Raw genomic sequence first — 144,179 nt, 5'->3', positions numbered from 1 at the left:
CAATTAAATTGGTTATCACCATGTTGTATCTTTAACCTTTCCTTTGCTGGTGGATTCATCCAACAGGAAGATTAACTCTTTTAAATAATAAAACACTGGGAGGCTGCAGTTGGATAATAGAAAGAGATCTTAGTACAACAGTATAGAATACAAATGTAATTGGAATAAATGGAAAACTCATAATATTAAGCACATTTTTATTCACTGCATCTCTTTCTCGGTCCTTTTGGGACACTGCAAAAAATAGACTAGTAACTCTCCCACTGCACCCAGTGTGTCTATGACTTTGTTGATGAAAGCCTTTTGACTGATGTGGGGAGAATTTCCTGCATTGCTGGGTTCAGGAAAAAGTGGGAATGTTCATCCTTTACCACTATGTGACCACTGTTCATTTAGTGCAGTTAACAACTGGTTGCTGAACAAACCAAACACTGAGACTAGCAGGAATTCTATCCTCATTTCCAGCAGGTTGTTTGCAGTAGATTTACATTCAGGTGGGTCTGCAACCAGCTGTTACTTTTAATTACTTTCATTAAGCGACTGATGATATTCTTTAATTATTTTCTTTCTCATTCATATTTAGTTTATGATCACTAAAGACCAAAAATATTTATTTTTTTATTCTGTGAATGAAAGAAATAAAAACTATCCTCAAAGTTTCTTTTGAGCTGTACCAGGGTTTTAAAACAAGAATCTGTTCATGACTTCCAACATCACTCATGTAACACGTCAGTTAAAAACTGAAAAACAATGTGACAGAATTGCTCAAATATAGAGAACAACCTGAAAAAAGGCTTTAGTCGTAGCGTGACACATTACTTCAGTTCAGACTTGGGCAACACAAATATTCACGCAAAATATCTCAGTTTGATGGAGACGAGATTCCTTTCTTCATTGACTGTTGATTTTCACAAATGCCTCCCTAGGATGAGACCTCATACAATATCTATCCAATTTCATTGTTAATTTAGGCATCTGCAGCATATTTCTGGCAGCATTCAGTCTTTGACAATATTGACTTTGAAGTGCAGAGCTGCCAAAGTCATGTGACTGCCAGAGCTCAAATAGGTAAACAACCCGAATCATATCAATAATTTGTGATACATTTATTTATAGTGGATTAAAAGTTTTATTTATTGATTGTTTTTTTCCAGATGCTGGTTTCATGGATGAAACAGAATGAATCATCGTGATAATAAATATTTTGGAAACTGATTCTATACCCAGAAAACCTTCTTTTTTTATATACAATGCTCTGTAGGGTACAAAGATCCAGCTAAGGCCTGTCTTTGGCTGTATTTTCTGTATTTTATATAGTATACCCTCCACACTCCCACACACATCACATTACATTAAATCATCACATGCATCCCCCTCTCTGATGCCGCTTCTCTTTCGTATAGTGCAGTATAGAATGTGCGTATTATTGCTATGATAAATCAAGAGAAATGTCAGTGAACACATGAAACATAAGCTATGAAAAATGATTGATAGGTGCAATATCAGGATGAGATAAGATTGCAAAGACTACAATATCCTTTCCTTTTTCTTTTTCAATTATGTTAACCAAGAAGAGTCATTTCCTCACTTGCCTCTTGATTATGAATTGCACTGTCCTCAGTCTTATTGGGCCTTTTCTCCCAGAGGCCAAAAACCCCCACAGAGGAACAATGTTGATGTCAGAGTCACTGACAGAGAGCTGACTTTAATAAAGCAATGGGAAATTCATTTTCAAAGGAAGGAAGCAGCGTGTGGAGACAAGAGGACTCTGAGGCTGAAGGCACGGCAGCGCAGTTAACCGCACTCCAGTTCACACACGAGCACCCACATATGTGTTCATATTCTGATGTCATACATCGAACGGGCTCTAAAAGTACACAGAGTCCTGATGCAGTATCACAGAGGAACTGTGTAACATGTGGCCACATGAGCAGCTGATTGGGCATCTAGTCGGCCGTCTGTGACAGCATTCCTTCCAGCAGGAGGGTAACAGATGAGGTCGAGGGCTTAAACCACCACTTTACCGCTGCTCTCCTTGCAGTTTGGTGTGAGGTGACAAACGCCTCCATGTGGATTACAGCATTTCTGGCATTTTACAACCAGGTTAGCACTACAGCGGCAACACAAACCTCACCCACAGTCGAAGTCGTTATCTAAACTCTCGACTTGTGTTGCACTTTTTAATAGGCAAAGAGTTTGCAACGGCGACAAATGGAAGGCAAAAATCTGAAGTAGTTAGGGTGACAAATGTAGTGACTGGAGAAGAATGTTTTTAGTTAAAAGTTGGTTGCAAACTGCTGCTGGATTTGTTGGCCCCTGTGTTTATGTGTGTTTGTTCTCTGTGTAATGCTGACTCTGTAAGATTCCTGTGTGGATTGGAGTAAATGAGGGCTGTGGAATTTGAGTGGAGGGTAATCATAGCAGACCTACAGGAGTAACCAGATACCGACTGCCAGACTTCAGAGGAATGGGAATCCCTCCACGCCAACACACCACCTCCTGCAGGAGACACTTTGGCTGGGACATAACCACTTCCCCCCTCCTTTAACCCAAACCAGGCCTTTAGAGTGTCCAGCCTCCCGCCCTCACTCAATATCTAATTTTTGTCTGTTTGTCCTTGATTATAGACCCTAAAATGCACATTTGGCAGCGCTGGTACCACTCTGAAGCTCAAACAGCTGTTCAATTCATTGAGGAAAGATTTCTGAAACTAGGGGGAAATCAGTTTTGCATTTTTTTAATATCAAAAATACTAAACAGTCCATTGTTCCAGATTCTCAGTCATGAGAATACACTGCTTATATTCATCTAGTGTCATAGTAAACTGAATATTTCTGGGCTAAGACAAGATATTTCTGTGAAAAAGGCATTCAGTGGTACAGTGTTTATTAGTTGTATTGAATTTCTAATGGTTATTATTGGTTATCATTTGTTAATATCCACTTAATTTCTTAAAGACACTAGTCTACAGTTTTTGAAATATCCATATTTCTTTCTGGCAACAAGGTTTATCTGTGAGGATGGATACTGCTTTCACATCTGTCCATTGGACCATAAAAGCTACAACCAAGACTGGCACTCAAACAACACAGAATTGTAATTTTCACACCCTGATTTTCATATGGATTAAACTACTGAGGTACAACTTGTTACCAACTGAGCATTACAGATGCAGGTTTGTGGGTTTGTTACAATTTAAAAAGAAACAGACTAGTTGGTTTCCCCATTTTCATTTTTTTGGTACTAGGCCAGGGATTTCTCCTGTAGTGCGGACTGTGCATGACAATGAGTGTAATTTTTTTACCCCCCCCCAGAAATCTCTGTTTTGCTCTGTTTTGCTTGCATAAATGAAACCCCAATTAACAAAAACTATTGACAAAACTAATGACAAAACTATTCACATTTCAATATAGTGCTAATTTCACCAAACATTAGAGGCTAGACGTGAATACAAGCACACATAAACATGTGCTGCATGTATGTCATGGATTTAAATGACATTTGCCAACTTTAAAGCTCTACTAAATGTTCACCCAGTCCCCTATTGTGCAGAGAGTAGTCAGTAAATGTATAAAATGTGTTGTGGCAGTAAAACAAAGAACACAGACAACAATGTTCGACAACCATCATCAATTTTGCCTCATTTTTCTACAGTTAACGGTTGACATTCACTTTATCACCTTTTGCAACTGTGGCTTAGAGAATCCTGCTTTCATGCCAATTAAGCATCTACAAGACTTGAGCTGAAACCACACATACACCCACACACACACCCACACCCACCCACACACACACACACACACACACACACACACACACACACACACACACACACACACACACACACACACACACACACACACACACACACACACACACACACACACAGAGAGCAGCAGTATCACTAATAGTCTGTGATATTGTCTACTAATAAAAGTGGAGTGAGCATTTCAGGAAGACAAAACTCGTGAAAAATTAATCCCTGAGGGAAAATTTGGCGAGTGTCTGACACAAGCAAGAAGCTATTCAACACACTCTTTAAGTATGTATACACGTACTCAAATGTGCATGTGTGCGTGCACAGGCATAGACAATGAAGCGTGGACTCTTTCTGCTGTCTTGTGCAGTAGACCCTGGGGCCTTGTTATATGAAGAGCCAGATCAAAGCAGGAGTGCTGATCCAAGCAGGAGAAAGAGATAAAGAGAAGAAGATACAAAGAGAGAGAAAGAATGAACATCCTGGGATGATTTCTATAACTTCTGCTTTTGCTCTAATTATCTCCTCACTCAATGCCAGAAGAATACAAGCAACAGAGAAACTCTGCTTTCTATTCATCATTAACACACTTGAGTGGGAGCTTGTTGAAGATCCAGTTTCTCCTGTGCTACTGACTCATTTGCCTTCTACTCCACATCGGCCTTGGAGTAACAATACTTACTGACTTACTTCTACGGTTTCTTGGCATGTAGACAGATTTTGTGCTTTCTGCCTCTACCATGCTACAGTAAATTCGAATGGATTTTCTTTTGTCACATTCACAGCATTTATGGTTGACATTTCTGAAATTCAAAAGCAGCTTCTCTTTCCAGACATCGTGTCCTTGATACTTGAGAGTCAAGATAACCTGCAGAAATCGCCTAGAACAGAAGTGCTAGTTTTTCTGAGAAAACTGTTTCACAAAAAAAATGTGTGCGATATCTGAAGATCATTTAGATTAATTCAAACACAATTTTTGGTTGGGTTAGACATTTAAAAATGCTTTTATTTTATTTACATGAACAAGGACATTGGTTTGGTTTTAGAAATGTGGTTGAAGTCATGGAGTTATGCTTTTATTTGTGAAAACTGCTGAATTATTGCATTGTGTTTCATATTTCTTTGATGGAAACCTAATACTTTAGGATCACCAGTACACTATTTCCGTATCTAAAGAGCTCTGTCCTTAACTTGTTTCTAATTCTAATTACCGTGTTTTTTATATATACCCCTAAAGCAGTCAAAGGATTGCAGTCTGGGACTCCAGAAAATTATTGTTTTCATTGGTTATAAATTTGCAGTCAAAGATATTCAGTTCACAATATAAAAGAAGAGAAAAATGCAGGAAATATGTGTTGAAAAAAATCAATTCTAAGTTCCTATGTTTTCATTTTTGACTAATTTCTTATGTATTTACTTACTTTCAGAGAAACGGTGATACCAGTGTTTTCAGTGGTGGTACATGTGTCTGTTTCATAACTGGGGTCAGAAACTGGGACTTCCTCACATTGAAGAAGTGTACACAAGGGGATGTTTGGCTTTTTGCTAGAAAATTTACTGAAACAGGCAGTAAAAATGGCTACCGATTTGTTTTCTGTCAAATGGCTAAAAAGTTCCGCCTTTACTGAAATTTTCCCCAAAGGCAACATGTTGCCCCAAACCCGGTGATGAGAAAGGGCTGCCTTTATGTTGCCTGCAAGGCCAAATCACACGCAAAACGCATCCCAAACTCTCTCACTGCTTGTTTAGTCCACTTTGCTCTCATCTGGGTGTTGGTGAGTGGACAGTCAGAGGACACTAGAGAGATGCTACTAAAAGACTGAAATGCAGAAAAAATGGTGCTTGTTGTCCTCTCTGGGTTTAACCAGTCAGCGCTTTTGTTCTGAGTTTACCCAATTAGTGTCAAGACCTGCTCAGCAGCTTTTCAGGGCCACTCACAAATACCTGCCCTGGAGTTGGGAACCTCCTGTAAGAGGTTGTTGCTATTGGATCACACACAAAGTTTAGAGCTGCTTTACAACAGCCTACGAGTTCCTGCAGTGAAATATAGCTTTATTATACTCCTGGGCCTAGAGGCAGAAATCTCAGGGGCAGACAATTTAAAACCTGAGTAAATAATATCAAAAGGATGTGCACAGCTATATACAAGTGATATAATCAGTGTTCCTGTAGCGTGGGACGCCCATATCCATTTTTTACAGAGTTCAGAGCAATTAATCTGATGAGTGGGAGTCGAAGCAGTAAATAGACAAAACAAAAATCTTTATTATGCAATAGATCTTGTCTTGCACTGTGTATCACCTCAGAGTCTCTCCTCCCACCATGTATATTTTCTGTCTCTCTAACATGACTTCACCCCTCTCTCCCCCACTCCCCCTCCTGTCTCCTCTCTCTCTGAGTGGTCTTTTCCTGTTGCCCTTTTCTAAGAACAAGCCAACAACGTTGACGTACTTCCATGTTGTACTGGGCGAGCTGTACTCTCCAAACAAACACTCTGAGGCTGAGAGAGACACACTGGCAGAAAGAAGATCAAGCTAAAGAGAAAAAAAATACCACCAGGGAGGGACTGTTTGTTAAAATGAGATACTAGAGAAAGAAAGAAGTCCTGAGACAGTTTGATTTATTGTGCTGTATGCACTGTGCTCCACAGACAGTACATCGAGATATCGTGGTAAACATCAGGGTTTGTTATCAGTAGAATAAATGGATATTTCCCCCAAGATTTCCTATATTAAATCAGGGTAGAATAACCTCATTTTCATTCCTTATAGTTTTATTGAATATTGTTGTGCTTTGTAGTTGGTGCTCTGGCTTTAAGTTGCATGTCAACCAGTGCTTTATTGTAACTTTTGTCTCAATTGTGACAAATCCTCTGCTGCTAAATTTGATTAAACTGTGAAAATCATACTTTTTTTAAATCCGAAAGTTAAAAAAAATATTGAGGCTGATTCTGAAAACCAGTTGCTGTCAAAAGTTAAAAATACAGAGTTCGTCTCACACATTCATGTCTTTTTTATCTGCTTTTGAGCAGCATATTGACAAACACCTCGCTCTAAATTGCCTCGGTCACACTTGATGGAGCTAATCATATGTGGGTAACCAGGCGCTCTTTCATCTTATAAAAGTTTTTTCTCTTGCTATTACACGCCGCTCTTTGGTTTGTGCAGCGATGCCTGATATTGAATGGTACTGAATGAAACGTTGGAGAGAGACTTCTAGCTGAAGTGAAGCAGATGCTGGCTTTCATCCAGTACCTGCCATCATTCATCTGGGTAACAGGGGTTATTGAGAACAATCAGATGGAGAGAGAAGTGTGCTGACAAGCATTATGCGCATGGTGATGTGTAGGTCTAGCTCTTCAAAAGAGCCTGAGAAAATGTTTTTCATTCCAGATCTCGGCCATTGTTACTCACCGCAATTACACGAATGCCGACGTTTTTGGAATGTTAACAAGCATCAGTATTTAAGTCTGCTATATAAAACAGAACTTTAACACAATCAAATGTATTTTACAGCAAATCACATACTTCCAGAGGGATGTCAGAGAAGCAACGAGCTGGACTGGATATATCAATATGTGTATAAAAAGTCCATCAAGGTATTTTTTAGTTTTATTTTAATCAGCAATGAGTCACATAACTTCCTTGGTTTAGTTTGAATCCCATGCATTGATAAAAAAAAAAAGGTGGCACAAAGAACCGCTTCCACAGTTTAGTGAGGCTAAACATGTCTCTGGCCTTTTTCTGAAGTGAACACACAGAGATGAAATTGATATTGATCTTCTCGTCTAACTCCTGGTAAAAAGACAAACAAGAGGAGTGCTGTCAGACGATTATTTCAAGAAGAGTAGCTTTACTGTTCATCGATCTCACTTCACAAATAGGTGAAAATAATGAGGGTTGTTAAAAGTATCATATAATGCAGCTTGTGATGGAGGAACTTCACATCACAGTATTTGGGTTCATTTCTGAAAATCTTGTGTGTCCCTGTTGACCTGTAATGACAATTTTTTATTTATTTTTTTGGATAATGGCGACCATGTAGTAGCAGAGATTCTGGCAGCACACGCAAGACAGTGTTCCAATTATCAGGCTAAACGTATTTATTAGCCTCTAATCATTAAAGGACCATATTAACATGAATTACTATCATATTTTTAGTAGCGTTATTTCATCAAATGGCAGTTTAAAGAGCCAAAGCAGCTTCTCTGTACAAAAGTGTTTGTTGGATTTCTGACAGAAAACAGAGAAACTGCAAACATATCAAATGTATATGAATGTTTTCCCACCCTCCTTGAGACCAATTCATGGTTTCCTAATCCCTATGTGCTGACTGATGTGGACTTTGAACACAGACAGCGGATGTGCACATGGTTCCATTTATATTACATTGTAAGTGCATGTTGGCCTGCTGTGCAGACGGTGACATTGTCCTTCACACAGTAGAACACACAGGACTCCCGTGGATGTTTTTTGAAAGGCTGGCTGTGCACATTTTACAGGATATAACAGTTAGCTAGTTTGTGCTGTACCAACATGCCAGTGTGATCATTCCTGAGGTGTGCCGAACAGATATAACACAGAGTTTCTGGAGAATTTAGAATTTGCCACTTTGTTTGGGTTCCGTTGATGGAAATCATGGAGCTCAAAATCAAAGCATCTCTCAAGTCTGGCAGCAACTCACTCCCTCACAGCTTTTACAAGGATGAAATAGAAAGGTGTGTTCACATTTGTTTTGAACTCCATTTGTTTCCCTGGCCATGTGCAGCTGATGCATTGGGTGCAGTCTGTGTGGTCATAATGTTTAGGCTGTACATGGACATATTCAGAGAGGTCCACACAGACTCATCCAGACCTGGGTGAATGATGAAATTCATGTCATTTGGACCCTTGTGGACCCTTTAGGACATGAAAAACATGAATTGGTGTTAATCCAGCCTTACCCCCTTGTTTTTTGTGTCATGATTCTGAAGATTATGGATGCCTTAAGTGTTAAGAATGTGTTTTACTTACTCAGCTCTGGTTGGGTTCTTGTTCATTTTCCATCCACCGCCGCCAGTATGTCATGGTTTTGACGTATTCTGAGAAATATCTCAGCAACTGCTGGACTCTCCTGTAGTTGCATCCACTTGCTACTGAAAACATCCATTCTCTTATTTCTTTTTTTTACATAACTTTAGTCCCTAATATGATTTCCACAAATTTTATAGAAAAAAAATCAGCCCCTATACAGTTGTCACAAACAGGAAATTAAGATTTTTTGTACCAGGCTATAAAAAAGTTTATTTCTGCTGTAAAGTTGGACATTTTACCATGGAGGTCTATGGGAATTGACTTGCTTTTGGAGCTAAACTTAAGCGAACATTCAGATTTTGGCATCTATGCATCGGCTTAATTTTTCAGCCCCAGAAGTCAGCCCCATTTGGATGGAATGACTCAGGATCTATTGGATGGATTTCTATAGAATGTGGTGCAGGTGTTCGTGCCATCCACAGGTCTGTATTACCAGACCAGTGCTAAAATGCTTAACTGAGATGATTAACAAAGTAACCATTAGACGAACATGTTAACATTGTCTTCTGAGACTGACATTTAGCTCCAAGCAGCAGTGTACTTAAGAGAGATGAAAGGTGGCTGTAGTCTTAGCCTTGTCCTCTAAGTCATGGCGCCTCATTAATAGTGATTCGCAGAGGATCATTAAGCCATTGATATATATTTTATGTGGGTGGTTGGATTATAAAACTAGTATGTGCTTGTCCAGGTTACATGAAGTTGGTGACCTTTTAGGTCTTGTGAAGAAGTGAGCTTCACCAGTATTGTAAAAGCTCACTTCACAATAAAAGACATTCTTTCATGTGTCCAGCATTTGAATGCATCTGTGTGGTCAGGGAGTTATGAGTTTGGTTTCTACTAACATACAGTCCTTTCATGATTAAAACTATGTCTAATCACATACTTAAATGCACTCACATACACCTAGTTCAGTGCTACCTTTGGGCCATGGCCTGAATAAAACAGAGAAGGAGAAGAGGTAGGCAGAGAACAGAAAAGCCAGTGCAGATGAAATCTATTTTTAATGGAGACAGAAACACTGAGATAGTAAGAGCACAGTGTGTGGAGTGCAGCTGGTTGTAAACATCTGAAGCCAATGATGTCTCCAACACAGGGCATGAAAACTTAAACAGCAGAGGCAGACATGGTGAGGTTAGTGAGCAGCACTGATGAGAATGCATTGAATTTACTGGACCACTCTTGGTTTGATTCAGTCCCTCACTCTCTAAGCAGTACAAACACGGGCACACACCCACAGCCAATCCTGTTCATGTAATGAAATCCCTTTTGTTAGCAAAGGAATTTGTCCATGGGTCCAAGGTCTACCTGGGCAATGTGAAGCTTTATCAAATATTTGGCAATACACCAGACAGAGATTCTTTGATTCCTGTGACCACGATGGAGAGTGAAAAGGGAAGAAAAGGAACCTGTAGGATGGATAGGCAGACATGTCTGAACCTACATGCAGCAAAAAAAAAAAAAAAAGCAGGAGACACACAGTCCCTTCAGTCCCAGCCCCCACCTACACCAGTCTCTCATGCACAAACATAACACCCTTGGGGACTGTGATGTTCCGAAGTTATTATAGTAATTACAGCAGTAGACACAAAAAGAACACAAACACACTCACATACACACAGTTTCTTTAAGCTTTACAGTCCCATCAGACATGAAATCAAAACATGCACTGATTTCCGTCAGAGCGGAAACCAATTTCATCATCTGTCCGTGCACTTGTGTGTTTTAGAAGCAAAGCAATGCACAGTAAAGTGAAGGAAAAACCACACAACACAGACTAATTATGAGACGGATAATAATTTTAAAAGATGCCAAAATGTGGTTCTGAAGCTAAACATTTCTCTCTGTTCCCACTGTTGTAGTTCTGTCTCTGTTTACATGTTAGCACACGGAGTAGTCAAGTGTTGAGTGTATTTGACTAACTAAAACATTTATTTCCATCTACAGTTCAAACAGTTTAGTGTAAATGTTCTCCCCTCACACAATAAATAACTGCGTGAAAGTCAAAACTGAAAATTGTTTGATTTGAAGTCGTTTATTTGCAAAATATTTTCTAATGCTTCCAACGTGTATTTACATAAAGGAAAATATTTCAGATCTTTCACTTAATACTGAGTCAAAGCTGAATAATGCAGAAACTAAACCAAAATGGATATCAGAGAGGGGAACCCGGCTCTGCTGTTGCTAAGCAACTGCATGCCTCAAAGTCTGTGGAATTTAAACAGTGGAAGAGATCCAATTTTCCTGGGGACTGATTTAAACGTTGCGCCTATCTTAGACGTTCCCTGGACGCAAGAGCGGAAGTCTGGCTGATCAGTGATGTGTAGATGTTTGTGTGAATGTTTCTGTGTGTGGTTGTGTGTGTATATGTTGTATATGGGATGGAGAAAAACACGGCTGCCCTGAGGGAGAGGAGGCCAAATGCAGTGATGCCATACATTTAAGTCTGTGTGAGATGTGCGTCTACGCATGTGCAGATAGACAGACATGAATGACTGAGCTTCACTGAATCTCTGGGCGGCTCAGCTTGTTGCTTGATTACGGCAAGATTTATAGTCACAATTATCTTGGTCAATATCAGGCTCTTGGTTATTCTACAAAGTCAGTCACTGTAACATTAAACACATTTGTTCGACTTAAAAAAAACTCCTCGGTGAATTTCCTTAAACTTAAATAGAATCAACTGGAGAACAGATAAAAACCATCCGAAGTTCTGCGGTGCTTCAGTAACGTGTTGAGGTTAGATTCTGACTTACAGGCGTTCAGTCATAATCCCACAGATGGCAGCTTCGCATCATTGGTTCCTCAGCCAAACGCTACACCAAATGTCTGAACCTGCAGTTCCTCTGGTACTGAGCAGGATTACTATTGCAACAACACATCATCAGAACGTGAGACTGACTCACAGGATGTAGATTTTGGACATGAGAACATTTTCAAGCAACTTTGTTCTCTGCTATCTCCATGTTACCATTTTAACAATCAACAACAGCCTTAGACCTGCAGCCTAAATGACTGAAAATGGAAAGCTTTATTAGTGATTTGGATCACGCAATAAAGCAGCCCTGCTTGGTTCTCTTGGGGAATTACCCATTTTAATGGCAGTGCTCATCTCTCTGATTGCAAATGCTTCACCAAAACAATTCTCCTACTATTTTGCAATGATGCTCTTGCTAGCACTGCCCCATTGTGCCCTGCTGTGATTGATTTAAAGAAATAAATTTTATAACAAGGCAAAACGAGAGCATCATTATGAAATGGAATGTGGCAGAATAATTCTTTCATCTTAAGTGTGTTGTTTTTCTAATCATTTAAAGCCAAAATTGTGGTAATTAAAATTTAAATTTGATTAATTCCCCTGCCTTAGTTTAGCTTTTTGCTGTTAAGTTAATCTGATTAGTAATAGTCAGCAGAGCTTTAGTCTTGCATGTAGGATTTGTGTTGCATCCTCCTTAGGGAAGTTATATTAAATACACGAATGAATTAATTTTCCCATTTAGTCTTCAAGCTGCACTGAGTGTATAGAATCTGAATCCGTACATTTTTTAAATTGGAGCTTCCATGTAGCTCGGTAGGGACATAAAATATGCTGGTCCCTCATTAAAAGCTTTCTGAAAGAAGAAAATCACACACACAATCACAGCCGCTTTGCAGATAACTGGTTGCTCAGCTCTTAACCTTATAAACAGTGCTCACACTAATGGGCCTATTTTTGTAGTAAACCTAATGAAACATTTAAAACCAGCAACTAGTGCATTCATTTAAAGGAGGAGTTTAACATTTTCAGATGTTTTTATTCAATGTCTTACACTGATTCGGCTCTCGTTGTGAAGTTCCAACCAGAAGATGGTTTGCATAAAAGCTGGAAGCAAAGACAAATAGTTAAGCTGGTTCTGTCCAAAGGTTAGAAAACCTGCCCAGCGGCACCTTGTATGGTCATCATTAAGAACACCAGCAGAGAGTCCAGCCACGGACGAAAAACATTCATTTTACAGACATTTCAGAGACATCTGCTGTTATTTGAAAAATGATGTGCATATAAATAATTGTAAAATGGTTAGACTTTCCCTGTTTTATCAAATTCCAGATCATATCTAGTAAAGTCACAGGAAAAATATTAATTATACATTCTGACATTTGACATTTTGAAGCCAAAGTTGCAGTGTCCACATCTGTAAAACTACACTGTTTTAGTGATTTTAATCAGTTAAATATGCCATTATTTTCCAGATACTTGCCGTTATTTAACCAATTTTAGAAGTTCTATAGGAGTTTTTTACCCACCATAAACGCACAACTTGTCATCACTACACTGGGTATTATATTTGTTTGCCATTTCCAGCTTTCCTCGTCCATTTGCCCTCTTTTTGCACAGTTTTGTAAAGCACTCCATCACCTTTAGGTGACGTGTCAGTGAAGCAACCTCAGTAGTGGATTTATGGTAACAGTGGCGATTCTGTGTCCTACCAGCTGAGCCACACCATTTACTGTGGTATGCTGAACTCTTACTGAACCAGGGTACAGTTAGTGGAGCTGAAAAGCACATCCAGTTCACAACATTGATTTCACTCACTCAGTCAATTAGCCGGCCATCCAGTTGTCCAGGTGGCCGGTCTGCCTTTTCTAGGAACATTTCAGATGGATGTTTGGGTGTGAGTGAGCATTAGGCATGAGATTTGAGGAAGATTACCAAGGTTCAGAAAGCTGCCTTGGGGCTTCATGTGCTCTTCAACAGAACTGCCACTTTCTCTGCTGCATTAGTGCAGGAAAGATGTGGTGTGTGTCGCTCTTTCTCTCTCTGTCACTCCCTCATTCGCTAAGTGGTTCAGACATTGAAAAACATGACTGCAGGGGCTTCCAGTGATATCTAGGTCCTCTCCTCTCCTCTCCTCTCCTCTCCTCTTCAAAGAGATTTAACCAGTCGTGGTTCTTGTGGCCATGACAACATCTCATCTTCAGCCATCTCCGCTTTGCCTTTGACCGTCTCTTGCAATGCCTTCCCTTATGTCTTTGCAATGAATTCTGGGAAAGTAGCTGTGTATTGCCGACCCAGAATGGGACATCTGGCCTAATTATTCACGCTGCTAATACTTTCATCTGGCCAGGAGGAGTACAGTAGATTACAGTGGCAAATCCGTGTGCATTGGGGCGACTGGTCTACTGCAGTTCAAAGGCCTGTGTCTCCCTGGTTAGTTATGTTGTGGTGAGTTAATAAAGGTGTGGCATTTTAAAGTATGTCATTAGTGGAACTGTTGTTGTGATTATATGTTTGAGTTTATGGGTGTGTGTAGCATCTAGTACGGGAAATGGAGCGGCTAGTCTGGACCGCTCTTTTGTTGTTTTTTGGGTGTTGATATTAATTTGCTCTCGATCCTCTTCAGCGTTTCTATGTGTGTTTGTTGTGGGTACGACACACCTTAGTGACCATAATCACGATAAATATACGTTAGTAGGGCGGCATAATTATTAAACATTAACTTTTGTGAAGATTTTGGCCTCACACAATTAAATGATAATGATCGGCAACGATTTTCATGTTTAAAATGTGCGCTCCACCCAACAAAATGTCTGTTAGTAGAAAACCAGCCCATTTAATTTGGGGAAATCTGATGTTAAGACACCCTGTTTCAGTCTTTTCAAACTAATTTGTAGCCTGCGCACAGCTGCCGAGCTTTGACTGTAGCCTGCATGTGAGGTATTGGTAAATTGTATGATGTTCAGCAAATCAAGTGTTTTGGACACAATTTTGCTTGCATTTTTGTTGCTCTGCTTAGTTTTCTTTAGATACAAATATTCGTACATTAGCAGAAATGTAGCACAACATGAAAGTAAAAGCAGTGCTCTCTTTAACTAAATGTAAAAGTGCAATGAAATATTTTGTCTTTTAAATTGATAAACAGTTGTCTTAAGTGATGGTGTTCTTACTATTGATCAAAATAATTGGGATTTTGGTCATAATTGCGCAGCCTTACATGATAGTTACATTTTATGCTGTTGGTTTTAAGTTGTCATGGTGGCAAAGTAATATCAAAACTAGACTCAATTCGAATACACTATCAACACATTGTCTTGTATGAAGTAAAACCTAAAATAATTGATTTTTTTTTGTGACTTAAGGGAAACAGGAACACATAGTAAAAAGAACATTGATATATTGCTGCTTGTTAAAGTTTTATGGCAAAATTGTGGGCAAACAGTTGCTGATATAAGTGATATAGGTCCAGTATTTTCTCTTGTTGTTTTGTTTTTGCTCTCTACCAGCTTCCGAGGGAAATATTTTGCCCTTGCTGTTGAGTGTGCCTCTCCTAGCTAAGTTTTTCTCTTTGCTGTTTGTGGGATGTAAACATCAAATTTATGTTTCTGATTGCTGTCAGCCCTGTGAGTACTAATTTCAGTAGCTCCAGCTGTGTCAGTAAATTAAAAATAGCAAATCTCAATAAGGGATTGAGTGATAATTGACCAGGCTGATATTTAATATTAGACTGATTCCAACTTAAAAATCATTTTAAAACACGCTGACTCTGACACAGTTGTCTCTCTGTATGGTGTCACTTTAGGGTCTTGAGCAATGTCACACCCACAGCACTGTCTGACTGGTTATATATTGTGATTAATAGTTTATCACCACTGAATGATAAAATGTTCAAAAGCTCCCTTAATTAAACATGACACATGAAAGAAAGGCATTTCGAAGATGCTTTGTGTCGATCATAAATCTTGACTTTCCATTTTCATTTTCTCTACAGATGTACCGTATACTGGCTTCAGATATCGGTTCAGTCTGATTAATAATAAATAGAAAACAGTCTGATCACGCTGAACATTGTGATGATGTTTTTCGCTGAAAGGAAAAGAAAGTCTGGTACAGGAGAGCTTTCTTGTTGCTGATCGGACGTCAAATGAAACTAAGCAAAACAAGCACTCAATCAACAAACTAAACCTGGTTTGTCTTTTGCTGCCTTCAGTACAGAAATGATAGAAAGTGGTTGAGTTGGTGAGAAATCGAAGGCACCCCTGGATCTGCACGGAACAATGCAGAATTTGATACTAACAAACTGCAGGCAAAATCCACTGGTGAGGTTTGGTCCATAAATTACTACATATTGTCGTGTGTATGGTTTATTATAACCATGTTCCATATAGACTCCTTATGCCAAATATGAGAGAAACCAGGATAGTAATGTGCCCACAAATACAGTCTCAGTAATTATATTGCAGTATTTGTCAGTGTCCACTTGTGTAATGAATTTCCAATAACAACCAGCAGTGACCAAGTTCCTGTTAAGACTCAAAGAATGTTTTTTTTTCTTCACAGCACATTGGAACATACTTGTTTGATGTGCAAATACATAGCTCAGTTGAACCCAGATGCTTTGTTGGTTTCGTTTAATTTATTTAAATTAATGAGCAAACAAGTTGGCAGGACCATACAGCTTTGCAGTTAGTCGAACATTCAAATGACACGATGCAACACAAGCACACACCAAGGAGAAGAGGGAAAACAGAGTAAATAAAACAATAAAGGATAGCTGTCTACAAGCTTTTCTGATGTAAACAAGGCATAATGTCTTGTTGTTGTGAGTAGTTTCTATAGATAGACAGATAGATAGATAGATGTGCTGCCATAGTAATTTGAGGGATACTCTAGCTCTGAATATCACTTCAACTGTATCAGAAGTGTAGGTCGAGTGCTCTGCGTGGGACATTTTTTCCTGCTACCCGGTGAAGCGAACATGGATTCAAGTGTCTGCATTGGGACATCTGGCTTCCATGTGAATACGTACATCTCTGAAAAGATCATATTTTGTCTCTGTGTCCCCCTTTGTACATATTTTTTCCAAACCATAAGCTTTGCTCCAGCACCCAAGACAGCCAATTTAGTGCCGACACAAAAAGAGGAGTTAAGTGCAGTTCTGTTAACCAGGCACCCACACAGGAAGTGGTGTGTGTAATTGGGGCGGCTCTTTGAAAATGTGCGACACATCCCTCAGATTAACGGCTGGCAGTGGAGCGCACTTACCTGTCCTGCTGCCTTCAGATAAGATGACTGTGGGGATTTAATCAACTGAAAGTGATGCTTCTCACCCGGCATACAAACAGCTGTGGATCACAGATACCCCTGAACCACGGAGCAGACTCAGCCTCCCTGGCAGTAGGGCCTTCATCACACATTGAGAGCTGCATGTGGAAGCCAACCGGAGCTGTACGTCTCACTGTCCGTGCCGAGATTGAGTCGGAATAGTTGGAGGAGTAAAGGTTGCGCTCATGCCATTATGACTTTGATTGATACCTTCACTCCTCTCTAGTATCCTCCTTGCTCCTTTTGGCAGTAAAGAGGTGAAGAAATCACCAGGAAGGTGCAGATGGGGAATCATTCCAGCTTCACTGGCGCAGGGGGATTTACATTTGACCGGCTTGTGTTTGTGAAAGAGACAAGAATTTTAATTTACTGCAGTCTTATCTGTGCGTGATGAGCACCGAGAACAATACGACCTTAATGAAATATGCTGATGAAAACAAACATAGAAATGAGTCGGATAGTCGGCATGAAATCCGATAGGCAGGGACAGAGCCAGCTAGCCCACAACTGAACCCTGAGTGTGACGGAGGGTGTGAGAGACGGAGAGGAAGAGGAGGAGGTGTGGGAGCGACAGAATAAGCCTGGTGAGAAATGAAGTGTGTGTGTGTGTGTGGGTGTGTCCATGTCACCTCCTCTCTCTCTGCACCAAAACCTGTGAGAGAACAGGAAGCAGAGGAGAGAGTCCGTGTGTGCGACAGGGTAGCAGACTCACAGCTAGATGAACAGACTAGCACTTGTTCTATTATTAGGATCAATGTTTTTTTTTATTTTCTTAGGCAGAAGCCACCTTTCAGGAAGTATAACCTACATTAATGCATTTTAATGTAACCAAATAGAAATTATGCAGAAAAATTTTAACCCTCTGAACGTTGTGTTTTTTGATCCTGCCACGTTTTTACTCGCTGTGGGCTCATTTTTCACTGCAATACAAAATCCCGCACCTCTATGGAAAAAGCACAACCATAGTGAAAGGCAGAGATAATGAAAAAATGCATTCTGTGCAAAAGAACACAGTCATATTGCCATAAACAATACAAAAAAAATATTTTTTGCTCTGTGTAAACCTAGCCTGCAGCTCATTTGAAACATGCCTGAATTGTTGTCACATTGGTTCAGTATTGGCTATAGAAATGCGGTGACGATTGCAGAATTTTTGGTTTTCACAGAATCCAGTTAGCGCGAATCGTTTTTTTTTTTTTTGGCTTCATTCGATAGGTAAGTAGAGAAAGCAGGCAGAAGAATGAGGGTAGCACCTGTAGTGAAGGGCCGTAAACTGGAATAGAACCCAGGCCACTGTGTCGGGGATGATAGCCCCTGTTTGTGGGTCACCTGCTTTTCCTGTTGAGCTATTTTGGGCCAGTTTTTGTCAAAATTTTTTTAATGACACCTGAAGAGTAAAGTGATTCTGATGACATATTACAATTTTAAGCTTTGATTTGGTTGTATTTACCAATGGGATGGCATGTCACTAATAAGTAGTGGTAGGACTATTTAACAGGCAACAATCCAACAATTCTTCCGTTTTTTAAAAAAAAAATTTAAGATACTTTTTATTTCTGTTTTTTGGGTTGTTTTATTAATCTAACACGCCTTTCAAAAAGTTAAACAGCAACTTACTAGTTAGTGATCCCAGTCTATATGTGTCAATTAGGCAGAAACTAGATCACTAACATTTCTGTTTAAGCTCTATAATCACACTGAGAGCAGTTTTTGTGCCTGCCTTAACTTGGTTATGACAAGACAAAAGGAAGAGCAACCAAGCTTGTTTCAATTTAACAAAAAGGAATGCGAGTCCTAACTGTAGTTTTGACACTAAAATGTTGAAAACTTATCTTCATACCCATATGTAGCCTAATAATTATGAGCCTGCCTGATGACAAAGAAACGAACAACAGATGAAGATCAGAAAAAATAATGATCATCAATGAGAAATTCATTAATTATGTGAGGATAACCAGTGGAGAACAGGGAAGGTGTCTTTGTTATTGACTAACATTTATTAATGTTAGATAACATTGTGCTACACCCCAGTAGAATAATGTTTCCAGTCACTTATCAGGACATGACACAACTAGTACTTGCCGGTTAATACTAGACTATTGATACTTACCAACAACAGAAACCGATGATCACCGGGTATCAGTCATTTCTCAAGATTTTAAAGTGCCCCTTGTAAGGAGAGGGAAAGAAAGAGTTTACTAATATAGAAATCTGCAAACATGAAGAAGATTTACATCATTTTCTTAAAGCTGAATCTTTATCAAATCTGTAGCTATTGTTCCCAACGGTGCCAGTACCAGAAGATGGTGGAGCTGAAGGAGCTGAAGCAGCTTTCTTTCACACATCCAGGCTCAGAACTCCATCATATCTCCCTAATGTGACATAATAAAACCTGTTTACCAGTTTCTGCCTTTATATCTCCCAAAACATATGAAATCATGTATTAACTTTCTAAGTGTTCATTTAAAAGAAATAATATGTGTAAATCTAGGAGAAAATTCAACTTGCAAATTGCTCTCAAAGTGATTTTCATCATCAAGACTAATTTGTTCAGTTAAAGTACCTGGTGTTGAATCTAAATCCTTTCTTCTTTCCTTGTAAGCATGGCTCATGTGACTGACCAGATTGTTTAGCTGTCAGGTACACGCTGTACTTGAAAATCCAATATTAATTTCCCGAAGCACCCGATTGTTCCCTATGGGATCAAACAGCTTTTCATAGAGGAACCAAATTAATCCACCCAGTTAAATATAAAAAAGCACTATCTTTTGAAGAAAGTGAGCCGGTGAACAATTGTTGTCTCTACGCTATTGTTCCTTGAAATTGGAAAAAACCTCAAAAAACTGTTTATTTCAAGCAAAATCCTGATGGTAATGATGAATTTAATTCAGCCTCAAAGGATGCTCGCAGCACTAAGAAAACACAAAATCACTTTTGTTATAGACAAAAAACAAATGAAACTTTCATTCAAAAAGCATACTTAATCAAAAGGAAATCCTTATCAAAAGGGAACTTAAATATTTGATTTCTTTTATGTATAGCACCCACTGACTATACACAGCATATGTGAACCCATCACAGGTTCAAAGGGATTTTTTTGATGGAAGGTGGCACAATAGCAGCATTGATGCGGGGACATTAAGCTGCTTCAGTGTATATGTGATAAAGATGATGGCTGGCTCAGTCTCTAGACCTCCTTCAGGGGAGATAAAAAAACATCTAATATCAGCTGATAGTCTTTTACTTTCAACATAAACATCAAGTTAGATTTAAGACTTTCTACAAAATCTTGTATCTCACAAAGACTACATTTTAATGTTTGTGTCACTCTTATACCATTCAAAGCATAAAGCGCATGATGGAAAGCCAAAAACACTGTATAGCAAGTAAGCATTTTTTATTTTGCTGCATTTTTTCATTACCACCCAGCAGTATATAACAATAATTCCTAGTGATATGCAGTCGGAAAGTCAAGCAGCATTACGTAAATGAATGGGTTATTCAATTAAAAATGATGAATTCCTTTAAATTCCTTTAATTTTTTCTTCAAATTGACCATATTCGTAAATTATTGAACACACATGAGCACAGTCTACTGTTGCAACGGTCCCAATTCTAGTTAAAATGCATATGTTGTATCCCATCAGCCCACAACTAGACACTACAATATATTATAAGCAACATTATTGCCCATTTTATATCATTACATGCCTCATTTTTAAATAATAAATGGTTAAGAATTTATATGTGAATCTGTAGTGTGTTCTTCTGAAACTGTAGTGCAATAGTTTTTCAGTAGCAGAATAGAGAATTAAAGGTAAAATCCACAATAAAACAGTGTGTGGTGCACAGAGAGCTGTGATTCTGTATTCATGACTTGTCTCCAACCAGCAGACAGGATACCAAGCGCAGCTGGCAGCCAAGTGTTGATGTTAGTGTGTGAGTCTGTGTGTGTCTGTGGGTGCGCACATGGTGGCTGCATCTAAAGTAGCCCCTGTTGTACACTCATGGCACCATGATTCAATTATATAGAGCCAGTGCTTTGCCTGAATATTAATCTGGGGGCCCAAACTTAATTTGTCTGGCGATGGGGGACACAAGCCCATCTGGCTGTATGGTAAGTGTGACTCTGTGTGTGTGTGTTCGAGGGGGTTTTCTTTCTATTGTGTGACTCAGAGGGACCTGTCACCCTGCTCTGAGGAAGACAGATCAGTTTGTAGGAGGCAGACAATCACGGTTCACACATGCACACGCACCGTTGATGGCAAACATAAAGTATGGAGGGTTTTTCATGCAAGATGTGAAACAAATATGAAGACATAGTACCAATATCTGCTCCGTGTGGGGCAAAAAAACAGGCTGCTGCCGTTTTTATTTGGGTGTAGGTGCTATGAATTTTGATAAACAGTGACAACTCGTCTTCTAAATGAATCTGAACCTTTACTCAAACCAAATCCAGCGACTTTTTCTCGCCATTTTTGCGTTAAGCTGAACAAAAATGTTGTTGAATGATAGGTAGGCCCATATTCACCATGGTGACTGTCTTAAAGTCTTGCAGGCTCCACCATTGGATGTACACAGCTGCATATGTGCGTAGATGAACATCCAAAAACCCCCCAGAGGTCAAGTGCCCCCCTTCCCCCACCTCGTCCTTGTCACATTGCCTCCAGTCCTTTGGGACGGAGGCAGCGCCCCCAGGGCACGAATGCAACCTCTCCTTGACCCCCCCGTGTGCGAGTGACCTTCCTCTGACGTGTAAGGTTAGCTTTTATACTGGGGCTGAGGTCAAAGGCAGTGGCAGAGAGGAAAGAGGCTGAATAGAGGCAGGCAGTGAAGTGGGGGGAGGAGGTGGAGGAGAAGGGTTGGAACAGAGAGAAAGATGGCAGCGGGAGGACAAAGAGCAGCGCAGGAGTGCATTGGTGTGTTTGTGTGTGAGACGTGGGTTGAGGAAGTTAACAGTTCATCTAGCGTCTCTCACATTGTGCTTCACAGTTAGCTTTTTTTTTCTTTTTTTGCCATTCTTGCTTTGCTTGTCAACAGGAAGGCTGCGGGGCTGAAGATGGGTGATAATGCAAGGAGACAAACAGAAACTCACCACGTACACATAAGCCTGAATGCTAATATTGCAAAGAAGCGTGTGTGTTTAAGAAGGTGATAGACGGAATATGTTTTTGAAGAAAAGGTGTAAAGACGTGTCTCAAGCGAATGAGGATACCGAGGTGTATATCATCTTACTGTCTGAGGATATCCATAGTGTCTGCCTTTCTTATTAGGGGGAAAAAAAGGTCTCTCATCTAAATCTAACGTTGCACAATTTACTCCTAAATTCAATCTTCTCTCCCCTCTTAACCTCATAACTATCTGAAACCTAACCTCCGAAAAGCAGCATCTCGAAACTCATCACTAGCATCCTAAACAGACTCTACCTTTCAGTCTGACTCTGTTTTTCCCCCAATTCTCATCTGTGGGAATTCTTCTGCTCCATCTTTAGTCTCTGATTAAATTTAGGTGTATTTGATACAAGTTTCTACCAAAAGTCTGCAAGTCTAATTAGTCTGAAAGGAAAGTAAATTAAAATCATTGTCAGTGCTCATCCTACTGAGAAAGTTAATTAGATTTCAGCCTGTCAACCACAAATCATGCATAGTTAATAGAGTATTTATGCCACACATTTTTCAAAGCATATTATCTGTTTCATATGTTAGATTTTTCATTGTAACTAATAATAAAATAGCTCTTACTAATCTAGTGATCATTTCATACTTACCCTAAACAGTTGGTTGCCCTACATTTGATTGTTAAATACCAAATTCTACAGAGAACGACATCCACAAAACAAATACTGTAACTTTTACAAAAACTAATGGATTGACATCTCCAGCACAAAAAAAAAAATATCGGACATGAATCTGCAATTTTTCAAACAGCAGTTTCAAGTAAACTAATTTATAGTTAATGGGTTAGAACCACCAGTATGCTCTTTTCCAAAGAAAAAAATAGCGGCATTTTATTTACCTGCGTTTCTGTTTGGTATTCAAGTGCAAGGTTTTTAAGTTAAGGTCAAACATGTTGATGTAAGCTTACTTTAAAAGGTTTCTAAATGCTTACTCAAATAAACCCTCTCCTGTGTTAGTTAAACTCGCAGTGTAAGATATGTGTGCAAACATGGACATATCGGCCAAGTCTGTGGCTCTGTAATAACAAAAGGCCAAACAGGTTTTTACACCTGTATGTTAATTCTGACACTTTGGCGTTTCCCTTGGCTCTGAGGCCAGTGTTAAGACAAACTAGAGCTTAATGGCTTGCCAGGCAGTCACTATTCACACAAGTTAGGCTGCACTGCAAGTACACACAGGAGGAAGAAGTGGATTAAAACACCACAAGGAAGCCAGGAAGCTCACCAAAGCTGGTGGAGGTCAGGTGTGAAATCACCTATAAATAAGAGCAGGCTAATATTGGCTATTCTCTGTTTTCAGTTACTTCACTCAACAGTTTTCAGCATCCTCTCAGTCTCTGTGTTTTTGCCTACTTTTAATTGAAGGTGTGTGCCTCATCAATAATTTAAAGCAGCAGCCTTCAGTCATTATAAAGGACAGAACACATGCCAGAAGAGATGTTGGCCATAATGGTCATGTTCTGCAGTAACCAATCAATAACGTAATCAGTCTGTCTGGAAGAGACATGAATGATGATGCTCAATTAAGTCCAGTATTGTCTCGCCATAAGCAGCCCTGCATGACTATCAATAATACACAAATCAGTTAAAAAAATCAATCAAGGTTATCTGATTGTCTAAAGGGTTTGTCAATGAAGCTGATTTTGGTTGAGATATTCCTCATATTCACGATTAAGTTGAGGATTTACAGTTAAAATTGATTGCGAGATGGCTGCGGTCAATGGCAATTTAGTTTGTGCTCTTTGCTACACTTTTTACGTGGATGAGCAAACATCCTGATCAAAAACAGTGTTTTACCTGCCTCAGTGGCACTTCAGCTATTTTATAACCAGGGCTTTCTGTTTTGTAAGAGAAAACAAACTTGATAGTTGCATCGGAAACTGAAGCTACAAATGGCTGCAGAGTCTTCACCAGCCAGCCCTATAATCACAATGAGTGATTGTGAGGAGTGCAAGTGCGCATGAGCCAAGCTGATCACCTTGAGTGAGATGGGATAAATAGAGTTGCCATGACAACATGCCTTTTAACACCTACTGCCCCTGAGAAACGAGCATCGTGAGCCACAACTGCCAAACACTTTGTCTGACTTAGTTTCTGCGGGTGTCTGTCGCACACACACCACTGATTCACAAACACATCCTACACTCGTGCATGCCCTTTTGTGTGTGTGTGTGTGTGTGTGTGTGTTTGTGTGTGCGCGTTCGCAATCGTGAGCCGGAGCCTCGAGTCATTCTTCCAAGAAGCGTGGTGTAGTTGTGCTGACACCAAATAATGCGGCTATTGTGGTGCCCGGTGCCGCCAATCTCGGTGTCAGCCCCAGTGTCTCCAAGAGAGGCCTCGCAATCGCCTGAATGGGAAGATGAATGGCCCTTTGTCTGCGGGCCTCGTGTCTGAAGTGCAGCCATGGAGGCTCTGATACACACACACACACACACACACACACACTGCTGTAGCATCCACTCATCTACTGGATACGTTCAGGGAAGGGTAGAGGCCAGACTGAAACATTATGTCTGCATTTCATACAAGATTACATTAAGTGAAGCATTTGCCAGCACACACACACACACACACACACACACACACACACACATCTGTCCACGCACACATATATGCAGATGCATAGATATGAAACCTGGGGAGATAGATAATGAATGACATTAAATAGGTGAGATTCTCCAGCCCACACAATCTAATTATCATATATATTGTATTGGCATTTCACTCATGGCTCAATGTCAAAAAAGGTACACATTTAATGAAAGCATGACTCTTGGGTGAAGTGTACCGGGCCATATAGACTGTGCATCATCTCTGATCTCATTAAGCATGCTATTATTGCCATAAAGAAGCAGTAATATACATTGTAACCTCTGGGAGTCATAAAAAGGCTGTAATGGAAATTCAACGCTTCACTACAAATCTCATTTTAGCAGCAGTTTAGAGTAAAACCCTTTGCCAGGGTTGACAATCAAGCAATATATTTGGTGTTATTTGTTGAGCTTAACACTATGAAAATGGAATTTTGGTGAAAATTCTTTTTTTCCTCACTGCTTTTGTCTAGAAGTGCCCTTGTGCTGAAAACATCATCATAAAAAGCCAGACACAGTACGATGAACTGTCTGCTCTGCTTTAGTGCAGCCAGAGACGGAGGAAAACTGCATTTTATTTCTGTTTGTCAGACTGAACAATGGAGCATTCATCGTCAGACGGCAGCACAGATAGCTGCCGACATGCCGTCTACCCCTCAGGACTGAAAGTGTTTGGGGAATCACATGACTAATACCGCTCTGTGGACTGGTGTTTGTATCCGTGACCCTCGTCTGCAGAGAGCGTGTGACAGGTGAACGGGCTCCAGGGACAGAGTGTAGGTCGTGTGTGGGAGGATGTGAAGCAGAGACACTCAGTCGGTCAGATATTGGACAGCCAGTGTTGTCAGGGTTTTCCAAAATGTATTGGGGCTGTTTTTGTCATAAGCTTTCACAGGGGACATGATCAAAATGTCACCAGGAATCTACAGAGAAATGATGGCGTACAAGTGAAACTAAAAAAACCACACCTCTATGGTTCTATATTTGCTTTGATATATCTTATAATGTCAAAACAATCTGTTATAGGTCTCATATTGTGCCCTTTCACACATATCTCCAGATTGTGTCATTCAATTATTCATCTCCAAATACTGCAAAGATGATTCACTTCATGATGACTGTACAACTTCTGGTTTTAGTCTTGTTCTAAATGAGTTGTTTCAGTGTCTGTAGCTTTGAGTATGGCTGAAATGCTGCTGTCCACTTCCGCTTCAGAAAGGAAACTCTCTCTGCGGTAGCTACAACAGAAATGAATGAGTATGGGAGACCAGAACTTTCTGTTTCTTCTGTGTTTTTGTTTCAGTTATTATTTCAAATGGAAACATTGCAGAATTTACAGCATCGTTGTTATTTTAAACTTGTGTATAGTGAGTTTGTCAGATAGCGTTTAGGTTATAAAATCAGAGTTCCTCAAGTTCATTTCGTCTATGAATGTCCCTTAGTATTATAATTTCACATAGCTAGACTTTACGCTAGCCATATTAGATACACATTTTTCTAACACTAAGGATTTTCCAAACATTCCAGTCAATAACAAAAGTAATCCGCTGGGTGATTAGATCCCCAGATGTTGGGAATGAATGAAGATTGTTGTGTTCACTTTTAGAGCCAACAGCAGATCATTTGATGTGTTTTGCTTGTGGCTGAGACATTTTGAAGTCGGCAGAAAGAGCTCTAGGAAGTGAATAAACCTTCCAAACTGTAGGACATTTGCTTATTCTGAGTGATTCACCTTTGCAAGCAGTGAGGGAGCAAGACTATAGAAAGTTTGAGCTGACGACTATTGATTCCTCAGCTGAAATGCAGCAGCTCAGAAGACTTTTACTGACTTGTAGTGCTGGGTGGCTATCTAGTTGTGAGGGTGCTTAACAGCTTTTACTTCACACCTTTAAATTTCTAACAAAGAGAAAGCATCATTACATGGGACGTTTAATGCAGCCATTTACTGAATCACCATGCACATGAATGTAAAACAAAAAATTGATTTAATATGACAAATGTGTCACAAAAGTTGTCTGATTACAGACACAGAAAGATATGTCATCACAAAATCTTTATTAGTACTGAAATCCAATATGAGCTTGGATGTAGAGAGAATGAATCGACAGAAAGTTGGCTTCTAAATATTGGTGGCAATTGGTAAAACATACGACCAACGAATCGTATTAGTAATAATGTTGATCTACTAGAAAAGATAAATACGTCTTGGTATATATTCTTCTAATCGCTGAAACTCTGCGGAGGGAAACCTCATTACTAGAGTAGACATTGTCTGATAAAGATCCAAAGTTGTCACCACTTCCTCTGTAGCTGCTTTTCCACTGTGTTGCACTAGCTTATGTAACTCAGTGCAATCTTTCTGTGACCATTCTTTCATCTGTCTTTCTGAAATGTGTTCCTGGAGATAGGATAAATGAGCATCTGCGACAGCATTTGCTCTTAGAAGTTGAAGCCTTTGTTAAGTTAATAGAGTTTGCTTTGTTAACACTGGAGCAGTGCCCGTTCAAAATGTGCCCATTCACATCGCGTTTGTACTCGGCCTCCGGCATTGCTGCTTTCTCAACATCAGCAACTAACCGCTCATCCAAACTATTATACTATGGCGTTCTCTTGGACAAAATTCATGATGATTTTTTTCAAAGAAAACTGCTCTATAGTGTTTTTCATGGCCTACTTTACCTTATTTTATCATATGGCATGTTTTTTTCGACATGTTGAAAAAAATCACATTTTTTTCGACATACTATACTATGGCGTTTTTTTGGACAAAATTCATGATGATTTTTTTTTTCAAAGAAAACTGCTCTATAGTGTTTTTCACGGCCTACTTTACATGATTTCATCATATGGCATGTTTTTACGACATGTTGAAAAAATGGCATTTTTTTTCGACATACTATGGTGTTTTTTCAGACAAAATTCATGATGATTTTTTTTCAAAGAAAACTGCTCTATAGTGTTTTTCATGGCCTACTTTACATTATTTCATCATATGGCATGTTTTTACGACATGTTGAAAAACTGGCTTTTTTTCGACATACTATACTATGGCGTTTTTTTCTGACAAAATTCATGAATTGTTTTTTCAAAGAATCCTGCTCTACAGTGTTTTTCATGGCCTACTTTACATGATTTCATCATATGGCATGTTTTTACATCATTTAAAATAGAAACTTGATATTCAGTCTAAGGAAACTGCAGAGCGACAGAAGAACCAACAATATCTCCTGTTTTCTCTAATGAGTCAACTCTTCTGGTGCTTTCAGATCAAAGAACTACAGACTCTTCACAACCTGCTCAAACTCTTGGTACAGGACCTCATCACACGGGTCAAGAAGGTTTCCTTCTCATTTCTACTCTGAAGCTCACCTTCTCCTGCTCAAACTGCTGACAAATGTTTCTGCTGCTCTAAAGTCTGGTTTCCAGAACTTCCTAAAAACTCTCAAAGTGTCTTCTGCTGCAGGTTGCTTTGTAGAACTGTTCCAGATAACCTCACTAAACCACATGGAGGGACCTCAAGATAGTCGTCCAAATGAAACCGTACAAAAACCAAACTAGAACAACCCAAACGGTAAAGTCTCCTGCAGCCTACCAGAGAACCTCTTTAAACAGAGAATCAGGACAGGAACAATGGTTTCGGCGCGGGCGCGAGCGCTCGCGCAATTTCGGAATGAGATTTGCTTTTTAGTGTCCTGAGATTTGGATACAGACCACAACAAAGAGCGATCGCCAGGTAATGTGGAGGTTTTCATTCACTTCTCATCTCTAGTATGTTGTGGGACACTCATTGAGACTATCTGAGCCGGTCAGTGTGGGGCAAAAAGCACGTTAGGGCGGACTTTGACGTGGGGGGGCCAGCTGCCCCATACTTTTCGCTAGCCGAGCTGCTAGCTGAGCTGCTAAGCTGCCTGCCTGGCTAAATACTGGAGCTATGTCGAAAATTCATTTCTCCATCACTCACATGTATGAAATGACAAATGAAAACAGACCCAAGGTTGAAAAAAAACGAAGTTCCCCTTTAAAGATGATTTTACTGCTGGAAGCTGCAAGCCAACACCTAAAGAACAAACTAAAGCAACGGTGCAAAACCCGGTTCAGTGAAGAGAAGCAGAGGAAATATTTGACTGCAGACATAAAGCAGGAAGACACTGAGCTGCTCAGGTGTTCCTGATGACACCAAGCAGCCACCTGGACAGCCAATAGGAACACAGCTTACTGGAAGTCCAGAGGGCTGGCTTAGTGAAGGAAATTTAGTTTAAAGTTGAAGCAGAAAGTTCACAAAGAAAGTTGAAAACCACCTTCTGATACCTGAAATCTCTGACTTTTCACACAAAGAACGCCTGAACATGTCAAACTGGTTTCATAGTAGAACCTTCATTGTAAAAACATCATAGTATGGTGTGTTGCTCAAAAAATATTACAACTGGCTGACTAGGGTCACCGAAGAGCAACACAAAAACAGGACAAACGCTGGTTTCCAGGGGGTTAGGAGGCTATTTATTTGAAAGAGTAAGTTTACAACAACACAACATGTGAGCAGAAAAATCACAAAGTCTGTCTTTAGTTCAGCTGAAAATATTAGTTTTTGTCTTTTTTATTGAGGAAGTAGATGAAGAATAATTAAAGCTCTCGTGTAGAAGTCCAAGTTATTTTGGATCCTTTGATCCAAAATATCCATTGATCGACGTGTTAAAGCAGCGTTACTTTATTTCCATCCCATATGAAGAATACAAAAAGGGGAGGTGCTTTCCTATTGGGTTAAAGCGCCAAAAAAACATGAAAAATACTTTGTAATAGCGAAGGTCGGTTGCAGCTTTCATATTTTCTTACAACTTTTCGGTGCCCCCCTGAAATATCTGTTGTACCCCCCTGTGCCCCCCCACTAAAATTAATCTGGATCCTCCCCTCAATGAGGAAATGGAGAGGAAAGGTCAGCAGTGCTTCTGGTGTGAAGCCTGGAAGCATCTCTGAGCTTCCTCGTCTGTCCAAACAAACACAGATCAGGTGCCTCTACTCACTGGAGACTGGATTATTGATGGAGGTGAGCGCAGCAGTGAGTGCTTCTATGTTTATCTGCTTTAGTACTGTGATGGCCTGACTACCTGTCCAGGTTATTGCCCTGAATGCTGTGATGGACTACAGCTTTCTGCAAGCTGGAGCTGTGCACAGGAGATAAAGGATTACAAAATATTTTATGAGTTGTTCTTAGTACGCTGCTCAGTAGGAAAAACTTGTCTTTACGCAGTGAAGCAAGCCTGTAAAAGAAGAAACAGCACATTCCTTTTTAAGACAGCAAATTATTGCATTTCAGTGGAATCAGCACAGTTTGTGGATCTGCCTTTGGTACATTTGCATGAATCTTTTATGTCAACTTGAACTTTATGACTTTTGATGTAAAAATTCACTCTTGACCAGTAGAAAACCACCTTTACTACAAAGAAAAGAAAATCTATTATCGATTTAAATCAATTTATCTTTCATCTAGAGTATACAATGTAAGGTATCTTAGCTTATTTTATTAGCTGATGGCAAACTTCACTTTTATTTCAGCCCATATTCCACAGCAAAAACTCAGCAAAAGAAATCAAACCCAAAGTCCTGAATGGCAAATTGTTAATGGATGAGTGACCACACATTGTGCTGTGTTCAAATTAACTAACAAAGTTCTGCTTTAGTTTGGAGAGATTACACTGAGGATTATGAAATGCAGAGATCTGCCTGTGGTTACAAGTTGCATGAAGTGATGCACAGAAAAACCAAAAGATTTTTCTGTAGTTAAGGTAGAGCGGGCGATTCTAATCCAATGACTCTTTTTTGTGTGTAGCAAATTCAGCTAATGTTCCCTCGCAATCCAATAGTTTTCCATTCTGTGTGCACACTGACAAATAAAATCAAGGGTGAGACACAGACGATATGCACACTTTTTCAGTGCATGCTGTGCATGTTCAAGCTACAAGGCAGTTGGACAAGGTTGCCAATGAGCTAAATATCAGTCATCTTCGTCCAGAATCACTGAGATCATTTATATTTAAGTTGGAGGAGCATTTGTACAAAAAACATGATACAAGCTACTTACTCAGCGGGCGGCCACCCCTTGGAGGTCTTGTTAAGAAGAGGAAATTTAATATTCAGGATAGTTTGGCAGAACTTAAAGATAAACCTGCCTCAACTTAGTACCTTCAAGTCTCAAATGAGTTGAGTAATTGATACAGATATTTTGCAAAATGAGCTTTCCTCTGCATATGTGCCTCTCATTCACATGCAGATTGAGTTTTAGGTCACTGAAACTGAGATTTTTTTTTTCAAATGTATTCCAAAATGCAGATTTTTCAAAATTCTGCTATATGGACATGTAAAATGAAAAGTTTGTGAAGCGATTTGGTCACATGTCAATTTGCACATTCCTGTTATTGCTTTGGATAACGAACATGCACCTAAAACAAAAAGTCGACTGGCTTAAGTTAAAATTTTAGTTCAGTCGACAGGAAATGAGTAACAATGAGCATCCCTACATACAACTGATACAACTCAGTGGTCGTAGATTGTGCTTCGTGTTCTACTAACATTCACTCATCTGTGTCGGGGGCCATGTTGTGCCTTAGTCGATACGTAGGCCGTGTCTGTGTGTGGGTTGTGTTCATGTACCGTAACTCTGCACAAAATAAAGATATCACAGATAACAAAGAAGGGGGATTTATTTGATCGACCACGATGATTCAACTTCCACTCAGTTGATCACTCACTCGAAAAAAGCACCCTGAAACACAGCATCATTTAGAAATAGTCCACAGTGATTGCTGGATCTGGTGGGTGTATGACACTCAGCAGCCAAATTCCCTCTGACTCACACATCACAAATATTCACACTCTGCCAATACTGAAAGAGTTTGGACACTAACAGTTATATTTAGGGGTGCAGCGTTGATACCGCCTAACCTTCTGAATCATCATTGCCCGTTATTAGGCACATTAGGTTCACTGACTTGTTCAGCTCCTGAAAAACCTTCACACTTACCTCAAGTGCATATTGTATAAGTGCTAACATGCCTCTAGATTTGTCCCTTTATACAGAACATGATCATTACAGCTTCAAGCTTTCAGCACAATTTTAATCGTTCATGAAAATGTTTTCATTTTAATCAAGTGATGTGTTATTTATTTTAAAATGCACTCTTTAATTAGTGGATGTACAAGCAGGCACATTTTTCACCATGACAACTGGCTGAGCAACGAGGTCCAGTGTTAGTGTAATTTCTAAAAATAATGCCTTGGGGATGTTTCTGTCCAATGTACTCTGGGTCAATTTTATGTCAAAAAAGCTTCTTCTACTTTAGAAGAATCTCAACAAGGTGTGCTAAATATTAACTTGACTGTTGTGATATTCCAAACTGCTCGAACGTCAGATGAAACGTGAGTTTAGCCATGGAAGTACCAGATAAAGAGCCAAATATAAATGAAAGCAAGATCGTTATAGCGTTACCTGCAGAGATGAAAGTCTAGAGTAAGTACTTTTGAGTGTTCCTGAGAATCTGGAGTAATATTTAACAACTCTGTAAAAGATGTAAGGAGGATCCATCACTGGAGTGGATTGTGACCAACCTGTTTGGTGTGGCTGACAGAGGTGGACTGACTACAGGTTTATTCCAGCTACTCAGGAGCTTCTTTCGGAAGTACAAAGATGCACGGGAGGTGACCGGAGCAAAGCTGCTGCACCTGCTGAGGTTAAGATTGTGAATGGCTCCCCGCCATCAGCCTCCACAGCACCTCGACTGAGTCATCTCCTGGAGCAGGCAGCCGGAAGTTTGTTGTTTGGTTGGAGGTGGTGGTGAAGTCAGGCCTGTGTGGTCGGGAACCAGACGAGAGGGTGTTGCAGACTTTTAGTCATGCAGAGGCAACCAGTGACTCCCACCAGCTACAGCGCCCACCAGGGGAGGTCGGTTGGCATGAACGAGGCCGACAAGAGTCCCAGATGGCAACAGAGCGGCTCGCCTCGAGAAACCTGAACAACAGTCACAGGGGATATGATGGGCTATGACGAGCCACTAGGGCCTTCTGTGTTTGATCATGAAACCAAACTTTGCCTTTTCCTGTTTGCCTACATGGCAGTTTCCATCTTTTTTAAAATACTTTTCCTTTATTGCATTTTTTTTCAACATGGATCTCTCAAAAGGAGACAATTAAACACAAACATTACAAAAACAAACAAAAAACAAAAAAAACATGTTGGATTGCCATGTCTCTACAGTTTTGTCTCTGTATTATTAGTGTAGTAGTCCCTATCCTGTTGTTGGTGAGTAGATGGTCCATTTCTCCCATTTCCCTCAGCATTGGTCTTCTTGAGTCCTTATCTTATGCATCAACTGTTCCATAATGTATATTTCATTCACAATTTTTAACCAGTCAACTTGTGTTGGTGGATCTGGCGTATACCATTTTATTGTGATTGCTTTTTTACGTGCTGCGAGCAAGATTTTCAATAAATATTTGCCCTCTTTTACCACAGTTTCCATCTTATGCAAAATAGAACAGTTGAACACTCTATCAAACTATTTTCTTATTACTCTGCCAAGGAGGAGTTATGTGGCGATCTGCGTATGTCCGTCTGTCTGTTAGCATCCATCCATCCATTCTCTATACACCGCTTTATCCTCACTAGGGTCGCGGGGGTGCTGGAGTCTATCCCAGCTGACTCAGGTGAAGGCAGGGGACACCCTGGACAGGTCGTCAGTCTGTCACAGGGCTACATATACAGACGAACACTCACTCTCACATTCACACCTACGGGCAATTCAGAATAATCAATTAACCTCAGCATATTTTTGGACTGTGGGAGGAAGCCGGAGTACCCGGAGAAAACCCACGCATGCACAGGGAGAACATGCAAACTCCATGCAGAAAGATCCCAGGCCCACCCCAGGATTTGAACCGGGATCTTCTTGCTGCAAGGCAAAAGTGCTAACCACTATACCACTGTGAAACGGGCTAATGGATTTGGATGAGATATTCAGGAAAGGTCAGAAATGACACAAGGACCAAGTGATTACTGTAGATTTTGGCAGTGATGCAGCTTACAGTCTGGATCCACGGATTTGTTAAGGATTCCTGTATCATTGCAAGACAGCAGCATGGCTGTAACTATGACAACAAGTGAACATTACTACATTCTACTACGAATCGACTGCTGCTTACTTATCAGGACTTATTCGTCAGACATCATACAACAACTGAGCAGCTTTGGCAGATTACTGCACTCTCTGAATACTTTTCATGGTAATAATGTGTCACATATTGCTATTATTTTATCCATCAGGCCTATTTTAGAAACAGCACAAAAATATTTGAATTAGTTTGAATAACTTGCTTTGGCCCCTAGGATACTGCGATTGGTGTTTTTAGTGTTTTCAGATATTTTACTGACTAAACCATTTGAGGAAATAATCATCAGATCAACCTATAAGGAAACAATCATTTCTTGCAGCCTTCATCATGTTAATAATTCTCCAATTAAAACCTACACAGTCGGTGTTTACAGCATCTCAAGTGAGATATTTACACATTTAGTCCCATTTATTGGTGTTTTTTGATTTTTTTTTTTTGGCTGCTTGGTGAGATGAAAGGAAATAAAAATGAAGACATCATTTTGTGCTTCAGTACCACTTCCTGTACATTACCTCTCAGTTTTGAACACATTGCTATTTTGAGCTGTGAACTACAGGTATAAGGCGATGTTTACATTTATTTGTGAACATACTGTACAGTTGCTGTGAATAACAAAACATGCAGTGTGTGACACTGTAGGCAGCTGTGTAACAGAGAGGCACACACAGTCAACACAACGTATATATGTAGGGTTTGGCAATGTGCGGATGAGATGCAATCAGTTTATGTGTTTGTGAGTTAGAATGTGTGAGTGGTTTGTTCTTTTTTTTTCTGGGGGAGTTTCTCCTTATACGAATCAAGGGTCTAACAACAGAGGGTGTTGTACAGATTGTAAAGTCCCTTAAGGCAAATTTGTGATTTGTGATCCTGGGCTGTATAAATAAAATGGACTTGGCTTGACTTACCGTGTGTCTGTGTGTGCGATGAGTGCCAGAGGAGGCTGAGGGAGAGTGTGCATGTCCACAGACAGAGCGGTACCTTGTACAAGACTTCATGTGATCCTCTGGCGGTGCGCTGAGCTCTTTTATGTGTGTGTTTACACTCACAGTATACCAGGAACACGCCCTGCACAGCATGCCACCTCACAAATCAAAGGACTGCTGGCACGCAGGGGAGTGGGTTTGTAAAAGTAGGAGAAGGCAGACAGCTGCAGCAGTTTTGATGAAGACACACTCGGGTTGAAATGTCAGTTCTTGCTGTCGCTGTGCTTCTGTGCTTTCTTTGATAAGCTGTCCACAGACCTCCTTGTACTTCTTAGTGATTTCATTCCATTTTTTTTTTTGCTATTCATAAAGGTCTGAATCCAGCACTCTGTACTACTTCTTTTTTTATCTTTCAGTTTCACTCTCCTCAGAACTTTCCCACTATCTGTCCCCGAAGTTCGGGTTGCCTAGCAACAGGGTCGTGCTTGTCGCAGCAGGTTGCCACATTGACAGTCGCTGGGCGGGAGCCTGGCAACAAAGACATCAGGTGTTACTTCCCACTGCTTGTCTGCGGACACTTCCATCGACCTCCGATGGCTGCAGTGTGTGTCTACAGTATGTGTGTGTTCACTTCTGCTCCGGTGAGCAGCAGAGGCTGCCCGGGTCCCTTTACCGTCTCTAATTATGGTGTGCACGTGTGTGTGTGGTGTATGTGTGTTTATGTGTGTGTGTTTGTGTGTTGATTTCTGCTTGACTGATCGTTCACTGAGTGCAGCTCACAGCGGAAGCTTTGCTCACGCTGACTTGTCAGCCACAAAGAAAGACACACTTCTGGGTGGCTGGTCTGGTCAGGGTAGGATATGAGACACACACACACACACACACATGCCACTGCTCATAAATTGCAGCATTGAGCTGACTTGAACCTTGTAAGAGAGATAAAGATGGAGAAAGAAGGAATGATCTAATGATTCCCCTCCATTTATTTTCTTTGCTCTGCTGATTATTTCCTGTGCATTTCTTCCTTCCTTGTTGCAAGTTTCATCCATTTAAAAAAGTTCCCCTCTTTTCCCTATATAAAGATCCGTCTGTTGACTTTGGCAGTGTGTGTGCTGCTGCTGGCAGCGACAAAGTGAGAGTAGCCTACTGCAGCACACTTTACAGCCAGGCCGCTGAAAGGGCACACATGCTCCTAAACAACAGAGACGTCATGCTTCCTCACCTAAAAGTGAGCGGTTTTAAGACCTGTGAATGATATGCGTTACAGTGTGCTAGTCACGTTTCTGCAACAAAAACGATGTTAACAGACGCATGTTTTTGTGCTTTCATGGAGCTGGAATGGCTCCTGCTGTGTTCAGGTTCACTCTTGTTGATAGAATGTGTGTCTGAAATTGTGCAGTGATGGTGATGGCTCTAGATATTTGTCCTTGATACAAAAAGGCTTGTTTTTTATCAGCCATTTTTGCAGTATGGCTGTATGGAGGTCAGTCTGTTGGATGAGCAGTTCACCTCTTCAGTCCAAGCTGTAGTATCTCAACTGTTATTGGATGGACGCCATGACATTTTACAGAAAGTCTGAAGAAACAATGAAGAATTCTTTGGTTGTTTTCTGACTTTTCCTTCACCTTGAGGTGGACAGTTTGTCTTGACTATGGATGGGTTGGATGAATAGTAAAAACAATATTGAGGTTTAGGGGTTGATCAATGTTGTTCAGGGGCTGATATTGATAAAGATTCTTGACAAACAAATAGGTACCTACCCCTGACAGTAGCGAAGAGTGACAACCACAGAGTCAGCACAAATCACTTACACTTCTGATAATGTGAAAAATACTGAATATCTAAATCGATTCTTGGCCTGACTGACGTTGTGGTTCCTATAACTTTGCATTTAGAGCCACATCAGGTCCAAATTTTACTTGATCCCACTTTGTTTAACCCTCCTGTTGTCCTCATTTATAGCTCAAAAAAATAATGGTTCCATGTCTGAAAAAAATCCAAAAATTCAGCAAAACATTTCCCAAATTTATAAATTTTTTCTAAATCTTCAAGGAGTAAATTCCTTAAAAGTTTCCCATAAAAGTTATATTTAAAAAAAAAAAAACTAACTTTGGCAAGAAATAAATATTTTAAAAATAAAAAATGTAAATATTTTCAAAAAAAAAAGAATAAAAATCTTCTAAAAAAATCATAAAAATATCTAAAGTGATTCCATATATATCAGTAAAAGTTCTAATATTTTCTAGGAACGAAATTCACTGGATTTTGGTTGATTTTTTTTTTCTTGAATGTTCTTAAAGAAACATTTTTTTAACATTTCTTTTTTTCCCCACCAAAAAGCTTTCAAAAAATTTCCCAAAAATGTTGAAAATGTGGAAGTTTTCACTGTGAAAATATCTATATATTTTTCCCCATTTTCAAACTTTAAAACGGGTCATTTTGACCCGCAGGACGACATGAGGGCTAACAGTCAAACACCTGAAGAACTAAAGGTTGGACTTTCTGTTTACTACTTACCAAATGTTGTGTGCTAACATGCTAAGTAACCCAGCAAATGTAAACATTACACCTGCAAAATATCAGTGTGTTACCATCTTGTTTTATCACAAATTAAAACAAACTCAAGAATCCACCAGAAACAAATGTGAGTAGCTAGAAAAAATAGGATTCTGTTAATTAAATGATTTGATTCTTCTTCTGTTCATTTTATTCCTCCATTAGTTTTAGAATAGCGGTGTTAGGAAGTCTGACCATCACCTCTCCACTGCAGATCCAAACAAATCACCTCCTCTGACTGACTGGAGTCTCCTTTCTCATTTGGCTTCAAACCAAAATGTGCCCGAATAGGTGCTGTGGTGTTTGGCTTCGCAACTCAATCCAAGATGTTTATGTCAACAGATGCTCATTGAAATGCAGCCGGTCGACTGCTGCAAGTTCAGCGCCATTAGAGATAAACAGTCAGCGCCGTTAGAGCACATGAGAAGAAGAAGAAGGGGGGGGGCGCAAACGACGGAAAACGGTGTGGAAACAGTGATTGAAACATGACATTCTCATGCAGCTGTTTTTATCCAGGTGAATGGAGACGATTATGCAAAAATGATCGCAATGAGCGGAAATAATTGCATAATTGTGGCACTCCTGGAATTGTGAAGTCAAATTGATTTGTACTGAAAAACGTTAATTAAACATTCTTTCACTGTAGGAGCAGGCTTTTCAGGCATTTAATTGTGCACTAATAGTGACAAGGTTGTTCTTTTTGCCAACATTGTCCCCTCACCTTTAAATCGTATTAGCAGCTGCTTTTGATAAATGTGGATCCTTGATGCTTTTATCATTTGGCCCATTAGTACAGTGTTTATATTTTTATATCTTGAATGGATGCATTCACAGCCACAGAAACCAACAATTTGGCTCATTTACTAACTCGGCAGTCGCTTCACCAAAAGTGCCAGTGAATCAGTCCATTCAGGAAGTGAGCGGGTCATGACATCATCTACTGCACCGCCTGTCCAGGAAACGGGAACGCAGCTTTTCAGCTTCCGCTCGGGCTGAGATCACCTTTTACTTTTTCCTCGAAAAACTCAGTTTTGCTATAAAAATAGAGTGAGGGAGAGTGAGAGAGAGAGTGGGCTGCTGCATCCAACTTACGTATTTTTAGGTTCGTGCCGGTTCATGAAGCTTGTCTCAGCTGGCAGAATATGCACAATATGTGAAGCAGAAAGGTAATTATTTGCAGCTTTTAAAATCAAATTTTCATTTTTATTACAGGATGGGGGCTGTAACATCAAATTTTGAACACTATTACGGAGGAACGGCCTAAGAAATAGTTACATTTTCATTTTGCTTTTTATATATAAATGTGCCATTTTCTGTGTTTAATGTTTCTTACTTGTACCCCACATTAGGACAGCAGCTAGATTTAACTGTCAATTTTAAAAAAAAACATAGAAAAATGAGTGGTATTGCATATAGAGGACCGAGCAAAATGTGAAGGTTTATACTGTGGGAGGATCTAATTTAGAAGCAGCTGTAAAGTAATAATAAATATGATAGCCGACTAAAATGTCTGAATCCAAATATAGCTGAGATGGAATCAGTTTTTTGGGGAGTAGAATAAAATACAGCGCAGTAGCTGCTGCTGAGATGGAAAGGTCAAGAGAGCGAGCTAAAACCACTCCGTAGCCCACAGTTATTGATTTCTCCCACAGCAAAGCACACTGTAGAAAACATCTGGGGATGCTTCTGTGCGTTTTAACTCCAGTTTTGTTTTACACAGTATCTGGCCTCTGTGCCTCTCTGGACTAAACAGAACACATTCTGCAGTGCTCTCCTCTGGTTTGCTTGTGTGCTGATCAAACGCAGAAAGATGCACACTACGCAGATGGGAGGGCAAAAGAAATCAAACCACAAAAACAAAACAAAAAAAAAAACGGTCTAAAAACTAAAATGTGTGAGCCATCAGACAGCTTAAGAATACGAGACACATCCACAAGGAGATACTCGGGATCTGCTTGTGTTGTTGAGTTTGTAGGAGAGTGTGTGTGAGTGTGTGAGCTGTTATCTTAACGCGAGTGTCCTCCCTCCTCGTCTTTAGTTCGTCATCAAGGCCAGCAGAGAGGCGGCCTGCTTTTGTCTGGCTCAAACAATGGGCGATACTGGCGTGAGTCACTCAGGACACACAAACATGCACGAATCCATTCATCAGTGCCAGCGGAGAACCCAAAGAAAAGCTCCAGTCATGATATGTCACCCTGAGGTCTGCTTGATTATGTTTACTCCTGCGTAGTCGAGCATATTAGTGCTGCGACTAATGACTGTTTAAACAATCGATTCATTAGCCAATTATTTTATCAATGACGCGTTTAGCATTTGAAATGTCAAGACGCTGTCCGCTGCAAAACTGATACAGTTGTGGTGAAAAACATCTTTGATAAGAAAGTAAAGGTACAGAACAAGCCTGCGTACATAAACCGTTCAGGGAAGACTACTGACTCCTAAGATGTATTCCAGTCTGACATGAATAATGGAATAGAGAATGGTGAAGAACAGAAACAAACTTTCAGAAGCTGGAATTACTGAATTATTATTCTGCTGCATCTTTCTGATGGCTTTTCTTTTGATTGACATCTCCACTAATTGGCTCTAGTCTAGGTTTGAATCCACGCAGCCTACAGTCCTTTCTTTCACTCGTCAGCTCATGAGTCTCTTAATCTGTCCCTCATTGTGTCGCTTTTCCGGACAAATGACCGTCTTGTTGTAATGTGATCCAATTCTGAATTAGAGACCCAGCATCTTAGCAGTAAAGGCTCCAACAGCACGGCGGAAAACGTCATCCCTTAAGGCTACCGCGCCTGTTGGGCTGTCTGTTTTCAATGGCCTGAGCTAAATTAACTGTGATGCTAATTGTCAGCCGGGGCTGCCTCTGTCTTTCTTCCACCGCTTGCAATTATCCCTCAATAGACTCCCATACCATCCAAAGACTCAGCCATCTCTGTGTATATATAGTATATCCATATGTTTCCTCACTTTCATCTCCTCCTACATTTTTCCTCACTTTGTCTGTCACCATTTCTTCCCACCTACTTATTTCTCTCCCTCTAATCTAAACCTTTGCAGGAATTACATTTGCTGGGCCTGTAACGGTGTATCCTCCTTGCTGTCGATGGTTGTGTTGTGTGAAAGAGGAGCTCGCACGTGTCGCGATTCTAAATGAAGGAAAACCGTTGTGATAAATCCATCTGTCAGAGACCCAACAGAGGAGCAACTTCAAAGCTTCTCATGGTATTGATGGCAAATTTAGTGCTCCGCTCTGTCTGCTGCGTTTGAATATTCAAACGTGTGGGATTATGCTGATCGATGTGGACGAATGCTGAAGGACGTCCTATAGGTTGGAGGGACGGGGTCCTCAGTGGGGAGGCAACAGCAGCACCAAGAGCTCCCGTTGAGACCCCGCAATCAGGGAGCCCCAGGCATGTGTCGGGGCGAACCAAAGGCGAATCATTGGTCAAGGACGCTGCGCAGCACTCAGACACGCCAACATACAGCGTGTGGTTTAAAATTCTGAAGCGTGGTCTGTTTAATGTGTGACGATGTAAAGGCGAAGGCATGTAAATGAGGAGTTCCAGTGTGCACATGTATGGATTGTTAGCATAACGACCTACTGCAGCGCCACGATTAGCTACGCAGTCTATCTGGTAAAGGCAGAGGCGACCGTGTGTGCGCCTTTGTGTTTCTTTTGTGCTGTGTGAATGCCTTTATGATACCACGCTGACCTCCGTGTGACTGTGCTGATAAGCGAGCAGACAGAAAAGACACCACAGTTTGTTCCATCACGTCTTTTGTTTTTTTTTCAACTTTCCTGGTAGTTTATTTTTCTGTTGCTTAGAAAAACAAAACAAACAAGAACTCACAGATGACCCACTATTGCCAATCTAAAGCTCGTCTGCGCACCGACCGGCGCCTCGTATTTTTTTCAATATTCATGAGACTATGCAAATGAAGGTGCATCTCATTCAATCGTCGAGTGAGTCATGTGACCCAAGCAGAGGGGTCTAAGGGCACGCGGGGTGGGGAGGCTCCAAAGCCACAGACGAAGGGGGCAATCCCCACCTGCCCCGATCTGCTGTGACAGTGAGCCGCTCTTTGCATAATGGACATTGACTGATGGGCTTTTTTTTTTTCTTCTTTTCACAAAGTAAATACCACACTTACACACTTGCCAGCAAGCTAGGTATCACTGTTTCAGATGTCTTGAAAAGCCACCAGAAGAAAAAAAAAAATCATTTACATAGAATTGAGCGAAATATAATTTAAATAGAAACCTAGAAATGAAGTAAGGACAACAAAAGACATAAAAACAATAACCACTTCTCAAGCAGACACACGTACAGATGATTAGGTTGCACCTCCAAAAACACTGAGCTTTAAATCACCATCTCATCTAGCTAATCTTCTGGGGTGTGTTACTACCACACAGGATCTTAATTCTTGATGCAAGACACAGAAAATAATATAAAAACACTTACAACTGCCCACAGAGATTCAGTGGGAAACTAAGTATATGTATGCGTGTGCATATGTGCATGTATGTGTGTGACTACTCCCAAGCAAAGAGCTACTTCCTTATAGAAATACATGGGAAGTCCAACTTCTAGCCACGCAACCACAGTCTTCCTATGTGTAACATCTCTGTTGCACTCCTCCCCTCTATTTCAGTGTTTTTAAATACTTGTAAATATACTGTATGCAGATTATATATAGAGCCCATTTACAAATGGTACATGGTTGGCTTGGTATGTCAATATCATAGTACACACGTTAGCTGGAATAAGGGTCACATATGACTAGCTAATATGAGGTCAAACAGTAAGATTTTTCTCTTTTCATCATTGTCATCTTCAAATACACAGGTTAATAGTTGTCATTTTCCTCAAAAACAAAGCAAGATCAAATACAGTCGATATTAAACACTTGCAAAATGTCCACTGCAAAGAATGGCTTAAATAGGAGAAAATTGTAAAGAAGCATTTCGCTTCTGTTTCTCGGTGTGCCATGCTTTTTTATGTTGTCACATCACTTTTTTTTGCTGTTTAAATTTGTTTTTTTTCCTTCAGCAACAGAACAATGTGATTCAGTCCAACCGTTTAGTCCTCAGCATGCTCTCTGCTGCCACCGAAACAAGAGAGCTCCTATAAAAAAATGAAGAATTGACAAGGCCACTAGTCCTTTAAAACATCCTAAACTCCCTCACTATGCTCAACCCATTCCTCTCACTACTGAGATTTAATATTAATCCACAAGCACTGAGTCAAATTCAAATCTTTGCTTTTAAATTTTTTTTAAAGCAAATTGCCTCAAAACAGTGCAAAACAAATCAAACCTGTGCAATAAGGCCTACCGCTATAATATCTCATCCGTACATGTTACCATAAAAACAAGACTTCAAAATGAAACATCAATAATAAAAACAATAAATGATTTAAAAAATATATAATAATAATATCAATGACATGGTTAAAGCGTGGACATGCACGGCTTAACGGAGGAGAAGAGACATTCCCCTGCAAGACAAAAACAACAGAATTACCAGACAGCAGTGTCTGCTTTAATTTTCTAATGCTGCCCCCCCTCACCACTGCAACATTTCTACTGCTTGTATTGGAAACGCCGTTCTGGGCTCGGGGAGCTTGGAGCCGGGGCGCCAACGGGGTGTGTTCGGAGTGTGTCGTCTCACAGGGGCTCAAGCAGCCATCTGCCACCCTACTCTAGCCAGCCTGATCCTTATCCTCAGCCCAGCCCGGCCCAGCAGGCCCGCTGTCTCATCCCCTCAAAAAGGCTTCCTACTGTGGGGGGTGTAGCTGGGGAGACAAAGGCGGGGAGGAGCTGTGGGAGCTGGGGAGCTCCACAGCGAGGCCTTTTGACCTGGTCCCTGGCCCGGCGGGGCAGACGGCCCAGACAGACAGCAGCACCGTGTCTACTCCCTGCCTCCTCTTTTATCAGCCACACAGACCCCAGGGGCTGACGGAGAGACAGAAGGGGGGGGAGGGTGGTTTGGCAAATGAACACAATGAAGAGACTGACACAGACCACCCTGACCCCCACCCACCCAGCCACCCCTGCCCTCCTCTATTCATCTTTGGGTACAGACCTCTCTATTCCCCACGGACAGGCTGCTGCCCTCTCCTCCTCTCCCCTGCATGACCCCTCTCTTGTCTGATGCCTCCTTTATCCCCCACTAGCCACGGCCAGGCGAGACTCTGTGTGGCCAAGCACGCCCCTACTGGCCACGTACGTATTACCGTTTTCTCAAACGTGTGTCAAAATGCGCCACATGTAGTGTTGAAGCCTCGATGCCTGTTTGGTGGCTCGTGTTCGGTTTATCTGCGGCAGTGGTCGCCTGTCTCGGAGTAATTGTGGAATTTACAGTTAAGCTCATTACCCATTCTTTAATTTTAGGCAAGAGGGTGATGGAGTCGTAATTAAAAAGTAGAAAATATCTTCTTGGGGCATCCCGAGGGGAGGAAGGGGGGCTTGTCTTCTCTACTCCTGGAAGCTAGGCAGTGGTGGTGAGCTTTTGGATGGTACGGTTGTAGTATTGGGTGGTGAGGGCCTCCAGGGGGCTCCAGCGGTGTGCATGCAGCTCGATGACCTCCATGAGCAGAGAGCGAGTCAGCTGAGACTCGGCCGGACAAAGCATCTTGTCCCTGACAGCCGCTAAGAGCTCTGTCATCATCTCGGGGAGCTGCTCCTCCAGGAGACGCCCAGCGCTCTGCAACTGGTGGAGAGAAGAGACACAAGCAGGGAGGAGGTCAGGGGAAGTGTGTGTCTCTTACTGTGAGCAAGACAGAGTGTCTGGCACCTTGTTATTGTGGATGCAGTCAGACAGCAGAGCTTCACACACCCTCGGGCAGTAAAGCTTTGTTTGTGTGTGTGTGTGTGTGTGTGTGTGTGTGTGTGTGTGTGTGTGTGTGTGTGTGTGTGTGTGTGTGTGTGTGTGTGTGTGTGTGTGTGCCTGCCAGTAAGTGATCCAGATTGTAAAGCTTGTGCTTGTTAGCATCTGGGAAGTGTTAACCAATCACAGCTCACCTGCCTATACTCTTTCTGCTCTTTTATGTGTCGTCTTGTTTTCTGCTACTAAAAGGGCAGTTCTGGTTTATTTCAACTTAGTATAATTCCCTTTAATGAGGCCATTTTATTTCAGTGGGTGAGGCTAGCTTTGGATGCTCTAGTGTAAAGATTTGGGGGTCAGCTAGCCGGCATCCTTTGATAGAGATCTCTCAGAGTTGGCAAAATGGTTGTTCTTCGTGGCAGATTTCTGGTTTTAGTTTTATGCAGATTTGAAAACAAATGTTTAATTTTTTTTTTTCATTGAAAACACCTTTTGTAGGGAACTTGCACTGGTCGCTCTGATACAATCTACTGCTGTTTTTTCACGTCCCCAGGGTGTTTATTGTGAATTATCATTAAAACAATGCTTTTGTTTTGTGTAATTTTTGTTTGTAATTCTTCATAAATTCATCTTTACTACTTGTTAATTAATAACTCAATGACAGATATGAACAGAATGCTAAAGATGTGCGTTTGTGATTTTAATTAACATATGCTACTCAATTACAACCGCATATTAAAAAACTGGTTTTATAGGTTGTTTATAGACTGTATATAAACATAGCCACAGTAATGTCGCTCGTTTATTTGTAAATGCCACCTTGGTCTTTTGAAACTAGAAGTGATGAGTGAGGGGTAAATGTGGGTCAGAGTGTTATACTCACACCTGTATTGCAGCACCCTGTCAATCACAGGGTAGCCCCGCCCAACATACCTTGCTTCATCATCTATTTTACTCTAAATGGGAGCATAATCTACAAAATAAACATTATGCCGTATTAAGGGAGGCTTGAAATTAGAGATTGAGACCATAAACTCATTTGGGGAATGTTTACAAAGGTAGCAAATCAGGTTTAATATGAGGGTAATGTCTCACAGACTTCTATAGAATCTAACTTTTCATTTATTTATTTATTACAACCAAAACAGTCTCCCCCTGTTGGCCGTTAGAGAGAATGCAGGCTTAAGTCACTTCTGCCGCAATTTCAGTTTTCAGACACAAAGACTGACCATGTTATACATACAGCCTTTGGCTTTGATAAATGTTTTACCTTTTTTTTCTTTTAGCATTTTCCTAATTGTAGCATTTGCTTTTAATATACATTATAATATTTTATTGCATTTAATTAGTGACATAGCTTGTGCACACGTTTCAAATCAGCTGTTGGTTTCATTAAAGGACACGAGCATAATGTTTGTATATGTTTGTACAAGGTGCAATCAAAAAGCTGAGTCTTCACCGATGAAAAGCTGAAAACACACCAGACTAAAATTTAGCCGCCACCTCTTTCAAAGTAGCCTCCTTGTGCAGCGATACACCGCTCCCAGTGCTACTGCAACGCTTCAAACACCTCTGGAAGTCCTGCTCTGTTTGTGCATCAAACACCACCAGAGAGCTAAATCTGACCCACAGGGATTGTGGGAAACATGAGTGGGCGAGTTGTGATGATGGAACACCCAACTAACATCGTGCCACAATTCAGGTGGTTTTCACCAAATGTTCTCAATCAGAGGCCTCAAAACTTTACAGCAGAGTCTGACCCTGGGGGATGAATTCATGGTGTACAACCCTGTGACTGTTGAAGAAAACGATGAGCACTTCCCTCCAGTCCTAAAAGCTGCAGGTTGGGTCATTCTAATTTTACACAAGAGCCTCGCAGACGTCGATTTAGTGCTGCTTCAGCAGGTGCATTATGAAATTGCAAAGGCGCTTTGGCAAGTGTTCACAAACACGTCACAGATCCCAATGTTGATCACGCACCGTCATGCAGAATCCAGACTCATGAGTCACTGCTTGTACCTGCTGCACATCATTTGTACACAACAGGAGGAGAATCACAACTTTTTGATTGCGGTCTGTACTGTCTATGTTTGTGAGGTTTAATTTGACTTTTGAGGACAATCTTGCTGAGTGTAGAAATTTTAGACAATCCTTAAAGGGCTTTTTGAAGGTTAAGAGTTGGTTTTAAGGTTTGTGATTGTGTGTGTGTCATACCTCCATGGAGCAACAGAGGACTGCATCTTCCTTTACGTCTGATGACTCGAGCAGCTACAAAGGACAAAAACAGACACTACATGACTATATGCTGAGACACCAAAGTGCAGCTCAAAACAACATAAAACAAGAGAAATCCAAATGCAGCAACATCAAGAAGTCAAGCCTAGTGAGTGAGTGAGCAAAACCAAGCAGGCCAGAAGATATACAAATATAAGTATATGTGGATTTAAACAACATGGGCAGATTAGGCAAATGCAAGTGTTTGTGCGTCTTAATCAGTTCACAAGAAAAGGGAATAGAAAGACCGAATCCTGATTGTAAATATTTTCAGGATTAACATATTAAATCTTGGAAGACAACAGAGCGGGCTTTCAGTCTGGCAAGCAAGTAAACATCACACATCAAGGCTTGCTTTATGCACAATGTACATACACACTGTAAACACACAGTGTAGCCAAAGACAAACAGTGGAGCTGGTAAACATGCTAGCTGGCTTTTCCCCACGCTGGCCCCATGCACAGATGGGCATACAACTGGCACTGTCAAACAATGCAGGGAGGGATAGTGACAGAGAGGCAGAACAGCACAGAGCCTCAACTCTGAGCATCTAGTGTCAGATTTCAGCCAAAAGGAATTTGGTTAGATACTGTTTTTGAAGCTCCAAGACCACTTTGCTCCTCACAAACTGTTCACAAAATGCTGCTTTGATGAACTTGAAGGAGGGAAGGAAGTAACTGAGAGGAAGTTGGATGTGTTTTCAAAATGAGGAAAATAAAGTATAAGTGTAGGGGTACAAAAATATGATAGGTTTTAATGAATACACTGGAAATCTCCGTGTTTAGGAAAAGGATCAGTAATCGGAATGTCTTAAATCTGCATTTTTTTATAATAGTGTATAAAAATAGGGAACCCACAGGCAGTTGTCATGTGAATCTGCAGCTCCCTTCTGCATTACTTAGAGCGTCGGTTCATAACTTAATGGTGTTGGGTCACTTGGACTGCTGTAATAATGCTGTTTTCAGTTGATGCAGTCTTTGTCAGAAAGCTATAAAACCCATTGTCCACTACCAGTTAAGCTCCAAACAGCAGACAGACACAATGACCAACTAACTGGTGAACACAGTGGTGCATTTAGCTGATAAATTCAGATAGTTTTCTCAGGAGGAGGTACGTAGAGACCAAAAACAGAGTTAAAAGAGAGTGGATATTTGACTTGTATTCACCAAACTGACTCCAAATATATGCTAATGTTTCTGTTTAACCCTCCTGTTGTCTTCATTTACGGCCACTAAAAAATATCGTTTGTCTGAAGAAGAAAAAAAAATTCAGCAAAAAAATTCTGAAAATTTGCAAAACCTTCAGGAAGAAAATTCCAGTAATTCCTTAAAAGTTTCCTTTAAAAGGTTAATTAAAAAAAATAATCTCCTAAATTTAGCAGGGAAATTCTTGTAAATATTTTCAAAAATTAGTAAAAATCTTCCAAAAAAAATCCTAAAGATATCTAAAATGATTACATATATATCAGTAAAATGCCTAATATTTTCTTTAAGAACATTCACCAAAAAAAAAAATCAACTAAAATCCAGCGATTTTGGTTGTTTTTTTTGTGAATGTTCTTAAGAAACATTTCTTTTTTTCCCCACCAAAAAATGTTCAAAAATTTCGCAAAAATGTTGAAAATGTGGACATCAGAAGTTTCACTGTGAATTTTTATTTTTTCCCCCACATTTTCAAAATTTAAAACGGGTCAATTTTGACCCGCAGGACGACACAAGAGTTAAGTAATAATGTGAAAATAGGCAACTGTTTGCAAACATTTTCACTTTATTAACTTAAAGTGTTCATTTGTCAATAGTTGTGCCATTACAACATTTTTTTATTATTCCTTTTCTAAAGTTAACTTCAATTTTGCTGGACAGCTATATACAAATACGCCTAGGGTTGCGTTTACAACTTGTTTTGCTACTCCAGAGTTGGCAAAAACAATCAAAGCGATTAAACTAAAGACTCACAAAACCATTTTTGTTTTAAGTTCATAAGCAGCTCTACATCATGCTTAGTCTCCAGCGAGTTGATGGAGCCTACCTACCGCGTACACAGAAGCAAAATAACCATACTTTTTTTTTTACTTTAGCACAAAGAGGACATACTAAAGTATGTTTGAAGCATGTTTTAATAAAAATGCTGTCACATAAATGTCTTCACGAGTGACAGTGAACCAAGAATCACCTCCATCTGATGCTGTGATCAATGTTCAGCGTGCTGGCCTCTTATTTCCACACTGTAAGCTTAATGGTATTCCACCTATCATTCAGGGCCAGCAGTTGCACAGACGTCAGCTCCTCAGTATGCTTAGACGGGCGTGGTGACAATGTGGCTGTTTGATGTGGGAACTCAAGTCCCATCGTTTCCAGAGTAGAAGAACTATGTGACAAGCAGGATTAGCTCATAATGAGTTCTCTGGGGAGCCAAGGGTGAAGTTCTACTCAATACATTTAAAATGGTCTAATCTATACTCATCTATCATCAGCTCTCCTCTCCACTGCAACAGCTTTTTCGTCTCCGTCTCTCCGATGCATTAGCTCTCCTCTGTAGCTGCTGCACCACGACTTACATTCCATCTCTCCACATTACCTTTGTTTTTAAGTAGAAAAGGAACAGCTGCAGAAGAAATTGTTTCTGTGAGAGTGCTCAACGCGCCATCTCTCCTGCTAAAGCTGAACACAGTCAGATGTCTGTTGTGTTACATCATCAATAAAAGAAATCTCGCAGCACTGGGTAACCTCGGGATTCTGTATGATTTCCATTTACAGTATTTTCATTCAAAAGACATTTGATCGGGAACATAAAAAGCAACGAAAACTAGGACAGCTGTGATCGTGTCGTAGAGCCAAATGAAAGGAACGACAACACCTCCAGTGACTCAGGGAACTCGACATGACAAACGTCCTCATTTATGTAAATTTTCTTTTAAGGCTTTATCTGTTTGACCTCATTTCTCAAACACGTCTGTTAGCCTATGTCGAAACCAGTCGTCTTATCTTTGACAGCAAAAAAAAAGAAAAAATCTGAACCTGCCCATCAGGCCGCTAATGACACAGTGTGCTCAAAGTCAAAATTCAACTTTAACTGTGTTTCCAGTAGTTGTGTAGCAACAGCACGTACAGGACCAGCTCTTCCTGTACTACATTACATAACATTACTCCACTTGTGTTGCATCAGATCTGTACTTTACTAATAAACAGAAAGGCCTGTAAACAAAACAAGATCTTAAAAATGCTCGACTGATGGCCCATGCTGACTTTTGAGAGGGATACCAAGGCACCGTATAAATAACTCCTGATGTCACCACTAGGCACAGCGTACAGTATGTGCATGCTTTCTGTAGTGTGCAACTGCAAACCAATATCCTGATGACGGCTTCTGTGGGCCACATGCAAGTCATTTGCTTCAATAAAAGATCCGTGTTACATGTTGCTTCAAGTTACCGCCACCTGTCCTCAGACTGACCAGAACTTTTAGACTGGGGGGGACTCATTAGTTCCTTTATGTTTTATTTTTTTGGTAAGGTATGATAAAAATAATATCCTTTTTTAAAATTATTTACTCTGTGCAACTTGGTACACCATACTATGATTTTCAGTGGGGTCTGGGTAAATACTGACCCTATGTAACCATGGTAACCTGCTGAAACAGGAGCGAGCAAAATCAGGGAGATCTTCATCTTTACAAATTTCTGACAAAAGTAAATGTCTTTTAAAAGTGCCCTTCAAGTACCTGTACTGCCTGGCAGCTACTTCATTGTTTCAGTTTATTCTCTTAGCATTGTTTTTCAGCTGCAGCAGGCAGCTAAAGAACTGTGATAAACCCACTGTAAACTACCTGCTCAACATCAAACAGCACACAAAAGCTGTTTTTCTACTGTAGGAGCTTTCCCTGGGGACTAGGAACCTTTGGAGGAACTCACAGGGTTTCCACCGCAGGGACCAGGACCTAAATAATGTTTACAGGAAACTATCTTACCCCCCATAAAGTCCCTACTTAGGGGAAAGTAGTTTTCAAAAGTACAGAAACTTTAGGGGTGGGACCTTGCAACACTGACCATATCTGATTGGTCAAGTACTCACTGCATTTTAATTCCATCACCATTTTTTTTTTTAGAAATCTGGAGCTGTGTATAGGAAATGCAAAAATTATGAGGAAAAACAGCTGTCATTTTTCATATACCAGACATTTTTTTAAAATTCATTGGTTGGAATTGAAGAAAACCAACACTCCGAATGAACCTTTTAGTTGTTTGAAGGATGTTTGAGGCACTTTAAGAGGAGAAGCAGCTGAAGTTGGTAACTATTCTGTGAACTTAATGGAGCATTTTGCAACTAAGAGTCGCACATTTCTTTCATTTGGTGGAGACCCAAAACAGAGCTAAACACAGAAATGTTTGAAGACAAAAAATAAATAAATAAAAATATTAACCAGTGACCACATTGTGTAACAGAATACGTCATAATTCACTGTAAGGTGTACCTCACTACAAACCTAGCCAAATATTATGTATGTTAATTATAACAATAAAAAAATATAGTGGGTTGTGTGGGAAAGCTCTTCCATTAGAAGATTGTGACTAAGAGCCTGTCAGGCATGAATGGATGAGATCACTGCTAATTAACTTGTCCTGTCTAAACATACAGCTGTCATTTATACCGAAACACACTTATTGACACCTCAGTTGTTACCTAATCCTGTTCTGCAGGCTACATCTATAGAAGACAGCCGCTGCGTGCACACAAGTGCAGGCACATATACTTGCATATGCAAACACACACCAACACACCGACACGCAGCAGTGTGTACATTGTGGCACATAGCTTGTAGCTGGAATCTGACAACGTAACAAGAGGATAGTCAAAACAGCAGACAGATCAAAGTCAGGAACAATGGCTCTGGGAAATACAGACTGTCAAGTGTGCACATGGGCTCGTGACTGCACACATGTAAAATCCTATAAATATTTTGACGTTGTTCGCATGCACAGTCAGCCGGCTGCATATGGGACTGCTGATGCTGGAATACGGAGGTGCGTTTGTGTGTATTTCTGACTTGTTACTCCACACCTTGTACACGCTGCCGAGCCTTTTAACAAGCTGAGATAACGCCCTGGGCATACCCTCAGACAGGGTGTGGATGACATTAGCTGTGTGTGTGATTGTTGCGTTTGTTAACGAGACGCTGGGTGTGTGATAAGTGCCAGACTGACAGAGGTGTGGACACGGCTGGTTAAACTTCCTGGCACGTGCTTCAACACCTGCCATCATTACTTCCTCTCGCTCAAGCTACGTATTAACAGCAATTTTCACTCCCGGATTTCTTTTATCCCATGTCTTATTTCTTTTCTACCTGTCATGCCATGAGTAAACTTCCTCTGTGCTAACTGTCAACCTGACCACAGTCTCCTGCGCTTCCTCTCACCTCCCTCCCCCGACTCGCTTCCCCTTTCAATATTCCATCTGTTGTTAACCACTTCTGTATCGTGGTGCGTCTGCTGTGGCTGCCCTGTATGGTTTCCATGGCGACTGAGGGACTGTGTGTAAGAGATCATGACCAGCTGATGAGAACTGAACCTGGGGTCACCCGTTTTCCTGGAACTGATGGTGTCCAGACTCTGTGCACCACTAACCAAACCCCGCTGTGGTGTCTTGAGTCTAGACTAGGTCTGGCCGAAAACAGGAAACTCCGGTTTATTGCACATATCGAAGTGAACACACCAGACATGCAGAAGCAGCTTTCCTCTTACTGGAATATGTGGACGGTGCAGATCGATTGGCTATTGACATGCTTATTGATGAATAATAACTGGATACAGACCTCTCGTAAGCATGTGTAGATGGGACACACCAGCACCCTGAACGGCTCTCCGGAGCTGCTCCTCATGGTGCTAAACACCTCACACAGGAAGGTGATGAAACCTAACCACCGCTCCACATCTGACTGCTGGAGCTCCTCACGGCGGGAAAAGTCCCTCTGTGGAGGTGGAGATAAGAGGGGAAAACAAAACACAAACACATGCTTAATTATTAGTCTGGAAACTACGCTGAAACACTACAGCCAACTTTAGTAAATGTGTAATACAAGTTGTAAGTAGGCAGTGTGTAGGTGGATATTTAAGTGTTTCATAAATTCATAAGCAGTGGTGGTAAACTATCTTTCCTGGCAGAACCAGTAATCACAATTAACACTTTGCTTACTCTCTGATGGGAGTTTTTGTAGGTGGCACACATATTAACCTCGTGCCCGAAGGTACTTGAAGCCAAAACGCAGTTGAAAAACACATTAAACAAATTCACAAATTTCTTTTATCAGCCAGAAGTAGAGGAGAGTATGTTAATTTAGTGTGAAAGTGAAGGGCACTGAACTGTGCCAGTGCTGTAAAAGTGTCGGGGTTAATATAGGTTAATGCTTAATGTGCACTTGTAAAGATGTGATTCAGCAGGTTAAACTGAAACTTTATTAACATTCAGAGTGCCTCGCTACGCTTCTCACATTGTTCCCCGAGTGTACTGCCGGTTAGGACTGAAGTGAAGTGGAAACATGAGTGGTTTATATTCTCACAGATTTGCACTTCGACACTGAATGCTTGCTCGTACGCAGACAGGTTGTGCAGCCTTGAATATGTCCGACTGAAAACTCACTTCGCTGTCATAAACAAACATGCTCAAAACCAGCACACATCTCCAAAGATGTAGACACTTGAATGGCAAGCAGCTAATTATCGAAGAAAAATACAAGGATGAAGAAGGTGTCGACAACATTCATTCTTCTCGTTGTGTTCAAGAATAGAGCATCTCTCGCAGGTGAAAGACTGGTTACGTTTAAGCGTAGCAACAACAAACCCTGATGCCTCGCCTTTAATAAGCAGAGCAGTCACACGCTAATTGCCCCCATATTGAGATCCAGGAGTCTGGAAGCAACATCGTTAATGAAGACCTTCATGAGCCCACTTATAACATTTAGAATGTTTCAAAGCAAGAAAGCCAAAATGTCAAAGACGAGGAGGGGGCCTGAGCCGGCTGGAAAGTGGATAATAAAGTGAGAAATAAAAGAAGAGAAGGGACCACACAGCTGTGATAAAGAGGGAGTGAATATGAAGTGGAGAAGGGGCTAAAAGGATCAAGGCGGGATTCACGGCTGCTGGGTCTAGGATAAAGATCTCAACATCTAAAGAAAGAGGTGTTTAAGTGGGAAAACACAAAAACACAAGGGAGGGGATAAAAGATAAGTCTAGGAGTCTGGTAGAAAAGAGCAACTGCAGGAGAAGGAAACAGGTAAAAGAGAGGGGAAGGAAAGGAAGGAAGGAGGCACAGCAAGGCAGAGGTGGGTTAACATTTAGACCTTGAATGTCATCTGACAACAACGTGTCGTACGTCTTGTTTGCCTGCTTCTGGACTCCCTGCTGCTCTGGTGAGGCTGTCAGACTCTTGGGATGGAGCGAAGGGTGAAAGGGAGGAGGGTGGTTACAGCGAGAGAGGGATATGGAAACTGTACGGGGAGAAGCAGCGAGGCACTGGCCCGTGTCGTTCTGGGTGAGGGGAGGCGATAAGACGGGGGAGGCGTGAGGATAGAGAGCTCATGAGGGAGGTGAAGGGGGAGAGGACGGGAGTGGGAGGCAGTGAAATAAGTAACGGCTGAGAGGACGTTTTCATCACGGGTGCAAGACTGGAACTGTGCAGTTAAGTGAAGGGATGGAGGGTGAAGGGGGAACGGCTCTCTCTCCCCTGGGTGTTTAGATTAGCTGCTTTGCCCGCTGACATTTACGGCGTCTCACACACAGTGGGCTTCCACCTGAAAGTTCTTATAAACCAAGCTTGAATGCAGCTGCTGAAATTACAGAGAGAATAATGTAAAACCATAGAATGTAAAAAATAGTTTGCTAAATGACATCGACTGCTTTAGCAAGTGTGGATAATAGGGCTGGTACATAGGGTGTGGGCTTGTTTGTCATGTTAGTTTATTTTCTAAATGGGCAAAATTACACAAGTGTGACTTTAGGTTTAGCTGGGAAAATGAACCTGATCAAGGCTTAAGGTTGTGATTTAAAAAAAAAATCCAAATCCCTTATTTCTTAATGTCTCATTTTCAATTTTGCAATAACCAGATTATGTAAAAAACAAAAGATTCTGCTCCTCTGGGCGAAACCACAAAGCCTTTAGTGACTCAGCTGTGGCCAAAAGTCACATTTTAGGAGGTAAATTGTAGGTTTAGATAAACAGGACAGCAGACAGGAGACAAGGATGGAAACAACAATGGAAGTAGTAAAACAGATACTGTATGCAGAGCTACCATTTTTTAATAATTGTAACATCTGTGGGAAGTTCTAAAACTAATTCCAGCTTTTAAAATTTTTCGTTAAATAAATAATCCAACCCAAAAAATGAAAGTTAAGTATCAATTTTTGTTTTTTCTTTGAATGACTTATAGCATGATAACTTTATTGTGGTGTACAAAAGACATTTTTGAGTTTCTTCATATGTGCAGGAACAAAAAAAATCCCCCAAAATGCAAAGGATTAAGAGGATTTAATAAAGAAATAAGACTGTCTGTTTGTTAATTAACTATTTAGTAAATAAAATTGTATAAAGAGTGGAAATCTCAACATCCCAGAACACACTGATGTGTGTAACAGCCCTTTTTCAAAGGTAATGTGTCAAACAAACAGCAGCAATAACAATGTTCTGGCTTTTTGCTTTATAAATGACCTAAACAGATTAATGTTGAAACTGTTCCTGTGTATTTTTTGCCATGTGCCGACGTGTTTCAGAACTAATTGTGACTTCAACTGTGAAAGACCTTTACTGGTCTATCGAGAGAGTCAATATCAAGCTTTAGTGGCACCGACAAAATGAACTCCAAAAAATATTTGGAACCGAGACACAGTTTTAAACCACAGATTAAATGCTCTGTCAGCTTAATATCAAGGCAGCAGCTTATTGCACAATTCTGCAGCCAGTCTCAACAGCAACAAAACTGTAGCATAGGATTACTCAGATTTTTTACTTAAGTTCAAGTAGAACGTCTGTTACAAGTCAGTCAGCGAGGACTTTGGTGAGGAGTACAAACATGCAAGGCAAATGCCCGAAATTAATGAGATGGAAGGAAATGCTGAAGAAAAGCTCAGTGAAGTTTGAAGATGCTGCTGCTAGAATTAACTGATTCTTTAGCGTGCTCACCTGCAGCATGTTGAGCAGCAGCGATCTGAACTTGGTCCCCTCCACCATGAACAGGGCCATCTTGTCGCAGAGCTTGGCGGCCGTCGCTGCGAAGCTCCTGTCGGACACGGCTTTGGAGTAGATGGTGCTGACCACCTGAGCCAGGGTTTCCTCGTTCCGAGCCGAGCACTGCGCCTCCTCCATGAAGGAGGCCAGCTGCTGCTCCACCCCGCTGCTGTTGCTCCTCATGCTGTTGAGGAGGTCCACCAGCCGGTCCATCCTCTGCTGTCCGGAGCCCGAGTTCTCCACACGCGCCTCCTCCTGAGGGGAGACATGGGATGAGGCACATGAGAGGCAGGTGACTGGTGACCAGAGCCTTGGATTTTTGGGGCTGATACCAATTTTAGACTTCTAATAAGCATCACATATATTCATAAAGGAAAGGTATAGGGTTTTTGTCAGTGGACTTTACAGCAAAGTGTCTCCCCAACTTGTTAGCAACTTACTCTGAAGACAGAGCTTGACTCAGCTGTGACATACACTGCTATATGTGCTGCAGACAGTGCTGAGTACTGTAAACAAAGGAGGCTCTGCTAACAAACTATGTGATGACACCATTTCTAAATTATGCCAAGTATCTTTTTCTGCATTAAGCTCTGTGAGAAAAAGTTTCATATCAGCTTATATCAAACAATATAAAAGCTGATACTGATATATCGGAGCAGACTGATACTGGCTGATGATCTTGGCCAACTGATTTATTTGGTTGGACTCTGCTGATGACGATACAAGATGTTTAGTTTAAGCATGCAGTACCACAAACTGGGTGTTTATAAGAAGAATAAATTATGTCAGATAGTTTGTCAGACTGTAAATGTCATGGATTTAGTGCTACTTTTTATTCCTTGGGAAAAGCTGCTCTAGCTTAAATAAAACGCATATTAAAGTGCATACATTTGTAGTGAATTAAATGTCATTTTACTTCATTAATTTATTATAATATTACATAGTAAAATACTGAAGCAAATTGCCACTGTTTACTCAGTGTTGGTCAAATTTGCATTCATGCTATGAAAAAGTGGACTTTTCACTATTTACACTATTTTTTATTTCACTTGCTAATGAGTTTACATGTACTCTGAACTGTTTTTGCCAAATTACGTTAGCGACTTTCTTATCTTCAATACACTTCCTGGTGCACAGGGACTAATGATTTGCAATGACTGTGCTTAAATGTGCAAAACAAATGACACTTTGCTTCCTATTTACATAGTGCCCAGACAAAACATGTAGACAGCACATGACATGATGCTGAGCCAGTATTGTGGGATGTAACCAATATGCTGCAGTTAGAAATAACAAAAAAAGACTGAACAGACATGAAACAACCAAATTTACATGGATTCAGTAGCTGCATATAACCGTCACTAACTCTGCAAGGTATGAAAAAATTATGACATAAAGACGGAAAACGTTAGTCGTTCCGCTCAAATCAAGCAACGACTGGCTCCGAGACTGGATTCATTGATTAACTGGCATCCCTAAGGATATGTTTATTAATTCCTGCCTCGGTGTCTGTTTGGAAGTCCTGTGCTGTCAAATCAATCCCCTCCTGGTGGTAATGAATTAGCTGTAGAAAGAGGAAGTGGAGAGCAGTAACGGAGTTGGTCGACTCATCAGTTTAGTGCGCAGTGGTAAGCATCAAAAACTGTTAGGCTAATGCCGCTTTAGTTTCTTCACCTCCTTAGTGAGAACACGTACTCGCCTCCCTGCCAGTCTGGGTGTGTGTCAGCCTGAATGCTAAATAAGTAAGTAGGCAAATGATTCAAGCATGGTAGTGTGGGAAAAAGTGTGTGTGTCTGTCTGTGTGTATATTAATGACGGTTAATGTCTGTTTGTGAATGCAGTGGAAGTAATTATAAGACCAAATGGTGGTGTGTACACATACGCATCAATCCTGGTCGCCTTAATACTGACTGACAGGTACTAAGCAGCTTTTCGGTACCTTGTCCTTTAGTCTCCTCCTCAGCCTTTCCTTTGACGACTGCAGCAGGCTGATTTTGGGCTGCTCCGACTGGCCCTCGCTTGCCTTTCCACTTTGCGGCGGGTTAGGAGACTCCTTGTTAATTGTCAGGTCTGGGAAAGCGTTTGTGCTGGGCGTTGAGTCAGATTTGGGTGATTCATTGGGATTCTTACTGCTCCAGTCTTGAGGTGGTCTGATCTGCTCATCACCCACTTTTACATTCTCAGTCTCTTTGTCTTTGGTTGTTCTTGGGGGTACTCCTTTATCACCTGAAGCGTTTGTCTGTCCATGTCCCTGACCTTTCTGATTGTGGTGCCAACGCCGGTTCTGGCTGTATCCGTGGTGTGGGGGTCCTCCTTGGCGCTGCCCATGTCCTCCTTGGTGCTGGCTTTGAGCCCTCTGCTGCTGCGGGGACTGTTGTAGTACCTGCTGAGGCTGGTTTTTACCTCCTCCGCCACCTCCTCCTCCTCCTCCTCCTCCTCCTCCTCCCTGAGGCCGCTGCTGTCTCCTGGAACGAGAGAGCAGGTTTCAGTTACCAGTTTCATTATAATTCAGGAGTACCTTCAACTTATCTGTGCTCCTTACTCCTCATCTCAGAGGTAGTCCTGTAAATGTTCCTGTGACAAGTGAAAAACCATAAAAACAGACTTATCTATGAACTACGAACTATAAAACCTGAAGTCCAGTCCCTGCTTACATGTGGATGCACAGTGTGTCTGTGTTTTCCTGTCCTGCATCGCTGTGTCGTTTTGCTGCACTGGCTCTGGACTTGACAAGCCGGTGACATATGGTCCAGGAGATTAGTGACTCTGGAACCGAGGAGGCAACCTATTATCTGCCTCAGCCTGTGAACTTGCACAAACTCCAACTAGCAGCAGCTAACTCACCTTTGTTTAGATACACTCAACTCTACACACACCAGTGTTCTGACAGGATGTGGAAAAAATAAATACAAGTCGATTTCAACAATATTGAAGATGCAAGCAAATAGAGATCAGTTAGTCGAACAGTTTGAATACATCTGGAAACAGAAAAGCATAGCTGGACTCGACTGTTAATCAGCACGTTTTAGCAGCCAGACATGCTTCAGTGTAGGAAAAGTTGCTTCACTTGAGTCTGCCAAAATTTGCCAGACAGCATCTCTTCCATTTGCTTAACATCAACATGTATGCAATAAAACTAAACGGAAATATCCTAAAAGGCTGTGCTGCACTATAAATAATAAGGCATAAACACCGCTATGAAGTGGTAAGGCATGTTGAAACACAAATCACTTGTTATGCCACAAAATACCCAAAACAAATAAGATGAACCTTCAAAAGCTGCTGAGCCACTGTGATGTTAATTATAACACACACGCAGTTTTTAACCGGTTTGCTTAAGATACTGGATCATTTAGCCTCAAAGCTGGACTGGATATGCAGTACTTTAAAATGTTAGATTCATCAGTCTGTGCACAAACATACATTTGAACACACACAAAGCCACACATACTGCATCACTGTTATATCACACTTAGTGAAATTATAGTGAATTGTTGCAATGCTGGCAAATTTTTAACATATTTGAAAGTATTAAGGAGAATCTGTTAGGCTCATTTGCAGCTCTAGATTTTTATTCTGGCACTCAACTAGAGTAGCTTTGCATAATTCACAGTTTAATAAAGTTCTGAATGAAGCTACTGTGTCAAACAGGACATTTTAGGTAGAAGATCTTTGAAGCACATCTTCATAAAAGCCCACTTTCTTCTGATTGGCGGAGTTTGAGGAAGCCTTTGCTTGTGAGCACCATCTCAACCTCTTGCCATTCAGAAAGCAAAGTTCAAGTCAGGTTTAACAGGTAACATAATTTCTCATTCTGTGTTTCTAAAATTTGCATTCTAAAATGCCCTAAAATAAATTTTTGAGCCTGAAATCAATCTTGAAAGTGCAAATATCTGTTATTGTGTATCATCATGATGGATCCTGTCTTTCAATCACAAATGATATTTACATTTTTTATATATATATGCCTCTGTTAATGGATGTATGTGTGTGGAATGCACTAAAATGCAAGACTGGAGTGTAAAAAGTCTGCAGAAAAGAAACACCAAGGAAACTGTAGTAAAATGCTGTGCTGTTGCCAAACAAGTGTAGAACATGTCCATGCACCGGCGCTTTATTGTACGATGGAGCACATGAAATGCCTTTAATACAATGGTAAACTGTTTTGCAAGAACATGGACATACATTTACCAGGAATACCGTAGTTTGACTTGATGTGCTGCACTTGGTTTGAAAAAAAAAGGAGGAAAAGGTATTAATGACTATTACTTTCACAAATTTCAAATTTGGACCACTTTTAATATGAACATCTGACATTGTAACATTACATATATATATATGACAAAAGAATGTCATTTCTTTTCAGCAAAAAAAAATCCATGAAATTCTGACATTTACACAACATATAGCATACACAATCATATTTTGTGTATGCTATATTGACGATATATGGACAAGAGTGCTTTTGAATATAATAAAAGTTGCATGCATTCACAGTGACAATGCAGTGGGTCTCCTTGTGAGTTCAAGTAGTTAAACTGCACTGGAGCTCCTTGAAGTCTAATTCAAGCTTTCAAGGCTTCCATTTTTTAGAATAACATGGGCAAGGTTTCTTGAATAAACAGAAATTGCAAAAAAGAGGTCGACAAAAGCCAAGTATGTGACCCCGTCAAGCTGTGGAAGCCTTGTGGGAGGCTGGATTGATGAGAACAGAAAGGTAACTTTCCTCAAGGGTTCCTCAATGCCAAGATTTCAATGTGGGCTTTTCATTCCTCACAAAATCTTTCCCTTTAAGTTTTTTTTTTTTAAATTTAGCATACCTTCAATAGGTTCATTTTCAGACAATTTTTTTAAAAGGATTGAATTTACCTGACATTGAAGCTACATTTAAAAAAAGAAAACACACAAAATGCAAAAACGTTCACTGCAGCCCAAGTAGATTGATATAAAAACAACCTTGGAAATGTTCTTTGCGCTTAGAAGAAATCTACATATACCGATCAGCCACAGTGTTAAAATTATCTGCTTAATATTGCTGCGAAAACGTCTCTGACCTGTTGGGGCAAGGACTCCACAAGACCTCGGAAGGTTTCCTGTAGTATCAAACACTAAGACGTTAGCAACAGATTCCGATTGAACAGTTTTCTTCTGCAGTTCTGTCTGCTCTTCTTCTCTGCTTTGATCATCTTTCACTGTTTTATCACTTTCATTGCCCACTACGCCCTAAATCTTAAATCATTATCTGTTATTGTTTTGTAGATACAGTTTCAGCATTATCTATGGCTGATGAAGTTAACCTTATGCTCGATAGGATTTAGATGTGGGGACCTCAAAGTTTCTGGCGTGTTCCTCAAACCATTCCTGAACAATTTCTGCAGTGACAGCATGTATTATCCTCCTAAAACAGGCCACTGTTTTCAGGGGTGTAGTTGTTTGGCAATAATGTTTAGGTAAGTGGTATGTGTCAATGCAACACCCACATGAAGTCAAAGACCCGAGATTTCACAGCAGAACTTTGCTCTGAGCATCACACTGCTTTTGCACAGGCTGTCCACATGATGTAAAATAAAACAACACTTCATCCATCGCTACACAATCCAGCTTTGACTCTCATGTACACACTGCAGGAACCCTGAGCAGTGAACAACGTGGACACTGACTCCATACACAGCAAGCTGTGATGCACCGTGTCTTCCAACACCTTTCTATCATTTTCAGTGGTTTGTGCTACAAAAACACCAGCTGTCCTTCCTCGGACTGCTTTTGGTAGGTACCAACCACTGCGTACCAGGAACACCCCAAAAAACCTGCTGTTTCTGAAATGATCTGCCCCAGCTGTGTGACCATGTCAGTATGGCTCAGATTCTTACACTTGCCCCTTTTTTCTGCTTCCAACACATAAACTTCAAGCCATGACTGTTCCCTTGCTGCCCAATATATCCAACCCCTTGACCGATGCCAATGGAATGACAAAATCAATGTTATTCACTTCACTTAGCAGTGGTTTTAACGTGGTGGCTGATTAATGTGCTTTACACAGTGGGTGAACACAGTACAGAAACACAGATATATTACATTTACTGTGGTTTTCCTGTAAAGAACACTACTCTGCAAAGATTTCCCTCTTATAAAGTTTTCAGTATATGTCCAATGTGGATCGCAAATTAAAGTAAAAACTGAAAAGGAAGTAGTATTCCATTTTGGCACGGTCTGGATCATTGTGGTCACAGCGGATGATTACAAAAGGTAGGAGTGACATTGTACAGCGTGTCTTATCCTGAGCATGTGATGGGACTTTTGATGTTTTTTGGAAATTCACTGGATTTTGGTTGATTTTTTTTGTGAATGTTCCTAAGAAAATATTAGAAGTTTTACTGATATATGTAATCACTTCAGATATTTTTAGTATTTTTTTTTTTTGGAAGATTTTTCCTCATTTTTTGAAAATATTTACAAGAATTTTCTTGCCATATTTGGGAGATTTTTTTCAATAAAACTTTTAAGGGAAACTTTTAAGGAATTATTGGAATTCTCTTCCTGAAGGTTTTGCAAATTTTCAGAAATTTGAGGAATTTTTTGCTGAATTTTTGGATTTTTTTTTCAGACAAGGAAACAATATTTTTTAGTGCCAGTACATGAAGACAACAGGAGGGTTAAATTCTCAGAAATGAAGAGGGTGAAGCTAGGGAAGTGTTTGTGCATCTCAAAGAAGTAGAGAAATGTCCAAATGTATTTATAGTCTTTTTCTGCGTTCATGTGGTTTATGTTTTGCCTGGCCGCTCTGTTCCACTCTCTTAGGGAGGTTGGGAGACAGTTCATCTTCTGACTCTTCACTACCCAACAGCCTGCCTCCATCAATTTATAATATTCTGTCTGAGCCAGATCTGTGCCAGCCTGACAACTTTTTAATCACATCCCTTCCCTTTTCTTCAGAATGGTAAGAGGACGCCGTCTTGTCACGCACATCTATGAGGATCCTTGTTTCAGATGTTTCTGCTTGTACATCAGACAGTAACTACAGTATACAGCTTTTCGTGAAGGTTTTAATATTTTACTGGTGCCCTACTTAATCATAAATTACTGCACTTACTGTCACTTTTTCAGCAGGAGTTATTCATGGTGGCATCTGAAATGATATATTTCAAAAGAAACAATGCAGCATGTAATCCAGCCTAATTGTTAGTTTATCTCACTGATAAAAGAATGGCTGTTTACTGTTTACTTTCCTAGCAGCCATATAAGCTGTATTAAGTTACTGCTGAAGTTATTTGATGATTTCTGCCTCCTGCTTTACATTAAAAAGCCTTTCGCTGGTAAAACAAAGGGCAGTCACAAAGAGAGCAGTGTGTTCTTCTAAAACTATTCATCCAAAAGTGTGTGTATGAAACAAGACAGGGGTATTTTCTGCATTTTTAGCAAAGTGACCAGCCTGACTAAACTCCACGCTGAAGCTGTGTGGAAAATTACTTCTGCTGTGTGCGGCACGAGAACAAATTGAAGCAAGAAGTTTGTTCGGTTGCACTGTAAACAGACACACTTGTTGCTCCTCTGCTGGATTTTTGATGAAGTAGACGCTTTAAGAGTGTTTGCAGAAGTCTTAAACTGCTCTTGCTGTTACCACGGTAACCACAGGTGTTGCCACATCAACCGGGGACGGAAATCTTTAGGATTATCACTTCAACGTTGACTGACAGAAATGGTGAGAACTCATTTACTGTGACTTACGGAGAGTGAGATTTCCTAATCTTGAGCTAAGCCGTAGATTGCTCAGAGACAGAGTGTTAAAGAATACGACATTTCTCTCTCTCCAACACACACACACACACATTCACCGATGTGGCGATGCGCTGAATCTCCTCAGTCGCTGTTAGCTGAGGCTCTAATAAGCCGTTCCTCCTGATCCACTGGTGATGTAGAGGGGTGAGAGTGAGACAGTAATAAAATGTTAATCATATTTAATGACTAGGAGCTCGGCTGTAGCTTGAGTGTTGCTCAGATTGACCATCCATCAGTCACATTACTGCCAAGGAGATGTTTGCATTAAGGATGAATGATGGGGCCAGTGATGAAATTTCATCTCACAATATCTTGTTACTTAGAAACAGACCTGACTCTGGCATGATCGAGCATCTAATCACATGAGAAATTACTTATTTTTCTGGTTGGGATGATGTGTGTGGTAATTTGAAGGTATTAATCTGCTTTAAATTGGTATTTGATGTTGCCTGGCGGGTCGTAACTTCCATCCCACCTTATTTTGAGCTCGTTGAGCATTTGATGGGAAAAAGGCACCAATTATTACCTGACCTTTGGGTGTTTTGTTGAGTACGACAAATAAAATGCAATTCCCACTCATTTCTGAAAAAGGTCAATATGCGTTGCGGCTCCATTTCGCTCCCACCATCTTGCTTATGTTGTCACTGACCTGGCTGAGACTTGCCGCCTTCCCCCTGGGCCAGTAGGTAGAAGTATGGTTAACTGGTCTCTACAAGCAGGAGAGAAGGGTAGGCCACAATGCAGGTGATTGGAAGGATGAAGAGATGAAGGATAGATGGAGAGCGGTCGGACAATTTGAAGGGATTTTAAAAGATGGCATAAAGGAGAAGACAGAAGAATGGGGGGAGCAAAAAGCAAAGAGGAGAAAAAAAAACGAAACAAAAAACTACAGGTTGATAACTATGTCATATAAAACAGCATGCACAGAACTATAGAAGGATGCTACGGTAGCAAAAAGAAGGTGAAATGAATTGGTAGATATGATCATGGAAGGAGGCAGGATACTGATGATCAATCATGGCTGTTGCTATGTGGATGGAGAACTCATGGAAGCATTGGCTGACCCAGACTGAAGAATCGATTGGCCCAGGGGAAGAGAAGCCTGCAGGCCAGACAGTCGATAACATGGCCAAAGCTTCATATAGGACACAGCACATTGGCTTAATGGACTGTGGGGAGAAAGGCTTCGACTGCCCGGCTGAACATTTGCATTGCTAAGTCTTAAGATTCAAACTCGGGAACGTACTGAATCTGTGAGCATACATGCATGCATAAATATTATTGATTACACTCAATAATGTTAAGCTACCGCGGTTCTAAGCAGAAAAGCAGGCAGTTCATAGTAAATGCAAATGAAGCAGACATAGGTCACAGCTGTATATATAAGGCATACATAAATACATAAGGTGGAATTTATAAAATCAGATTCAGGCACTTTGATCAACTTAAATTAAAATGACTGTTTAGGCTGATGAAATGTTTTATTGTCGTCATTTCATTTTATCCTCCACTGTGCAGTAAATTTCCATGTTCTTCCTAGCTTAAAATGGAACTTGGGGAGTTGTGACTGCATGACAGTAAAAGCAATAAGTCTGTTGCCTTATTGAACAGAAATCTATGCAATTTCCAGATATTTCTCACCATTTGATAATGAAAAATGTATATTATACTTCAGTAAATAAAATTAACATAATTGCTAAAAAATACTTATGAAACCCCAATCATTATTTTGGTGCTAGTGATGCTCTTTTGTCACTGATTAATACCTTTTTATTGGGGGTTGAAAAAATTTCTCTTTGTAGGAAAACCCCCGCTGTAAAGTCAGTTTCGATATGAGCGCCATAGATCCTTTTCTGATGTTAAATAATGATGACAAAGATATCAGTGACATTATGTTTAAAAGGTACATATCATTAATGTATGAGTCAGTTACTATAAATAACCTCTCCCATGTGTAATGGGTTCGTGTGGTGACAGCTGCTCTGGTGCTGCTCAAGAACATGGCAAATGTTACATGGAATACGGTAATGGCCCTTTTCAGACACAAAGCGGTTTGTACCGTGTTCACCGCCAGGCTGAGCAAAAACTTCTTCTGGGACTACATGACTAAGTAAAACATTCTGTATGAAAATTACACCTCCTCACTCAATTATAACTATAATAGGTCTGTAAAGCTGTTGACGGAGAACACATAAACCTGAGCCATGATTAATCCTCATGTCCTCATTTACGGGCACCAAAAAATCCTTGTCTGAGAAAAATCAAAAAATCTGCCCAAAAAAATCCCCAAATTTCTGAAAATTGCAAAATCTTTGGAAAGAAAATTTCAACAATTCCTTACAAGCATTATTTATAAAAAAAAAAAAATCCCCCAATTTTGACAAGAAATTCTTGTCAATATTTTCAAAAAAAAATCTGTAAAAATCGTCTAAAAAAATTCCTAAAACTATCTAAAGTGATTGCATATATTCTATTCTAATATTTCTTTAACATTCACAAAAAAAATCATTTTCTTGTGAATGTTCTTAAGAAACATTTTTAACATTTCTTTTTCCACATTTTCAAATGAGTCAATTTTGACCCGCAGGACGACCTAAAGGATAAACATATCGCCGCCCTACAACAGGCTACCTGACTATTAAACCTTTAACTGTATTTATAGAGGTTAAAACACACCTGACACCTCCAGTTGGATGGAAATCTGTTTGTAATATTGGGCGTGTTTCCCTACTTGTGTCATACAGTTGAGGGAACATCAGCTTTTCTAATGTCTAGACGCCCCTGCTCAAACAACACGCTTCTACTAGACACATCACAAAAGGCACTCGTGCTGTAGCGCTGCTAAGACAGGAGTCGATGCGTTCAAACAGCCAAGGCATAGTTTAAAAACCGAAGAAATTATTTACACAGTCTGCAACCCAGACAGAACTAAACAGTGCGATTGCCAGGTATGTTGTCACTAATATGCAACCATTACCAACAGTAGAGTCACTTAAAAAAATACCAGTGACAGTAGAAACTGTGAAAGACTCTCAGCTGCTAATAACTAACAATTTACATTTATAAATAATAACTGGAGAAGTAATTCAGTAAATCAAACTGTAACTACTTCTTAATTTGCAGTAACTTGTATAACACTGAATGCAACACTTCAGGTCAGGTCGAGCGAGTGGTGGAGTGGGCACAGGAATCGATATGAAAACAAGGGATTCAGGATTTATCCGCATCCATCTATGACTAGCTTGTGGGAGTGGAAATGAGGCTTGTGCACGTGCAGCCAGCTCCACTGTGATTGAGATTTATAAAACAGCACCAGGCCTACACGCAGCTTCATAAATCTGAGGGGAGGAATGTGCACGCATATTTGTGTTTTTGTGTGTGTACACAGTCACAGTCATGTGTCTGCGCTCACTTTTATGCATCTGATGTTTTCTCTTATTGGAGTGCTTAAAAGCAGCCACACAGACAACATCGTTTTGTTCATAAAACAGAGTGTGGAATTGCTACTTGTTATAATGACATCTTATTCTGCACAAACTGTTTTAAGAATGAAAATAAACATTTAAACTCTCAGTTCAACGGCTCAAATGACGAGTCTATTCAGTTTAAAACAACGTTGTGTAGAAGCGTTAGTAGTGTTAAGTGTTCAAATGGTCTTTTCTTCAGTACAATGGAAATGGTGTTCACAAAGGGCACTTCTTTAAAGAAAGACAAATAAAGTGTACGTGTGGAAAAGCTCTTCAATAATTAACAGACTCTTTTGTGAAAGACCAAAATGTACAAAGGGAGGAGGACATCAGCTCCTTCTTTGTACATTTTCTGTTTTGAAGCAGAAAGCGGTAAGCAGCACATTCCAGTAAATCACAACTAATTTCAGCCCTGCTTGACGTGCCTACTAAAGTAGAAACACATGCACTACCTCCCCTTTCTTTTCCTTCCTGCCACAGCCAGCCTACACTTTTCCTTTACTCAATCTCACAAGTCTCACTCGGTTCTCTTTTCTCGTGCTTTGTCCAGCGCAGCCCTCACGCTTCGTACATACAGTCCATGATCAATATTTATTTCCATATTTCATCTGCTTCCAGCAACTTACTTTTGGCGTGTCTTCACCTAGCCGTGTTGATACATGACACACAATAAAAGACAAAGCATAACACAAGTCTAACATTATCTGTGTGCTTTCTCATTACAGCCTTCAGGCTACTGGTTTTGTTGTGTTGGGGAACACAAACCTAAGATATCGACCTCTGAGAACCAGCATGTTGATGGACAAACAAATTCAGTAAATGTATTTGGATGAACACACACGCTAAGCTTCAGAAAGAACAGGACGGAGTAATGGCAACTTTAGCTGCCTTTTATTGTGTTCAACTGCATTCATGCAAAGCCTTTAATATCTGCAGCAGATTCCATGGCTGTAATGACCCAAGCATTATCGCATTTACAGTTTTCCCGACTCCCAGCTACTGTGTATAAAAGGCATCCTAACTACCAACTGTGATGACTTTCTATTCTGCATTCCCTCTGCTTCACTCGCCTCATTTCTGTCCTGTCTGTCTTTCTTTGTTATTATGTATTGCAAAAAAAAAAAACAACAACCCACATAGATCCCTGATGGATAATTATCCAGTTGTTTGGGGAAAGACTTTGTGAGAACAGTCATAACTCTGTCTTTCCAGTTGTGCTGATCTCCATTTAATGTCTAATCCACTCTTCTTATCTTCTGCCTCAAGCTTCCTTTGATATTTTTCAGCCTTAGTTTCATCCTCCTGCTTTACTGCAGCGTGAAGCTATTCGGCCAGCCTGCATGGCGCTTGTCTTTATGTAAAGAGACAGGAGGCAGAAGCATTACCACAGAACAGATGAATGCTAACAGCCTGCTATTGTACAGGTTGTAGCCCGGTGGGACATCCTGTATGGAAAAGCCTGAACGGCACCCAGCAATGAGCAGGTTTAAGACTGGAAAAAGGGATGCGGAGACATTTTCAGTGTTTAGGTTTCAGTCTCCAACATCATACAGTTTTTATCTGTTGACACATTTTCTGGTCTTGAAAGCCTCAGGATAATTAGAAGTAATTGAACCTTGTGTTAGATTTTTTTGTAGCACTGTAGTCTTCATTTTGACTGGTTGTGTTCGTTGGTCGATATGCTCTCATCCAAACCAATTCTCAAATTAGCTTAGTGCAGAGAAAAGAGCTGCCATCAAAAGCCTTCCAGGGTTGCTCCCTTAATCCATTATTAATCCATTATTTCCATTTTTCACACCTGTGAACACCCCTGGGGTTTGAAAACTTTGAAACTGCACAAACTAATGGAGACTGCTAAATTGAACTTATTTCACATTTACTGAGTGTTGACTCCAATTAATCGACACCAACAAGTCAACAGAGTCGTCTGTGTGGCTGTATTTTGGTTAACCACAGATGGCCGAAAAGTCGAGTGTAAACTTTGCTAACAGCATTTCCTACATCCTATTTCAGCAACCAAACCAGCATATCACTGAACAACTGTAGGGCAACTTGTCTCAGCTTTTTTCTCCAATAGTTCGAGGGCAAATGAGCCCTTGTCTGCTTTGAGTCTGTTATCACTTCAGAATAAATGCTGCAAATACTGTATTTTTTTATGTTTATTTCAAATTAGTTTAGACTAAACGAGACTAGTGGGTTAATTTGTGTTTGCCGAATGGTTTAGGCTGTGGTCACAACGCAAAACAGATGCAACAAGTCTTTAACTTTAATAGTCTTGATGCTAAATTCAGACTTTTGGACTCTGTAAGATTCATGTCAGAGTACACAACAGCAACACAGACACATACTAGCTGTAAAGTACTGGGAGCTCGTGCTTGGAAGCAAGGTGCGCAAGAAAACAGGATGGCCTCTTGTTAACATTTCTAGCGAACAAACAATAGACCGAAACCTAAGGAAACTGCTGTTGGTCTGAGTTCATGCTTTTGTTCTTTCCTTCTGCAGACCTGCGCTGCACCCATCTCACATCAACACAAGCCTCTGAAAAGAAGTAATTATTCTCTGTACTTAAAACAATGATGAAAGTAGCTTTTGCCCATTTGTTTAGATACAATTTCCTCTTTTTAAACCACAAATGCACAACCAAAACATTTTCTCTTTGCCTGTCTCTTAGCAACTGAAGAACGTTTTCCAGTGACATCAGGCAGGGAGCAAGAGAACGAGAGATTTTTTTTTTTTTTTTTCCGTTAAGGGCCTAGTTTCAATGAAGTCAACTTGGGTGAAATCAGATTTCAGGATATACAATTAGAGTAGATGTGCAAATGCAAATTTAGTTTGGACTGAGTTTGGACCTTTGGGGCAGGACAGCAGGTTAAATGTTGCAGTAAGTAAAAAAAAAAAAAAAAATTGCTTTAACACGGCAAGCAGACACACATGACTGAATAACTGGCATAAATTTTGTTGAGGGACTTATTCAGCTCGTGAAAAATCCTTCAGCGTCTCTCACTTTTTTTTCTGTCTGCAGTGAAGTGTGCGGCCTGCATTCCTGTCCTGACATTGCGTTGATCGGGGAAAGACGTTAAAGCTGTAGACCCGGCTGTGCACTGACATCGACAGAAAAACAATCCCTCTCACTGAGGCAGGTTTGTTTGTCACGATGAGTGTGGAGATTCGTCATTACCGTCGGTCATTCCTCTTGCGTCGGAAGAGCTTTTGGGTGTGCGATCTCTGCCTCATTAGGAAGTGGTGGAAGACCTGTTGGAGACAAATCATAGCGTAAGACATGGCTGCTGTCAGGACCAGTAGTTTATATCACTAAGAAGTACACACAGAGTACACAAGTAAAAGTACATTCAAACACGCTTGTTTTTCCTACATACACTGATGTGTGTGTCATCGTATGTTTGCATCTACAGCTAGAACTTAAAGATCCTTAACCCTCTTCATTTGCAGGCACCAAAATATATTGTTTCCTTGTCTGAAAAAAATCAAATATTTTAGCAAAAAAAATCCCCAAATTTCTGAAAATTTGCAAAACCTTTAGGAAGAAAATTCCTAAAAAAATTTCTAATATTATTTTTAAGAACATTTACATAAAAATCAACCAAAATCCAACGAAATTTGCTGGATTTTGGTTGATTGTTTTGTGAATGTTCTTAAACATTTTTAACATTTCTTATTTCCACTAAAAACTGTTCAAAGATTTCCCAAAAATGTTGAAAATGCGGACATCAGAACTTTCACTGCGACAATATTTGTTTTCCCCCCCATTTTCAAACCGCAGGACAACATGAGGGTTAAAGATGTCTTTGATTAACTGACTGTAGGAGCAGAATTTCATGCCTAACAGATATCGAACATGTTCCTTTCCCTTCCTGAATTCTTAATTCAGATTATTTGGCAAGTGTGGACTGACTTGGAGTTACCGGATAAGAACTGACAGCTACAAACACAGGTGCAGCTGAAATCACTCCATCATTTACTGTCTCCGATATACATTTACCAGAGGTGTAGAATCTGCAAGAGTAATTTTCAAATCCATTAAATGCATTGAATTGTGGGGTTGTTTCAGATCTAGTTTTCGATTTAGTCTACCCTTCTGCAGGAATGAATTTGAGTGACTTGAACTAAATAGCTTCTCCGTGAGAAAAGCAGGACAAAAGAGAAGATGTGACTAAAACTGAACCCAAAATAAAGAGGCTGCATGTAAGTAAGTGTGAGATTGGAAACAAATAGTAGGTTTTCAACTAATGACACACAGTTGGCCAGAGATGACGCCTTCAGATGTCTTCTTTAGTTCGACTAACTTTCCAAAACACCCAAATATTCACTTTGCAATGACGTAAAACAGAGGGAGGCAAAAAAAAAAAAAAAAAAAAAAAAATCACATATGAGCAACTGGAACAAGAAATTTACAGTCTTTTATGCTTCATAGATGGCTTAAATGACTATCAGAATAATTGATATTGATCAGGTGTCGCTGTTGCAGCTCCAAAAGAAAGATAATGTGCCAATGTGTGAGACAGACAGGGGGAGGAGGTCCGAGAAGCAGCCAGTGTGTGAGACAGCACTAAAGAAACAGTTTTAATATTTCATGGTGGGGTGCGACGCTATTCTGTTCTTTTTTTTCCAGCTGAATAATAATCAGGATTCCAAGGAATCTGTGAGACGTCATGCTCTCCTGATTTAAACATTTATCTGGATTTACAAACGGGCCGTGCCTTGTTAAATGTACTCCTCCCTGTTTAACAACAGAAAATGTTGCCAAGCAGTGAAAGCAACAGACATTCTTCAGAACAGAACAATATGTAATGATGTCACAAACAGAAAGAGCAAATTATATTGTGTTATTTAGGTAAATAACATTTTTTAAAATTTGATTACATGTGACATTTTGCTGGCAGGTTGTGCTTGAGATCACCATGGACGTACGACTTTATACAGTTCACGTCCTGTGGAAGAAAATACAGACGCATCTATAGTCCCATTAAACAGCAGCTCTGTCAATCGAACGGTCACACTCCCCCTCCCACTCAGCATCACTATGTGTTGTTACCAATGGCTACAGGTGACCTAGACTAGCACTGTTGTGTATATGTACAGAGAGTGTTGTCAAAAAAAAAAAAAAAGCATGTTTGTATCATGAGGTGTGGACGTCAGACTGCGTGAGCCTGACTAATCAGGATGAGTGTTCTCGTAGACAGTTGGACGCTGATGCAAGTCAAAAAGTCTCAAATGTCTCTAAACTCTCAAGCCGATGCACTGTGCAAGAAGGTGACCAGTCTGGAAGAAGGCAGCACAGTGTTCTAGATATAATAGAAGAGCCTTGTGCTTTCCTTTTTATTTCCTCTTTTCAGAAAAGAAAGATTGGGGGGCAACTGGTTTAATCTTATTGTGCATTTTGCCTCATGACCTGTCAGTAGTATCTTCCACATACTAACATTAGCGTCAAGTCCTCCTTTTATTTCATTATTACGTAGGAGCATGCAATGTGCATATTTAGATGATTCCAATATTTTTTTATCTTACCACAATGCTCGTTCCCATTTGCTCCTCCGTGACATTCAGATTATTTTGAAAATGCATTTTGTTGTCATTTTTTATCACGAGTTAAATACAGGGGCGAAAGAAAGAGCAGATAGAGAAAATGAGAGAGTAGCAGTGTTTGTGAACTGTTCTGTCGTGGCTTTAGGCGGTCTTTTACAAATCTTCAAGGAGGTGATGTACACAGAACATGCATCACATCTGCACGGTATCATCACAGCTGTGTAAAAACACAAACGTCTTATATTTCTGTTTGCAGCAAGTCAATTCTGTAATTTTCTCTTTGGCTCAAACACGTACTGTAGATATTTGACACTGCTGTTCTAACCTACTTCTCTCTAACGGAGAGGCTGCTGGGGGATGGTGGGATTCTGATCCAGATGTGAGAGGCTGAAAGTGTATAAATGTGTATAAACACACGCTAACTGCCTCTCACATAGAAACCCAACGGTATTAATAGTATTAATATCTGTCAAACTGTGCTTCTTTTTTCTCCCAGACCTTTTACCGCTGGAATGGACCGAAAGGGCGGAAAAAGTAGGAGGAGAGAAGAAAAAAAATAAAGAAACAGAGGAGCTGTTGCATGTTTAGCTACTGTAGTTTTCCTCCAGGATATCATTAGCTGTAATTCTGCTTTCAAATGGTAACCAGATGACAGTAGGCGCACTCACACACACAAAGAGTAAACGATCCACACATATTACCCTCTAACTTGTCAGATCTTTCCATCGCTCGTTCAGATTTTTCAACAAAATGTCAGACTTTTGCTGGTGGTGGAAAAACTGCAAGAACTTGAACCGTGTACGGGCGGTTTAGAATGCATCCGACAGAAACAGAGAGGGAGGAAATGAAAGATGTCGGAGTGTCTCTGTGACTGAAAGGCAGCGCTGTGTGTGTGAATATGCTATCTGCAGGTAGCAGCCAGCGCTGGGTAGATCAAAAGGGAGCCATGTGCTGTCCTGGTCCCCAGCCAGGAGACCTCTCACCTCCAGGCAGGCAGTACGAGCCCTGTGGACGTGACAAGGATGGCGAAGGGAGGGCGGTTGTATAAGTGGGAGAAAGACAGAGAGGTGATCGAACCAGAGGCAAACTGTGCCTGACTTACATTCAGTGGAAAATTTTCCCCTCTCAAAACAAGACAAAAAAACCCAACTTATTTCAAAGAACTTTTACCTTGAAGTAAGTGGGGGAAAAAAATCTGTCAATAGAACAAGTGAAAACGGCTTGGTGAGATTTCTTGAAGTATGATATGATATTTAGAATATTGAGATCTCAAAATTAGCTGGGAAAACTTATTTTAAGCTCTATTTTACCAGGACTGTCAAGCTTAGGTGTCTAAACAGTCCTGTTGTCCTCATTTACAGCACCAAAAAATATTGTTTCCTTGTCTGAAAAAAATCCAAAAATTCAGCAAAAAACTCCCCAAATTTATAAAAATTTGCAAAACCTTCAGGAAGAAAATTCCTGAAAAGTTTCCCTTAAAAGTTTTATTTAAAAATAATCCCCAAATTTGGCAAGAAATTAAAAATTTACAAAAATCTAAAAATTGTAAATATTTTCAAAAATGAGTAAAAATCTCCCAAAAAATTCCTAAAAATATCTAAAGTGATCATATATCGGTAAAAGCTCTAAAATTTTCTTTAAGAACATTCGGGGGGAAAAAAAAATCAACCAAAATCCAGCAAATGTCGCTGGATTTTGGTTGATTATTTTCCCCGAACGTTCTTAAAGAAACATTTTCTTTAAACATTTCTATTTTCCACCAAAAAATCTTGAAAAATTTTCCAAAAAATTTTGAAAATGTGAAAATTTTCACTGTGAAAATATATTTTTTTCCCCCACATTTTTAAACTTTGATTGTTTGACTTAAGATATTTAAGATGCATTGTCTTAAAACAAGCCCCTCCATCCTGCTGAATGTTAAGTGAATGTATCTTAAATCAAGTGGGATGAGACATTTTGACTAAAAATAAGACAAACAGACTTGGTAACATTTTGAGTTTTTGCAGTGTTTGTAGGAAAAATGAGATTGCTGGAAAAGGCAAGTTTGAGTTGCTACTGCGCTACGAAGAACAAGGATGGAAGGAAAAACCCCTTCATCCTGTCTGTCTTTACTCCCGAGTGGCATTCAGATTGAAAATAGAGCTGTGTTGAAACTACAGGGTTGCATTGGCGCAATGAGTGGCTGAAGGAACAGATGAAAACAATTTTCAGGAGATCCAGTATGAGTAATAGACCCGCGAGAATCCTTCAGACGTCGGTTATTAACAGTATGACAGGATTTTATAGAGCGGGAAAGTCATCACAACAGCCATCATTTTATCCCCCATCCAGACAATCACAAGATAAACACTAGACTTCTCCTGTTCACACTATGAAGCAATCTAGCATCAGCGTGTTTGCAAGTATTTCATTGGTCACTGACAACCAGGAGATTGTTGCAGCGGTACAGTATTGACGAGCATAAGAATGTCGGAGGCATAGGAAAAGAGTGGATGTACAGTAGATGCTTTTAAATGGAAAAAAAGAGACAGTTTTGACAATGTGAGCTTCAAGGAAAAGACAGAATTCAAATGCAAGAAGAAAATGAAGAAAACTGCCAACACAAAAGCTGCTTGATGGACTCAGGGCCAATGATGAAAACCTCACATTTATGACACATTTTTATAAGTTTTTACATCCTCAAGGTAACAGAGAAGGAGGTGATAGCTGCAGAGGAGAACCTTGTTGATTTGAAGCCTTCCCTTAAAAGTATCATTTACTTGTTTTAAGCAAAGCCCTTCAAAAAGAAACTAGAGTTTTAGTTTGCTTTTTTAAGTTATTTTTTTTGTTGTTGGCTTTATTAGACAGATATAGTTGAGAAGCAGACAGGAAAGTAGGAAGAAGAATATGGGGAAGATGTGCAGTAAATGGCCACAAGCTGCAATCGAATCCAGGCTGCTGTGTCGGGGACTACAGCCCATTAATGGTTCGCCCGCTCAACCAGTTCAGCTATCTGGGCACTTAGTTTGCTTTCAACCCTCCCGTTGTCTTCATTTACGGGCACCAAAAACTATTGTTTCCTTGTCCGAAAAAAATCCAAAAGTTCAGCAAGAAAAAAATTCCCCCAATTTCTGAAAAATTTGCAAAATCTTCGGGAAGAAAATTCCAATAGTTCCTTAAAAATTTCACTAAAAAATCCCCCAAATTTGGCAAGAAAATCCTTAATTTTTTTTTCAAATGAGAAAAATCTTCCAAAAAAAATCCTAAAAATATCTAAAGTGATTACATACATATCAGTAAAACTAATATTTTCCTTAAGAACATTCACAAAAAAATCTATCAAAATCCAGCGAAATTCGCTGGATTTTGATTGATTTTTTTTTGTGAATCTTCTTAAGAAACATTTTTAACTTTTCTTTTTTAGATGACCAAAAAATGTTCAAAGATTTCCCAAAAATGTGGACATCAGAAGTATCACTGAAAACATTTTTTTCCACATTTTCAAACTTTAAACCGGTTCAATTTTGACCCTTAGGACGACACAAGGGTTAAATAACTACGATCATCGCTACTGTTACTAGTTTCAGTCCCTCTGTGTGGGCAGTGATAGTTTGTGTGTTGCGTTGCCCACTTTGTCGACAGGTATGTTGCTGTAAATTCACAAGCATCAAACTCAAGTTCAGCAGGTTTAAGATCAACATCGTCTCAGTCGTCAGACAGTGTGCTAACAGCGTCCACCTCACCCAGCAAGCAGAACAACTAATTTGTTTGAATTTTATAACCTTGACTGAGGTGTGTCTTTGTGTGTGGAATTGTATTATGCGTTTGGGTGTGCGAGTCTGCTTCAGGAGGAAGTTGACATACCCTGCAGCATTTCCAGGGAAAATCACAGGTCACTGGGAGAGACAAACAGAGGGGAGTGTCTTTTTTTTTTTTTAAACATCAGATTCATGTAGCTCCTGAGCAACAACAGCACAGTTGCTGTTAAAGGTTCAACCAACTCTTATGAGGCTAATTTCTGCTTACTTCCTGTAGACTCTAAAGAGATTAGTATTTTCCAAGGATTTGCAGTAAAGGTCACAGACGCGGGTCAGATACCATTGTTGATTCATTCATAACAATGACGCTGCGTTAGCATGGCGGGGGTATTAGTAAAAGGAAGGAAGTAAGGAAATGAGAAAAGCTAACAGGGATGGAAATGTGGTGAATAGAAACGGAGAATAACGATTATAGAACTTTCGCTGCAATTGCATAGAAAGTGAAGTGCACGCTTTCCTGTTCTCCTCCAGTGTGCAACAATTCTGTATGATGCTCGTTCAGTCACTCCATTGTTTCTCTCGCTTATTTATGTTGCGAGGGCCTCAGCCAAGGAGCAATAAATTTAAAACTGCCCCAGGGTGGCATTACAGGACAGGTGTAGAGAGCAGAGAGAGAGTAAGATGACAAGAGGGACTGTAAATACAAGATAGCGAGCACGTAAAATACAGAGAGGGAGGAGAAATTAATACGTTGAAAAACTTTTTGGTCGCATACCAAGCTCCAATAAATACTGCTCCTTCCTTTGTCTCTGAGGGAATCCGGTTTTGTTTTTTCCACGTATGGAGTTTTGGAGCCGACATAAAATTAGCTTAATCCTCGTGTCGTCCTGCGGGTCAAAATTGACTCGTTTTAGTTTGAAAATGTAGGAAAAAAAAAATTTCACAGTGAAACTTCTGATGTCCACATTTTCAACATTTTTGGGAAATCTTTGAACATTTTTTGGTGGAAGACAGGAAATGTTAAAAATGTTTTGCTAAGAAAATTCACAAAAATTCAATCAAAATCCAGCGAATTTTGCTAAGAGAATATTAGAAATTTCACTGATACACACGTGGACAAAATTGTTGGTACCCCTCAGTTAAAGAAGGAAAAACCCACAATTCTCACTGAAATCACTTGAAACTCACAAAGGTAACAATAAATAAAAATTTATTGAAAATTAAATAATCAAAAACAGCCATTACTTTTGAATTGTTGATTAACATAATTATTTAAAAAAACAAACTAATGAAACAGGCCTGGACAAAAATGATGGTACCTCTATAAAAGATTGAAAACTATTTGACCAGAGTGACATGATTAACTCAGGTGTGTCATTTAATTGACATCACAGGTGTTTCCAAACTCATAATCAGTCAGTCTGCCTATTTAAAGGGAGACAAGTAGTCACCCTGCTGTTTGGTGAAAAGGTGTGTACCACACTGAACATGGACAACAGAAAGCGAAGGAGAGAATTATCCCAGGACATCCGAAAAAAATGATAGACAAACATCTTAAAGGTAAAGGCTATAAGACCATCTCTAAACAGCTTGAAGTTCCTGTGACAACAGTGGCTCATATTATTCAGAAGTTCAAGACCCACGGGACAGTAGCCAACCTCCCTGGACGTGGCCGCAAGAGGAAAATTGATGACAAATTGAAGAGACGGATCGTTGGAATTGTATCCAAAGAGCCCAGAGCAACCTCCAAAGAAATTAAAGGTGAACTCCAAGGCCAAGGTACATCAGTGTCAGATCGCACCATTCGTCGTTGTTTGAGCCAAAGTGGACTTCATGGGAGACGACCAAGGAGGACACCACTGCTGAAAAAAACTCATAAAAAAGCCAGACTGGAATTTGCAAAAATGCATGTTGACAAGCCACAAAGCTTCTGGGAGAATGTCCTTTGGACAGATGAGACCAAACTGGAGCTTTTTGGTAAGGCACATCAACTCTATGTTCATAGACTCAAAAACCAAGCATACGAAGAAAAGAACACTGTCCCTACGGTGAAACATGGAGGAGGCTCAGTAATGTTTTGGGGCTGCTTTGCTGCATCTGGCACAGGGTGTCTTGAAAGTGTGCAAGGTACGATGAAATCTGAAGACTATCAAGGCATTCTGGAGAGAAATGTGCTGCCTAGTGTCAGAAAGCTTGGTCTCAGTCGCAGGTCATGGGTCTTCCAACAGGACAACGATCCAAAACACACAGCCAAAAACACCCAAGAATGGCTGAGAGAAAAGCGTTGGACTATTCTAAAGTGGCCTTCTATGAGCCCAGATCTGAATCCCATTGAACATATGTGGAAGGAGCTGAAACATGCCATTTGGAGAAGACACCCATCAAACCTGAGACAACTGGAGCTGTTTGCTCATGAGGAGTGGGCCAAAATACCTGTTGACAGCTGCAGAACGCTCATTGACAAATACAGAAATCGTTTAATTGCAGTGATTGCCTCAAAAGGTTGTGCAACAAAATATTAAGTTATGGGTACCATCATTTTTGTCCAGCCCTATTTCATTAGTTTGTTTTTTTAAATAATTATGTTAATCAACAATTCAAAAGTGATGGCTGATTTTGATTATTTAATTTTCAATAAATTTTTATTTATTGTTACTTTTGTGAGTTTCAAGTGATTTCAGTGAGAATTGTGGGTTTTTCCTTCTTTAACTGAGGGGTACCAACAACTTTGTCCACGTGTGTATATATGTAATCACTCATTTTTTGAAAATATTTACAAGGATTTTCTTGCCAAATTTGAGGGATTTTTTTTCAATAAAACCTTTAAGGATTTTGGAATTTTCTTCCTGAAGGTTTTGCAAATTTGTGGAATTTTTTTGCTGAATTTTTTTTGGACAAGGAAACAATATTTTTTGGTGCCCGTAAATGAGGACAAGAAGAGGGTTAAAAGACAAAATAAAGGTGTGGTTCTACAGTCAAAATGCATAGATTTTAATTATCTAAGTTGTAGTATTATATTTAGCAAATTCATAAAAAGTGATAATTGATCCACTTCTTTTGTGATTTTCATGATTTGTGTTTTAGGCCTTTCATGTAACTTACTTGCCATGATTACTAAATTTTAGTGGTAAAGTGGAATTTGCTTGAAGTTACACTTTTTACAGAATATTTCAATTTCTTCTGAACAATTCGGTCATTATCTGAACTGAATCTTACTATGTTGGAGTAAAGTGATATTTTATGATTCATGAGGCAACACTGGGGGTATAATAAAATTTCTCATTTACAACTGGGTCATATAATTAACATTAAATGATCAAAGAAATGAATGTTCCAGTCCTGAGGATTAAGTAGCCACGAAGAGCTCCGTCAAACTGCAGAGGAACGCTGATCCTGGATGTTCTGCGTCTCGCTCTCTGCTGTCAGTTAATATTTAAAATTCTCAAATTGTCTGTAAAATCTCCCGGTACAAGATTTACTTCATGTTCCGTGATCGGTGTTTTAGGCCTTTCATGTCACTTTGTCTGCGGTTGACGGCTGGTAACAGACAGAAGAGGAGATTTAGAGCTGCCACAGTCACATATAGCGAGTGATCTGTGATAAGGCAAAGATGTGAGGTCCTGACATCCGTGTCTCATTAATAAGTGATCTAGAAGCAGATAGATAGACCGGTAAATCAAGAACTCGGTGGTCTAGCTACAGGAGGAGATGGAGCCATTGTGGGATCAAAGTGTCAGAGAGGGGCGAAAAAGGAGGAAAAACCTGTAGTACCCTATGGAAACATAACCAGTGCTGCAGGCGCTGAAAAAGATCATCATTGTAGGCTCATATGAGGGTCTAGCAGTCCCAGTGAGCTGCAGACTGAGTTGAAGTTACACTTAATTTAGCACAAATTTCCATCTTTTTGTTTCCCCATTTAGTGTTTGTAGCACGTTTCCTTTATCTCAAGATAAACTACATTTTAAGTGATTTATACTTTGCAGATCGATAGCCAGTATATTTTTAGAGTCTGTGGTTTAGAGATATTCAGAAATTTGAAACCCACTGGATCCATCCAGACTCCTCTATGCTTTATAAGAAACTATGTGTCTGCTATCTGTGTTTATCCCAATGTTCTGAAAGTGTTGGGTTAAGGTGTTCCTTAGACTTCCCCTCAGAGATCCTCAAAAAACCAAATTGTTGGTAATAGCAGCAAAAATGGACATAAAAGCCACAGTTTGCAAGCTGACAGAGTTCAGTATCTGGGAAACCCATTTCTTGAGGATGATTACTACAGTAGGTTTAGGTGCTGGGGTGTGCAATTCACCAGTTCAGCAGCTGACGAGACGGTAATAAGACAAAAGAATGCATAGTATGAGGTATTCATCAATCAGAACAAACCTATGTACTTGGAGATGTAAGCAAAAGATAGTGTTTCCAGAAAATTACAGGCAATTATTACAGTAGACTACATTAGTTGTGTCAGTTTTCCTTAGATTGAGTGTTACTGTATGGCAGTCAAAGTCCGACATAATTATTTCTAGTAGTTTAAATTGCATTCTGAGTCACTCTGTAACACTTGCATAATAAGCCGGTTCAGCAACAAAACCTACATGCAACTACTAGAGGCATGCATCTGAGACGACTGTACGGATTGTAACTTTGTAGAACTGCTGAAGCTTCGTATCTGCTTTAAATTTACTCTGGGAGAACATTTTCAGCTTCTCATTGCATAGTCAGAAAATTAAGTAGTCTTCTTTTACTCCTATTTTGCTTTTATTTCATCCATTCATTAAAACACACTTGGCTACTGTTGCTTCTGTTCTTCATATATGCATATTCTGGCTTACTTTCAGATGTGATTAACTAGTCACGTCGCTGATGGACTATTATGAACACTCTGGGAGCACACTTCCCAAGCTGTCCTGCTGTTCTGCATGTACTCAGGTCTCTAGCACTTCTCCCATGCCGTACGCCCAGAGAAGAACGGTGCACAGTGGTGATTAAGCCAGTATGTTGTGCAGTTAATAGAGTGTAGTAGCCAATCAGCAGCAGGACCGGGGACAATAGCAGGAAGTGAGCACAGGGAGGGGGCTACCGGTCACCGTGACCCTCTGGATATTGTTCTGCTGCCTACCAACATTTGAAGGGATGAAGGAGGATGAAGGAGGGGAGGAGTGAAGGGACAACGTGAGGATAGGAGGGCAGCGCATAATGATGGCGGTCAGAGAGAATAGGAAAGGAAACAGCAAATAGGAAGAAGCGAAGGGAGACGAGGTAAAGGATGGTTCAAAAGACATGGAGGTGACAGTTTTAGGCAAGCAGAAGCATTCAGGAACCGTAAATGAGTGTTAGTAACTGCTGTGGCTGTTACATAAGGCACAGACAACTGACAGCTGACAGAGACCACCAGAAAAACCCACCCCACCCCCAACGTCCCTTCACAACGGAGTCCTGCTCTGCAGCACGTACACTTCCAGACAGAGGGGCCAACCAGTCTGCAATGTCTCAGCTCCAGACTCCTGCTTGTTCTCCTGTTGGACGGCTTTGTTCACAGACCAGAGACCGGATGTCTCCTCAGTGACTGGCCGATTTCTCCTTCTCTCCTCGGTCTCACGCTGCCCCTCTGCTCCGACTCTACTGCCCTCCATTCTCAAGAGAAATGTTCAATTCTGCTGCTGATAGAGTTGCAGCAAAATACTTGTTTGCCATGAAACAATCAGAAATAAATGCATTAATATGGATTCATGATGATAAATGTGCAGTATGTACTCATATCCTGCTACAGCTTAGACTGCACCCCTGAGAAACAGTTCTGCTTTGAAATGTGTAAAGGAATAGTTCCACAATTGGTGTTATTTGGATCTCAAAATAAATATTCGGATACCAGCGTCACGACTGAATATTCGGATATTCTGGTCCAGCCCTACAATGCTACCAAAGAAAAATTTAGAGAAGACATCAGGTTTCTTTTTAATCAGGACAGTTGTAATCTCACCAGTCATGGAAGTGACATTTTTGCTATATCAAAATGTATTTAGTGTGAACTCTTTGTCAAAAAGTGTAAAAAAAAAATCGCAAGCAAATGTAAAATGTTTTTGTAAAACATTTGATATTTTGCCATTTCCATCAACTTTTATGATGTCAAAATATGCATCATGGACAATGTGAGCAGCTCAATAAGAAGCTTGCTTCTTATTGAGCTGCAATAATATATAAAGTTGATACAATAAGTAGTACGCATGCCTTTCAAATGCTAAAACTGACAATGTACCAGTATAGTACTCTGGGATTTTTCGTGTATGTGTGTATTTTGTACCTTCTTTTCACTGATCCCTGTGGATTTACCTCACACTAACTGAACTGTAACAAAGTGCTGGATTGGGCCCAATTTCAATACTGTATCTTAAGCACAAATATTTTTGAAAACTATTAATATACTAAATAAAAAGGTAAACAGGAAAATTAAAAAAAAAACAAAAAAAAACTTACTTTACCTCTGGACAGAGGCTAGGTGAGTTGCTAACCTCATTTCAATCATTATGCTAAGCTAATAAATTGTAGCTTTATATATATACACCTGACCAACAAGACAGTAGTATCCATTTGGAAAAGAAAATCCAGTGAGCACATCTCTTTAACCCGTTAAGCTTCAGCGTTCCACCCGGGAACACTTTGAGATCTGCATAAGCATTCCTTAAATGTCTGAAGCTGCAAACACGATTATACAACACTATACACCGATGGAAAGCTTAGATTCTCATGAATCCGCCGGTATAAACCACTTTCAGATGCGATTACCACAGCGGGTAATATAAACACATTGTCCGACAAACAACGAATATTCATCCATCCGTTCTCTATACACGGCTTCAACGTACACAGCGCGACTCACATTTCCGGGTTCATTATTACACACACATGAAAATATTCCACAAAAAACGTCCATAATCCAACCTTGGACATCCAGACGAAACAAGCCGGTAAACTATTTGTCCAAAACATGTCTTGAAGTCGGTATAAAATCCACGAATTGGTCGTTTGAGGAAATGCACCTCGCGATGCGCGTCCAATATTCCCTGTATTTCTCGTCATATTTTTATTTACAAATAAAATATTAGCGATTTTTTGTACTGAAAATGGCTGGAATTGACTGCACCTTGTAGAGCTAAATGTTGAACTGCTGCTTTAATAATCCAAGGTTGACACCTATGTTGCTTTCAGATGTAGCTAAGCTGAGACTGAGAACATCAGCTTCCAACAGTCAGAACCGGTGTACAGAAACACAAGCAGCTACTCAACTACCCATGCTAAACCTAACCAGTGACAGCATGATGATCCGACACAAATTTGTATTCTAACGAGATTAGAACGATATCTGTGCACTATTAACTTGTAAAATACTCGTCACACAACCCATCATCCTCTGCACAAACTTTTTCTAAACAATATTTTATATAAAAACATTCTGGGTGTTGTTTCATCATGACAAAGACAACACCTTTAACGCACACTCACAAAACTATTGATGTGTGGATAAACAAATGTTGCTGGCATTATTTTTGATGCAGCGAGTGTTGAGAACACCCACGTAAAACCCACACACATGCATATGAATCGTTTCTGTCACAACAGCGAGGATCATGCTGACATGATCATACCGACGAGCCCGACAGCATGTGTCATAAGGGAGGGGATGTTGAAGGGGATGTAAAATGCTCAGCCTTCAGGGGGAAATCACATAAGGACACACAACAAAAGTTGTCAATTTTATTTCTGTACCTCTCAGAAGAATGACACTTTACCAAAAACAAGCTACCGGTTCTCAATGTCAGAGCTCCAGATTGAGAAATAAGAAGCGTCTGTGAAAATTTGGGCCATTTTCAGACATGAGATATGCATTATTGTTGGCTTCATCAATCTTTAGAGTGACAGCATTCTGTCATTCTGACATGTGCCACTTTTACATTAGTGTTCTTCATGGTTTCAGTCAGACATGCCCACAGCAGTGATGGAGAACACTACAGTAGCCTGATATTTGTTGTACACACAGTTGGACAGTACATCAACTGAGTATAATAGTATAATGCATAATCAAGCAATAATAAAGAAAAAAAACTAAAATCAAACTTATCAAAGTGTTCAAATAACTATAAATAGACACATTGTGTCCATGTGTGATGATAATCTAATTACTACTTTACCAACAGTAAAATACAAAAGAACCAGACAGGTGGAGCAACCTGAGGACAGTGACTATAAACAAATCATTCAGCTGTGCCTAGAAACAGTGAGTCAGTGTGAGACAGTTCACCTGTCTGAGGTAAAGGAAAGTACAACAGTGTGACTTAGACTTCTACGACTGCTGAGGAAGTGAATTGGGTTATCCCCAAAGTAACAACAGTAACTTCGGCTCTGGAGAACTGTCCTCCCTGGCTTCCTGACCACGGTCGGGAGCTGAGCAGGAAAGGTTAACATGAGGATGAAATATTCAATAAAAGTCATTTAATGCCTAAATTGATTCTATGTCCAGTAGCACTGGTTGAATTTTCAGTTTTACTTAAACAGTTATGTTTTAGCCTACTTTCCATAAAGTTTATGAACGTGACGTCGTCACGTGACAGCGCGGGGGAGAGAAAGGGGGGAAGATGGCAGATCCCGCACAGACTGACTTGGTGTCAAAATAGAACACAACTTCTGCAGTTTGGGAGTATTTCGGGTTCCAGGCAAACGAGAAAGGAGAGCCAGTAAATACTGATGAAGTAATTTGTAAATTCTGCAATCAAAAGGTGATCGCGAGAGATGGAAACACCTCTAACCTGAGGACGCATCTCTGAATCAACCACCCACTCACTGCTGCGAGTATTCAGATTCCGAACGTGAAAGCACAAGCCAGTAACAGTAATAGTCACGGTAATACCGTATACCCCGGTAAAATGTGAAGGCAGTTTGATGGTATCAAAATTTGGATACCGCCCAAGCCTAGTCTTCAGGGAAAAAATGTGATTTTTTAAGTTTAAGTTTTTATTTACAGGGATCGCTCTACTTGAAAATATTTCTTTTAATTTGACATTTATAAAAATCAGTTAGTTTGTAAGGTCTTGTTTTTTCAGAATTTAATATCCGTTTGAATATTAAGATACTATTCCTGGCGATGTGTGGGTTTATCACATTAACGTGGAGAAATTTTAACATGATAGCAGCACAAGGTTTTTGAGTAAAGTTAAATTACTGTTATAAGCGCTGTCTATAATTGCTGTCAACACTACCCACTACTGGAGTAACCTGCTTGAGAAGTTTGAGCCCATCCATTGTTTTAAACTGCTTTTTAAAACTTCATTCCTTTACCAGTCTGTGTTTATTCTTGATATGTCATTGTCTGATTTTGCGCCCAATGCAATTTCAAAAATTGCTTTCTGTCCCATATATTATTTTCTGATCTTTGTTTTACTTGTGTGTAATGAAATGTGTTAGAATCACATTACTAGTACTAGTCATTCAATTAAAGCGCTGTTTGCTTACTCTTGGTGTTCCTCCACAGATCAAACACTTACTCTCTGACCCCTGCATGCTTCTGTCATTACAACCTGACATTGGACGTGAAGGGAGGCTTATCGTGTGAGCAGGCTGACATTCCAGAGAGTCCGGTAGAGGTGCAGCAGAGTCTGAGGGCAATAGGAGGAAGCCCTTTCTCGCTCTCACACACCCCCACACGCATACACAAATGAGATGTTTTCCACATCCCAGAGCTATTTGTAAGTCTATTCTGGCTCCTGGAAGGAGGAAGCAAATGCTGCCAGGAAGTGTGCAACATAGACGGGGACTTTGGATGATGTAGTCCCACTGTACAGCAGCTGGAGGAGGGGGGTTTGATAAAGAGACATGTTACCGGTTTTATTTGGATAATTCATGACTGGATAAGTGTTGGACGACTTTTTTTTTTCAATAAAAATGTATCTTTTTACAGGCAGTAAACATACACAATGCACAGGTGGATTATGTGAATGGTGTTCACATAAAAGTACAAAAACACTGTCCTGTGTTCAAAACACCACATTAGTGGGTTAGTTTTAACTACTCAATAAATGATTATGTAGTCTGAGAAGTTCACAACCCACAGGTTAGAACGTAAACAAATGGGATACAAAAATTTGAAAAACAAACTTCACACATTTATATTAATATTTAATCTGGATAAAATTATTTTACTTCATTGTGAACTATTAACCCTCCTGTTGTCCTCATTTATGGGCACCAAAAAATATTGTTTTGTTGTCTGAAAAAAAAATCCCAAAAAACTTTTTTAAAAAAATCCCCAAATTTCTGAAAATTTGCAAAACATTCAGGAATAAAATGTCAATAATTCCTTCAAAGTTTCCCTTAAAAGTTTTATTTTTTAAAAATCCCCAGATTTGGCAAGAACATTCTTATAAATATTTTCAAAAATTAGTAAAAATCTTCCAAAAAATCCTAAAATATCTAAAGTGATATAATCACTTTAGATTATATCAGTAAAACATCAACCAAAATCCAGCGAAATTCACTGGATTTCGGTTGATTTCTATATGAATGTTCTCAAGAAACATTATTAACATATTTTTTCCCAACCAAAAACTGTTCAAAGATTTCGACAATGTGGACATCAGAAGTTGTGAAAATATTTTTTTGTCCACATTTTCAAACTTTAATTTTCACCCACAGGACAACATGAGGGTTAAACTGCAAGATGTCACAAATTACATGGCATTCACAATTCATGTGACTCGTATGTTTATTATCTGTGTAGAGCTCCAGTTTTCCAACATAACATTGCTTCAGTATAGACATAGTATAACTCTGAGTTAAAATGCACTTTGTAATTTATCCCTATTAAACAGTTAGCTTTGAAGTTTACACTGATTCTATTTTCTCTCACGGTAAATGGAAATGTAAGTGTCCTACTAGCTGCCATGAGGGCCTTTCAAGACCAAAGAGGGCACTCAGCGGAAGGCCTCATGAATGAGAATGGGTAACAACAGGCTATCAGTGAGCTGGCATCACAGCTGCATGACTCTGCCCTGGCAAAGCTCTGACAAAAACTTGCCAGGGCACGACACTAGGCACAGTGGCTGGGTGAGGACGGTAGAAGCCAGAAACAGCAGAGGAATGTCAGGGAAACAAAAACAGAAAATGTGGCACCGAATCCCCAGCCTCGTGTCTCTGACCTTACTGCGTCCCAGTGCCAGCACATATCCGATCCCAAGCACAGCAGACAAACGCAGTTGACCCCGTCTCTCTTTTGGCGCTGACTGAATGAACGGAAACGGCGATCTTGGCTCAGGAACTATACAATGAGGAAGCCATCTTTGGTAGCTGAACTAGACTGATCTCAGCTGAAACACCATGAGAGGCGAAAACGCAGCGCAGCTCAAAGGCCAAGAGGGAAAGGAAAGAGGAAGACACTGTAGCTCCAACACTATGAAAGATGGAAGACATTTTGGCTCATAAAGCAGGGAAGGAAGAGAGAAGGGTGACTGGAGTGACCTAAAGTGAACTCTGTCACCCCAATGAATCACAAATCACTGTGGAAAAACACTGTTTAATACTTTGTACCGAGCAGCTGGAAAATTAATTTACTCTGTTGATGCCAGACACGCCATATGCACAAATACAGTATGAGGGCATTAGGAAGCTGTTGTTTCACACGCCTAATAGGACAGGAAGAACATATACCCTCACTAGACAAGGCCTCTTTACCCCAAGTACTTCAACCAGTCCCTTAACTGTGTTGTCTTCACTTACAGGCACCAAAAAATACTGTTTCCTTGTCTGAAAAAAATCCAAAAATTCAGCAAAAAAATCCCCCAAATTTCTGAAAATTGGCAAACCTTCAGGAAGAAAATTACAAAATTCCTTGAAAGTTTATCTTAAAAGTTTAATTTAAAAACAATCCCCTAATTTTGGCAAGAAAATTCTTTTAAATATTGTCAAAAAAAGTAAAAAATCTTCCAAAAAATCCTAAAAATATCTAAAAAGTGATTACATATATATCATTAAAATTTCTAATTATATTTTTAAGAACATTTACATAAAAATCAACCAAAATCCAGCGAAATTTTCTGGATTTTGGTTGATTGTTTTGTGAATGTTCTTAAACATTTTTAACATTTCTTTTTTTCCCCACTAAAAACTGTTCAAAGATTTCCCAAAAATGTTGAAAATGTGGACATCAGAAGTTTCACTGTGAAAATATATTTTTTCCCGAACATTTTCAAACTTTAAAACGGGTCAATTTTGACTGGCACGACAACACAAGGGTTAAAGTCTGAGTAGGCTAAATTACGTAGTGATTTCCTGAAGGTGTGGCATATTTGGTACAAAGTTTTCCCTTTGTTTTAGTATCTTTATGTTGAAGACAAGCAAGAAAGTACCATAAACTTCACCCAAACTATTTCCATACAAAAAAAGGACAGTGGATTCTGTATTTTCTGGACTGGCGGTTCTATAGAAAGTGCTCCAGTATGAAAAGGGACAGTTACTGCAGCTAATACCTTTGGGACATGCGAGTGTCGTTTGAGACTTGTAGAAAATCTGAAACTACCAAATAAATTGACCTCAAACACTGCAGAAAATGAAAGAGAGAGAGACAGCCACTGCCTCAGGAACCAACAACCTACAGCACCATTATCGCCTAGATCTCTATCCGTTATGCACATGTTCAACCACTAGGGGGAGCTCTAATATTTTTATGGACTTTTCTATCAGTTACAGCTCATTTCACCATCTGGCCGTTAGGTGTCAGCAAAGAATTACTTATCATTAACCAAGCTCATTTGTTACTGTGCTCTTATAGAGAGACCGTTCTTATATTCCAATTGCTCATGAAAAATAAATAAATAAATGAATATTCTTCTAAGACAGGAAAACTGCTCCCTGGTATCGTCTTTTCTTTTTTTGCACGAATATCTAATATAGTAGTGATTTTAATGACTTGCTTTTATGCCCCTCATTTCTACCACCAGGGGTCACTCTCTTACAAACAATAGAACCTGAAGTTACTACCTGGTGAAGGACTGCTGTCACATCAGTGCAGCTCTTGTTAGAAGTGTTTTACTAAACTTTATAATGTGGCAACTGTGGTACAAAAATATGCATAGTAAAACATGTTGGACTTCAGAGTGACAAAACAGCTTAAAGAGGCACATTTATGTGTACAAAAATGATTAAATCAGTTGCTTACAGAGCGCAGATGGGGCAGGAACCTCTCTATGTCGTTCATGTCTATGCCATCATCTTCCTCAAACTTAGCTTTGTTCATCCTGAAAGAGAGAATATTAAAGAAAATCAGTCAGTTGTAACGACCAGGGGACATTAATGGGTGACAGAACGTAATCATGAACACATAACTCAGAGAATACTGTGTGATAAAAGCTACATATAGGCAAAGATAAATCATACCCCTCTCTGTCAATGTGTGGCAGGTGCTTTGGCGTTCCTCTGAAATGCTTCCTGTGGAAATGGCTGAAATCCAGCTTTTCTGGCTGCACGTCCCAACCTGCACCTCTGTAAAAAGGAGGTAAAATAACGGTTAGAGACATGCAGTGTCTTTGCAAACGCACAAGGAAAGAGTGGAAAGGTGCAAAACAGTACAAGACGACATCTACGAGTGGCACATAGATTTTTTTCTCCTGGATATTCACGGCTTTAATTGAACACAGCAGAAGAAAACTGGAGAAAAGCAAAGTTGTTGAAATGTTAGTTACATAACAGTCCTCATGACTTGTTTTTGTTGCCTCATGGGTTTCAATTACAGCAAACACATTCGAGTTAAGTGTGCTTTTTCTTTTAATGGTGCAGAAGAAACCGGCATTTTCTCCAGCTTGACGTGCTTGTACAAAATGTGATGCTTGATCTAGCGTGACTTGGATACTCTGCTCAGATCCTCTGAAGACGGTGTTATGTGCCCAGAAATAGACTGGCAGGAGGAAAGGTTGAGGACTGAGTGATGCAAAACAGTAAAAAATACTGCAGACTGCAAAGTGGTGAGATGTTACCATTAACTGCAACAAAAAATGCATAGAAAATATGACCCCATGAATGCTAAATGCTTAAAACGATGCAGATATTGACATTAAGAACTTCAATGAAATGGGCCAATTGTATGTTTTTGCCTAAACACACAATTTTGATATAGATTGCTTAACCCTCCTGTTGTCCTCATTTACAGTCCACCAAAGAATATTGTTTCCTTGTCCAAATAAAAAAATAAAAAAATTCAGCAAAAAAAATCCCCAAACTTCTGAAAATTTGCAAAATCTTCAGGAAAGAAATCCAATAATTCCTTCAAAGTTTCCCTTAAAAGTATTTAAAAAAAAAAAAAAAATCCTTCAAATTTGGCAAGAAAATATTTTTCAAAAATCGAGTAAAAATCTTCCAAAAAAATCCTAAAAATATCTAAAGTGATTACATATTTATATACGAGTAAAACTTCTAATATTTTCTTTAAGAACATTCACATAAAAATCAACCAAAATCCAGCAAATTTCTGATGCCGTACCTTCTAATGGAAAACTATGCAATGGTGACACGTTTCCAAATTAAATTGAACATTGTTTGTCATAGCTGTACTGCAATTTCTTGATACTTAACTAAATGTGCAAAAAAACTATGAGGTGCCAATAAATGAGCTTTCTGCTTTATTAGTCTAACTCTAATAGGAAAATGTGTATTTTTTTCCTAAAAGTAAGAAACAGAATGTACACAAAAGACCTGACAAATTATTTACATTTCCACACACACACATTTAACCAAGAGGGCAGAAATGACTAAAATAATTTTAATACATCACTGATTAATAAACTCCATGTCTGCCTGCGTAAGGGGACAGCTGCTGACATCATCCCACTGTGGCGCTGCATCATCCACTGCGTGCTCAGATGTGCCAACGTGGCCGGAACTCCGGTGGGTGAAGCTGCTGTGCAGATGTTACCATGGCAACCGGTGCTACCCGCCACTGTAACTGATTTATGTCTCGCTTATTTCCTCTCTGACCTGCATGTTCTTCTCCTCCTAAGTTTCGGGTTTAGCTCCTCTTAGCGAAATCATTCAGACACACAGAAGCCACAGAGGCATCGCTTATATGAGAGCAACGAGATTTCAAGCATTGAGGTGAAATGTTCTCAGAGGAGGCAATCAAGCTTGCAGTCTTGGTAGTGATATAAATATGGCTGAAACAAAATACGTTTCAGAATGAACTCTTGATTAAGGCTGAATGAACAACAAACCATTTAACCCTCGTGTTGTCCTTCGGGTCAAATTGACCCATTTTAAAGTTTGAAAATGTGATAAAAAATATATTTTCACAGTGAAACTTTTGAGGTCCACATTTTCAGAATTTTTGGGAAATCTTTGAACATTTTTTGGTGGAAAAAAAGAAATGTTAATAAAAATGTTTCTGAAGAACATTCACAAAAAAAAATCAATCAAATACAGTGAATTTCGCTGGATTTTGGTTGATTTTTATGTGAACGTCTTAAAGAAAATAGAAGTTTTACTGATATATATGCAATCACTTTAGATATTTTTAGGATTTTTGGAAGATTTTTACTCATTTTTTGAAAATATTTAAGAATTTTCTTGCCAAATTTGGGGGATTTTTTAAAAAAAATAAAACTTTTAAGGGAAACTTAAGGAATTATTGGAATTTTCTTCCTAAAGGTTTTGCAAATGTTCAGAAATTTGGGGAATTTTCTTGCTGAAATTTTGGATTTTTTTCAGACAAGAAAACTATATTTTTTGGTGCTCATAAATGAGGACAACAAGAGGGCTAAAGATGAATGTTTTGAATATAATGTCCCTTATGGCATTATGTTCCACTTCTTTGGAGAACGACAATAAATGTCAACAATTCTCTACATCTCAACAATGAAAGCTGGAAAATATTGTCTCGCAATAAAGAAAAAAATTAAAATTAAAAGATCAAAATAAACTGAACCTTAAATTAATCCGATCATTGAGAGCAATTTTAAGACAGTGAGAGGAGACATCAAACTAAATGAAAGCCCGTTATGACAGCGACAGACAGAAGTTATCAGACTGAGTGCGTTTATACTCGTCATGTGACCCTCATTAAAGTATGGCTGGAATTCAGAGCAACATATCAAATTTGTGAAACAGTAAGGCACTTACCCATGGGAGTCCATGGTGTTAGCAGCCCATATGTCTGTCCCCAGGATGTCAAAGGAGCCATCTCTGTTCCCATTCTAGACAGGAAAGAACAAAAAAGAAAATTATTAGCTTGTATGTGACATTTAACAAACAGGCAAACCCCCCGAAAGACCCAAATATTTCCTTTCCTTTATGTTTAATTAAAATTAGGCTTTTAAGAAACTTTAATTTATATAAATTTCAATTACTTAAGTTGATTAACCCCTTAAACTTCAGTGTACCGCCGGCGGTACACCTACTAATTTGCATAGGAATTTCAAGAATGTCCGACGGCTGCAAACGTGATTATACAAACATTATACGCCGATGGAAAGCTTAGATTCTCATGAATCCGCCGGTATAAACCACTTTCAGATGTGATTACCACAGCGGGTGAGAGAAACACATTTGTCCGACAAACAACGAATATCCATCCATCCGTTCTCTATACACGGCTTCAACGTACACAGCGCGACTCACATTTCCGGGTTCATTATTACACACACAAAAAAAGATTCCACAAAAAACGGCCATAATCCAACCTTTTACATCCAGACGACACAAGCCAGTAAACTATTTTGTCCAAAACATGATCTGAAGTCGGTATAAAATCCACGAATCGGTCGTTTTCAAGGAAATGCACCTTGCGATGCGTGTCCAATATTCCCTGTATTTTTCGTCATTTTTTTAAATTTAAAAATAGAATATTAGCGATTTTTTGTACTGAAAATGGCTGGAATTGACTGAAGCTTAAAGGGTTAAAGCCAACTTTACACTAGACTTTTGCATGAGACAAAACTGAAAAGACAACAGTCAAAACACAAGCAACAGAGGCTTGAGCTACTTGACTTTCAGTTTCTTATGTGGGCCGACCTCCAAATATGTTTCTATGACGCAACTCAATAGTAAATGCACACATTTGAGACTATGTGCTATATAAATAAAGATTATTATTATTATATTATTAAACATACATGGTTTGTAGCAGAGGCTTTATTTTAAAACACAGCCACAGGGGGTTACTTCAAAACCTCATTCAAAGTCAGAGCAGGTATTACAGAACCTTTCATCAAAGAGTTCTGGGACTGTTCAGGATCACATGCATGAAACATGTACAAGCAGTAACTGTCCACAAATGGGGATGTTCCATCACAGCACACCATCAACAGCGTGATCAATGGTAGGTGTGCATTTACGGCTTCTCCATGGACTGAAAACTACAGTAAGAAGAAAACATCACATTCTGTCTCAGTCAGTGGCCGTAATGAGCCCAGCATCATGTGAAAAGACACATCTATTTATTATTATTTAGTGGACGTTCCCAAGACTAAACGAGGCACATCAGGTCAGAAATGCACCAAGAGCCTGCTTGTTGTTTCCCACTTTTACGTGGTCGTGCACACGGAATTCATCGTCCAGGGTCAGACTTTCAAGACTGCGTTGGACTGTAACATCCTGAGGTGTCTGAGGGAGAACATCTGGCACAATGACCTGACCTGTGGGGTGATGGCATGTGTGTGCGCCAATGTGGCGAATACACACAGGTTTTATTGCCACACTACCACAACTGTCGCTCTCCATCAGCCCGACTCACTACATTTGGCTTCCTGCAACGTATTCTGCATCCTCAATGTGCAATTCAAGTTGAAAGGTTGCTGTTTTGGGCACAGTTTAAAAGTTTCAGCACTCATAGCGTATGGAGCTGTACATATTTACGTAACTGTGCTTCCAGGGAGTTTTAGAAGCATTGCAGATGTGCCGGGAGCAGTGTTGCTGCACAAGGAGATTACTTAAACTTGAGTCAGGTACAGCTTTTCATTTTATACGATAAAATACTTTGAGCCTTTATTTATCCCACAGTGGGGAAATTTGTCTTGTTACAGCAATGGGAACAGTGCAAACATTCAAGAAATATCCATAAAAAACTAAAAAAAACAAAAACGTAAGTACTAGTTCAGATTTCCCAAACTTCTCTGGATGTGGAAACACTAATTCTACACATACCAATAATATCACACAGATAAGGATCATCTTGTAACTGTTTTTGTCAACCCATGTATATGCAGCTAATTCACTGGCTGAGTGACGCTCCTCATGACTGGTTAATTGATTGATCTTCATGTTTAAAAAACCCAGAGTGCCCCTTTAGTCATTTGATCTTTCTTTCTCATATAGAGGTGAAAGAAATACTGAAGAAGTTTTGCAGTAAGAGACATATGAGGCGGCACACAAACACAAACATAACAGAAGTTTCCGTACCTTGGCTGGACCTTTGAACTGGTTGTTTCGGCCTCTGCTGCCGGAGCGTGAACCAGATCCAGGTCTGGAGCCTGAACTGGGCCTGGAACCTGTACTGCCGTTGCTGCTGTGCTCCCACTCGTCCTGTAGAACAAAACGCAGACTGAGAACTGCCTCGTATTCAAAAGGGAACACAGATGAACCCACAGCTGTTTCTTAGACAAAATCAAAGAATAGTAGCACAAGTCTCCACGGCTGTTACTGCTGGGTTAAACCGAATAATCTAGTTGGGCCAAAGTGTGTGTTTTTTTACATGATAATGAAATCTACTCACTATTGATAGACAATACTTGCCTCTCTGATTGGTTGTAGAAGAGATTTCTCCTGCTTTTACACCTCTTTTGTGTGTATATGAGGAATGTAACACTGCGATGCTTGCCATAGGGCTTTAATGAGAAGTACACTTGATTTATACAACAATTTGTTCATCATGTGTTAAACACTGCAGCACTGAGACTGAGATAATAGCTCCTGCTTGCGTCATCACGTTTCTTTGTGTTATTCATAAATTGTTGCAGATTGTTGCTGGTGTTTGTTTTACTATATACTGCAAAGGAAGACAGGCTGCATTTGTCAAACATAACTCGAGTTTCACTCCCAAGTCTCAGATATTACACTGCCAAAAGCTAAATGTCAAAACAAACAGAAAATGAAGAGGGTATGATCTCGGGCGCTTTTCATTTTTGCTGCAAGATCTAAAAATATCGACTGGAATCTGAAGTACTATTATGCATAGTGACATTTCAATTTTGGTTTTTTCCATTTACCCCCTTATGTTCTCTGTTCTCTTTGAACCTTTCACCCATGCTGCTAAAGATTAATCTCTGTGGCGCAACAGCATTTTAAATCACTGTCGCTGCACAGAGAGCACAGCAACACAAACACTGATATTTATCAGCCTAAATGACTGAAAATTCATTTAGCATTATCTAGTTACTGTCTCTAACATCACAGAATCCCATGTTAGTTATCAGGAGCTGTGTATTGCTTAAGGCTGGTTACTTCTCTCTTTAATCATACACATGAGCAGTTGATGGCGACAGAAAGATTAACCTGAACATGCAAACCAGAGCAGGCAAATTGTGGGTTTTTTTTTTAATTGCTGTGGTGTTTTGGAAACCAGAAAAGAAGGTCTAGGTGACCAAAGAAGACATTTAACCCTCGTCAAAATGACCCGTTATAAAATTGACAATAAAATATATTTTTATGTCCACATTTCAATATTTTTGGGAAATTTTTGAACATTTTTTAGTGGAAAAAAAAGAAATGATAAAAAGTTTCTTTGAGAACATTCACCCCCCAAAAAAAGCCCAACCAAAATCCAGCAAAATTCAAATTTCAAATAAAACTTTTAAGGGAAATTTTTAAGAGGGTATTGGAATTTTCTTCCTGAAGGTTTTACAAATTTTCAGAAATTTGGAGAATTTTTTGGCAGATTTTTTTCAGACAAGGAAACAATATTTTTTGGTGCCCGTAAACGAAGACAACAGGAGGGTTAAATAGTGTTTACTCCTCTGCACACCTACTCATGGGGTAAAACTAGAGCTCTAGGACTCTCAGAATAGCAACCATCTATGCTGATTAAAACAAACAATCCCACCATGCTGATGCTGACAGGCAGGCTGGAGCTGTTCTCATGGATCATATGAATCGAGCAGGGTACATATGTCTACTTTGAACATGCTGCAGGAAATAATATCTGACAAAAAAAACAACTAAGTAGCTGCATCTGAGTGATTAAATGAGACTAAAGGGTTTTAGCTAGTCTTGTAGTGCTGTTTTAACTATCCAAAGTATCTCAGTTGTTTGTGATTAACCGGCTTTATAGTACAAGCTTCATAGTTTCAGAACTGCCAGATTTTTCAAACGGAGGCTTTTGGCATCTCAAGGAAAGACAGAGATAAGGAGAGGAGATACAAGCAAGCAGAAAGGCAGGATTTAACAGTGGAGCCTGAAAAGAGAACCTTGGTGAAAGTAAAAAAGCTGCAAGTGGTTTAAAATTAATAGGAAATAAATGAAGAGCCAGAAACTGACTAAGGTTGGCCCAAGTGTTGGGGGATGAAGAGAAAAGATCTGAGCAGGCACAAAATCTGTTAAGTTTTGAAGATTTTTTTTGGTCGCAATATAGAGCGAACTATGTTCAACACATGGGATTAAAACCTGTTATAAAATAACTAAGACGTTTTTCCAAACAAGAACTAATACAACAAACCGATCATGTTGTCTGATGCTGTTAAAAGTTGCTCAGATCAGTAATGTTTGATCACATAGCAGTAAATGTGGGAGTAAGGATCATTTGTGATCAGTTTAGAGACACACGCTGCTTATATTTTTGGTCTTCATGCCAGAATGTTATGTGACGCAATTACAGTGAAAACAAATTAATTTCCCATTAGCTGGTTGTGTTTTTCCAGTGACATTCCGTCTGCTGAGCTCAAATAAAAGCCAACATAGAGTGTGTTTGATTCTACAATGTCTTTCAAATAGAGACTGATAGGTTCAGCTGTTACGGTCTGTGTGTAGAAAAGGGAAATTGAGGTTTACCACGCAGTTTTTCTGGCAACTCAGCGCAAATGAGGACATACCGTACATAAATAGGCTGTAAAGAAACACACTTACAGGCTTAGATGAGCCTCTTCCTCGTGATGATGTCCAGCTGCCATCTCTCTTGTCGTTAAAGTCATCTGTCCACTGGAGGAGAAAAATATGGCGGCAATATGTTATATTTTTTCTGAAAAGGTAGTTAGTTTACACGTAAACTGAAGTCCAAGAGAACATAGAAGTAAAGTAAAAGTGGTAAACAATTGCAGCATGTGTTGTTTGACCTCATCCCTAATTCTCTGGGATATTTTCAGACATTTTAAATGGGCAGCAGAGAATCAAGCTCACATCAGTGCATCTTGAATTTGTCATGTAGCAAACAGGACTGCTTCATATTGAGTCACAGTGGTGATGCATGTACCTCCGCCTTTGTCTAGGATTATATTAAAACAATAACAGTAGCTTTTCTGATGCAGGCTGTATCCCTCCTCAGACAGCAGAGACACCGCCAGCCTCTGTACTAAACAAACCTCCTGTGCTAACATACAGAATGAAAGTATGTCGTCTATTTCAGAAACAAGGCTCTGACCTGTGGCACCTTGCCGCCATTGTCCAGGTCCAAGTCTCCATCTGCCTTGTCTCCCAGAAGCCCCTGCACCTGGTACTCCAGAACGTAGCTGTCGATGAAGCGCTCCAGCTCCTCTATCTCCTGCGAGCGAGTGCTCCCAGCCTCAGACGATGCCGACGCCACCGAAGAGTTCTCCATGGCAACCGATGCTGTGATGGGCGGAGGGGGAGGAGGGGAAGGGAAGGGAGGAAAGTGACCTGTGAACAGAGGAAAAACAAAAATCAATTTCCAGAAAGAGGAGTGAGTAAAACATTCAGCTTTGTCAGGAGATCGGACTAACAAACAAGATTCATCACCTAGAATTAGATGCTATTTATTTACAATAAGAAACAGTCAGAGAGGTATAAAGTGAACCAGTGTCCTACAGGAGTGGATAGATTGGACTGTTTACATTTCACTTTGCCAAAATAGTCAGCATCAGAGGCATTAAAAGGCAGAGTGTCGCCACTTACAGAATCCTTAAAAGAAGTCTATGAGAGAACGCCCTGCCTGACTCCCCAAAAACCTGCCTGCATTGTAACAGCTCAACCAAGAAACATCCAACCAATCAATTTTCTGTCCCGGTCAACTTCAAAGTTGCAGTTATGACTCTTATTAGCCTAAAATAACGACCAAGGGAGGGACAAAGACGACTGCTGCAGAGTGAGATTTGTCTGTAAGGTCTTTGTTTGATTAGACTTTGACAATTATTAGGATCCAAGCACCGAACGGTGCAAAGACCCTATTGAAATGCAAGGAATTATTTTTATTCTACTGACTTCTCAAACATGTTTTTCGAGGCTCAAATTCTCATTAAAATTTCAGGATGCACCAGAAGTGGTGAAAATTTTCATATTTTATTGGAATTGTGCATGTGGGTGGCAAAATGGTTCTATAGCGCTAAGCTCCAACCTCTAGGATAGCTGGAGACAACAAAAATAACCCGGATGTTATTGGTTCAGGTGAAGGGACTTACTGCTTAGTAGCAAATGGAACAAAAGTGCTAGTAAAGAACAAGAATGGTGAGCGTTGCTAAATCAAAGAACAGAATAAAACCAAATGAAGGCTAACAGTTTCTAAACTATCTAAACACAAACAAAGTAACTAAACTCCCTAGCCAAACATAAAGGATTTTTAAAGGATTGTGATCTTGTATGTTTTTGTTGTTTTAAAAGCCCAACTAGGGACAGGAGTTGAGAATTAGCTGTAGCTAAAACTGCGGATTCATGAACTGTATTGGAACCATGTTAATTGCATTGTCCCTATTAAATTAACAAAAATAAATAAATAAAGTACATCAGCAAAACCCACCACAAGTAACAAAAACTAATACAAAAGTGCAAAAACGAACAAAGCAAAACTGGTGCCTCTGAACACACACACTGACCGTACTCAAATACCACATAGCTTCTACCTAAGTTAGCGAACCTGGAGCATCAGTCTCCACTGAAACTGTAGACTCCACACCAAAGTAGCAGTCGCCAACAGAAGCCCAAAGTGTCTGTAGAACCCACCACGAGTTTCTACAGACCGAAATATATCACAGAATTCAAACAATATAACACTCAGAGAGGCACCAGGGGCGGACCGGTCACAGGTTGGAGATGGAGGGAACTGCATGGTGGCCCAACCAGGAAGGTCGAGAGGTGGGGAGAACAAGGTTGCAGTGCAGGTCGTCTACTCCACAGTCGTCAGTTGGAGTGGCTGGCAGCTGGGGTGCCGGAGAAACTCTGAAACAGCCACAGCTGAACCCAAACATGCAATATCCTTCACACAAAGGCTTAACAGGACACCACCCAAACAACAGGACAGAACACAACTACTTGTGGCCGTAACAAGCACCCCCTGCAATAGTTTGAAAATTCAGCCCCTGAGCCATGTTAGACCTACAGTTATGAAATTTGGTACACATATGCAGCCTGTCAGAATAAACAAAAAAAGTCAGTGGTGGTCAAATCCTAAAACGAACAGGATGTCCGCTATTTTGCATTAACTGTGGTACATCTAATAATTTTTCCTAATTTTTGCTCATTTTCTAGAGCGAACTTAGCCTAGCCGCGCTAGACCCATGTTCTGAAGGCACAAGGGTCTAGGACCGTTCAACAGGGAGGGAGGCGGGCTAAAAGGTTGTCTTTCAAATCACTCTGCAGCAATTGGGTAGGTATACAACCAATCAGTGCAACGAATAGGCTGACGTAGTTCCGAGAGCACCGGCGGATTGTGGCTAAGGCCCATTAGCTTCCCAACCAGCGGAGCCAACTGGTATATTAAGGATTTGCCATATCCCGTCGGCATAAGTCCAAATACATCTTTCTTCTCAATGAAACACTTCAGTGCCGTCCTTTGTTGATCTTTCAAGTTGAATTTAGCTTCAAATCTTTAAGGGCTGTGGCCAAAGTAGAGTCGAAAGATAACTGTTTATTGTGCGCCGGTTGTTTCTGTCAGAATCGTCGCGCCTCTGTCGTCACTTAGTTACGCCCGCCTTCTGACTCTACACTTCATGGTGATTGGTCCGGCCAGTTTTAGGAGAACCCAGCCTTGAGCCTTATGGAGGGTAACTAGACCCACCCTGGCAGAGAATTAAATTAGTTGCCGTGGGTTGTCTGGCGCGGCTAGGCTAGAGCGAACTCCTCCTAGGGGGAAATTCCAGTTCACCTCAAATTCAGCCAGTGCATACAGCATCAAAAGTTATCCAAAGGTTCCTATAAAGCCGAAGGGCATGGCCATGGCGACCCCAGGAAATTTGATCCTTCACCATGAAAGAGAAAATAATAAATCATTTTTGACACATGAACATCAGGACGATCGAAAAAGTCTACAGGGCCAATTGCTCATATTCATGTTCATTATTTTTTTCTTCCTCTATACACTGGCTTCTAGCTATTTCTGTCTCTTCATATTGGCTCCCAGTATGTTTCAGACTAGAACTTTGGTTCTAGAATGTTCCATCTTCTCTGCTAAACCAGGAAATCTGTGTGTGTGTGTCTTCATGTGTGTTCTTCAATCATCTCAACAACCGTTCATTCGATCCATTTCAAACCTGGTGTGAGAGTCGCCGGGGCCTTGAGGAAGTGCAACGTTGAGTTTGAAGCAAATCAGATGAACGAGGTTCTCATTATACATGTAAATATCAGCAAATTAAAGTTTGCTGTTATTAGCTGCAGGATTGTCCTTATGTTGTGGGGACAGTGCCCTTCAAAAATACATATAATCCAATGTGTGCTCAGTTCATAGATGCTGGGAGTGCATAAAACTTCTTGTGTTCACTCTTACAGCCAACAGCAGATCAACAACTTTCATGGTTTTGTTGCGAAAAACAGTGGAAGAGCAAATAAACCTAGCAGACCGCAGCAGAATTTAATTATATTGTGTATGTAGAAGAGATAAACACTAGCAAAATGGAACTATATTAAACTGCATTTGTAAAGAAGCATATAATTAGTCTGGAAAAAGTATTTACTCCTTTGTGGACCACATTAATTTCCTTGCATGAACTCTTTTTGTACATAACACATTTTCTGTCAGGTTTGGAGGCTTCACAGCATCCTCAGTTACTAATTTAGGCCCCAGCAGTAAAACTATTCCATGTTTTCTCCTTCAACATCATGGAACAACAGAAGCTGGTGACCTATTTGATTTCTGAGTTGAACATTACACAGTTAGTTCACACATTTCAACAAACATATTCATTATTTGTAATTCATAACAGAGACAGGTGAATCTGTGGAAATTCACAGGTGTTATGAGGCTAACAGAGATTTATTTGTTCATGCTTTTCTGTCTCTAGTTTAATTAACAGTCAAACCGCCCAGTAAAGACCAAATGTAGAATCCAAAAGTGTAAGCACCAGAACACTCACTTTTTTTTCCCCCCCAAGTCAGGAAATAGAATATTCAGAGTTCTGAGTGCTTAAGGACTCAGTCATCATCTAGAAGAATGCCATACAAAGGAATCAGTAAAAAACAACAACAAAACAAATGGAAACAAAACTTAGATGTCGCCAGTATCTGCCAGTAGCTTTTAAGTGAGACAGTGAATTCAATATTTTTTCAATCCAGCTGCCTTTAGGTAATAAAGATGAAAAAAGCATCAACACACGCTTTCATTCAGTCTCTCCTCTGACAGTTTCCATATGTAATTTTTATGCTTTGGCAAAAAACATTAAAAAGCCAGCCTGTTAAACTTGGACAGTTTGTGCTGCATCCACAATGCCTGCAGGAAATGAAAGCTTGCTTGGCTACATTTTCACAGCCCAACCTGTTAGATGAGCTTGACCTTTGGGTGCACTGCAACTTTTCCTCAGAATGAACGATTCAACCTTGTTAGGCACAAATCATACAAACTACTTGTGTTCATTCGGCTAAATGTTTGGCTGATAATATTCTTTACTCAAATTCAGTTTAACATTTCATCATCTGGTCACTTATGCCTTATTAATGTATGTAAACTTGCCACCATAGGAACAGTAGTTACATAACCTTCAAACTGAGTCACAACTTAAACATGCACACGTCTCACAGATACACCTCTGTATGGACAAAAACACCATTACTCTTCTGGATTAATAATACATTCATTAAGCATATAATTGGCAGATTAACCGATAATGGAAATAATAGTTACTTGCAGTTTTAAGTAGCAGTAATGACAACGTGTTTCTCTCACCTTGTGTCCCCTCAAGCTCCAACATTCAGTGAAGGTACACTGCTGTCAGTAAACATCCATACATGCACCGCTTGCTTCTGACAAACAAGCAAAACCGTCCTGTGTCGGAGCTACAGCAGGCGTAGGCGGTGGTTGTCACTCAGATTATGTCAAACCATTTTATGAAAAACCTCTGACTCATCTCTGCTAACTTCTCTGCCCAAACTCCCTCTGGTCACCGTTCCCACACCTCTCTGTGGCCATTTCTCTGTTTGTTTTTCTACCTCTACCTTGCTGTCTCTCTCTCTCTCTCTCCTGTCGATGTTGTGTGTAATCACCTGACCCCTGGCCAACAGGGAAGCAGCTTCCTGCCTGCCTGTCTATGGCTGCTAAGCTCCTTTACATCATGGCTTGATCACCAGCCATGCAAAGAGGATTTATGGCTGGAGCACGCAGAATGGTATCTGCTGAGCCCTGGGGACTCATTGGGGAGCCCTGTGTATTTGCAGCCAAAAAGTCAGCCACACAAGGTCTAAAGCCTTTGTTTTGGTTTTCACTACAGGGCTATTTATGGCCTTGATATAGGAGAGAAGTATATCCTAAAGACTCTCTGCAGTCTATTCTTGAACTCAAGTTTGATCTTACCAACTGCTGGATTGTGTGCGGTCGGATCTCATCAGACAACAACAACACAGCAAAGTAAAGACAAAATCAAATGGGGAAAAACAACACATCATCTTTATACTGCTCTGCAACTACTTGTAATACTAAAGATGCATTTACAACTATTGTATTAAGTTATTAACACTAAGAGAAAATGCCCAATTAGAAGATCAGGCCTCAGGTTCCACAGAGGACCCCTGTTGAGCAAGAGACCGTAACCTGAACCCGTCTATTGCTGAAGGTCATTTTAGCACTTTAGAATCTCTCTACTCATCACCTTACTGCTGCTTTTCTTTCTGCACATTTAGGACTAATGCTTTAATCTCCTCACTCTATGCAGCAGGTCAGTTCATTCTAATATGACCTAGTGTCAATACTATAATCCATACATGTCAACAGTGTAATCCATCCAAACATTAAGACTGGGGCTTTGATTAACCCCATGATTTGCAGCTAGTAGAGTACCGAAGCAGGACAGTCAAACTAAGTGCAGTAACACAAACCCACATAGGATACTGAATTAGGTAATTAGGAATGCCAATTTACAATATTGCTATTGCACGTTACTTGCAAGACATGCGTTGACATGAAAGTTCCACATGTGCACGAAAAACTGAGTGAGAAACAGTAGAGAAACACTGAAAAAAAAAAAGATTTCTTGGCCAAAAGAAAAACACTGTCAGTTGTAGGGCTTTATAATTAATGGAATATTGGTCACATACCTGTCTGAGTTGTGTGCATTGCAGGAACAGAGCAGGGAGACTAGAGGCTTCAGTGTGCACACCTGTCCAGCTAGCTTCTACCACAGCCAGCATGTGAGGTGTTTAGGGAACATCGGAAAATGAAGTGTTTACAAATAAGCAGATTTTTTTTTGACGGAACGCAGCTGAGGAAGAGCCTTATTTGCATGCAGATTTGCACAACTGCAGGAATGTAGCACGACATAGGAGTGATATGAAAATGGAAATATTTCAGCAGTAGAAAGGAGGCTGTTGACAAAAAAAATATTGTACTGGCAATGTCGTCTAATTGTTGCCATTACATGTGGCAACATGAATAATTCGTGTGTTTCATTCTTTCCAGATAAAGTGACTGGAGGTGTCTGGTGAACATTTCTGTATTTCTTTCATAATGTATAATAGTGTAGTAGAAAAATTAAATATCGCATTGTCTGTCTTGGCCAGTATCGTGGAATCCCATACTGAAAGTGCATGTGTACAAGTGCAAGCATACGTCGGCACACAAGTATATATACGTGTATGTGTGCATTAGGGGTGGGGGAAATTTCCGATTCTTCAATGCATCGTATTCAGACGTGGATGAATCTGAATTGATTCAATGCCCAAAGTTCGATTATTTAAATCTGTTAATTAAAGTAATACAGAAGGTTCTAAATAATGCAGAACTAAGAAGTGCAGTACGCGTCATCTCCGGGACACTTTGGGATCGTAGCCCCTGAATGGTAGTCGTTATCGAATCGTGAGGTGCCCATTGGTTTCCACCCCTAGTGTGCATGCTCTTACATTTTTAGATACATCTTTTTGACTGATTCACTACTATTGCTGCCATAAAACTCAATAGATGCTGCTATGTACATATCTGAGTTAATTTTAAGACAACTGCTTAATATGTTTTGGTGTTCTTTCCTTGAGAGATGAAAGCAAATTTGACATAACCAGGCTTTCATTGTGTAAGAAAGCTTGACACAACGTAAAACCCCCATTCAGGGATAATGGGTAACGGTTGTTATCAACTTTCTTTGTTAACCCAGGCCTTCTGCTTCAGATTGTATCCATGTTCGCATAAAAGAGGCGCGCAGGTTGAAACTGCACTGCAAAGTATACAGTCACTAACCTCTAATCATAGAACGGCCCTCAGGTAGATTACGTTCCATCCCCAAAACTAAACATCTAATATTAAAACATGAACATGTCACAACCCCGTCTGTCACCACCTCACCTCTAAAAGATAGATTTCACCCTATCATTCAAGTCCTGCTACCTTCAAGTTTCTCAGCCAATCTAAGCACAACCAGAGCCAACAACCTGCAGGCAGAAAAGCGCACACTAAAACAAATATTCACTGACATTAAGATGTGGCACTTTTGCAGCTTCATGGAGTTTGTTTTCCATTTATCAGGCGTTCCTGTACAATCTAACGTGCATCAATGCAACAACACTGCAATAAACTGTGGAGGTACAAAGCTTACAAAGTTGAGTTTTTTTATCACATTACCAGGGATTTATTGTTTGGTAGAAGCTAAGAATGTATATAAATGGGAGGAAAACAGCAATGAAAGGAATGAAATTTCGTATTTTCATCTTCACTCCAACTGTGAAGTTAATAGAGCCGAATGACATTAATTCCAATACAATTTGAACAAAAGGAGACACATCCAATAATAGTAGTCTGGATGCAACACTAGGTTGATAGATGCATATTGGTAGTGGCTGCAGGCCAGTCAGATGTCCTTCTGTTGTCCTTGACACGTAGTATAGAATTACTGCCTGAAGGGAAACAGCTGCCAATAGTTATTGACTCTTCCATTAAGACAACTAGCATCTAGCACTCCATCTTTTTGTCCTGACATCCAAAAAATATTCTGTTTTAGTCTCTGCAAAACTTGTAGAGCCTGTACGATCCAACAAATCACCAGCCGTGCTCATCAGCTTCAATATCGAAAGTAAACACTGGCTCTGCTTTATCATTCGACTGACCTGTTGTCTGTGCAATCAGACTCAAAGTCCACCAGCGCTTCATAACACATCACTCCAAACCTGCAGTAATCTGTTAAGTTCTGCTTTCACAGTGGGTCTGTCTTTCTGCTTATAACAGGCTTTAAGATATCAGTTTGATGCTCAAAGGTAGCACACATTTGCTCATGTGAGAATCAACACACCAGGCTACCATCATCCCTGTAGGGCCAGTAGAGAGGAGGAGGCTGGGAGGAGATTAAAGCGAGGATTTCATCTGACCCAGACAAAGAAAGGGCTGCTGTATTAAGCGTACATGAGAAAAGCAAACACACAGAAGGACTGCAGGCAAGTGGCTCTTATAGTAATTAACTAAACACAGACTCTGCAAGGTCAGGAGCACAAATAGCATCACAAGGCATCTCAGATTTACCAAACGCGGGTTTCATCTTCCCAGTGCGCACAGTGGAAGATGAATCAACAATATCGGCTCTCAGATCACAGCAAAGTGATGCAAATGATGAGGGAAATCATTCAAAAAAATCTGTTTGCATTTTAACTTACTAGAAATGATCTCTCAGTCTTTCCCTCCACACTCAGACACAATGAGACAATGCAAGTTGGAAAGCAAAAAATTCTGGGGATGTCGACTGAAAGAATCGATTTCTTTGTAGCTTGAAGCTAGTTGCTGGGTGCTGCAACGGTCACTGCTAGCAGTAACACAACAAAATCTCTGACCATTGTGTGTTGCAACAGTTTAGAATTCAGCTGCATTGTACATAATGCATAAAACAGGCAACTGGGTTGTAGAACTAATCAATTATAAATCAAAATGATAATTTAAAACAATATAAATATTAAATGCTAAGGCTGCAATTTTTTATTTAACATAAATGGCAGCAAACACAATATGTAGATGCTGCTCCTGATGTGCGAATAATCAACCTAAAGTCATGTTATTTTCTGGAATGTTTATTCATTCATACTTTTTAATTTATCAATGGCGGCATGGCTCAGTGGGTAAAGTGGCCATCTTGTAACTGGAAGGTTGCCGGTTCGATCCTCGGCCCGTCAAGCTCATGTCGAGGTGTCCCAGAGCAAGACACTGAACCCCTAATTAATCCTGGTCGGTTGTGGTTAGCGCCTTGTATGGCAGCTTCTGCCATCAGTGTGTGAATGGGTGAATGTGACGTATCATGTAAAGGGCTTTGGATAAAAGCGCTATATAAATACAACCATTTATCAATGCTTTATATAACTTACCAAAATCATAGCTTTTGCGATAATTGCTCTATCTATTGTACGCCATTAAATAATGTAATAGATGTAAATTTGAGTCAATTTATATCTTAAAGTTATCATCATTGCATTATAATATAGAGCAGCTTTTAATATTTTAATGGTGTCAAATGCAGTCATGATCCATGACATTTTAAATTCATGACAAAATAAATATTGAACTCACAAATTAAAACATTTGTTCTAAAAATCACTATTAGATATTTTTTCTCCAAAACACTCAGTCCTGGCATGTAACAAGTAAACTATTACTGATTCTGTTGCATCACTGTATATATATATATATATATATATATATGAAAGAGAGAGAGAGAGAGAGAGAAAATGCTTATTTTATGCATCATTCCAAATTTCAGAGATATTTAGTTTATTGTCAAATACTACTAAGTAACTCAGCAAATATTTAGAGTCTTGAAGATGAAAATAGTCAATACTTAGCATTTATTTGTAAAAAAAAAAAAAAAAAAAAGAAAAGAAAAAAGTTCTGATTAATAATTTATCAAAATAGTTGCAGATTTCTGTTGATGAACTCTTTGACTAATTGACTAGCTGCTCTAGAATTGGTGGAAAGTGGAAACCAAGTTGTGGCGTGCAGACCAACAAAGACAGAAAACTAGTCACACAGACAAAGATCTGATGAAGCAATTTGCTGCAGCGGTTTCTGAGCTCCGAAAATATTCATGCATATTGTCTGTGGTTTGTAGCAACATGGGTCATCACAGTGCGATACACCCCCTCCTCCTTTCTCTATTCCTTTTCTCTGAGGCTGTTTCACTCCCCCTTTTCCTTCTCAAGCTATATTCTTTAGTCTCCTATCCTGCAAAACTCCTGACTCCTCCCCTGCTCCTTCCTGTCTCCACCCTTCTCCTCTGCCTCGGTTCCACTAGCTGTTCCAACAAAGAGCTGCCTGCCATCCTGTCCTGGCCACGCTTTTAGCCTCACTGCTGGATCGGTGCACAAGAACTGGCATATCAGCGTGCAACACATGTGGACATCAAAGGGTTCTTGTACCCCTTCTGAAATACCTAGCTCAGGCAACGCAATTTAATATGCTTGATACACTAAACAATCAGTTTCATGCGTTCTTTTGCATGCTGAAGGGAGTTGCTGTTAGCCCGATTAGAGTGAAGACCCCTGACATTTAAGTTATTTAGTTCATTCTACACATTTCCAGTTTAAACCAGTTTAAATAAAACTAGTGCTATCGTACAGAGCCGTTTTGCAGTAAATTCTACCTTCACAGCATGACAAATGACATCATAAACATCATGATAGTAGACTTTATTGCAGGGCTGTTATGTTTGAAGGCATTACTTTTAGACAATAATAAACTGACAACTTCCTATATTTCATCCGCTGAATAAATCAAAGATGTGTCTAGAAACCAGCCTGACTTTTGCACGATCAGTTTACAACCAGTCGTCTACACTGAGCACATCATGACCAAAACCTTTCTAAGACCTGTGTCCTAATGTGCAGTGAGGTGCTGGGATACCTGTCAGAGCCAGCGACTTGACAGACCAGCAGAGAAAGATCAACAGTGCAGAATGCGAGGCAGCTTTTTCTGCAGTTGCCCACGCTGAAAACTGTGCCCGAAGCCCAGCACCATTCAGACAGACACTAAACTGGCCAGACAGACACAGCGTGGCACTGGACGCCACACTGTTTCTTTGTTTGAGGGGTAGAGACAGATACTGGCTGTGTATGTTACAAGATAGAATAAATCACCAAAGAGCATAGAGTAGATTGACTCATGATGTAGCATTTGTAATTCAAGCTCGCGCTCTGTGCAAAAAAAATGGGATTTGGAGAGTGTCGCTTCTCTCAGATCAGGGGTGTCGAACATGCGGACTTTATAAAGTGTAAAAATACAGAGAAGATATTAACTGCAAATTGTAAATTTGTAAAACTATAAATTTAGAATGATTTCTAGACCATGACAAGTTGTTTTGATCAGAAATAAAATACTGTATTGCTTATTGTTCTTGTGTCATTTTGTGTTTCATTTTTTAATATTGTGTCTTGTTTTTGCTGTTGTCTGATTTATTGTTTGTCTCATGTTTTTATCATTTTGCATTTGTCTCGCTTGTTTTTGTCTAATTTTTGACATTTTGTGTTTTGCTTTATGAATTTTTGTTGTTCTGTGTAATTTTTTTGTCTCATTTTTGTCCCTTGTCCATTTTTTTGTCGCTATGTAACTTTTTTTTTGTTTTATGTCGTTTGTCTAATTTTTTTGTCATTTTCTGTCTTATTTTTGAAATATTTTGTTTTGTTTATTGTTTTTTGTCAGATTTTGGTCATTTTTATCATTAAGTAAAAAATATATCATTCAGTTCCACATACCTTAGATTGAATGTTGTGTTCCTTTGTAGACACTTTGATCTGTAAGTTTTAATGTGTAAATGATAAATTGAGGCATAATGTTGCTGAAATTTCACTAATTTTTCTGAAGAAATCACAGTTTGTTCATAATGTTTAACAAAAAGATATTTCATTAAATTGGAATATTTTCAGAATTTACTCTTTTGCACTAAAACGAAGGGGAAAAAAATTGGAACTAGCGTTATTTATAGGTTGTTATGCTGTGATTTTACTGGTCTGGCCCACTTGAGATCAATTTGACTGAATGTGGTTCCTGATCTAAAATGAGTTTGACACTCCCTGTCTTAGATGTTTGAATAGTACTGTACAGAATGACATGTGTTCAGTGTTTCAGGAAGGTTTCTCTTTGCCCACCTAAAGTCTGAGTTAAAGGGGTTTTCCTGCAAGTAATAGTAACATCACGATTAGCCTTAATGTCTTCTGAACTACTTGATAAGTAGCTGAGAAGGCTGGGCAATGTGGTAAATTTAGACATTCCCAGGCCCAGCAAATAAGGAATACTTGTCACCAAGTGTCAGTATGTTCTAGCACTGCCTGTTGTTGCTCTTATTATTTACCGTTTCATCTGTTATGAACGTGCTTCCCTCTCACTCTCTGGAGTTTCTTTGTAGATTCTGACTCAATGAGAAAAACTCAACTCTAACAGAATGAGCGTACAGCAACACAGCTTCTATCGCTGATACAGAAAAACAACCACAAGCCACCAGTGATTTGCAGCCTTTGATATAGTTACACGACTACCAAACAGTAAGAACCATAATCCTTACAACCCAAACAAAGTACAACATGACACCCAGTCTTCACAGTGGGAGTCCAAGTCCATGTTCTCACCCCATGCAGAGAGATCTGGTAATATGTCTAATCGGGTCTACTACTGACTGGCTGGCCGGCTCAACAAACTCACACTTGGGTTTAAATATAATTTGCAGTAGTCTATTTTGAGAGCAGGAAGGCAACCGCGTCTCTTTGAGTTTAATTATTCAGTAGGGATATTTGTCATAGTAGATACGAGAAGTGGTTCGATGGAGAAACCACACCGATTGATTTAGCTTGGAGAGTTGATATACTCTGATTTATGGGATTGTTAATACACTGAGCTTTTAAAAAAAAACTTTACTAGACACAGAGTTTGTTGACATGCAGACGCTACATGTGCACAGCCAAATGAGTGAGGAACAGGAAAAGCATAAAAAAAAATGAAGATTTGGCTGCAAAAAGAAGCATCAGTTGTTTGGAAATATTTCAGCTACAGAAAGGATGATGTTAAAAACAGCTACTCTGTCTGCTGTGTCCACAATTGCTGTCACTACTTGAGGCAACATAACTAATTTGTTGACTATTTAAATCAGCATCACAAAGCTCTGTATAGCAAGTGCAAATCTGAATGCCACCCAAAGCAAAAACCTATTCTGGATGTCTTTGTATGTGATACATGTATACATATATGTGAAAAATATAATATAAAATATAAAAAATAATAAATATTATATATACATATATATATATATATATATATATATAACTAATAAAAATATAATATATATCTGTCACTGCAAATAAAAAATATAATAAACAATGAACTTCTCATCTGATAGAGCAACAGGTGATCTAAATTATTTAGGTGTGCCGTGTTTAAGCTGAATCTAGAGGAACAGACCAGTAGCAGATAGTCTACACAGGGCACACAGGGGGTCGAAGGATGTGTGTACATGTGTGCACACTTGAAACAATAACTTCATTGTTCCTCTGCGTCCCCGTAGTGACATAATGAAAGAGGATTGGGCCTGTGCAGTACTGTGAACTGTTGGGACCGTAGCCCCACAATCTATTCTGTTCAGATTCATGCCCACACAGAGTCCCGGAAAACAAATGAGGGTGTTAAACTGCTCACTGGCTTCACAACATGTTTGGGGGCTGCAGCTCTGAGAACTCAAAGCTGAACAGAAGCAAAGGTGAAAACTAGTAACAAAAGGTTCGCCGTAACGGTGACAATAGTCAAACAATTGCTTGCTGTAAAGAGACAGAGGCTGCATAACATGCTCTAGAGGCCCTCTGCATTCCTGCACTAAGGTAAAGGTCTTCTGTTTTAAGCCACCACCTGATATCTCCCCTCACACAGACCTGCTGTATGTTTTTCTAAATCATCACTCGTGTAATCTCCCTCTCCTCCTTTACTCTTTTCCCACTCACTCATCCATGCAACACAAGCAACGTAATGAGCAGCAGCTCCCACTGAAATGAGGCTAAATCTCTGCTACACAGCCTGACTCAGGCTGTTCCAGTTTTCTGCAGGTTACTCCCACTCTCTCCATAACATGCGGCTGCGTTTGCTCCAGCATTCTTCAGAAACACTGCATGCTCATGACTGGGTGTTCGTCACAACCCTGAACACTACCTGTTTCCTAGTGTTCGCTTTAACGTGAAGCACAGAGGTAGGAATTACATGCTGCTACTCTGATGAACCCTGCCATCATTAATTGTTGCTATTTAAGGAGGATCTGCCTTTAATTTTCTGTTACTATTTAACCTCTGAGGGCAGAGTTCACCGCCGCAATCATTCCTCACGCCAACACAGCACTCACGTGCTTTGGCAGCAGATCACAGGGGTGATGACGATGCACTGACTCTTCTTGAATGAAGCAGTCTTTCAGGCCAAGTTCACACATCAGCAGGACTCATTTTTCTAATACTGTTGAAGCAAACTACTCAGAAGACATTATGAAGTCTGGTTAAAATGCAATATATGAACTGAGGATGTACACATAAATTTTGAGTGCAAATAAAGACCTGGTACACCTGGGTGTATAAGCCTAACATTTTTTAAGTGTAACAACATGAGTCCACAGGGTCTATCACTGAGATATGCAGTAAATACAGCATCAGATATATGCTCTGTCCTCAGTTTAAATGGCTGATGGTACCAATGTAAGGTTCACTTATGTACATGCCCTAAAATTTCCTGCAAGCCTACATTCAAGCTCGGGCACTCCCAGGCATGAACATGTCATTCTCCAGATTGGAAACAACTTTGGAGACGTGTGTCTGGGCTTATGAAAGATCTAATCAGAGCCACTAACATCTAAATCATGAATACACTTTGTATTAAATTTCACATATTTCACTGTGACATCTTCACATACGTGATAAAAGGTAACAAACTTGTCAGTTTGGGTTGACTTTTAGCATCAACAACAGTGTCTGTACAAAGAATCCTGGGTACAGACTGAGATACTGGCTCAACCTGACTTGCCACTTTGCAGACAAGACAATTAGCATATGACTCCAGCTGAGGCACCACAGTAATGTGGGTGAGGATCATACACTTCACTGAAAGGAACACTTCCTCTCACTGCGATTCCAGTAGTTCCCAGTTCTCCACTGATAATGCTGTCAGTCGAAGACATATCATGCAAATTTGGTCTGGCTTCTTTGCATTACAGTAGGACATCATCTCATCAAATTCAGGCTAGAAGGACGTCAGCTCCCGTGACCTGTGGCAGCATGCAGGCGTTCCTTTTCCACATTAAAGTCACTGTGATCCAATCAGATTCAGGAATCTCAGGAATGTTACAAGCAAACTGGACTTAAGTCGACCTAAGAACAAACAGTCTGGACGTCTACAGAGCAGGCTAGGACTGAGCAATTTCTGTGAAATACTGAATGAAGTTTTTTAAGACAGACACTGAGGTTTGATTTGAGATAAGATTTTCTTTGAAGCAAAACTTCAGTTCAATATTTGGAGTAATATTTGATGATGCAAAGATTTTCATTAGGATTTCAATTAGAAATAGCTTCACTGTTCTGCCCCAGATAAGACACTTCAGTTTGGCAGGCTTGTTAACTAACAATTCTAACTCACAGATTCTTGAGTTAAGAGACCAAGCTATGTTTGGATTCATCCCATACTGATTAAACATTATGTTAACCAACTAAACACTTCAACTTTTTAACAAGAGATGGCAAATACCTGTGAAACTCAAACTATGTGTGAGTTTTCAGTGCTGTCTCTGTCTTGCCACAGCAGCAGTTGTAATCCAGTCTTTGTTGTGAGGGTCAGCAGTGTCTCAGCTGCTGATCTGCAGCTAGCTCAGCTCCTTTCCACAGCACACTGACATCTAACACTTAAACCGACTCTTGCTATCATTTCTGTCAAAGAGGGAGAAGATAACGTTACTGCATCTTACTGGCAATAACAATTCCAGCATCACGTTAGCCACAGTTTTCATTCTATTTTGCACTTCTAGCCACGCCCATGTTGTCTGGGAAGCTAGCAGTGTTTGTATCCGTTAGCCCGGCGTTTCGTTGCACCCGTTACCGGCAGAGTTGGCAGAAAGACCGCAGCACAATGTCCCTGTCACCGGGACAAAGACACATCTGGAGGCGGCTCCACGCCCCGCCGTATCCACCCGCGTATAGCCGGTAACAATGGTGACGCAAGCTTTGCAGCTAACCAGCCGGCTAACGTTAGCTCCAGAGTTCAACAGTAAACAACAGGCCACGAAATACCGAGTCAAACCGTTCACCGTTACCGGAGCCGCATCAACAGGTCTGCAATGGGAAGTCAAAGCACAAGCAGGTCACACACGGAGACAACCGGCAGCAAATCCGAGCACATCTTATAAAACTGTTATCTGGTTACAACGGTCGGAGAAGTCAGACAGACAGACACCTTCACCGGCTTAAAATGACAGAAATTCTCACCCAAATTGAGACTGCGACTTCTGGCGAACCCGGGTTCTCCCTCCCGAGATCAAATCCGCCGTGTCATGGGTGCGTTCCTCAAAGAGAAAAGGGGGAAAAGAGGATTAGCTGTATAGTGTAACTCCGACGTCCCACACTGAGGAAAAAGGGAATGCAGGAATGTGACGTTCAGTCCGGTCTGCTGGCAGCGGTGACACGTGCACTCCAGAGCGGGGCCTGATGGGAAATGAAGTCCAGGCAGGTAGACCGCCATTTTTTTTTGGCTCAGCTTTGATTGAGCATCAGATGCTACAGTTTTATCTTATTACATTTAATTGCTGTTAATTACATTCAATTGCTGTTAGTTACATCTAATTACAGTTAATTACAGTCAAGTACCTTAAATTGAATTAAATTTAATTGAGGACAATCCATTTTTCTAGTTGTTTAATTGGAAAAAATGCCTCAATGAGCCACTTTCACTACAAATTAATCTGTGCTGTAAATTTATTATCACAAATAAAGCAATAATCTCATTAACTATCATTATACAAATTAGGAAAACATATATCTCTGTTGGAAAATTTAAGACTAGCACATACATATCTCTGTACATTTGAAAATCTTGCACTTGCTGCTTATTGTACTTCTGGTTCGATGCCAAACTGAATTTTGTTACCTGAACTTGTGCATGTGTAATGATAATAAAGTTGAATCTAATTTAACTTTAAAAAATGTTTAGCGTCTTTCATAGTCGAATATATCTTATGCTCTAGAGCTGTTTATTTATATACAAAGAAATATAATGCAAGTTGGCACACCATAATATGACAGCGAGTTTGAAGTGAATGCTTTTTCCCTCCTAAATTTAACAGATTTAATGAGGCTATTTTATTTTATTTATTATTAATTTCCAATTTATGGGTGAATGCATTGGCAGCATCCATTGTTTGGTGTAATTTGTTCAGCCTGTCAGAGGGTAATTTAGTACTAATAACAGCAGTCATTATAGTCTAGCTTTATACATTTGTAGCTGACTTTCCTCTAAATAAAGCTTAAATATGTTATCATTGTTTACTATTCTCTGTGGAATTACTTCATTTGCTTGCATTTGTCAATCCTAACAAAGCTTCACAAACACTGCTGTATTACAACCACCAAGTAGGGCTGCACAAATAGGCTATAAATCAACCCACTAAGGCAAATGACTGCAGGTCTCAGTTTTAACTCAGTCTTTTTAGTGTAATCATGACCCCTTGTGGAAAATGAGAAAACTGCAGTTAAAGGAACTGACTCCTCCACTTCGTGTCTGAGTGTGATCCTGTGGATATAGATGTGTGTATGTGTACATATAATGAATATGCAGCTATACCACAGGGACTCATCAGGGTCCTCAGTCAATATGGCGGACAGCTGGAAGACGGAGCCCAGACAGATTGACTGACAAACAGATTTACATATACATACGAAACAGAGCTTTTGATAGCCAGTTCAGAGACAGAAAACAGACAGATGGAATAACAAAGAAAAACAAAGTAAAATTCAAAGCCAGATGCATGAACGTGAAGCTGGACAGGTAGACAGACAGGCGAGTGAAAGAAGTTTCTTTGTGTTCCAGATGGCAGCAGAATAAGTCACAGTCAGGGGCTAATTAACTACCAAGGCGAGCTGCAGACTCCAGCAGGTCACTACACCCCCCAGCCCCCTTCTTCTTCTTCTTCTTCTTCATCTCCTGTTCCTTCTCACTCCCTCTCCCACTTCTATGTCTATCCTTAGTCGTCCCATAATTACTTTGTTGTCCTCTTCACATCACCCGCAGCACCGCAAGCTATTCAGCCTCCCATTTCCCTCCCATGCTGTTGTGAATTTACTCTGTGCAGACGCTCCCTTTATACGGCCTCTTCTCACGGGTGCTAACCTATAGCTTTCTTCTTTTGATATCAGAAAAATGTAAAATCTATGATCTGAAAATCGACTTTTATTGTTTGTGAGCTGAGCAAAAAATGTGACAAAACATAAAATATAATTCACTGTCTTTCTCAGTCGTGTTTGACTGAACATCACATTTAAGGCTTTTAAAGCTCAGGTATAATTGCTGGGAAAATCCAAATTAATTTGTACTGTTGCCAAGGAAACCATAATTTTGAAGTGCTATATAATTTCATAGTTCTAGAAATGCTTGCACGTGTTGCACGACACACAGAACTTGAACAATTTTTCACATGCAGAAAAGCATTAATATTACTTTTATTTAAATATTAACTCAGAGATCAACCTATTTTTACTGTAAAATCTAAGAATTCTTTGTAGTCAGTGCCAACAGTAGATGAATATATATGAATTTGTGCATAAGCACACACAGGGAGGAGGAGAAGTTCTACTGTGAAAATAGAAGTAGCAATAAACAGAACAGTGCCACATTTAAGTACAAAGGTGAAACTAATCATACAAAATAATAATATAACTGCACTGTAATTATTGATCCATCAATGTATCTATTGAAAATGGTAAATTTAGGGATAATTTTAATGTGTCTGTATTTAAAAGCTAAGGAAAAAAAGTGCAGAAAATGGTGGTGGTGGTGGTGGTGGTGGTGGTGGGGGGGTATTAACCCTTGCCTCTTCCTGCGGGTCAAAATTGACCCATTTTAAAGTTTGAAAATGTGGGGAAAGAAACACATTTTCACATTGAAACTTCTGACATTTTTGGGAAATCTTTGAACATCTTTTGGTTGAAAATAAGAAATGTTGAAAAAAAAAATGTTTTTTTTTAAGAACATTCACATAAAAATCAACCAAAATCCAGCGAATTCCGCTGGATTTTGGTTGATTTTTATGTGAATATTCTTAAAGAAAATATCAGAAGTTTTAGTGATATAATGTATGTAATCATTTTAGATATTTTTAGGATATTTTTTGGAAGATTTTCAGTCATTTTTTGAAAATATTTACAAGTATTTTCTTGCCAAATTTGGGGGCATTTTTTTTTAAAATAAAACTTTTAAGGAATTTTCTTCCTGAAGGTTTTGCAGATCTTCAGAAATTTGTGGATTTTTTTTTTTTTTTGCTGAATTTTTAGATTTTTTTTCAGACAAGGAAACTATATTTTTTGGTGCCCGTAAATGAGGACAACAGGGGGGTAAAAAAAGTAGAAATACTGTATTTTTTTTACAGAAATGAAAAACACTAAGTTAATGTATGTCTCAAAGTTGGTTTGATGGTACAGAAAATTCTAGTGTGAGAGAACGAGAGGCCAAAGCTGAAGCTGGCGTTGCTCCTCAGGTCGCCCTGTGCTGAGCTGAATCCTCACCAGAGGGATGGTACCAAGGCACCAATTAGCAGCAGAGAGGGCGCATGATGATATTTCCGTGTGCTTGTGGCCGGGGCAGCTCCGTCTGTGTGTGTTATAAAAGGCAAAACCATAAACATGGAATTAGACAGTACAGGCCCCGCAGCTCTTAAGGTCACAGACTCTCCCCTCCTGCGGCTTCCGAGAGCAACGGTGTGATATAAACAACGCTGGCCAGCAAACTGTTATTACTGTATGTATGGGTTTTTACAAAAGGGCGGCGGATTATTTGAGCTTATCGGTATGTGAAGTTCATTAGGGGCCAGCCACCCCGATGCAGTGGTCTTCTGCAGCTCTGCTCTTTTATTGTTAGGTTGAATGGCTGCAGGAGATAGGTGTGGGAGAAAGATCACTGTGAACTAGATGGAGAGAAACTAAGTGGGTGGAAGTGACTGAACATCTCTTTGTGTAGAACGCGCACACACAGGCACACACACAGGCACACACATTAACACTGCAGACAAATAAACACACTGCGATTGGCCAGGGTTCAATTTGTTGAGTAACGAAAACATGATAGGTTTCTAACCAGCAGGTGGGGGCAGTAGACAGATCATAGGACCGAGCGGTGCTATTAAAATGTGCAGTAAGTCACAGATCTACTGTAACCTACATACACAGGGGGTGGAAGGAAAATTATGAAATATTCTAATAAAGCCCATCACATTATCCCTGCAATAAGTCGGGCTGCCATGCAACTGATAATATTATATTTTTTGTTGAGATTTATTTAACTCTGTGGCAAAAATAAGTCAAAACAAATTCTCACATTCTTTAAAATCTCTCATATAGCAACATTTTGTCCCCTTATCTGAAACAAATCCTCACTCAACCTTGGAAAACTGGGCATCCTTTGAATCCTTGGACAAAATCTTACTATTCTATCTGGGTCCCATATTGTAACAAGACGCCAAGGCAAACAGAACAATTTCAGCTGAGAAATGAAATAAATGTAATTTTATCATGTTTGTGTCTCTGGATTTGTAGGAATAAAGCAAAAATAGTTACCATTTAAAATAGACCACAACCATGAATCCAGGGCTGTTAACAATCATTTGTATTATGGATTTATCTAGTGTTAGTTTTCTTGATTTATTGATTAATTGTTCAATCTATACAATATCAGAGGCAAATAAAAGAATCTCAGCCACAATATCATCGATAACAACCACTGATTTGTCCAAACACTAGTTCAAAACCTCTAATTATTTCATTTTAAATGTAATGTGAGACTAAGTAAAGCAGTTTCAGGAATTTAAAAACACATTTTCTGGCAGGTCTATTTTAATAATGATTTCAATAGTTTCTTATTAAATTGTTTTTGTAACTATTATTTAAACATTTGCTTAATTTTGCCAATCAAAACAGCAAATCAATGTCTGATAATTGCAGCATTGTCTTTTTTTGGTGCACAAATACGTCTTTTTAAACACAAGAGTGAGTTATTCAATGATCAAAAATAAATTATGGGTCATTAAAGTCACAAAACGACAAGTATTTGCTCTGTTTTCTCCTTCAGCCTCCCTCTCCAGAAGCAGAGGCTGAGGGGCTGTTCCGCGCACCCCCTCCTCCGTCCTGCCCTCAACAGCCCGACACTCCCCCTGCTGCTGAACCGTGGTAGAGCGAGGACTGTCCGAGGAGCACGTTGACAGCTCTGGGCCGAGCGAGCCCGCCTGCATGTATGGCGAGCACCCGTTGAGTAGGTGGGTCTGCTGGAAGGGAGTGGGAGAGGTGGGAAAGGGGCAGATGGAACACAGAAGGAAGTTCACCAGCGACACATAGAGTGTCAGAAAGTAGAGAAGGGACAGGGAGGGAGGGGATCGCAGAGAGAGGGAGAGCCACAGGGACAGTCATAGGTAGAGGAGGCACAAACTGAGAGAATGAGGGGACACATATGCAGAGCGAGAAGAGGCGGAGGGGCCGGCGGGTGGTAAAGAGAAAGTGGAGGGGGAGTAGGAGAGGTGAGAGATGTGTCAGGTACCAGAGGGAGAGGTGAGAGCAGGAGGGAGGGTGACAGGTAGGGATGGAGGGTGGAGGAGTTGGGGTTTGGGGGGTGATAATGATAGCAGGTGCAGGAGGGTACAAGGATGGGTGGATATGGGAGGACAAGAGGGAGGGAGGGATGTACTTTTGACCTTCAAGAATAGTTTGATTGTTGGTTGTCGGCAAAAAAAGATGAAAAGATGTTAAATTTTGGACAAAAAAGTGGCTTGGAAGGAACAATCTGCCTTCCAAAATGCTTCAAAATTAGATTGGATTAAACTTGATTGTTGCTGCACACAGTACAAGACCACAAAATGCAGTTTAGCATCTCACCAGAGGTGCAAAAGCAGCAGTAGAGTCCAACATATACAGCTTGGGTTTACACAGTTTAAACAGAATGAACTAAAATTACATTCCTGGTATCCGAACAGAAAACACATCAAATACTAATTTATATTGTCTACAAAAGCTCTTGACTGTAAAAATATTATTCTAGTCTGCCATTTAACCCTCATGTTGTCCTGCGGGTCAAAATTGACCTGTTTTAGTTTGAAAATTTGGAGAAAAAATGTTTTCACAGTGGAACTTCTGATGTCCACATTTTAAACATTTTTGGGAAATCTTTGCACATTTTGTGGTGGAAATAAAGAAATGTTAAAATGTTTCTTAAGAACATTCAGGGAAAAAAATCAACCAAAATCCAGCAAATTTTGATATTTTGACATTTGACATTGATATTATTATTGATATTAGAAGTTTTACTGACATATATGTCATCACTTTAGATATTTTTTTGGAAGATGTTTACTCATTTTTTGAAACCATTTACAATAATTTTCTTGCCAAATTTGGGGGATTTTTAAAAAAAATAAAACTTTAAAGGACTTATTGGAATTCTTTTCTTGAAGGTTTTGCAAATTTTCAGAAATTTAGGGAATTTTTTGGTGAATTTTTGGATTTTTTTCAGACAAGGAAACAATTTTTTTTGGTGCCCGTAGATGAAGACAACAAAAGGGTTAAAGCTGCAGCCTCCAGATATTGTACAATAAAGAGAAAGAACTGAGTTGTCTTTGTCATGAAGGATATTAAAGCCCCATTCATATTGGATGTTTTTCTGTTTTAAAAGAAACGTCTTTTTTGGTCAGTTGCATCAGTTGTTTCATTGTATCTTCAATTAATGCATGCCAAATTAATTATTTCACAATAAATATGTAGCAGTTACTTATTGTCAGTGTTCGCACTGGCATACCAGTCTACACAGTAAATTGTATTTCACTAAACTGTAAAGATCCCTTATAGAAGTGTTTTTACACTTCCAAAAAGAGATGAATATAAACATATAAAAAATTCTTTGTGTTTCATATGTTTTTTCCCCCCTCAAAAGTTTCATAAAAAATAAAAATTCATCTACTCCCCCTCCCTCTCATACTTCAATAAAAAGTCTATTCTCAGAGTTTCCACAGGACACTTTTTGGAAGCTGAATATTGAACCATGACATGACAAACAAGCCGTGGTGCCTGGAGAAGTGGCTGCTCTCTTAATTTATGCCCGCAAGTTTGTTTTTTTTTAGTTTTTTTTTTGTTAAAGTCCAGCAAAGGATAAACACCCAATGTTATAAACAGTGACATGTAAGACTCCTCTTGTATATATAGTTCACCCAAAAATGGGTCAGTAGTATTTGTCTTCACTTCTGCTTCTTCACTTTAGAGGGTAAGGAGCAGGATGAAATTAACATCAGCCACAGAGTAGGTGCAGATTTTGCGATCGATACTGGCTCACAGACTATAGGGTGAGACATCTATACGTATTTATACATTTAAAGTGAATTATTCCTTATTCCCGAGGACATGTAAGACTGTGGGCCAGTAGTTTCTTTTGTAAACTCTGTCTTAGAGCAGTTGATTTGGGACAGACAGTGCAAGCCAGATTATTCTTATTTTTTGTCTACACAGGCTTAATAAATGAATATAAGATATATTCAAGATCAGGGAAACCTAGATTGGCTTATTTTTAACAAGGGTTCGGAATGACAAAGCTGATTTTCAAAATAAGGTGTCTCAAAACTGAATTCTTGATGCTATTCTTGATACATATCTATATCTGCTGTTAATGGATTTAATGCACCTTTAATCTCATTTTACAAAAACTGAACCAACCTAACAAATGAATGGTACCAGCCAGTCAGAGGCAGAACAGAGTGTTTCATGCCTTTACCAGTGTAGAAGAACAAAACTGACCAGCAGCACTCTACACTGTAAACACTGTATTTGAGCTGTAGTAGAAGTAAAATACGTTCTGGTTTGGTGACGACTGTTTCCTTTCAAGGATTCGATCCACTTGAAATTACGTTCTGTCCTTTAAAACTGGTATTATCCTTTCTGGGAAAGGGTGAAATTTAGGCTTGCTCCTCCTTATCATTGTGACATTTCAGTTTTCTGCTGTAACTCAAATGCTGTTTTCTAGTAGAATAACAGAGTAAAGAAAAGCTAGAGAAAGTAGGTCTGATGACAAAATTAAATTTTAGATTTAACATGAAGCAAATACTTGAATGGAATTGAATACTAATAATAACAATAATAATATTAACAGTAACAACAACAATAATAACAATATAAATGTAATATAAATTTAATAAGTATAATATACATCATAATCAGATATTTATTACTATCCAATTCTTATATTTATTAGTTACTCCTTATCCCAAATAACCAGAAGAAATCTAAAATGCAAGCCCAACCAAAGCTCGGGTCTTAGGAGGTTAAAATTAAAGTGTAGCAAAGTGAACTGCTCATTTGAGAGGAATCTCAATGATGATTTAAATACATCTAACTTAACCCTCCTGTTGACCTCATTTACGGGTTGTTTCCTTGTTTGAAAAAAATCCCAAAATTCCGCAAAAAAATTCCCCAAATTTCTGAAAATTTGCAAAACCTTCAGGAAGATAATTCCAATAACTCCTGAAAAGTTTCCCTTAAAAGTTTTATTTTAAAAACATCCCCCAAATTTGCCAAGAAAATTCTTGTAAATATTTTCAAAAAATGAGCAAAAATCTTCCAAAAAAATCCTAAAAATATCTAAAGTGATTAAATATATGTCAGTAAAACCTCTAATATTTTCTTTAAGAACATTCACAAAAAAATCAACCAAAATCCAGCGAAATTTGTTGGATTTTGGTTGATTGTTTTTTGTGAATGTTCTTAAGAAAAATTTCTTTTTTTCCACCAAAAAATGTTCAAATATTTCCAAAAAATGTTGAAAATGTGGACATCAGAAGTTTCTCTGTGAAAATATGTATTTTTTTCACATTTTAAAACTTTAAAACGGGTCAATTTTGATTTAACAAGGGTTAAACCAGTGGCAATAATATGACATGTTAACCTAAACTGGATTAACATAATTCAGTTGCATGTTACCAAATGAAGCAACTCACTATAGTTGGTCCAACAGTTCTCTTTCATCAGTGTGCTGACTGATGTACATCACAGGGAGTTTAGAAGTGGATACCTGTAATACTGACTGATACATAAGTCAGTATATGCCTGCAATACACCGCTGCAAACAAGCTTACGGTCACAAAGTCATACTTTTACATACTTAGAGTGAGATTTAAGATAAGCACAGAGAAGCCGATTAATGCAGATGTAAATGAAATCAGCCTCTTTGTGTCAAACTGCACATTTCTTTCTTCAACATCCCAGTGAAGTCACAATAACGACTGAAGGGGCACAAAGCCGACCCAAAATGAAGCAATTAACTATAAAACCATCCCAGAGTTGCATTCTCATGTAACCGCTTCTCAAAAACAGACACAACCCAACACGATGTCATGTGTTTGTTCAAATCTGTTAAACTAACTTTTTAGTCTGAACGTTCGTGACAGATGCTGATGACATGTTTTTCTCTCTCTGTGTGTGTGTGTGTGTGTGTGTGTTACTCTTCATTTGCGTCAGTCTTCAGGGATTTTTCATTACACCATCTCCCTCGTGTCAATGCGCTGGCACTTTATTCTATTCTAGTCCTCCTCATTTATGGGCCTATGCAGTGGCATTATGCTGTCTGGACATGAGTAAGTGTTGGAGTAATTGAATCCACTTGACAACAAAAGGAAAGTTCAAAAAAAGGTGAAGAGTTGCATTCACAGTCTTGCATTTTAACACAACAATGTAAACGTGTTTGTGACCGCTTTTTTGGAGACATGCGATACACAGGATTTGTTACAGTGACTTACTGTTTCCTATCATAATAAGCTGATGTGCACTTTCAATGTGAAGTCTGTATAAATAGCTGTCTCACAGTATCTGCTTGGTTTTACTGGTATGAATGAGATCTGGTATGTCGCCTTCTGTTTTTGTAAAAAAGTAGCTTTTTAAATATCACCTTTTGGTTTTACAGTAACTTGCTCTCCCATATTTCTTTGCATGATGTGGCTACATTTTCTGACTGACATTCACTCCCTTTCCTTGTGTGTGTGTGTGTGTGTGTGTGTGTGTGTGTGTGTGTGTGTGTGTGTGTGTGTGTGTGTGTGTGTGTGTGTGTGTCGGGCAGGACTCCAACTAGGGGTGTTAAAACAGAACTCTCAGCCCACTAACTGACCTTGTCTGAACCGTACAGTGAGCACAGTGATAGCAAGAGGTGCCTTCGGGTCAGAGTGGGGTGTTAAAATTACGAAACACAACATCTGTGTGTGTGTGTGTCTGTGTGTGTGTGCGTGCTTGTGTCTTGTCTGGAAGGGGGAAAATGAAAAAGTGTGTCGGGTTATGCTGCGTTCATGCCCAGCCAAACTACATCCCACACAAGGCTGAGAGACTGTGGGCTCCTCTGGACCTTCTCTTGTTTTTCTTTTTTTAAAATTAAAACTCCCTCTCTCTTTGGTATGATGGAGGTGTGTGTGTCTGTGTGTCTGTGTGTCATGGCTGTAATCATACTGGCATTTTAAGGCTTTCAGATTTGATGCTAAACTGCTAAAATATATTAAGACTGCAACACAGATATGAGAGTGTAACTGGCATTGTGGCTATTAAAAAAGTTTAATCTGTTCATTATGATAAAATAAAATAAATTGCCAAAATAGGACCATATTATTTGGGTTTATCTGAGTCATTGATTTGACTTTTCTACTAACACCCAAATGAAACAAGACGACATGGTCATCAATATCCCCCGCCACATGTGATGTCTATGAGTCTATATCCAAGATAGTGATCAAAGGCCATAACTCTGTTAAATATTATCACACAGGTCTCATTTTCGAACTTGATCAAGGTGTCCATGGTGTGAAGCTACACACTAAATTTCGTAATCCTAGCTGTAATAGTTTCCGAGAAAAGCTGTCCCCTTCATCTCGGACGCATGGACGGACGGACGGACGGACGGACGGACGGAGGCCAAACCTATATCCCCTTTTCCACTTTGTGGAGGCGGGGGATAATAATATGATTGAGAATAAGAACTGAGAAATAACAAGATTGAATTGTGAAAAAAAATGTAATGAATAAACAAATTTTAATTCAAATGTACCTTCTTTGATTTGTTTTTAATTACATATAGGGAGAGAATATATAAAATATATTGTATTTTGTCAGTAAAGTGGCTTTTCCATCAGTCTTGATGTCTTAAACATCACATTTTCTTTCCACAGCTGCTGCAGTGCGTTTTATTTGTTCTCCTGCTGGCTTCGTATAAGCAGGTGTGAACTGCTTTAAAACCACTTGACACTTATTGCGGGCTGATTTTTTCTGCTTATAATAGAAAATAAAAGTTATAGATCGAGCACTGCAATCAGATAGTTCACTTTCGTGCTGAACTCAGCCAGGTGAGCTCTTTAAGCACGGAGTTGCTATGGTATTCGTTTGCATGTCTTTAGTTACTGAACTTGGAGTTATTTTTAAAACCCTCCCTGCGTCAGTGTATGACATCCAAGCATATATGTTTCATTAAAAGGTGATTCAACTGAAATACTTATCAAGGTGCTTTGAAAAAACAGAATTTTTTTTTCCTTTCTTTTCTGTTTTCCTTTAGTGGTGCAATAAAATGACCTGAAATCTTTCAAACTTGAGGCCAGTTAGACTAATTCACCAGTTGGATGGATTAGTCCAAACAAAGAAACACCCAAGAGAGTTGAATCCAGAAGTGTTTACATAAGTGTACAGCTTAAACCTCTCAGAATGGAGGCGACCTCTGCATAGACTTGGTTTGAGGTTATGGTTATATTTCTTCCTTTTCTGTGAAAAGAGTTCATTGTGCTTTAAAACTGTTACATCTCAGTCTTAATAAAGGTTGCAATTAAGAAAATGTAATAAAATTTGACAGCTATGTTTTTAAGACTTATCAGATTTCTTGCCCAGTTTAAAACTTTTTTTTTTAGAAAAGTTATCAAATATAATATATTTCAGTAGTCACAAATAAAGTCAGTCTCGAGGTCAGTCTTCTTTCTCTGCACATAAATGAGAAAAAAATCTGTCTCAGAGGGATGCTGAAAAACTAGTCCATGCATTTGTTAGACTGCTGTAATTTCTTATTTTAAGGATGCTACAGAAACTCCATTTGATCCAACACGCTTCACTGACTTCCTTTAAAATCTGAAATAGTCTTTGAGATCCTTCTTCTCACGTCAATGACCACTCTCCATTGTGTCTTAAAGACCCTGCTGTACCGTATCATTCTAACAGAGCACTTTGCTCTCACTGCAGGTTCACTTGTGATCGGCAGACTTTCCAGAAGTAGAAAGGGAGGCAGAGCTTTCAATTATCAGGCTCTATTTCTGTGAAACCAGCTCCCAGTTTGGGATCAGGAACCAAACATCCTCTCTACTTTTATGTCAGGTTCAAAACTTGATTCAGGTGTCACTGAATCATCCCTTAGTTGCCTGGAAAATCCAGACTGACTTTATTTATGTATTCATATAAATACAAATAAAGGCAGTCTGGCATTGTGATGATAGGAGACGATTTCAAAAAGGAGGGGCTAACGAATGCAGCTTGAACGAGAAAGAACCAATCAGCGTAACACGGATGTGACGCACAAACAAATCGACCTTGAAGTCCATGTAGTCCAAACAACAATGGCATGCAGCCGAGAAAGCGTCACGGTGAATGATTACTGCCATTTTTGTCACAAAATTCTGCAAAATACATGGGGTACTCTCAAGTACAACACTTATTTTTGAACAGGCTACGCAACAAAAGACTCCTTCCGAATGATTAACGGTGTTAGAAATAACTTTAAATCGGAGCCAAACCAAGTCGGTGCGTATGTGTAAAAGTTGCTTAAATTTACTCACACGTTTGGAACGGGATTTTCCTCTGTACAAACAATGGCAAGAAGCCGAAAGTAACGAGCCATCCACTTCCTCCTCATCGTCGGAAACGTCAAGTGAAAAGAGGCAACAACTAACGCCATCCAAAACGCCAAGAGACCACAAAAAGATTCGCTTTGGCCCCCCTCCTCCTCCTCCGGCATCATCTTCGAGGCGAAGCATTACCAAGGTAGCTGAAGTTGAACACTTGCATAAACAATATGCTTGGTGTTTTATGGGTAATCCAGGCGCTGAAGATGAAACAGCATTAACTCCCGCCTCCCGTGCTATGATTGGTCGTACCAAACTTTCTGGCCACTCTGACCCACAATCCTCTGCGTAGTTGCATCACGTACATCACGATGCCTCACGTGACTATAAACAAGCTTGACACACTGAGAGCGTGGAGACAAATAACAGCTCATCTCGCACTACAGACTGCAGCGGTTAAAGTTTAAGGCGCGAGATTATGACAAAGCCGTGTGTGCCAATTGTATGACTACTGCATGAAACAGTGCAGACTTAAAGTACCAAGAAAAAGTATTTAGTTTGGAGTGCAGTGTTTGTGTTTTCTCCCTCCTGTGGTTTGTGTTTCATCCTCTCTGCACAGCTAAGTTTCTGGTCTGGCCTCACCAACCTCTCCAGTGTTTGTTCTTCTCTTCTGCATTGTTTGTCTAACGTCTCTGCTTTCCTTATCTCTTGTCACCTCACCCTAACTGGTTGAGGCAGACGGCCGCCCTCCCTGATCCTGGTTCTGCCGGAAGTTTCTTCCTGTTGAGGGGGATGTTTTTTCTTCCCATTGCTGCCCATGATATAACAGAATCCCCTTACTACAGGAACTAAATATATTAAAATACCTTAAAGTATTTGTTACATTTTAAACAGGGTAAGTCATAATATGTAAACTATTAGACTTCAAAAGTAACCATACCCACACTGAGGACATGTGGGCTGTCACCACAAATTCAGACCAGTAGAGAGATAGCAGAAGTGTGTGTGTGTGTGTGCGTGCGGTTGGCCTGTGGTAGTCATGGTGAGTGGAGGCTGGGGGTTTCACTGTCACCGTGGCTAAAGATGCGATACGATCAAGAATACAAACTTTTGTTGTGTGTGTGGCTTTAGTAAGGCCAGGTGCATTGTGGGTCATGTGCACAGCAGAAACTGGATTCTTTTCATCGTGAAGAAATAGTACGAAAAGGCACCCAATGTGCAGCGACAGGAGGACTGTGTGTCCACATTTCACATTTATGCTTTGTAAAGGAAGAGGTACATATACAAACGCGCAGGCAAGCTGATTGGCGTTTATTGCCAATGATCACTGGTTCCAATAATCTGGACAGTCTGTGTGCGTGCGCGTGTGTGTGTGTGTGTGTGTGTGTGTGTGTGTGTGTGTGTATGCGTGACTCATGCTGGAACATGCCTGCGTTCGTTTCTGATTTCTGAGTTGTGGAGTCAGTCACGTTCTGTGTGTTGGCAGAAGTGGCAGTTTCAACATCATCACGAAGACACACACATACACAAACACACTCATCAGGCTTAAATAAGGCCACATACTTACTTTTTTTAATTTACATGACATTCATAAGAGCTACATTTGCCAAACATTTTGAGATTTTAATCAGACTAGTTTCTTCTAAAGGGATAGTTCCTATGAAAACTGTGAGCACACACCTGAACCACTCAGTTGTTCAGCAAAATCTGATTTAATATGTCAATGACTGTCTAAAGTATTTAGTCCACAGACATCAGCAGACACTTTGTATCTTCCTCATGACGCTCTTTCAAGCCTGCAATGCAGCCATTTTAATCTCTTGCTTATTGTAAGGCCTCTAACTTCGGTTTTGAACGGGCAATTTTCTCCGACGTTGACGTTTTTTCACCTCTTCACGCTTTTCCTGCATTGGCTACATGTTTAGGTTGGTCGTCCAGATGAATGATGAAATATCGTCCACTGCGTTTTGATGGATCTGGCTGAATCTGACCACGCAGAAAGCACCTGAACACCTCTACACTCATCCTGTTGCTAATCTCAGCAGTGAAATCATCAATAAGTGCTGGTTTCATTGGCAGCTAAACACACCCAGGACAAAAACAGAACCATGTTTGACAGATGAGGCGGTTTGCTTTGGGTCATGAGCTGCTTCTTTTCATTTCTACAGGAACACAGAACTTTGTTCTCTCGGCTCTGCTGGTCTTCTTTTGTATGCTGCTGTGAACTACAACCTGACCTTCTGTTTTTAAATCTTGTGGTGAATCCTGTGAGAGCATTCTCCTGGTTGTTGACAAGGAAACGTGTTTACCTGAGCATTCTTGACTTGCAGTGAAGTCATAAGGTTTTTTTCTCATGTTTTTTTTTTTTTTTTTAACCACACAAATAGGTGTTCTTACTAGAATGTACCTGATTTAAGATCGATTTTTTTTGTTTTACTGAGCCTCATTATTATCCTCTTCTTGGTCTTTAGGCAACTTTAAAAATTCTGTCAGAGTGAGCTCTGAGCCATGTGTGAGCTCTTTTAAGAACAAACTAATATTGAAAAAGCAACAAAGATTCCAGGAATTTTTTTGGTGCCAAATGTCCAGTTAGTTTTGAACCTTTGCAGTTTCGGCATTAAGTTATAAAAGGTACTCCATCTCACATATGACTAACCCAGCAACCTGCTCAAACTAAAGCTGAGACTTGCTGCTTTAATGCAATATCAATTGATTTTATTTTCAATTTCAGATACATACACGACCAGTCAAAAGTTTGGACACACCTTCTCATTCAATGGTTTTTATTCAAAACTATAAAAGAATATATATTGAATTATGTTGTACGTAAAGAGTGTTAATCTTCAATATTAATCTGTAATGTAGAAAATAATAAAATAAATAATAATAAAAAGCATTGAATGCGAAGGTGTGTTCAAACTTTTGACGGATAGTGCACTTTTTGGACAGTTAAAATACATTTGATACATTTTGCTGATGACACTAATGTAATTTTACTAAATTACAGTAATTGATGTCTGTTTATTTTAGTGGTGAGATGTAATAAAAAATTAATCTAATTAATTACAGGCTTTGTAATTAATTCATCACGATTAATCACATTTTTGCCAAATAGCAATATTTGACACATAAGTTTTTCAATTCAAAAAAATTGTGGTTGATGACTGAATCGATGAATAGACATACAGACATACAGCAAAAAATTTTGTGTTTCATTTATATTTATCTGCATTTTCATCTGTCTACTACCCTCGCAGATTACTGCAAGCTCATAGTCAAATTATAGCAATAATATTCACCATTTTAAGACTTTCTGTAAACTCAAGCACTTTCAGTGTCTTGAAAAGTGGTCTATTATGGGCTGGCGTGATCGTCAATTTCTCGCGTCCCATTTGTTGTCTATGTGAAACGCACCGCAATGCATGCTGCTTGCATTGCAGTGTGTTGCGTCTCCCCAGAGCTCATTTTCAAAAAGTCGACTTGACTTCTACTTTATTCAAATTCGGTGCGGGCAGCAGAGGTTCGACGCATCATGAAATATTCGTTAAACATCTAAACTAGCTGTCATTGAATTAAAATGAGGACAGATTCAGCAACTGTACAGCTTATTTCTCACCTCAAATGCTTTTGGAAATGCTTTTTGCTGAAGTGTTTGTGTAATAACAAAGAAAGTTTGCGGATAAGCCACCGTGTTGGTCTGACATTGCTACTGGACTGAAGCTAAAGCGCTGTCTTGTGACCAGCTAGTGGCCCATTACAGTGCATCCTGTGCATCTTTTTCGCAGCTGGCAAACAAGACTTTAGGTTCATTACTGCCACCTACTGGCCTGTAGTGTGCATCAGTGTTAACGGTGTGCCGCAAATTAGGGAACTGAGAAAAGTGCGATTAAATGCATTTTTTTTTAACACATCATTTTTTTCTGTAATTAATTAATCAAAATGAATGCCCTAGTGTTTTTTCTTGCAATATAATATTTATGCATTGTGGTATTGCTTCTTTTAGTTCAGTGAATGACTTAAAATATATCCTCCAACCTGGACATAGCAAACCAAAACTAACCAATCCATAACATTACAAAAACATATACTATAACTGATAATGATTCTGCTGGCAGGGCCATCTCATAAAATTTGACAAATGCCTTTAAAATGTGAGTGACGCACTGAAATATTTCTTTCACTCTGGGTTTGTGGAGAGTGTTTTTAATAGCAGCTAACCGTGGTGGCTGCAGGCCCAGTGGCTGCTGCGGTGAAAAGGCAGCAGTCAAGAGTCCCTTTTTCATGACCTGTTTGGGTGAGGAACTCTGCTGACACACCACCAACGTTCGTGCACGTACGAATACACTCGTGCACCGACACGCCCATGCCGCTGCACGTGCACATATACACACACACAAACACACACACACACTGCATAGCACACATGTGGACACACCGCGTCAGACTGACAAAACATGTGCGCACATGCAAACAGAAACATACAGAAAATTCAGTGTGTGCACAGATGTGTATAGACACGCATGCCTGCACACACACACACACACACACACACACACTGTAGACACACAGTATTTATTCTAAGAGTGTATCCCTCCCTGATGACCGGTTAGAGTGAGGAGTGCTGCCGGCATAGCGGACCAATCCAAGTCATTCTACAGTTGATTTACTGTCCCACCACCAGTCCACTACTGTGTAATTACCCCGACACACACATATATAGGCAGAGAATTACACACACACACAACACACATGCATAATTATAAACACAGTCATACAGCACAAGCACGCACTCACTGTACGCTCACATGTACACACATAGATGAGACGTGTAACACCAGGGTAGTAAAATAAACAAAAAACAACGCATACACACATATGGCGTTTGCTTTTTTTTCTATTCTACTTTTGTGCACAGTTTAACTATTTATACTGCAGGTGCATAGGTGCATTTAGAATTCAACTACTGTGTTATTTTACATTTTAAGGTTAATATTTTTGATTTAGAAAAAGTCACACGTACTGTTTTTTTCTTCCTCCCGTGCTGTAATGTCTTTGAAATTTGTTTATAAAACATTATATCACAATTAAGTATGCTTCTGTCTTAAAATAAGAGAAATAAGAGAAAAGAGAACATAGGGTAAGATAACTCAAATGAGCACCAAAAGGCTGCAATGGTTTGAATTTTGTGAAGCAACTGAATAATTACCTGTGAAATTTAACGACTGAAACTAAACCACCACTGAATTTATGGCATTATAGTATTTTACTATCAATATTTTATTATGAAAACCAACTGAATTTTATTTATGGTTTTGCATATTTAGACACAGTGCATATTGCATTGGTTGCAATGTCCCAGAAATAGACAAATAATTGCACAACTATTGGCAAAATGACACTTTTTAAACATAAAAAATATTCATCTGTGTGATCTTTTTTTTTCAATCACAAACCCACAACTTTACAGACATTTTTAGAAAAAAAATATTTCTCATTTATTAATCCGGACATTGAAAAATATATATATATATATGTATATCTTGTTATTTCTTGTCTATTTCCCAGCATGCACTGGGTTTATAACAAGCAGACAAAATGGAGAGAAAAGGAGAAAAACACTCCAAGCTGCAAATATTACTAACAACATCCACACACAAAGATTTAAATCCACAGCTTTGGAGCTTTGTAAATGATTTCTACATTTTCATTTAGCAGACGCTTTTATCTGAGAGTAGATACAACAAATCAGATTTAAAATGAGTTGTTCTCTGTTTGAGCTGGACAGGCTCTTTCTTATCTTTAATACTGTTGCAAAAACAACCGCTCCACTGTGGCGGTTTCCCCTTCTCCTCGTGTAATTTTGCCCTTGTCCTCAGCTGAAGTCTGCCTGCCTGCCCCAGTCCGATTTGTCACTCTCAAACCTGCAATTGTATTCAAGGCCAAATATAGGGGTGGGAATGTTAGGGTGGGCTGTCTATGTGTCACACAACAAAGCTTCGCATAAGGGTGTAGCCCTCTCCCTTACATCCTCCCACCTAACCGCCCGGCATGGCCAAGTTGTTTGCATGGAAACGCATGTGTGTGTGTGTGTGTGTGTGTGTGTGTGTGTGTGTGTGTGTGTGTGTTGTGTGTGTGTGCAGTGAGGTCCAAGCTCTCCCCACCCTCCTCTCCTCGGGTGAGGCAGAGAGATTACTCCCTCCTCCCATGTCGCTGCTTTATTTGGAGAGTTTCTCAGAGATTCGTCTCCTGTCACTCCTTCTGTCTACAACACTGACCTTCACCGTCTCCGTTTCTGTCTTTTCTGTCCTCTTTTCTTCCTCGTGATATCTGCAACAATTCACCGACTTCAACCAAAACACATTTCTAGAAAATTCTGAAGAATTTTGCTCAGCTTTTTTGTTTTAAAAATTTAAAACCAAGTGACATAAACACCAGCGGGGAAGCGGCAGCTTTTTGATGGCCATGTGATTTGTACAAAGTTACAAGCCGTTGTAAGGCATGAATTGGAAGTTCCCTATTATTACATGGTTGAAAAAATGAGCAGCCTTTAATGTTGAGAGACGGAAAAGAAGATGATTATGGTCTATGTGCTAGGGCATCCCGATTATATGACCGCAGAAACCCATGCTGAGTCACATAGGTCAAGATAGGATGTGAATGAAATAAATACAGACACACACACACACACACACACACACACACAGTCCGAGAGAAACTTTCTCTGTGAAAATTTCATCACATGAACATGCAACATTTTATTTACTTCGCACAGGATATAAATAATTCAGCTTACACATGAGCTTCATTGTTTCCTATTTGCTGTGAACAACAAGCACATTCCCATGAACTTCTAGACAAGTGAAACTCTAATTTTGCTAAAACTATTTTCCACGTAGAATGCCCAGAGTTAAGGCAGAGCAACTGAAATGTTACTTTTTTTTATTTAAATTGCATAAAGAGTTCAAGTACAAATTACAAAAAAATACTTTCAAGCTTTAATGAGAAATAAATTGTGGTGAATGCTTACAGATTTTTCACAACTATTGTACAAAACAGACAAAATAGGATCTTAATGATGCAAAACTATTTTAAGGTTACAGTCGTCTTTGCATGTCACAATTTGCTGTTCTTTTTTCTGTATCTATTTTCATTGCTTGGACAAAAGCATCTGCTAAATGAAATTGCAGAACTGTAAATTGTAATCTTATACATTAAATTTTGATGCTTCTAAATAAAATAAAGTTAAGTGAAAGGGTGAAATAGATTCACATGTTCATGGAGTCATCATAGTTAGGCTACTGAGTTTAGATTTAAATCTGTGTGCATTAAAGAGACTGTCGTCCATACTAAAATACCCCATTCTGTTTGTTATGATCTACAGTTATATTTTGTTAAAGGACATTTGATGGGGCTGTAGGAATTATGACGTGAGCAAAGGATTTCTCTTGAGGTGTGGTTACAGAGCCACCAAGGCTACATATGTACAAAGGTTAGAATGGATAAATAGTTCAGCAAAAACATATGTATAAAACCTATCAAGTTATCTTTATGCTCCCAAAAATCGTATTCAGAGGGCAGGGACAGACATGGAGGTTTTTGATCATAAAATAAATCAAATTAGAGAAACATCTCAACGAGTTCTTGATGGATTGCTACGTATGTACAGACATTTATAGTCCTCAGAAGAGGAACCATAAAGACAAGGTCATCTTTAGACTTTAAATTAAGGGCAGGACCACCACAACAAACTCGATACCTTATCTTGTAAAATATCTCAACATCTACTTGGATGAACTAGTGAAAATTCTGTAGACACCGATGCTTCCACGATGAATGGGATTCAGGTTAATGTGTCGCAGCTTTGATGGTGCTTTCACTTTTTAACCAGCAGGTCAGGCCAAATGTTTTCTAATACTTTGGTTTGTGAAAAAATATCTGGCAAAAGCAACATCACAGTAACTTGCTAAACTTTTCAGAGGATTACTGCTACTGACGGACCTCGTGTGATTTAGAAATTAGCCCTCCACAGCTGCCAGATGTCACTGACGCTGTTCTTATGTGATGTTAAAAGGCTGTTGAGAGACAGATTTACTACATGCTGCCATGTCATCCATCTAATCACTCATCTGATGGATATGAGCTTTCTGTGAAAGGACCCTAATGAACTTGCACACAAATTGCTGTTGAGACTTTATAATTGCCAATTCAGCCTCCATAATTCAAATAAACAAACAAATAAGAACAAAAAATACACCTAAGAAACAGTATAGCATAAATGTGAGTTATTTAATCTCAAATCACCTTCTATTCAACCTTTTCTGATTTTCTTGAATTTTTTTTAATAAACTATGGATATTTAAAATGATGCCGGTGAAAATGTACATTTATATGTACAGTGTTTTATAATCCTTCAATCCACTTTTAGTAGTTTTTAAAAGATAAAGGCCTGAAATGTGACCTTTCACTGCTATTTCTCATCATGGCATTGATCCGGGTTAAGAATCTGTAATATTGGACAAGTAGATCAAATAGTCCTTCATTATGGATGACTTGAAGTATGAAAAATAAATCAAAGCTGTCATAAAATGTCCCATCTTTGAGCACATATAAAATAAGCCAGCTAGTGATATTTTTTGAATCAAGTGTAGTTTCATGTTACAATAATACAAATCAACTGAATATGTTGTAATATGGAATACTTACTAACAAAAACGGGGGTGGGGGTGGGGGGGGGGAGTTATTTCTGTTGAACTTCGTGTCCAATTTTGCAGATTCTAAATCAACAGTAAAATGAGAAATAATGGTGAAAAGTTTAGATTTTTATAATAATAATAATTATTCTTATTTTATGTGTACAGCAACTTTCAGAAGAACATTCACTAAGTGCTTTGACAGGAAGAACATAGTGATAAAGGAGAACTTTACTGGAAGTTGAGTTTATAAAAGTGGGTTTTAAGAAGTGATTTAAAAGAAATTACTGATTCGGTGAGCCTCATCTCCTCAGGCAGGTTGTTCCAAAGCTGAGGGGCCCTGATGGAGAAGGCCTTGGATTTAAGCCTTGACTTTTACCTCCAATAGTTCCTGAGATATAGTCGTTCAAACATAACCTCAAATTTTAATGTGTAAAAAATATGATGAAAATGGGTGGACAGGCTGTTTTAAAAAATAACTCTTTCTGTAACAATTTCAGTCAAATAAATGAGGATTTAGCAGAATTTAGCTAATTTTCCAGGGAAGTTTAACTACAAATTACTTGCCGGGTAGTTTCACACAGAGCTGAACAGGACACACTAGCAGATTATTCACATGCGTCTAAATGTGTCTGCTGACAGAGACCAGTTTTCTTCTTTTGAAGCGTTCAGGAAAAGACTACAATCGATTCCGTCTTTCAACACAACCAACAGGTCTTCCAGTCCACACTCCCTGCTCCACACAATGAGACATCAGAATAATTTGTCTGACGAGCAGGGAGGCACATGGCGCGCCCCACGCTCCGGTGCCCCTCCGCCCCGTGATCATACTCCTCAAATATGCAGCGTGTGCGACGGCGGCTCCACCTGTGACTCACCTGTGCATTTCCTCCTCACCCCTGAGATATCCCTCACCCACTACTCCCCTCCTCCCCACCACTCCATAACCCATCGCACACACATGCAGGCCGCTGACACCGACGAGGGCCAGGGAGGGGGGTTCAGCCGGGGCCGAGGTGCAAGACGCCGCCTGCGTGCTTTAATTTTCACCTCCCCCACCACGCACCCTCTGCAACTGGTGACACAAGTGGCCTCCCACGGCATGTCTCTCCTGTTTTCTCCTCTCCGTCTGCCTGCCATTCCACGTCTCCTCGAATTGCTCTCTCCTCTGCCAGGCTTTACTTTTCTCAGCTCTGAAATTTTATCGTGTGAAAAAAAAAGAACATTTATAGCATGTGCGCACGTATGGCAAGACGCGGCTTGTTCCCGTACAGATAGCAAAGCATATGACAAATGAACAGCAAACAAAGAAGACACAAAGGAGGGATCTTCGGATCATGTAGTTCTCTGCCTCGCCTTTCCTCCCCTCCCTGCTCATCTCTTGGCAAGGTTACTAAAAATGCAGATAGCTGGGATATTTTTTGCCATTTGTGTATAAATCTTTCCACGCATGTGCACTTTTTTTTGCACCTTTTACGTGTTTATGTTTACATCTAACCATCTACATGTGCTTTTTTGCATATTTACACACTCCTGTACATTTGCCGTTTAGAGGAATGTGTGCTTTTGTGTATTTCACAATAGTCATGAGGATCCTCGGCGCTGTGTGTGTGTCTGTGTGTGTCTCATCAGCTGATGAGGTGTTTACTAGGTTCTGTCTTTAGCCTGGAGGGAGCCCAAGCACACTCTTGTCCCAGCCACCACATACTAGAGTAATTGGCCTTTTCACACTGCATAAGCTTCATTACCTGCACCCTTATTTGCATTGCAGAACGTAATGTGCCACAGAGCATATGCGGTGAATGCATAAACAGTTTTTGGTTCAATTGATTTTGGGAGGGTTTGAGGTGTGCGATGGGCTCACGATGAATGATTTAGGGGACACACTAACTGCAGCAAAAATTTCCTTCCTGCATTCGTCATTAGGCCTGTTGAGTTTCTAATGGTTCAGTTTCAAATCATTATGTATGTCTCAGACAGCCGGTGTTTGCCGTTTTTTTTTACTTTACCATGAGAAGCCAGTCAGTGTGTTGAGGCAGTTAGTCAATTATTCAGTCAGTTACAGTAAAGAGACATCAGTCTGTTTCCTCAATCTAAAGTGCCATCCAAAGCCAAAAATAACTTTAGGGAACATGATGTTAAACAAAGTGTTATTAAGTCATTAAAAGTAGTTGGTGAATCTACTAGGCGGAGGATTGTTCTGTAATAAAAGAAACGAAAAATTGAACTAAATAAAAGAACATTTTCTTTTATAAAATCACAGCCTCATGTGTTCTTGAACTTTAAAGTGCAGTTCTGCTTACAAAAGTGACAGTTTACTACAATTATCCATGATGTTGCCGTAGGTACTGGTTTTTCTCTGTCTAGTGTGCTCTCTTTGTTTACACTAGCTACAACAATAGAACGTTGCTTTTGTGTGTAATTGAGTATGCGATGCTGAAAATGTGTGGCAAAATTCAGTGAGACGTATTACCAACATATTAAATCTGACTTCTATTCTCTTGGTGCTAAAACACATTTAACCAGGCACAAACTTTACACAAAACCACTACTTATTTTTCAACTATAAAAGCTAGAGGTACTCCATTTCACTACAGTTCACTGGCAACCCACAACACAGTTAAAAATTAAACCAGTGGCTCTTTGCCTTTTTGTCTTTTACGCAAAGATGGTTTTATTTAAAACTCCAATGACACATTACGGTCCCCTCTTAGCTGATAAGAGCTGTTTATAAACTACAAGGGTCCTCGACTGAAGTTCCGTTACGACGGCCTCACTTAAGCCAAGTCAGAACTCTGGCAAAAATGTAGACAAAGCCATTACGTACATCACGATATTGATCAGTTCTTCGGAAAAATCATGAATACCAATGACTTTCATGCATGTATGAGTCATTTTACAACAAGATAACGGAACACGTTGCAGTGTTTTAAAACTTGATCTGATAATGCCGATGTTTGTTGGTGTTTTGCCCTGTTCCGAGCATTTTATTTGATCTAATTTCAATTCCTGTTTCTGAAGGACATAGCTTTCCTTTTCTTTGAAACACTGCCATCAGAAGAGTCTGACCTATGCTTGGGAGTTATAATGAAGGACAAAAAGTTTGCGAATTTAGCACAGTCCAAGACGGCGTACAACTGGCCTATGTTAACAAAGCCATCTTATAGCGCCGCGTGACAACGGATTCATCCGCTCCGCTCGCCAACTAGTTCCACGTAACCAGTTCCGACGTAACAATGAAATGCTGTAGATCGAGGACACCATAAACTGAGGACCCCCTGTACTTGGATTGGATTTGCACGCAAAAATGACTAAACAAATCTACAGAAAGGCTGGAAAATGTTGCACGTTTTGTATGTATTGTGTGACAAAGTTTATCCTAAGCAGTGAAGGTGGTGACTGAATGATATATGTTTTGTTCTTTGGTTTACTGTGAATGAATTCACTTGCTGTTGGGCCAGTTCAGTTTATTACACCTGCAGACTCAACTTCTGTGAGATCCCAGCTCTTGTGCACATTTTGGCCCTCAACACTCTTCATACATGCGAAAACGGAACCTGATACTCAGGATACTTAGAGGTTCAGACCCAGTATATATATTTCACACTAGATTTCAGAGCTAAATATTGTACTTTATATTCCACTACACTTGAACCTCCCAGCTCTAAATTGAATTTTACATAAGACAATTTAACTCTCTCCTGGTAATTAGCCCTCTGACCAGCTACAACAGTAACATGTGCTGATCTATTAGTTTTAGCAATCTTAGCAGAACAGGTACTTTTAAGTTGCTGCCTTTTCTAGATTCCTATATAGCCCTGCTAAAAGTAAATTCTGCTGATTATTACCTCAGTAGGATTATTTTTTACTAAAGTATTTTTACACTATTGTATTGAGAAAATGACTCAAAAAAATATGTTTAATGATTGCCTCTTTTATCACATTTACACAATTAACTCTCACAACAGACTGTTTTTTGTGCACCTATGACTGAAAATGCTCCCTCCTAAATTCTCCCGTCTTGCAAAGCAGCTTTATGCTCTGGACACTCCTCCTCTCTGCAGTTCTTATACATTCACCCAGAGCAGCTTCCATACAACAGCCTGTTGGAGCCAGAGATGATCAGTTCAAACTGTGGTTGTGAATACGTGTGTCGTCGCATGTCGTTATCTGCAATGCATTTGCTTCTTGTCACCAAAGATCTTTATCTCCTTCGCAACACTTTTCTTTTCTCCGTCGAAGGGTTTCTGTTGTCTGAGGGACACCAGATGCCTCACCACCTGAGGGACAATACTTTTTCGATTATTTCTTCTTTTTTTTAGTGAGAACGCTACTAGTCCTGACATACCTTGTATGCTGACAGACAAATAAAAATGTCTATCCAAAACACTCGCTCTAGACCCTTTATTAAATCATCTTTGCCAGACGTAGCTCTTTTGCCAACTCCGCCCTCAATTTTTTTTCACATGTCACTTCCTAACATCATCCTCCTCTGCAGTTATGTCAAACGTAGCCCAGCAGCGATGGATCAGCAGAGGTGACCTCATTCAGCTGTGTGAGGGCTAAAGATGTGTGACATTTGCACACAATTCCTCATCTGCAGGGTTCCCAAAAATGTAGAAAGTAACTAAGTACATTTACTCATTAAACACAGATTATTCTTATCCTACTTTGCAGCATTTCAGAGTGAATCACTTAGTTCCAATTACATATATTTGACAGCTGATAGGATAAGCTTATATAATACAACACATAACTAAGCTGTAAATCATTTTGGCTTGTAGCACATTATAAATTTCATAAAAAGACACAAGCTCTAACAGGCATCTCACATGGTTTCAGTTACATGAAATATAAAGTTACTTGAAGGATGGTTCATTAACATAATTCGGAATAAAGATGAAAAAAGATTATTTGAGGGTTATTTTAAAGAGAATAAGTGCACTTTGCATGAGAGAATTCATTGCCGCCACACATCTGTTTTTTGAGTTTGCTGTTATGTTTTGTAAACTCTGTGCTATACCATTAACACTCTACCACCAGTCCTCCTATAAAACAATGACAGGGGCAGCGGTGAGGGCACATGTGAGTGCTAATAGGCAGCGGATGTGAGGTTGAGTAGCCGATGCTATTTTAATCCGAGCTGGGGTAACTGGCTGGACTGAGAGACAGCTGGAAAGCGTAATGGACAGTGTCTCCTGGGGGTCCGAGGGTGAGGTCACCGCCACCAGGCCGAGCCTCTGCTTCTCAGGCGGGCAGGAAAGGCTTTGTGAGGGGAGGGGTGGGCGGCAGGGTGGAGGGATGAGGACATGGAAACAGTTGGGAAAAACTAGCGAGAGTGTTTGAGAGAGTACTGGCTGCTGCTGCACACACACACTGCACCTGCATGAGGTGCAAATCAGCTGCCTGCTGCGAAGCCTCATCCTGCAGAAGCTGCTCGTGTGTCACCATGGCAATAACCGATCAGATCTTAGTTTCAAGTGCACCTTGGCAACCGGGAAAATGTTGTCAGACATATCAGGTAATCTTAATCAAGTCCAAGCAGAGATGAACTTTGAAGTTTCTGAAAGTATAGTGTTGCTGCAGCAGCTGTCCATAGATTTTATTTCATAAAAGCAGCTCCTAAGCTTTAAGTATCTGGATGGTTTCTCTTTTACACAAACTTTTGAGAGTTTGAGACTCACTGAGATTCACGACTGACTAGAGGGCATTATAAGCCACATATGGATTGAAATATAATGCAAATTTTAATCTAATTTCCACAAAAGATAATGCACAATTCCGTCCCTACTGCTGTTATGCAAATAGAAGTTGGAAAATAATGCTCACTATCAAAGTAAAAACAACGATACTAAAATGAAATATGAGTATACTGACCAGCAAAACTACATTTTTTATTTTCTCAGTTTAACTAAACGTAACTCACTGACATAGAATCAAGCAGTAATGGAATCAAGAAATAACAAAAGCTTGCATATCTTCACAGGCCCAATGCATACCAGAGTTTTGCTAATCTAAACGGGTCATCATATACATATACATCTCATCTCTGGCATCAGTGTGCGACTCAGACACCAAGTGGAAAGGCCCACCTCACAGCGACCTTATGTGGCGTATCACTGACCCAGAAACCTGAGTCCTTTTCCATTAATCTACAAAAACACAACAGATAGCAGAAGTCACACTGGGTATTTTACTGATCTTCTCAGAAAAGCAGAAAAAGAAAAAACACTATCTCAGTTGTTCGAAAACATCAAGACCTGCAGGTGGTTGTTGAACTTCCTGATGAAAGCTCGGGCAGGTTAGATTGTACGACACCTGTCAGACATTGTCTCTGTACTCGCCCCGTTCCTCTTTACTGTCTGTACCACAATGCCACATCTTTAGCTACATTGGTAAACTTTAAGAGAGACAAAGAAACACCCGGTGGTCTTATTACCAACAAAGATCAATTGAGGAGGTTTCACCTCTTCATATGTTGGTAATGAGATCTCACATTAGATACAGGATTATTGTTACACTTGTTGTGAAATTATCAGAACACAATGCTGTGGAGCCAGAGAATAATGAACATGTTTCTGTGCCATATTAGGTGCTAGAAAATCCTTAATTTGATCATGTCCATGAGAGAGTCTCTTCTTGTTGGCTGAAGAAAATTGCTCACAATTAAATGTAAACTTTGACTTATGTCAGTTTCTGGCAATCCAACATGTATGCCCACTTCCTGCTGTGATTAACCAGCTCTTTAGAGGTTATATTCATCATTCAGTTAATTTTTCAATCTCATTTAATAACCTTCTATTGCATTTTGCTCCAAAGTATGCATGTATATTCTTGTTTAATTTCTAACTAATCTAATTTCAGGCGGTGAAATAACTTTAAAAGTAATAAATGACAAGTTATTTGAAGTGACAGTAGACTAATTACTAGAACTAAAAAAGGTATCGTGCGAGCTTGAGTGTGTGTGAGTGTGTGTGTGTGTAAGAGGATGTTTGTGTGTGTGTTTGTAGTATTTAATAAGGCAGTGAGAGTCCCAGGAAGGATTTCGGTGGTCCCAGCGTGGCCTTTTGTGCCGTTGGCCAGAGACTGCTGCCCAAGGAAGTAAGCTGATTAGGGCTTGTTTAGACCACACATGCAATACAGCACCAATAACCAGAGCGGCCACAGAGGAAACGTGTTTATCACTAAAGTGTTTGGGAAAAATTGTATCAATATATTTAACTAACTTATTAAATCTGATAAATTCTTTGCATCGTGGTAGGAGCTAGTACCTAAAGAAGAACATTTTTATAGACTTTACAATAACACAGTATGTGTATTTTGTTTTGCTGTTTGATTTCAAGGTCATTTCTGACTCGCTGAGAAAAACTTCACCTGTCACTTGGTATATACATTATAGCAAGTATAGCTGCATTTTTATGGTTGTAAAATACCAATAAATAGCTTGTGTTCTCAGAGTTTCTTTAGAATTTTTTAGGGTGAATAATTAAATAAACATCTAAAAAATAAAAGTTCAGCTCTTCAGGGGTGCTGGAGCTTTTTCCTAATTAACAATATGTGAAACGTAAGATACACCCAAAACTATTACCAGTTACTCCAAACTTTCACTTACATGAAAGTGTTCAAGTATTTTCAGCGATATATTTAGTGTTTCAAAAGCAAAAGTAAACAACATTTGGAATGGTCACTTTTATAGTATATTATTACAGAACTCTATTACTATCTGCTAATGGATGACAAAGCATAAAAAATTATGGATCTCCTAAAGCCAAAAGAAAAAAAAACATTACTATTTATTAGTGTTCCAGTGGTTTTCCCCAACAACTGCCTCTTCTTGTAGGACATAGCACCCCATTACACTACAAAAACTGCTTAAGAACAGTTCGAGGAACACAACAAAGAACTGCTAACACAGTTGCTAAACTCCCCAGATCCCAGGTGGATTAAGCACTCATGGGATGTCCAGGAACAAGAATCATCTACAGACCCTCGCAACACAGAAGGTCCAAAGAATCCGCTACAATCATCTGAGTGCCAGACACTACAGGACATCCCTACATTTACAATATTATATTATTTCAGATATTATTGTGTGTTGAATGGAAGACCAACAGTTTATTCTGTGCGATATAGTTTTTTTTTTTTTTTTTTTTACCTGTCATCTCCCTGGCTTTAATGTATTATATGTGAAAACCAACTTAATGTGGTGGTTCGCTCCTACTAGATTGGGGTGAGTTGCTGCTCCATGTAAAAGATTTTAAGGCCTTGTTTGGCAATATGGAACATGAGCTGGACAGATTGATGATGGATTGATGCAGCATCAGTGGTAATGTGAGCGTTCTACGACACCGTCGTGTTGAAGACGGAGCTGAGCCACAAGGCAAAGCTCTTGATTCACGAGTCAATCTATGATCCAACCCTCACCAATGTTCATGAGCTCTGGGTAGCGACTGAAAAGAATGAGATCGTGGATACAAATGACCAAAATTTGTTTAGTCCATTGACATCCAGCGAGAGCTCAGAGTAGAGTCGATTAGAATGCCTTGTGGGTGGCCTTCCTTTGGAGGTTTTCCGGACACATTTACCTACGAGGAGATCCCAGGTTACACCCAAGTCTCACTGGAGAGATTAAATATCTCATTGTGCCTGGGAAGGCCTCGGGATCCTCCAGGAAGAACCGGAAAACTGGACTGGATGGATGGATGAATAGATGGATGGATGGATAGATGGATGGATGGATGGATG

General features: G+C 39.7%; 1 protein-coding gene across 1 annotated transcript; it reads right to left on the bottom strand.

The window, feature by feature from the left end:
• Nucleotides 1-41,075: 41,075 nt before the first annotated feature.
• ctif (CBP80/20-dependent translation initiation factor) lies at nucleotides 41,076-102,666 on the bottom strand. Its single transcript, XM_051938599.1, is given in 14 exon segments — nucleotides 41,076-44,029; nucleotides 46,358-46,411; nucleotides 52,226-52,381; nucleotides 55,585-55,884; nucleotides 57,569-58,094; nucleotides 70,051-70,092; nucleotides 70,094-70,124; nucleotides 89,348-89,430; nucleotides 89,570-89,674; nucleotides 92,300-92,373; nucleotides 94,577-94,699; nucleotides 97,235-97,306; nucleotides 97,746-97,981; nucleotides 102,429-102,666. Coding segments are annotated over 14 exon segments (2,049 nt in total). The 5' UTR covers nucleotides 102,454-102,666; the 3' UTR covers nucleotides 41,076-43,807.
• Between the last annotated feature and the right edge of the window lie 41,513 nt (nucleotides 102,667-144,179).

The sequence above is a fragment of the Acanthochromis polyacanthus genome, chromosome 18 (genome assembly GCF_021347895.1).
Source record: "Acanthochromis polyacanthus isolate Apoly-LR-REF ecotype Palm Island chromosome 18, KAUST_Apoly_ChrSc, whole genome shotgun sequence".
Classification (NCBI taxonomy): Eukaryota; Metazoa; Chordata; class Actinopteri; family Pomacentridae; genus Acanthochromis; species Acanthochromis polyacanthus.
This window is presented reverse-complemented; position numbering and strand designations above follow the sequence as displayed.